At 44.3% G+C, this 129997-nt stretch overlaps 1 protein-coding gene across 1 annotated transcript; it reads right to left on the minus strand.

Annotated features, from left to right (window-relative positions):
• Positions 1–20319: 20319 nt before the first annotated feature.
• Positions 20320–102509, minus strand: KCNJ6 (potassium inwardly rectifying channel subfamily J member 6). Its single transcript, XM_027586904.2, has 2 exons — positions 101585–102509; positions 20320–29053 (listed from the first exon to the last, which is right to left on the minus strand). Exons 1-2 carry the CDS (start codon positions 102480–102482, stop codon positions 28728–28730), a joined length of 1224 nt encoding a protein of 407 aa, XP_027442705.1. The 5' UTR covers positions 102483–102509; the 3' UTR covers positions 20320–28727.
• Positions 102510–129997: the final 27488 nt, after the last annotated feature.

Here is a 129997-nt window from a genome sequence, read left to right on the forward strand (position 1 = left end):
TAGGTTTAGGGCTGTGTTCTTATGATGGTTGATTTTATGTGTCAACCTGACTGGGCTAAGGGATGTCCAGACAGCTAGAGAAACAATTTCTGGGCGTATCTCCAGAAGAAATTAGCATTTGAATCAGCAGACTGAGTAAAGAAGATTGCCCTCACCAATGCAGGTGGGCATCATCTAATTCAAAGAGGTCCTGAACAGAACAAAAAGAGAAAAGTTGATCTGTTCTCTTCCTGAGTTAGGACATCCATCTTCTCCTGGCCTTATGCCATTGACTTCCCTGATTCTCCAGCTTGCAGATAGCAGATCGTGGGACTTGGCCTCCATAATCATGTGAGCCAATTTCTATAATAAGTTTATCTGTCTATATTGGTTCTGATTCTCTTGAGAACCCTTACTAATACAGTTTTCCTCTTAACTTGTAAAGAGACAAAGGACCCAGGCAAATCTTCACCTTTCTGGGATCCTCCAGGATGATTCTTAATGCAGTCCAGAGCTCTATGATTTAGAACTTATGATAGCAATTTGGTAGGAGCAGATATCTCAGACCTACAACATGCTTTGTAGGTTCATTTCTAGCATCATTCTGAGCAGGTAAGATGCTCTTGGAGGAAAATGCTCCTTATTTTCCAACTGGCAGAGCCCAATCACAACTGGTGGAGAAGCAGCTACAGGATGGTGCTGGGCATGAAATGAGCACTGAGTCCTCTGACTGATTCATCAGCCATCCACAGTTTGGATATCAGTCACAAATCCTAGGCCCCCTAATCTTCTGACAGAGGTTTCCAAGACCTCCACCTTCAGGTTTGATAATCATTTGGAATGACTCACAGAACTCAGGAAGGCACTTTATTTACTATTACCAGTTTGTTGTAGAGGATTTAACTCAGGAACAGCCAAATAGGAGAGATGTAGGGGGGCAGGAAGACACAGAGCCTGGATCTTTCAGCCTCACTCCCTGACCTCTTGGGAGGGAAGAGGGGCTGGAGGTTGAATCAGTCATCAATGGCCAGTGATTTAATCAACCATGCCTACATAATGGAATTTTGATGAAATCCCCTAAACAATGGGATTTAGGATTTAGGGAGCATCCACATTGCTGAGCACATAGAGGTTTTGGAAGGGTGACACACCTGGAAAAGGCAGGGAAGCCCTTGGTCTGAGCAGGGGAGCAGAAGTGGGCCCTTTAGCTCGTGGGATCTGATGCTAATGCCAGGTAGATGCTGTCGGATTGAGCTGAATTGTTGGACACTCAGTTGGTATTGGATGATCAAAGAAGTGGTATTAGAAAAGACACCAGGTATTTGGCATCAGGAGGAAAAAAACCCCTCAGGATTGTATATCATGTATGTGTGATGCCAGTCACAGAGTGAGCAATTTACAAATTCATTCATTTATTCCACAAATATTTATTGCACAACAGCTTCACACCAGACACTGGGCGGTGCATAAAATATAATAAGTCCCTGCCCATATGGGCTTAGATTCTAATAAGGTGGAAAGAAAAAACAAGCATGTATCAAGTCAGGCAGTATATTAGTTTTCTAGGACTGTCTTAACCAAATGCTACGGACTAGGTGGCTTAAACCAATAGAAACTTTTGTCTCGCAGTTCTAGAGGCCAAAAGTCTGAGATCAGGGTATCAACAGGGATGATGCTTTCTGAGGGCTGTGAGGGAGAACCGTTCCAGGCCTCTTCCCTTGGCTTGTCGGTGGCGGGCTTCTCTCCGTGTCTTCACATTGTCTCTCCTCTCTGTGTCTATCTCTGTCCAATTTTCCTGTTTTATAAGGACACCAGTCATATTGGATTAGGGCCACCCTTAATGAGCTCTTTTTAACTTGATCACCTCTGTAAAGATCCTACGTCCAAAGATGGTCACTCCCTGAGCTGAGTGGGGATTAGGACTCCGACATAGTTTTTTTCTGGAGTGGGGGAGACCCAGTTCAGCTCATAATACTGGGGAAGAATATGGAGAGCCAAGAGCGGGTAGGCTTTTGTATATATAGAGAGAGTGGTCAGGGGGTGTTGAAAAATGTTATCTGAGCCGAGACCTGAAAGATAGGAGGGAGCAAATCCTGAGGTTTTCAGGAGGAAGAGCGGCCAAGGCGGGTGGGAGACCTGAGACCCTTGTAGTGGTGTGAGGGGCAGTGAGGAGGCCAGTGAGGTCATGGAGGTGTCAGCTTCCATACGAAGGACGGTATTAATTTCTTGGGGTTGCTGTAATAAAGGACACAAACTGGGTGGCTCAAAACAACATAAATTTATTCTCCTGCAGTTTTGGAGACGAGAGGCCTGAAATCAAGGTGTTGGCAGGGCTACGCTCCCTCTCCATCAGCAGTCCGCCACTCCCCTTGGCTTATAGACACATCGGTCCAGTCCCTGCCTCCACCATCTCACGGCCACCTTCCCTCTGTGGATCTTTGTCATCACATGGAGCTCCTCCCTATGTGTGTCTGTGAATCTCTTCTTCTTATAAGGACACCAGTCATATTGGATTAGGAGCCCACCCTACTCCAGTGTACTCTCATCCTAGCTTACATCCTAATTGCATCTGCAAAGATCCTATTTCCGTATCAGGTCACATTCACCGGTACCAGGGGTCAGCACTTCAACATAACTTTTTTTTGGAGGGGACACTATACAAGGCACACAAGGAGCTTGCCTTTACTCTGTGAGGTGGGGCCACTAGACAGTAAGCATTCCTGTGTGTCTCATTCCCTGCTCAGTACCCTTCGATGCACAGAGGCAGCTGCCTAGGATGGTGCATTTAATCTTTCTAGAGGTGCATCCCTTGCCTGCTTTCAGAAAACCTTGGATGCAGCTTACAAAGTTAAGTGCACAGGCAACAGGGCAATTACAAACATCTAATCAAAGGACTGAGAAATAATTATTTCCTGACCCTAAGAATGCACCTAAGACTGAATTGACAGTCTCCTTAACTCTGAACTTCCTGGCAGTGAAGACTAAAGGGGGAAACTTACTCAGTTCCATAAATCAATTATTTAAAAGTAAAACATGAAAGCCACAGATTAGTATGATGACCATGGTCTTTAGCTGCAGTTTGGCCAAGTCGTGGAAACTCCCCCAGTGTCTCTTATGTGGACAGGCTGTCAGCCTTACAGGGCGGTGGGTGCCCTGGGGACACACTGAAGGGTGCAGCGTGGTTCTCTTTGAAAGCCGAAGCATCACATTGCATCTCAATCCAAGGAAGTCTTTCTTTGTACAGAGCTGAAACAACACTGCCTCCCAAGGATTTATGTGAACACGCGGTTTGCACTTAGAAGTTCGAGAGGGAGGGCTGGCTAATGGAATCTGTCGATGGAGTCTCAAATGTCAGATGCTCAACGAGGTTTTGGCCTGCCCTGAACTGACCTCAGATCACTGTGAGACTCACCACACCTGTCACATCGCTCCCCTGTTTCTCTGGTCTCTGTCACCCTGACTCCTGCCTCTGCTTTCCTGCCCCATGCCATCAGCGCCACGTCCCGGTGAGACTATCTTCAGCTTTATTAGCCTCAGCCTCTTCTGCTCTCAGAGGAACCTTCTCAACACACAGCATGAGCATGGCAGCACCTTCTCTAACGATGGTCACAGCCCCGGCCCCTCCGCCTGGCCTCAGAGGGCAGGTGGACTTCAGAGCCAGACAGCCCTGCATCCTAATCCTGCTCTGTATTCACCCTCTGGGCCTCCGTTTCCCCCAGTGAAAATTAGCCAAGTTGACTGATGGGGTGGTCACGTGGGAATCCTGCAGACTGGCTCGACCCTGTCATGCCCAGTAAGGATGCCGAGTGTCCTTTAAGGGCTCTCACTGCTCCCCTTCATCCTGAAACCACGATTCAGTGCTCAGGGGCAGTCTTTGATCTTTGGCTTTCAGGTTCTTCAGGGATGTACCACAATGGACTGTCCCCTGCCCTCGTAACACTGCCAGGTTCAGGGGCTTTGGGCAATCTGGACTGAGCTCAGTGATGAAATGCTGAGCTTTCTGATTTCTCAGATGCCTGCCATCTCATGCTCTGTCCATGCAGGGCTGGGGGGCTCATCTGTCTGAGAAGAGAGCTCTCTTAGAAAGCAGAAGGGTGCTTCTTTTTTTTTTTTTTTTAAAGATTTTATTTATTTGACAGAGAGAGAGAGAGAGCGAGAGAGGAAATACAAGCAGGGGGAGTGGGAGAAGGAGAAGCAGGCTTCCCGCTGAGCAGGGAGCCCGATGCGGGGCTCGATCCCAGGACCCTGAGATCATGACCTAAGCCAAAGGCAGACGCTTAACAACTGAGCCACCCAGGCGCCCAGAAGGGTGCTTCTTATTTCTGTAGGATTCTCAGTCCTTTTTAACGTGATATGCATAATCTTCTTATTTTAGGGGCTGAATTAGCAACCATGAGAGCAACTTTGGGGAAGAAATGATAACTTTCAATCATGCCCAGAATATTTGTCTCGGGGAGGTAATAAGCAGAAAAGGGTTGCTAATGAAATAATTTGAAGTTGTTGCTTGAAGTTTTCCCAGTCTTAATAATGCTGACATTCTTAATTTGGTCTGACAGATGAGACTGACAGGCATTTTGACAGCCAGGCCCACCGGAAACAATTATTTTACAGATAAATTATTGCCATTTAGTTATTCAAAGCTTCCAGAACTTTCTGTCAGCGAATGGGCACTGGGTGCATGGAAATCTTAGTTTCAGACATTGGAGGGGTCTGAACATACACGGGGAGGGCTCCCGGGTTGCTTTGTGTGGACGCTGGGTCAGAACATAGACTAGACTCTTGGCTCCTCCACTTGCTACCTTCGAGGCCTGGGACTGGTTCCCGAAACCCCTGAGCTCAGTTATCTCATCTCAGAAATGGGGACAAGTAAGCCTAGCTCATCAGGTGTTGTGCAGGATCCCGAGTTAATGTTTGTGAAGCACATAGCTCAGTGCCCGGCAGTGGGAGGCATGGAGGCGGCTGTTTTTACTCTACACACCAAGCACTCACAAGTGAAACTTTCTATGTTCACCACAGTCATGTGGCCAGTCTGTTTTTCTTTATCCAAATTACTTTCTCTGAAGGAAAGAGGAGGAAAGAACTTAAGACTCCAGACTTAGAGGCAGTTGCTTGTTCCAAGCAGGGCCTCCAGGAGGCTGATGATATTAAAGTCTGGGAAGGCTAGAAGGTCAGGGTGTGGGATTCGATCTCTCCTTTTGCATGTTCCAGAAGGGGCTAGTTAGCTTCCCAGACTTTTCAGGGTCAGGAAAAAAAGGATCTGCCTTTGAATTTGAGTTGGGCAGCCTTCCTCCTCCGTGCTGTGAGTGCAGAGGCCAGCCCTGCCTGCGGGGGCAGTGCCAGGGTGGAGAGGCGGCAATGAAGATAGAAGGATGGGTTATGGCAGGCAGGCCCTGGGATGAGGCAGTAGCCATGGGTCACTTTTCTGTCCCTTCTCTGGGGTTCTCTGCTTAGGTTATCTTGGGTGGAAATTCAGGATGGCAAGTTGGATTTTTCCAGTGCAGTAATTTGGAAGGTAATTGATGATACTATTTCTTGACTATAATTGTTGAACACAAGTATGGTGCTGGCACTCAGCTAAGCTTTTGCTCTTAGTATCTCATCCATCCTGGCAACACAACTTGATATAGGTTCTGCTGAGGTGCTGCGGCTCAGGGAGTTTGAGTGACTTGCCCAGAGATATACCAAATGTGGCAGATGTGAACCTATTTCCTCCCTGAGCCCAGAGCAGGTGTATGTAACTGCTGTGCTGTGTCCGTCCTCCAGGACTTTCCCCCTAGGTCAGCCTTCCCAGGTGACCTCAGGAAACTCAGAGCAGACACTGACAGTTGGGCCTCCTTCCTAGGCCATGAGCCACCTGAACTTTGTGTTCAAAGAGCTGGCGGGGTCGATGTGCATGGGTGCCATAGAACACTGTCATCCTGGCTGTGAGTTCAAGGTGCACACGAGCATGCTGGTGGACTGATGGCAGGACGTCCAGGTCCTGCTTCTGACTGTCACTGCTGGAAAGGTGACTTTTGGCCACCTGCATCTCCTTCTGGCCTTCAGCTATGAAATGAGGGATGGGATTGTGTCCTCCTGGTATATACCCTTAGAATTCTAGATCTCTGTGTGCTATAGGGTTTTAGAAAGAAATGAAGCCATATATAACTAGATGAAGTCAAGGATGTGTTAGTGTCCTCTGCCAAGCAATAGGCAGCATGGTACGTTTTCTGTACTGCTCTGGGCTGTCTTTCCCCCTGGTGAGCCCTGGCCCTGTCCCTGGGTAAGCCCTGATCCTGTTCCCCAGTAAGCCCTGGACTTGCCCCAGGGTAGCCCGGGTCTTGTTCCTGATGCACGTTGCTCTTGCCCTAGATGTTCCCTGGTCCTGCCCCCAGGAGGTGAGCTTTGCTCTTGCCCCCAGGGGAGCCCTTGCCCTACTCCAGGGGATCCATAGTACTTACCTGGTTGAACCCTGGGCCTACCCTCTGCACAGCCCCTGGGGAACATCTAGAAGGCTGTCGTGTGCCACCTAATGAGGGTGAGTTGGTCCAGCAATCCCACAGAAACTGCTCTGCTTCCGGTGCCCACGGGCACAAAATCTAGATGCCTTTACCTCCCTCTTGATGGAGGCATTCCCCTTGCCCTCCTTTCTCCTAGGAATGAAGAACTCAGGAAGGACCCCAGGTCCCCTTCTCCCTTACAGTGCCCCCCTGAAATCTTGGATAAGAAGGGGGCCCTTGCTTCCTGCAGAAAGCCCCTCCTAAGCCTGTGCATGGGCTTCATGCTAACAGGCTGTGGCCCCCAGAGTATAGGGTGTAGCCAGAAGGGAAGGCATAAAAAATCCCAATACTGTTTTTTTTTTTTCTTTTTAAAAAATGCACTGGTAAAGTGTATCTAAACATGAAGGCACGCAGGAACAACAAATAACACTCCACGGGCTCGTTTCTCTTTTTTCATAACGTGCTTTCAAGCATGGCTGACCTTTCTAGTCTTTTCATTCTCTCACTCTGAATGATGGCAGTGTGGAAAGTTTAGTGCCTTTTTTTTTTTTTTTTTTTTTACCGGAGTGGAGACCGCCATGGTGCTATAGAAGTGGTTGACATTTAGATTGTGATCCAGGTGATGCACTACACCCCCTTTGGTGGGTCATGCCACATTCCTGAAGCCCTCGTGCCCTCTGATTCCTTCCCTGGGCTTGACCCCAGCATAGGCTCTAGGTGGCAAGTTGCTTCATCCCTCAGAGCTTTCATCCTCACCTACAGTGGATGCTACCAGCTCCCACCTTGCCTGCCATTGAGGCTGAAGAGATACCATGAGCTCTTTCATTCACTCTATTCCCCATGAACCATGAGGGACAGTGGCTGTCAGAGAAAGCTACAAAGGTGGACCATTATTGTCCGGATGCCCTCCTGCCAGTTCAGGATGCTACAGCCATGTCTGGGTGGAATCCAGACACAGATCAAGTCACTCCTGTTCAGGTGGGAGAAGTATGGATCTGGTGTCTCCCGAGATCAGGGAAACCATGCTAGGCCCTGGACCCAGCAGTGCAGCCAACCCCATCTTTGCTGCCTTTGTGTGTGTAGTTCTGTTTCTGAATTTCCCTTTTTGTTGATTTGACATTGGGGGTTTAGGCTTCGTATTCAGTTTCCAGGGTTGCCCTAACAAACCATCACAGATGGGGAGGCTTAAAATAACAGAAATGTACTCTCTCACAGCTCTGGAGGGCAGAAGTCCGACATCAAGATGTCCACAGGCCCATGCTTCCTCTGAAGGTTCTAGGGGAGAATGCTTCCTGCCTCTTCCAGCTTCTGGTGCCTCCATGAGTTCCTTGGCTTGTGGTCGCATCTCTCTGGTCTCTGTCTCTACCTTCACTTGGCTTTCTTTTTGGTGTGTGTCTTTTCCTTTTCTTATAAGAACACCAGTCTTTGGATTTACAGCCCACCCTATATTCTCATCTTGATCCTTAACTAATTACATCTGCAAAGACCCTATTTCCAAATAAGATCATATTCTGAGGTTCCGGGTGGACATAAATTTCTTGGGAATACTATCCAACCTGCTATAGGGGCTAATGTTGGGGTCAGCCTGGGGTAGCAAGATATTCAAGTCTCAGTGGTCTGGAAGCTCCTTCCTCCAGCTCTGAGACAGGCCCACTGACGCTGACTGGACAGGAGAGTGTCCCTCTACTTCCCTACTTCAGCACCAAAGGAGCCCAACTTCTTTCTTACTCCCGTTTGACATCTCCCTGACTCTTCTTGCAGACATATCTTTGGAGAGCTTCCTTTTTTCTGTCGTTTCAAGTAGCCTACAATGAAACCAAAGCCACGGTCTGAATACTGTGGTTCCTGAGAAGATAAAAATGAAAAAAAAAAAAAAAAAACACGGTAAAAGCCAATATTTTTAATTCAAAAATATCATTGAGACAATCACAATATATAAACTGAGAAATTGGTGGGGGACTTATACCAGGGTCTCTCTGTTCTGTCCCCTCTCAGCCCTGTTATCCGTCTCTGCACCTGTCTTGGGCTTTGTGGGGATCTCATGCTGCCTACTTTGTGCATACATAATAGGCTTCCAGGTCTTGGCAGTCCTTAGGGACCAGGCTCTGGTAAGTAATTATGGCCCAGGCTACCTTCCTTTTAGGAGCTTGTATGCCCTTATGGGCTCATGGCAACCCATCAATGCTTGGAGGCAGAAATTTTCACTTAGAGGCATATCTCCCCATGCACAGATATATTAGTTGCAGGTGACTAAGTGTCCCATTTGGCCTGGACCATGGTGGGTGAAAGGACAGCTGAAGGTATTGGTTCTCCAATTTCTGGCAATATGGTTCGTCAGGGGGAGGGGGCAAGGGGTGGTGGGGTAAGTTCCACCTAATTTGTTTCTCCTGGATCTTTGGCCCTGGCAGCCTCCCTTTTGCATTTCAAAGTGTGACCAAGACCCCAGAGACTGTTTGTTTGGATTGCATTTGACACCAATTACCTTGGTCAAGCTGCATCCTAGGGCCATCTGAACAGCTGTCCGACTGCATTTCTTATCTCGGGCTTCTCCCATCCAAGGCTTGTTAAGGCCCATTAGCTGGTTGTTCATCTCTTACGAGCATATCATTTTATAGGGCAAACTTCTTGTGGCTTCCACGCAGGTAGAAACTCAGGAATGACAGGAATAGCGGTCTTGACTGTTGTCATCAGGGAGCCACTACACTGCTCTAACTGGAATGTTATTAAGATGATGAGGTTCTGTTTTTCTCATTGTTGTTTTTTGTGGGAGAAGATGTATGTGAACCACAGGGGAGGAAGTGGAGGAGGCCTGGTGAGTGCTGCCCAGGAAGGTGTAGAAGGGGCCAGGGATGATGTCCAACTCAGGCAGAGAGAGTTAAACCTTTCACTTCACCGTTCCAAGCCCAACACCAGAGTGGAGGGGATTGCTGTGCCCTTCAATGTGGCAGATGGGGTTTTTCTGAGATGACCGCAGTGGTGCATGAACTTGCCCTTCTGCCATGGTGGAGTGGGGTCTCGGCTTCCTCAAGTCTAGGGTAGGCATGGGGACTGTGGCCAACACAGTGTGGTGACAAATTGCTCAGTTCCTGGTGCTGCTCTTCACTGAGCAGCTAGAACTTCTCACCTCTTGGAAGCACTGTCCTGTGAGAGGTGAGCCACCTGGAGATGTCCATACTGTGAAAAGCCCATGTCCTAGGCCATGAGCTGCCACTTGGAGACAGAACAAGCTAAGGAAACTGAGGCATCCAGCTGATGGCCCAAGGACCTGAGACACACCATTTTGGCATATCTTCCCCAAATTCCTGACTCACAAAATCATGAGCAAAATAAATGATTGTGTAAAACCTCTAAGTTTGGAGTGGCTTCACATGGAGCAACGCGTTAACTTGGACATTTAGTCAAGACAAGACTGGTCACACAGCTGGGTTGGGGAGGAGGCTGTAAGAAAAGATGCCCAATGAAATGGTAAATAAAAATTTCACCTGCTCTCCAGGTAAAAGTGAAGAGAGGGGTCTGGTATACCATCCCTGTGCCTCGATCTTGCTTGTCCTGATGAGGCCCTGATCTTGCTGCCTTTGGGCGTGAGCAGGGCACTTGGAACAGTGAGTATACATGATCCATACCCCCATGGTCTCAACATTTGTTTTGCCACTTAGCAAATGCCTACTAAGCATGCATCTACCAGGCACACGGAGACAAGAGGAGCCAAAGAGACACAAGCTGGGCTCTCAGGGTCTTACAGTGCAGTGGACAGTCCCAAGAAATCCCTGCGTGTCCTCCAGAGAGGAAGGCCATTCAGAGTGGAGTCACTGCCCAGACATGGGGTAGCCGTGGAGTAGGGGTGGGCATACTGGGAGTTTGGTGAGAGAGAGAGAGCTTGGAGAGAGACCCAACCAGGCCTTGTGCAGCGACCCTGCTGAGGAAGTCACTGACACCCCATCAGCTAGTTTCCTCTAACGTTAGCCAGTGTTGAGCCCCTGCAGGCCTTCACTCCTTGGCTAATGTTCTGCTGCCCCCTCCTGGCTGGATCCTAGTGACCCTGTCACACGGGTAATGATGGTTGGTGCTGGTTTCTTTCTTTCAACCTGAATGGATGAATATGCTGGATCATCTCAGAATGTTTGATATGTAACTGACAGTATAACTTCCAATTCAGTATTATAATTGAGTGATTATAATTGTAGCTTGCAATTATAGCAAGAAAATAGCAAATTGCCAAAATCTAATTTTGGACTAAATATTATAATCTCTGTGCCCCTGTTTTCTCAGTTAGAAAACGGGACTATTATTACCAATTATGCAGGGCTGTAAGGATTAAAGGTAATGTATACGGAATACCCTGAACCTATATGTTAATATGCTAATGAGTGGTTGTTGTTATTACTGTGGGTGTGCCCGTGATACAACCAGAGTCCAGAAAGAGGAACAGTCATCTGCTTGCCTTGAGTCTGTAAAAGTGGAAAAACAGTGTTTTTTTTTTTTTTTAAGACTAGCCTGGTGGGAAAAAAGCTGGAAATGAAATTTAAAATGTATTGATTGTGGCCTTCAGCAAGGCTTCTCTGTCTCAGTTTACCCACTCTGGTAGGGATAAGCATGGTTTGAAGAGCTGGTCTTCTCATTTTTTTGCCTTTGGGATTCCTTGATACTGGAATGCAGGGAAGAAGGGCCTGGTCTGCTAAAAGCATCCTTTGGGGATGGAAGTTAGCTCTGAAGTATTCTTTCTAGGGATGAATTCAGGATTTTGAGAACATGAAGCATGAAGTTGTGATTTAGGAAAATTATAACCCTAACAATTGTTGAGAAGACCCAAGATAATATATTTCTTTATAAGAGAAGAAAGATCATATTGTTTGAGCAAAACTTGTGAAAGGATGTATGCATTGTGCTGGCTAAAGAAAGCCTAAAGTGACATTCAGGAAAGCATTAGCTGTGAGAGAAGCTGGATGTTCAGAATCCCCCCTCTACTGTGCTCTTCTGAGTCCTCTTGGATACAATGTCCATCCCTTCTGATGGGCCCTGCCCAAGTGATGAGTGTGGAAGCACTTGCCTTTCTGTGGGGTATATACTGATCTTAGGCGGCTGAATTGTAGCCTACTGGTTTTAAATGGGTCACAGTAATGAATAATGATAAGAGAAGAGGACTTCTTTACCAAATGTAAATTAATGAATTTCATAGAAATCACTCATAAGGCTGTGCTGAGATGTGAGCAGTATAACATGTTTTGTCAAGATGTCAGATGATGTGATTTGGTAGAAGAAACCACTTGACCATAGATGGAAGGAAGTACCAGATTTTTCCAGCTAGGGAAGAGAGAGATTTTCAAACTATAATGCAACTGTTAACCAATAATAGGTGTTTCAGTGGCTGCTGTGGTCACTCGAATGACGAACTATGAATGTCTTACTCTTTCTCTTCCTCCATTTACCCTCCCATCTGCTCATCCATCTGTCTGTCCATTCATCCACCCACCCATCCATCCATCCACCTGCCCACCCATCTTCTTATCCGTTCACCCATCCACCCACTCATCTACTACTCACATGCTCATCCATCCACTCACCTGCTCATCCATCCATCCATCCATCCATCCGTCCATCCATCCATCCATCCATCCAACAAATAAGCACTGAGAACCAACTAAGTGCTAAGCCTTGTGGAAAGTGTCAGGGACAAAGATGAGTGAAATAATTTTTGGCTGTGAGGAGTTTGTTGTCTACTGAGTAAGACAGACAGGAAGAGTTAAAACAGTGCAGAGTTAGTTTATGAGTTCTGAAGACCTGGCTTCAGAAGCCAGCTGGAATCAAAAGGAGTTAGGGAAAGAAGTCTGACTCCCCTGGTGGCTCTGGATTCACATTCCATGAAGAAGGAACAATGTTTTCAGAGTCTAGGTGGCCTGGGAAGGTGCGTCCTGTCAGAGGAACACAGACATTTAATAAGGAGTGTAATGAGGTGGGATATTGAACCTGAGAGGGTCCTGGGGCCCAGAACCTACCATTCCTTATAGGTCCAGCCAAGAAGTTTGGACATAATGCAGCACAGTGGTGATTATTAACCTGTGCTCCAAGGACAGGGGCCCTGGGGCACTTGGGCTTGAGGTGCAGGCTTCTGAACCTTTATTCCTGCTGTATCAGGGCAAATTTGCTTTTGTCTGATTTAAATATTGAGCTTCTGCTTGAGAGTTCCTTCAGAGGAAAGTTTTTGCAGCTTAGTTTGAAACCCACTGGAGTGGATGATGGGGCTCCAGGTATGGCTTTAGTCAGGGAGTTGCTTTAGACAATGCCTCTGGGATAATGTGGAGGGTGGTTCCAGAGGAGTCAGCAAGAAGCAGAGATGGGGGCTCTTCCTTTGGTGCCTGAAGGAATGGATGCATCTCCATGGGTTTCTGCTGGGCATAATGAGTGCTAAGTGGGACAGATGCATAAAGGGCTAGAGGGATGCAGATAATGGATTAGTAACTCTATCAGACACAACAGTGATACCGGGCAGGGATCCCTTTAGGAAAAGTGGGATGAAGTAGTGATGGTGTCCTGTCTTGTCTCAACATCTGGCAGCCTCTGAGAAAGGATGTAACCTGGGTATATTTTTAGGTTACTTTTTTTGTTCATGTTATAGTGTTCAGTGGTCAGCATGACTCAGAGGCTTCCTTTATGCCTCCCTGGGGAGGGCTGGCTGGCCATGCTACCAGGTTTCTCCTGGGTGAGGAGCCGGAGCTGAGGTGCTGGGGTCAGGCAAAGCCAACACCATGCAAAATGGATGACTGAGAACATGAAAACTCTTTTAGGAATGTTTATTTAGTTTAACGTTGGACTTGATCATGTATTGTTAAACCCCTCTGACCAAGACATTTTGGCTGTGGCAAGTGTCAGGATGAGCTGCCCTGAAAGTTCATAGGTCCCTTTCATTATTTAAAGTTCCACGAGGTGCAAATGGCAAATGGGTATGGGTATAAGATGGGTCTTGCTTGGGTGGGCAGGTGTGGGAAGGAGCAGAGCTGACTCATTGCTGGGATCTGGCCATAGGCAGAGCCTGGGGAGAGGTGGAGGTGGGGAGGAAGAGAGAGAGGGAAAAGAAGAGAGAGGGGAGGAGAGAGTGAGAGGAGATCATTTCAAACCTGTGATGCTCGACAACTTCAACATCCTGACTGGTGCTGTGGCAGGATACGTTGCTTCGAAAACAATTTATATTCCCACCTATAGAAAAGGCTGACTCTTTGGACACACACACACACACACAGAAGAAGAAACCAAGGCCATATCAAATTTTTTTTTTATTGTTCCAGTCAAAAAAAAAGAGGAACACCTCAATATGTAAACAGTTTCCCTAACACAGCGAGTTCTTAAAGATATATTTTTTATTCTAAAAAATTTGGCATTGTAGTGATATCTCAATACATAATTTGTGCTTTCGCATGTAGCATGCTTTCGTCTCATTGTCCGTGCACAGATGTACTTGGAGTTGAGTAAAGGGAGTTACAAAAAGACCAAAAGGTGGGTCAGGAGCCAAACCAGTACTTGAGCCCTTCCTGGCTTTCCTTTCCAAAAAGCATGGTGGGAAGGTTGACAACACTGACTTCGGAAGCAAATCTTAGTGACTCATCACAAGGAAAAGTCAGAAGCCTTGGTAGAATTTTTTGAAAGATGCATTTCCTTATTTTCTTTCTGTTCATCTTTAAAGGATCATCTAAAGGTTTTGCCTGAATAAAACTTTATCTTGTGCCTGTGTTGTTTAATATCTATAATTCTCTCCTATAATAACCCTTGTTTTATGATTTTGCTGGACATGTAGTTTACTACTAATTGCTGTTGAAATTCCACCAGTGATTTATTCTGTTTTTCACAGATTCACTGAATCATTTCAAAGTGCTTGACAGTTTTGTTAAGGACGTTTTGCCTTTTTTCCAGTGAACGTTATTATTTAGGGACAACTCAATCCTGGAGATTTACGAACTTCTTAAGTGCTATGGTGGGCTTATTAATAAATGCTGCCTTACTATTCCTACCTTAGTCTGTCTTCCTTAGCCCGAAACCCCAAGTCTTCTACAATTTAGCACCAGTTTTCAAAATGAATATTTTATCAAATCCTACAGTAAGCCATCCCATACCATCTAGGCTGGCCTAGGCACCACCTCCCAGTCTTGCTTTGTGCATGTCGATCTTTGGACTCTCTCCCATGCTGGTTCCTCACACTGAAAGGAATATTCCCTCCTGGGTCTGTATCTTCCAAATCCCACCCAATTTCCAGGAATGTCAGGACAAATGTCCCTCTCTTCCCCGTGAAACCATTTCTGATTACTTACACAGAAGCTGATCTGCTTTCTTTAAATTTCAGAACAGTTGTTGTACCTTCCCTATTAGGTTGTCTTATTTTTAAAACTAGAGTAAGTTAATATTTCTCTTTATGCCTCAGTTTATTTATAAAGTGGGAGTCAACATTTGGTCACAGGGCTTTTGCGTAGTCCAATTCACTCAGCACAGTGTGGTCACATGGTAAGAGCTGGTTGCCATGAAGTTGTAGGCTTGTTGAAGGCAGAGGAGTATGTCATTATTTCTTGGTCTTTACAGCAACCTGCTTAGGACATTGCCCACTATACTACAAGTGTTCATGGGTCAATACTCAGTCAAGTAATTGTCAACTTAGAACAATAAAATATGGGACATCCACTAGCTTTCAGAATATTTTGAGTGGAGGTCTGTCCTTGTCTAATTTTAGTTGGCAGCTTAGATCCCTGAGAATGGAGATACGAGTATGTGCCTCCTCCCAGCATTAGTGAATTTCATGCACCTTGAAAACCAAATATTTTATTACTTTGTACAATGTGAGCATCTTATCAAAAACTCAAGTTCTTAAAACTCTGGGAACAATGTTGAAGGTCAAATATGTCTGTGCCTTATTTCTTTTTAGAAGAATTTTATTCTCTAGGAGTGGATACTGGAACTGGAACACCAACATGCAGCCTAATGATCCCCAGCTTGATGACTTGCTTCTTAGAATGGCTAGGCTTTGTTTTGTTTAAATAATTACTAACAGTTCTGTGTGATGGTAAGAATGAGAACTTCCAGGTCAATAGAAACATGAATGTCTAAAAGACATGCAGCCCTAAAACCAGATTAAGGCTTATCCTCAGTTTCATAGATTCGGGATTAAAAAGATTACTGAAGTTTAGGTACTGCTTTGGACTTTTGAACTAGTGAACTTTCCAGAATAATTTTCTTTCTGTCTCAGGAAATGGCTCACAGAATGACTCATATTTTATTGGGCCTTCTTAAATATTTCAGGCCTTAGTATCATACTACTTTGTTAGGAAAGGCAAATACAATGAATTATCTTTCAATTAATAGTGGAAAAGTGTGATATGCCTGACATGAAACAGTTGAATTAAAATGTTATGGTTTAAGCTCTTTGCCTCCCTAATTATGTTCTACTTGATTTAGTATTAATTTTTTTTTTGTCCTGGGGTCCTAGATACATACTTCAGGGAAGGTAAAGATGAATTCAGGTTAAAAGCAACTTGCCAATAACCTGCTGGAGCTGATTGAACTATTCATGGACGAGCCAGCAAGATGTAGTCATGCACTTATTTTCTATCAAAGATGCAAACGTGTTTGGGGGCTTTAATCTACTGTAGAGGAGACTATAATGCTTGTCTAGTAACACTTCATTTTTCTAGAAGGCACCTAACTCATAACTTGTCTATTTGCTATTGGGTTTAGTGGTGGTAGAGGAGAGGGATGTGTTTGGTGAAGAGATCCTGGAGACAAGTATATGGATGGTGGTAAAATTTCATTGCTGCCACATAGGAATTAGTGAAACTATTAAAAACAACTAAGACTTAAAGCTAAACCATCTGGGGCTATCTAGTTTAGGGGTGGTATAGACTGGAACTGCTATTAGAATCATAGAAGCAGAGACTGAGGGATTTAAATGCTTCTTGAAAATGACAAGGAAACTAACACCAGGTATTTTCTGAAGCTCACATGGAATGTTCACCAAGATAAACCACATTCTGGGCCATAAAACACACCTTAACAAACTTGAAATAATAGAAATCATATAATGTCTTCTCTAGTCCACAATGGAATTAAACTAGAAATCCAACAAAAAAATAGATGGAAAAATCTCAAAATATTCAGAGATTCAACAACACACTTCTAAATAACAGGTCAAAGAAGAAATCTTAAGATAATTAAAAAATTTTTTTGAACAAAATGAAAATAAAAATACAATTTATCAAAATTTGTGGGATGCAGTGAAAGCAGTACTTAGAGGGATTGGGAAGGAAGAAATAAAATTATCTTTGTTTGCAGATGACAAGAATGTCCATGTAAAAAATCTGAAAGAATAACAAAAAACATCATAGCAAGGTTGCAGGATACAAAGTTAATATATAAAAAGTCAGTCACTTTCCTATATATCATCAATGAACAAATGGAATCAGAAATTACAAACACAATACCATTTACATTAGCATTCCCCCAAATAAAATACTTCGGTATAAATCTAACAAAATATGTATAAGATTTATATGAGGAAAATTACAAAACTCTGATGAAATATAACAAATGAACTAAATAAATGGAGAGATATTCCATATTCATGGATAGGAAGACTCAATATTGTCAAGACTCCATATTGTCAAGTTCTTCCCAAATTGATCTACAGATTCAATGCATTTCCAATCAAAATCCCAGAAAGTTAATTTGTGGCTATCAACAAACTGTTGTTAAAGTTTATATGAAGAGGCAAAAGACCCAGAGTAGCCAACACAATATTGAAGAAGAAGAACAAAATCAGAGGACTAGCATTATCCAACCTCAAGCCTTACTATAAAGCTAGAGTGATCAAGACAGTGTGATATTGGTGAAAGAATAAACAAGTAGATCAATGGAACAGAACAGAAGGCCCAGAAATAGAATCCTATAAGTGTAGTCAACTGATCTTTGGCAAAGGTGCAAAGGCAATACAGAGAAGCAAATATAGTCTTTTCAACAGATGGTTCTAGAAAAACTATATACATTCACCTCCCCCCCCCCCCCCCGCAAATCTGCACACAGACCTTAAACGCTTCACAAAAATTAACTCAAAATGATTTGGATGTAAAAATGCAAAACTATAAAACTCCTAGAAGATAATATATGAGAAAACCTAGATGATCTTGGGTATGGCAATGAATTTAAAAATACAACACCAAAGGCATGATCAACTCATGAAGGGAAGAATTAATAAGCTGGTGTTCATTAAAATTAAACATTTTTGCTCTACAAAAGATACTGTCAACAGAATGAGAAGACAAACTACAGATTGGGAGAAAATATTTGCAAAAGAAGGATCTGATAAAGGACTGTTATTCAAAATATTCAAAGAACTCTTAAACTCAACAATAAGAAAACAAACAGCCTGATTAAAAATGGGCAAAGACCCAAACAAGCACCTCACCTAAGAAGATGTACAGGTGGTTAATAAGTGTATGAAAGATGCTCCATATCATGTCACCAGGGAAATGCAAATGAAAATGAGATACCAGTGCACACCTATTAGAACGGCCAAAATCCAGAACACCAATAACACCAAATGCTGGCAAGGATGTGAGGCAACAGGAAACACTCATTCATTGTTGGTGGGAATGCAAAATGGTATAGCCACTTTGGAAGACAGTTTGGCAGTTTCTTGCAACACTAAACATAGTTTTATCGTATGATCCAACAATTATGCTCCTTGGTGTTTACCCAAATGAACGGAAAACTTTATGTCTAACAAAACCTGCACACAAATGTTTATAGCAGCTTTAGTCATCATTGCCAAAATTTAGAAGCAACCAACAGTATGTAAATGAATATATAAACCATGGTACATCCAGACAATAAAATATTATTCAGCCCTAAAAAATGAGCTATCAAGCTATGAAAAGGCATGGAGTACTCTTCAATGCATGCTACTAAGTGAAAGAAGCTAATCTAAAAGACTATATGCTGTATGATTCCAAGTTTGTGACATTGTGGAAAAGGCAAAACTCTAAAGACGGTAAAAAGATCAGTAGTTGTCAAGGGTTGGGGGGAGGGAGAGATAAATAGGCAGAGCACAGAGAATTTTTAGGTCAGTGAAACTATTTTGCATGATACTATATTAGTGGATATGTGTCATTATACATTATATATTTGTCAAAACTTATAGAATGTACAATACCAAGAGTGAAACCTAATGTAAACTATAGACTTTGGGTGATAATGATGAGTCAATGTCGGTTCACCAGTTGTAACAAGTGTACAACTCTGGTGCAGAATATTGATAATTGGGGGTGTTGTGAATGTGTGGGGTCAGGGAGATGTATGAGAACTTTCTGTACTTTTCACTCAATTGTGCTATGAACCTAAAACTTTGCTAAAAAAAAATAAAGGTTATTAGTTAAAAAAAAGACGAGAAAACTATTTTTGAGAAGTCCAATTATTTATCCAAGACCATATAACTCATCTGGGGATGGAACAGGATCAGAATCCTGTTCTCCTCAGACTGAATCTGAGTTTCCTACAAAATAATGAAAAAAAAAAAGGTTGCTTTATGACCCCATTGCCTGTGAGTCCAGGGAAGCCTATGTTACATTTTAGAAAGAATACAACCGTGATGGTTGAGGGAGGGAATTATTGTTATTCTTAAGACTGGTTTTCTGGAAATTCACTTACATGGACTAGCCCATAACTGACTGGGGAGGTAAGTGTGTGTGTGTGTGTGTGTGTGTGTGTGTGTGACTGCATGTATACTTGTGTGTATGTATATGTGTGTGTATATGGGGAGAGAGGGTTGTTGCATTTGTTAAAATATTAGTTACAAAGGACTGGAAACACTACTACCATATCATGCAACATTCAGAGGAGCCTACCTTCTTTTGGAAAAGGAAAAAAAAATATGGAAGGTACAAGTAGAGGGGAACCATGGAATAACAAACCACATGTTTTGTTGATTTCTGTTGTAACAGAACTGGAAAATAAGATGGAAGAAAAGTCTTCCAGTGTGGTTGTTCGGGTCACGGAAAGTTCTCATTTATTCACTAATGCCCCCTATGGACATGGCCAGCTGACTGGACAAGCTGTAGACCAGGTAAGCTGATCTGGCGTGATTTGCATACTGTTGGCATGACTCAGAGATTTGAACACTACCATCCTCTCTCCAAAAGCAAGCCATCATCTTGAGCAAAATTTCCACATCCAAAATTTCCCTGAGGTTAGCATTTAGGGGGATTGATGCAGAGTTGTTCCTGATTAGCAGAGTTTACTCCTAGCTGGGTTCATAAGTCCAGACCGAATTTAACTCTGAAAGTTTCAGTGTTAAATTCTACTTAATCTTTCATGCCAATTTAAAGGAGTCTGTTCTCAGGTTCAAAGCCAGATGGAAACGACAAGTTCATGGAGAAATAGTATTCTAGAGACTTTGCATCCTGGGGGCAAAAATGAACATTTGAAACCAGGTTTTCTAAAAAGAACTTCTTTTTTTTTTTTCTAAAAGAATTTCTAAGTAAAAATTTTAAATTGCTTTTCTTTATACTTGGGCTTATTATTGAAACAGTGTTTAGGCAGAGCTTATTTAATGATTAATAAAATGGCAGCACTTCAGATTTCTGTTATACCAGATAATGTGAATTTAGTTTTGGAATCTCTCTCTCTCCTTTAAAGGCAAATGTGATTTGGGTGTGGGTGTGTATGTGGGATGGGAATGATGGCTTAAAGAACAGCTTTTTTAGGAGCAGTTTGGCCACCACATGCATACTATCCTAGGAAGAAGGGATAGTAATATCCTACACCTGGGCACTGAATGAGTACCTGTTTGCCTGGGCATTGCCCCATATCTCCTAGGATTCCCTGAAGGCTGTCTGCAGGTGGACCAGCCTCTGGGAACTCCAGCTCTTGGGGTCTTTGCCAGTTCTTCTCAGAGACTCCATGGAAAGGTCTATGCTGATAGGCTGCAGGTTGCCATGGTAGCAGCCATGCAGGCCTAGGTAACCAGGCACCACATGGGTGCTTGGTTTTTCCCCAAGGCACAGTCTGTACAGACAGTGGGGGAGGAAAGGCCACTTTACCAACATAGGCATATATTTAGGTCATCATTTCAGAATCCTGTACACATGTGGGAGTTCACCGTTGTTCCTGTATAACTCTCATTTTAGAAGCTGATCCACTGGGCTGAATAAGGATATTCAGGATCATCTTTGGCAAGCTGGATAGCCTAATTGCATGTTGAAAGGGACAAGAAGATTCCCCTGGAAAAGTCCAGCTGTCCCTTTGGCACAAGACCTCACTTTACACTGCTCAGTAATGGGCTGATGTCATCATGCCCAGCCATTACTCAGGAGCTCTCAAGGTGTATATGGGGGCAGAAATGAAAAATTCTACTTTTTTGGTCTCAGGTGGTCAGACTGTGAACATATTATGTGCTCAATTAAAATTGGTGGTGGACAATTAGGTGGTAAGAGATGGAACTAGCCTCAAAATGGGTTCTTGGCGGACACTCAAGAATGGAATGGAAACTCAGAGGAAGGTGCCTGGAAAGATGACTTTTGGTGGTGAGCCAAGGGAGGGATTCAGAAAGAGGAGCTGGGTAGAATGCTTGGATGATGACCTGTGGTAACGTGATAGCCCTGTGGGCACCTGGGGACAACATAAGTTGTGTCTCCAAGTGTGGCAATCCAGGGGAGTTCCTTGCAAATAAAGAGGAGACTCTTGACAATGATGTCCTTGTTTGTTGGTTCCTGTTAGAGGAAAGAGAGGGTATGTGAAATTTCTTGGCCAGGGCAACATATGAATTGGTCCAGGGGTAGGTTTGAACAAATCAGACCCACTTACTTAAAAAAAGGAACAGGGTCAGACCATCTAGGTTGATGGTTGGGATTGCCTGATGAACCAGTTGAGTTTGTGCTCACAGCATCATGATATTAAAAAGTGAGAATTTCCAGAGGTTGAAGAACTAGATATGTAAAGGGAAAAAAAATCATCCAGGTAATTACCATGGGAAAATGAGAACTTTCTTTGGACTTCCTTACACTTACTCCATTTACACAGTAGTATTGTTTGGTTTTGACTTATGTATAGGAGGGGCACCCCTCTGCACAGGGGATTCAGAAAGTCTTACTTCAGTTCTCCTAGGGAGAGTTGTCACCCCTGATCCAGGTATGTGTTCTGTAGGGTCAAGAATGCTAGCCAAGATAAGCTCAAAAGACACAGAGTCCCTTTTGTCTTCTGGGGGAGGGTGTCATTGTCTATATGAGCAGGAACCAGACCTGGAGGGAGAGGCTCATCCAGAAAGCCTGCCGCAGGTTGGCATGGCCAAACTGAACCAAGGGAAGTTTGCTCACATCCACTCCCATTTGCAATAATGCTGAGAGATGATGCCAGAATGGCACCAACTGGATCTAAGAACAGTGTTCCATCTCCTTCTCTAAGAGTAGTGGCCATGGAGCCAGAGGTTCTGATCATGCACAGCGGATGGAAGCTCACCTCTCTGTGCTCTAGTCAGTCCAGTTCTGTAGCTGTGTTTAGTGCTGATGACCCAACATTGACATACTCCATAAGGCATTCAGCCTGGGCTGGGTTTTAGTAGCCAAAGAGATCTGAGCTTGGGCTCCTAGGACTTCTTGCTCCTTTGGATGGATATTTTATGATTTCTATCAGAATTTTAGAAATAATGATGCATTACATGTTTATTTCACTAGTGCCTGTTAGTAGTGGATATTTACATTGCCTGAGAATAACAGCCCTTCATATTCTTATAAAGATTGGCTGGTTTATATCACAGTATTTATGATCAGTGTTAATACAATGGGTGCAGTCTTAATCTTGAAATGGTCAATTACCCTTTGATTGTAGAAACATTTCATTCTCTGAAATCAAGATCTATTGCCTATGTGGTCACAATTCTCTGGCTGACCACAGAGCACAGTAGGATTCATGACTAGGGGGTAGTATCTAAAATTAACTTTACAAAAGCCATTTTCATTGGTGATAAATCTCCATCACTTAATCATGCTGACCATCTCAATGAGCTATTTTTGCACGTCTCAAAGTATTTTGCCCTCGTTTCCTTCTTAGGACTTTCCTATTTGAATTAGGTGGATGCATCAAGCTTTCTTTTACCAAGGCAATGAGGCCAAGTAAAAGTTTGACTCCTTTTACATTTAAGTTTTATGGTATAGAACTTTGAGATTTCTTTTTTTCTCACTTAGCTATTATGCTGTTCCATGCAGTTGCAGGGTCATGAGCTTTTTGCATCATCTATATTGCAGATATTATAACTATTTAGATTTAGACACAGGATCAAATTTATCTCAGTTTCCATCATTTATCTTTCAGCAGTGCATCACAATGATTTGTGACAAAAATTTTTCTCCCACCTAATTTCCAGGAAAGCACTCAAGAGAACCTGATATGTATATTTTTCCAATAGAACTAAAGAGATAAAGAATCTCACTTGTCTGACTTATGTCTGGCGTTGGAAATGCTTTCTTAGAACACAAGTGAGTTCAGCTTAGTGATAGTAAAGAATGTCTCAAAACTCCGTTGTCTGGATTTCTTGGATTCAATATTTCTGTAATTACCAATCTTTATCTCATGCTTAAGATTCAGAAAGTGACAAACAATCTGGCAACACTTTACTACTCTGTTTCTCCCTGAGCTCTTTTCAAAGAACCTCTTGGTTTTCCAAGAGAAGTATCTGGTTCTTAATTCTCATGTTAAACTTTTGGCCAAGTTGCTGGAGAGAGCCAGAACTGGACAGAGCCAGAACTGGACAGAGCCAGAACTGGACAGCTGGATATGAGCAATCGGTTCATCTTTATCATGTTGATCAGTTGCAGGCTAGAGAGAACTAGCAGGAAGACCCAAGTACAGCTCCATAGTCCAAGCGGGCATAAGAGAGAAGACAAGTTAGGGAGGGCAAGCCGGATTGATATGTGGCAACCACTGCAAGTCCAGTTCACGCTGTTGGTCAGAGACATGTGTCCCAACTATCTACATATTTAAACACCTATAGGTTCCAGCGATGCAATGTTTCAGTCACTGAACTGGAGATTCACATTTCTTTTTTGTTCATTAAGAAGTTGTTTTACCTTATCACTTTCTGAGTTGGCTGCTCAGTCTTGGCTGGTTATTTATTTAGCGCTTCGGGGGAATGGTTACGTAAAGGAAGGACTCTTCCTTTGACACCTGACTATATGACTGTGTTATTTTTTCTTGGAAACAGATCTATGAGTGACTGCAATGCATTTATATTGGAAAAGAATGTCATCATTCTAAGTTGTCCAGGAATCTCTTGGTAGCACAGTATAACATTTAGTAATTAGTAGTACTTAATACATGAACAGTACTTAATAGTACAGTATAGGGGTCGGCAAACTTTTCCTGTAAAGGGTCAGATAGTAATATTTCAGTCTTCTGGCCATATGGTCTCTGTCTTAAATACTCAACTCTGTTAGTGTAGTGTGAAAGCGGTCATAGGCAATACACAAATGAATGGGTGTGGCTGTATTCCAATAAAATTTTATTTATGGACACTGGAATTGGAATTTCATACAATTCTCACATGTCAGAAAATATCCTTTTGTCTTTTTCCCCCAACTTCTTAAAAATGTAAAAGTCATTCTTTGCTCACAAGTGGTGCAAAAACAGGCAGTGGGCCGGAGTCTGTGAGTAGATTCGGTTTGCCGACACTTTCTGTAGTAAATAGAGACCATGGCTTAAGACTTGGCCCCTGGATTTGAGACTGGGATCTATTATTACTAGACTTGTAACCTTGGGGAAGTTACTCAGTTTGCCCAAACCCTAGTTTTCTTTTTATATTATAACACTCAAGCTCTCATGGTGGATTGGAATTAAAAGACATAATTTATGCAAGTGCTCTGAATGTTCCCAAATACAGCACAATGTAGACAACTTAGGAATATTGTTTTGTTAATGTATTGTGTATTGATATTGTGCTTTGTCAAAATCTCTTTGTAGCCTTACAGAGCTTTTGACTTCTAGATGACACTGTATGAGAAATTCTCCGAGACATCAAGGGCAGAAATATTAGGAAGAGTTGTGTTTTACTCCATTTTAAATGAAAGGATTACATTTTCTTAAACAGGTTGACCATAAAGTCTAGAAACAGGATTATATGATTTTACTATATTGTAATACAATATCAATGAATCATCTATTATGTATATACTGACTATATTTTTCAACGTTATAGCCATCCATTGAAAGGAAATCATAGAGGATACTGTTTCCCACTTATGTAGGGTGTTTAATTTCCAACTACCCTTTTGACTTTTCTGAGTCACATAGAGTATTACCCAAGTCAAGGAAAGAAAGACTGAAAACTAGTCAGACTATTGGCAAACTATCTTGGAAATGACTATGAATATTTTGATTCTTTTTATCTTGAATTACTCAGCTAATGAAATGATTTCACATTCTTTGGGTGAATTCAAGTAGTTTTCTAATGGCATTTTTATAATTTCTCTCTCCACCAGCTCCTGCCTTTCTGAACAGTTTCTGAACATCCCAAAGATATTGGCTTAAATCTAAATTAAAAAGCAAAGGGGAAAAAGTAAGAAACCTGAAATGTAAGAAAATGTAGGGAGGGAAAGCATAAGGATGTTGCTCTGGAGACTTCAAAATTTAGGCTTTTGAATGAAGTCATAAATAATTTTTTAATCCAAGTACAATGAGAAATGGACATTTCAGAGCCCTAATTTGGTTAAACCTGCAAGAGAAAATTGTGCTTAAGAACTGTGTTGACATTTTTAGAGACAATAGCTGGATTTTTGTTAGGGAACATAGATATTGAACTAAGTCAATGGACCTGGCTCTGGGGAACTAGAGATAGCACAAAATAGAGAGACAGACAGAGGAAGGGAGTGGGGGAAGAGGGAGTTCCTTCTCATAGACATGGAGTGGCTATCTGTTGGATCAATAGGCTGGAATGCCATGTTATGAGGGAATGGATAAGCAATGACCTGGCATTACAGTGATTAGAAATACATTAATTTAAAAGAGTATCATTTGCCCAGGGGACAGCCAAAAACATAAACAGTTTTATTAGTTACATAAAGTTGACTTATAAACAAATAGGTTTCCAGTTGGAAAGCATATTGGGGTGAGTGGAAGTGAGAATCTAAGGGTCTCAGCGGCCTTTGGGGAGGTCTTGCTTCCAGCTGAGTCTGCCCTTTTCTCCAGATTGGGGTCAACTGTGGCAAACTGTAACCCGTTGGTTCAAAATTCTTATCTGGCTATCAGATCCCACCATGCTTTTATGGAAAGTGACTCAAACACACCAAACTAACAGACCAAAATATCAAGTTGAGGGTGATCCTCATTAGTTATGGGTATTGTTGCATTAAAATAGGCTTATTTATTTTCATAGCACTTGATTTCCTAACAAAGTGACTGTGTGAATGGGGACTAGATATGATGGAATAGAATGAGTAGAAATTGTGGGCTCATCTTTGTTGTACAGTCTTAATGAAAAACATCATTCAATTCTTGCTGCTTAGAAAATTCAGTCTTAATGAGCTTCTTTCAATTCCAAATTTTAACAGTTGACACAAAATACACTGTTAAACTGTGTTATCAATAACTGTAGAAAAATAGACATGTTTGATAGGGACATTCTAGTAAAAGGTTCTTCTGGAGCATCCTTGTTTAAAGATTCAGAGGCTCACATTACAAAAACGAGATTTGGTTCATGTTCTGTCTCCAACTACATTGACACCAAAGACAATGAGAAATAGGGAGAGACCTCACCCCCGGGTGCCCTGGCACAGATAGAGACCTAACATGTGTGCATGACCAAAGGGTTGTCAAGGCTCTTTGTTCAGTTGTGCTAGAGGGCCCTGAACTGCTCTTCCAACCAGACAACAGGATGTGTGTTGTCCTTTGAGCCTTAGTATGGATTAAAAAAGGCCCACTGAGTCATCAAGAGCTAAATTAGCAGACTTTTTGTAGCCCATGCTTCATCTTTCTTTGTGCTACCATGCCTTGCCCTGCAACCCTGGGGATGCTGCAGGGTTAGCGCCCCCAAGTCAAGGGCGCCTTTCATAAGGCTACAGCGAGGTAAGGCCACAGTACCTCCCCACAGCCTGGCAGGAAGTGTATGGGGCTCTCTCCTTCTCCTCGACTACAACCTCCTCCTTGGATTGTGTGGAATGAATAAATGATTCAACAGATATTCAATGCAAAACGTGAGATGTTGGCAAACAGGAAAGGGCTATGGCCAACAGTTTTGTTTCCAGTTAAGTCCAAGTGCCAAGAAGCAGGTATCCTGATGCTAGGTCTCAGAGGTGGGAGAAGAGAGACCCCCGTGTTAAACTGAGAAGCCACATTCCTTATCTCTGGGACATGCTTTTTAGTAGACAAGGTCCTCAAACTACAGCGAAGGCCTGTGCAATCTGGTCAGGGAAGTTAAGGGCAACAGGGAGTGAGTGATAGCTAGTTTGAGTTCTTTGACCTCCATGGCACAAAGCCTCAAACTGAGCACAGCCATAGGAGCTGAAAAGGACCTTGAGTTCGGTCAATGAATATTTATGATGGGCGACTGTTGTAGGGAACAAATAGTTTAAAATTGTGAAATTAATGTGAAAGATCTGTTACAGTGCAAAATTTCCACCTGCCCTTGAGATTTTGTCTGACATTCTCTTCCATTTATCTTTTTATTTGAATTTTTTTCATCTTGAATTTAGAGTTTTAGTACAAAATGCCTTCCTTCTCTTTCTCTTAATCTCTCTCCATTTATCTTTGCAGATTAAAATGAATTAAGGCTGCAGTTTTTTGCTCGTTTTCTTCTGATTGGGAGACACTTTGGATTTGATTTCCCACCTGTGGCACTCTCTAGAAAGATTTCGTAGTCACCTAGATTGTTGATCTAATCTCTGACTATTGAACTCTCATCATTTCATAATAATAAAAGAATACGAATAATAATAAATACAAATGCGAGAAATGCTGATGGATAAGCTGGTGGGGACAGGAAGAGAGTCAGATGGAGTCAAAGTGTGTTAGGTGAATGATGACAATATATGTCTCCTACTATGTGCCTTCATGAATGTCATGGCTTTAGACTGAAACCGTCTTCTGCTAAATTACCATGTCTCATTTTTTAAGTCTGTAGTTTCTTACGATTACAGAGTGGAACAGCTGGAGAATCCATGGTTTTGTAGAAGAAGAGTTTCCCAAACTCTTGTACTACAAAGGGTGACAGCTCATGTGAAAAGCATAAACACATCATTGGTGACATGCCAGATAGTGTCCTTCCCCTGGAATATTCCCCCAAGCTAGTCAGTGAGGCTTCTGTTACTAAAAAAAGAGACCTCAGTTTTGTAAACATTTCATAGTATATCAGCATATTGGTGGTGGGTTTTGCCATGTACTAGACCTCCTAACTTCCCCCAGACCTATGGCTTCTTAGATTCAATGAAAAGATCAGCAAGGTAACAGTGGGGTACCCAAACACTACCAGTTTGGGATATGGAACAAAGGCCATGCACTAAGGGCCAGTGGTCAATGGGACCAAAGAAATTAAGAAAGCAAAGACATCAGAACAGAAATACCTACTGTACATTGGGAATCTTTTTTTTTTTTTTTTGCATCTTATTTCTAAAGTTATATATCTAAACCTACACTAATTATACATCTATGTACATTATTTAGAAGTTCTGTTCTATAGTACTTTTGTACATGCTGGGTTTTATTACTAACTGCAAAAAGAAAGTAATTACATAAGGCATATATATGTACAGTGTTTTGTCTTTACCTGACCTGGGTCCTAGAACTGCAATGCCTGTATGGGGCAAGCACCTCACCCTGTAGATGAAATTTATTTGAATCTATAAAATTGAGGGTTATATGCTATGTCTCACTGCATGAATAAATAGGCACCAGAGACCTAACTTGTCATATCCCAGGTAAAATCTTTGACACACTCTTTGAGTGATCTGGTATTGTACAAGACATGCAGGTAAGCAGCTTAAATCCCTAGGAGTTGGATGTGTGGTATTTAGGAAAGAGAGCAAGCTTGGGCCACAAATGAGGGCACGTTGCACCTTAACCAAATCCGTGTCTACCTTGTCAATCTGAGTAACTGAGAGAGGGCAGGTAGATATTTTACACCTTGAAGATTTGTTTTCTGGTAATGTCAAAATTAAATATAAATAAATAAACAACCAAGTAAGAGAGACAAAAAAGAAAGAGAATGAAAGACAAGAAAAGGTTGTGTGAGGGGAGAGGAGAAGGAGCTACCCAGCTAGGAGACTAAACTTTGGATTCATTCTCTAGGTTTGCCACATCACCATTCCTTTCTGTTTGTTCCTCGAGGTTCTTTTCTTCTTCTTCGGTCTCCAGTTCTGCATGTTGGTTGAGTTTGCTGGACACAGACCAACTCAGGGGCAGCTCTGCCCTACTGGCTAGCTCAGCCAGCTCTTTGGCACTGAGAGATGGGGTGCTGGTCTCATAGGTCTCGTGGAAACTGTTGTAGTCGACCTCATAAAACCCGTCTTCCAGCGTCAGGACAGGTGTGAACCGGTAACCCCACAGGATCTCACTCGTGATGTAGGAGCTCCGAGCCTGGCATGTCATCCCTGCAGAGAAGGGAATGGATGGAGGCTTTATTATGTGTAAGTGCAGGCTTTCCGTCAGTGAGGGGACTCAGTGAGCTAGGTGTGGCTGCTGGGTATAGCTGGTCAGACTGTGCCCAGCACAGGGTGTTATTCATGTTGTAGACATACACTAACACACACAGGAGCATGTGGTGGAGCTTCCCGGACTTTTGGGAGGCCTTCCAGGGGGCAACATGAGAGTTCTAGCTCATATTAAGCCACACTTGCCTGCAAGGCCATGCACACACACAGGAAAGCGTGTGGTGTGCACACTCATGTGGTTGTGCCTTATCCACTTTTTGCTCTGGGAGAAACTGGAGGCCATGACTCTGGTCTCCCATTGCTTTTAGAGGCTTTGCCTGAGTCCTACTCAGACTTGATCATTCTGGCCACAGACTTAGGATGAAATTTGGTTTATGGAACTATGCCTAGGATGGCTTTAAGCTGAATGCCATGGATTACTGTTACTGTCCCACCACTATGCCATGCAGGCCACGACTGTGGCCCCCAAGTGAGGTTGGAAAGGATGCCCACCTGACTTTGCACTTTCCCCAGGCTCAGTGGGGATAGTTATTTAGATGGTGCAATAATATAATACTTTAATGGCTTTCCCCCTTCTTCTTAAAAATAAGAAGTCTTTTTCTAATTTGCACAGAAATGCCATATGAGCTACTGGAGCCCAGGAGTCAGGAGCAGCTTTATTTTAATGTGAAATGACAGAATGAGGGAAACTCCACCCATGTCCTTAGAGAAGAAAACTAGGTAACTGGCTTGGCATAAAATCTGGGGAATGCATTGGTGCGCTGCTCAAAAGGCTCTCCTATGAAACTTCTCAGGATTTGGAAGCATCCGTTGAGTAGTTCCTGCAGGGATGACTTCCCCATTAGCTAGGCCGGTCCAGGGCCTAGGGCCCACAATGCTTTCAAGGACCCATGAAAATTCTTCTAAAATCAAAAGAAAAAAAGATAAACTTTTAGGTAGAAAAAATGTTAATATAGTCATCTTTATACTAATTAGATTGTAAAATGTAATATAATTAAACCATTTTTGGGGTCCACAAAGGTAAAAGTACCTAAGACTCACAAAAGTCATACTGTGGCCCCTGTTCATTCATTCAAGAACACAGCCAGGCAGTCAGGATGTCATTCACTGGGAAAGCCAATAAGGTGTATCAGGCAACTGCTTTGTGCGGACTGCAGGTAGAGTGGGGAGAAGAAGACATATGTGGGCGTTTACACAGAGGAATTCAGAGATATGGAATGTTCTCAGAGCATTGCACTTGCTCCTTGTGACTAGAAGAAGAAACTGGGGTGCCAGGGATGTAAGTGATTTACCCCATGCAGCTGTCAGGGCCAGAATCAGCACTGCCCTCACTCCAGTCCTGGGTTCTTCTTCTTCATCCCCAAACTAAGTATTACAGGACTTCTGGGTATTGAAAAGAAAAGAGCACTGCCTTGCTTTTATTTCTCAACCAGTGTTTCTCTTCTGAACTGCCGACTCTTTATCTGTGTTTGGGAGTGATGGGGGGTAGCAGGGACATGTGGGCTCAGAAAGGAATACATAGGAAGTCAAGGGGGAAAGGTGATAAAATAACTTTAACAACTTTTTTTTTTATAAAGGAAGTACATGTTTATTGTGAAGTGATTAGAAAACAGAGATGGGCAAATAAAAAATCCACCTAGACCTTCAGTTTTGGCGATATAAATAATCAAATATAACCAGAAATAAAAAAATAAAATTATTAAAATTAAAATCTAAATGGATATTTAACATCACATTAGAATTGGCTGAAGAGAGAATCAGAAACTTGGGATACTGGCATCAAGAAACAACACTGGATACAACCAAGAGGATGTCCAAGAGACAATACTGTTGTTTAAGCCCCTGTTGTGATACTTTGTTATGGCAGTCCTAGCAAACAAATACACTTACTGAATTCTACAGAGATAGCAAAATATCTTTCCATAGCACCATTTTAGTGGGACTGTTTAATTTTTGTAATAAAAAGATGAATAAGCAAGATTTAAAGAAATGCTCATGGATGATTTTCCATGTTTTTATTTCATCTTGTGGTGTCCTAATTCATTTAAAAAGAGATAAAAAATAATATTAATGTATTTTTCCAACAGTACACTATTAAAAACACCTCCTAGTATAAGTTGATAATTTTCATTTTTTTCAGAAAGATTCCTGTCTTACCTATTGACGTGGGTTCCAGTCCATTCTTTAAAGATGTGATTTTCATTGAACTTGAAAAAGTAACAAAATAAAGCCAGCTGAGTTAACATCATAAGAAAAGCAGAGCTGCCAAGATTATATCCGTGTGTATGTATGTTGTGCTTGTTTTCCATATCAGGAAGATCATCACAGAGTCCCCCTGCAGTAGTTTTTTAGTGAGTAAATTTTTCTCTGGAAAAAGAGATGCTTCTTTTGGTGAAGAGCAAAACATGAGAAATCTGATGTCCGGTTCTGATCGCCCTCCACTCTCTAGGCATACTGGCTGTCTTACCATTTGCATTTGTATTTTTATGCCCGTGTTCATCTACTTGCCTTATCTTGAACAGCCTTCCTCCAGTGGGATCCTGCTCATCTTTGAAGAGCCAACTAATTTATCATCTCCTTTCTGGAGCACTCTGTGACTGACCAGTCCCAGCTGGAACCGTTGAGCCCCGGGTCCCCTAACACTCTCAGGGACACCTTATCCCATCATTTGATTTTTTTGAGAGAGGCAGAGGGAGAAGCAGGCTCCCAAGGAGCGGGGAGCCTGATGCGGGACCCGATCCCAGGACTCTGGGATCATGACCTGAGCTGAAGGCAGACGCTTAACCATCTGAGCCACCCAGGTGCCCTCCCATCATTTGAAATTACCTCTAAGTGTCTGTTTCCCTTGTTGAGTTGTGATCACACTGGGGCTCATTGGTCTTGTTTATTTCCATGTTCCTAGCATTTACTACAGGGCTTCAACATTGTAGCTTCCCAGTAAATATTCGTTTTCAAGTGAAAAAAACTCAGCTTAGGGAAACTATAGAGAAGCAGCTTAATTAAAATTGTTGATTGGAAATGTCTGAGATGTATTATTAAATAGAAAGATGGCTTGTGAGTCCTTAAAAAGGAAAGTGGGAGGTTTCTGCTTCCAGCATTATGCCAGTCTGTCTATGAGGGACCCTCGGCTAAAATACAAACTAGGTGCTGGAGAATTACAAAGTCCATAATTTTAATCGAAAGTAATTTCAATTAAAAAAGTAAGGGATAGGACTTCGGGTTCTGGTGAAGATGGAGTAAATACAGCTTTTCTCTCCTGCTGATTACAAACGACTAACTCCTGTAGACATAACCTTCCACTGGAAGACTCTGGAAGGTCTAACACTGGCAAGAAGATGGGGAGGGGTACCAAACATGAAGATTGACTTCTTAGGGGGTACATTTCTTGTTTTTCCATTTTCCTTTTTCATCACCTGGCTTTAACCTGAGAGTGGCCCCAGCACAGAACTGGGAAGCAGGTGCTGACAACAAAATCTTGGGAAGAAACCCCATTCTTCTGACCAGAGCGGTGGGACAAGGTGCCCTTCTGAGCCGGAGGATGAAAATGGGGAATCCCCGTCAGGTACCCCAGCCCCCAGTGCCGCCTCATTGGGAACTGCTTCACATGCAGCGTGGTACAGGCCCCCAAATCCTGGAGAAAATCTTTCTGGCCAGAGGACTGGGAAAGGGGATTGTGGACAAAGAGTTTGTGGTAGTGTTTTTCTCGTTTCTCACTACTTTACTCTGAGAGTGACCTGAGTGTGTGCAACCACGCAGAGCACAAGTGGCTAGCATTCAGAGGGAAATCCTGTCTTTCTAGACAGGAGATGGAGAGTGGGGGTTTGTGAGCTGAAAAAAGGTAGGGAATCCTACAGAGGACAGAACTGGGGAAGAGAATTCTGTGCATGAATTCTGTGCATGAGTTGATACAAGTCTTGAGCTTTGCATGCACAGGGCAGAAAACAAGAAGAAAAGATGAATTTTAGAAATTACCACGTGTTTCATAATATATGATCACATTTTAAACAACTTCCGTCAAAGAAGAAACCCTACTGAAATTCAGTAATACTTGGTACTGAATGATACTGAAATTCTAAATGTCATAATTATGGGATACATGGAAAGTGAGAAAAATGTATAGGTCTAAATTCTTATATTAGAAAAGGAGGAAGTCTGAAAATGAATGTGCAGAATCTCCAATTTAAAGTAGAAAAAGAACAACAGGGTATAGGGACGTTGAATCACTGTGTTGCACACCTGAAGCTAATGTAACATTGTGTGTCAGCTCTACTCAAAGAAAAAATTAAAAACAACAACAGGATGAACCCATGGGAAATAGGCAATAAAGATCAGTGCATAAATTAATAAAATATAAAACAAATGAAGAATAGAGAGGATCAATAAAAGGCAAACATTGGTTTTTTGAAAAGTCTAAGAAATAGACACACCTCTAGTGAGATTGGTCCAAATTACATCCCTGGGGAATCTGTCCTCACAGTCTCAAAAGAAATGAGAAGATGCTGAGTGGTGCAGATGTCACTGCAAGATGGCATGAGGCAAGGTGAGCCTAGGGGAGGAAGAGGTCTTCTGGAGTGTTCTAGGTCTAGGCATGCCTTTGACTTTATGCTTTGGAAGGCAAAGCTTGATTTTCATAGCAGTGTTGTCTGGTCTAAGTTATTTTCCCAAAGCCCAACACTGTGTGTGCATCTTTTTTTTTTTTCTTTTAGATTTTATTTATTTGACAGAGAGAGCACAAGCAGAAGGAGAGAGAGGGAGAAGCAGGCTCCCCGCTGAGCAAGGAGCCCAATGTGGGACTCGATCCCAGGACCCTGGGATCATGACCCGGGTCGAAGGCAGCCACTTAACTGACTGAGCCACCTAGGCGTCCCCTATGTGTGCATCTTTAAAAATTATTTCATTTCATAGTTTCTCCACTGAGAGCTTCTCTGTTTGGATCTCTGGTTAATCTTCTAAGAGTTTAACCTGCAGGGAACTGATTAGAAATTGTCCATCTTTTTGGTGGCCATTTCATTCCTTGAGTAAGACTGAAAGAGTAAGGAGTGGAGGGGAGGGAGCGCATGTTATTGGTGGTGGATGCAAAGCCCAGTCCATTTAGAAGCCAGGAAACCAAACGGGCACAGCTAAGGAATCTGTCATAGTGACTGAGCAAACATAGGGTCAGGCCCAGCATGATGAGGATTTAACAGGCAAAGCCCTATTTTTAGATCCCCAGCAGCAAATTATGCGAAATATTTTGAGCAGAATACCAATATGATGAAAACCATCCTCAAGGGAGAGCCCCCTGCATAAAGCCAGAGGTATTCACTCTGTGTAAACAGATAATGCATCAAAACTGCTTGGAGAACATGATTCCAGTAAAATAAGATGGATATAAGCCACCATCACCATCTTTGAATACTGTAAAATTAATCAATCTAGACTGTAATACTCAGAAACAAAAAATTGACTGTACTTGGCCTTTTTATTTCAGATACTGGCTAAATGATGGGATGTTTCTCTTTACTCCTTGCTATTCTCAGTAAGAACTGCACTGAATTAGCACAGTAATAAAGAGTTCTGCACTTATGTTTATAAGTGTTTGTGTGGGAGAAGAATATTGGTGATTTACCAAGCCCACTGTCAGAAAGAAACAGTATAGTGTAATTTCTGCCATAGTATAATAATAATTTTAATTCAGTAGGTTCAGCCAACTGCCGATTATTTAAATAACAGTGAGCCCTGCATTACACTCAAGTTAAAAGTCCCTTCAATAAACAGTTGTACTTCTTCTGTTACCCAAATATTGGAGGGCCAGTGAGGTTCACCTCCAGCTATGCAAAAATAAATTGAAATGTGCATTTTCTTAATGTTTAAAAGAAGACATCTGAGTTTCTTCTAGAAGGAAGGAGAGTGATGGTAGCAGATTCTCTCATATCTGAATAAATAATCTTTTAAAAGAACTTGCCAGGTGCTGTTGCACTTTTGATACTATCAACCACAAGCTTCGGAGGTAAAATTAAAAATTTCTTTGCACTTCTTTTTCATCTTAGAACATTCCCACTGAGGTAGTATAATCAAAGTACTGTGCTCAAAATTACTTGAATTCATTCTTTTTTTCTGTGTGGCTATGTCATCTATTTTATGTCTAGTTAGTTTCCTTTGTTTCTATATTTATTTCCTTTTAGGATTAGCTTTTGTCATCCTTTTAAAAAAATTGTAAATCATTCAAATGAGGTGTGTCTGGTTGGTGGCCTGGAGCTGGCCCCAGAATGAGTGTGTGTGGGTGTATGTATGCGTGTATATGAGTGTGCTGTGCTCCTGTTAGTGTGTGAGCCTGTATGCACATGCATTTTTGTGCTTGTGTGAGCTGCCCTCTGTGTGTGTGTGTGTGTGTGTATGTGTGCAAGTGTGTGTGATCTAGAGTGTGTATGCAGGAGTGTGTGTGGACAGCTTGGGGGCACTGGCAGGACCAGTGGGGAGAGGCACCCAGCAGCTTCTGATCCAGGAGACTGGTGAGCCCTTGGAGCCCAGGAGTGAGGCCATGTGACACCCCAAAGCCCTTGTGGGGAGAGCAAGGAGGCAGGATGAACATGGGCCACACCCCCTCACCAGTGCCAGAACAATGTGTAACCCACCCCCATTCAGATGGCTCTTAGGGTGGGGGAGGGGAACTTTTTGAGTGACAGTTTAGATCTGAATTAACCACATTTAAAACTGGAAGTGACTGAGTTACCTTTAATTGGAAATGTATGTTTTTTTTTTCCTACCAGGAAACAGAAAGGGAGCCTAAGAGCAGAGTTAATTTCAGTCACAGAGAAACAAAGTCAGTTCTGTTTCTCAGATAAGTAGAACTTATCTGAGTGCCATGTCTATAAATTATAATCTCTCCTTGGACATAGTTTTAAAAAGTTCGTTTAAAATTCTAAGAACTTATCCTTCCCAAATAAAACAGAAAATGACATTTATAATGAAAATGCCTTCATCTTGGAATAAAAAAGCAGAGTCTGTGACCCTGAGAGTGCCATCCAGAGGGTTTATAAAGCTCACGTGATTCTGTTACTCTTTGCATAGTTGAACATAAACATTTTATTTCAACCGACTTTAAGATTCTAGTGAAAAACCCAGATCTTTAAGTCTTGAGTTTGATAATTAGGACAATACAGAGACGGGGGTGGGATTCAGTGTTAGTAAGAGACTTAGGATCTCTCTCTTTGATGAGTAAAGGGCACCCATCCATTTTGATGGACCTGTGGGCTCTTGCCCTAGCATGTTAAGTCACTAGTGTTAATGGGCAGAAGACATGAACAGACATTTTTCCAAAAAAGACATCCAAATGGCCAACAGACACATGAAAAAGTGTTCAACATCGCTCGGCATCAGGGAAATCCAAATCAAAACCTCAATGAGATACCACCTCACATCCGTCAGAATGGCTAAAATTAACAAGTCAGGAAACGACAGATGTTGGCGGGGATGTGGAGAAAGGGGAACCCTCCTACACTGTTGGTGGGAATGCAAGCTGGTGCAACCACTCTGGAAAACAGTATGGAGGTTCCTCAAACAGTTGAAAATAGAGCTACCATACGATCCAGCAATTGCACTACTGGGTATTTACCCCAAAGATACAAATATAGGGATCTGAAGGGGTACGTGCACCCCAATGTTTGTAGCAGCAATGTCCACACTAGCCAAACTGTGGAAAGAGCCAAGATGTCCATCGACAGATGAATGGATAAAGAAGGTGTGGTATATATACACAATGGAATATTATGCAGCCATCAAAAGGAATGAGATGTTGCCATTTGCAACGACGTGGTTGGAACTGGAGGGTGTTATGCTGAGTGAAATAAGTCAATCAGAGAAAGACATGTATCCTGTGACCTCACTGATATGAGGAATTCTTAATCTCAGGAAACAAACTGAGTGTTGCTGGAGTGGTGGGGGGTGGGAGGGATGGGGTGGCTGGGTGATAGACATTGGGGAGGGTATGTGCTATGGTGAGCGCTGTGAATTGTGCAAGACTGTTGAATCACAGATCTGTACTCCTGCAACAAATAATGCAACATATGTTAAGAAAAAAGAAAAAGAAGAAGATAGCAGGAGGGGAAGAATGAAGGGGAGTAAGTCGTAGGGGGAGACGAACCATGAGAGATGATGGACTCTGAAAAACAAACTGAGGGTTCTAGAGGGGAGGGGGTGGGGGGATGGGTTAGCCTGGTGATGGGTATTAAAGAGGGCACATTCTGCATGGAGCACTGGGTGTTATGCACAAACAATGAATCATGGAACACTACATCAAAAACTAATGATGTAATGTATGGTGATTAACATAACAATAAAAAAATGAAAAAAAAAGTAAGTTTGTGTTTTTGAGAAGACTAAAACTTACACAAACCACTGACTACATTCTTTGTGGGGCCATCAGGAGTTAAACATAGCTGAGGCAAACCCTGGATGATGATCTCATCCGAATTACTAGCCCTTCACAGGACCCAAACCTCAGATGGACCACTACTGCCACAGGGAACTGATTGGCTGTTAGGTCTTCTAAGAATGAAGTGGTCTTGGAGCTCCTACTACGTGCAGGCTCATTGGGTTGGCTCTGCAGCTGACCCTGCTGGCCATCTCCTCCTTCTATGTCCTCTCGGCCTCTCCGTCCTTTCTCTGGGGCTCCGAGGTCCTCGTCTGTACTCTCTCCCTGGTTGATCTCATTCATTCCTGTGATTTCATGAGCTGCTGGCTTTCTAACCTCCAACCCAAACCTCATGCCTGATCTCCAAACCCATACACTCACCTGCTTACTGGGTAGCTTCCCGTAGGGGTCTCATTCAATGCCCCTAACTGAACACGTGCAATGTGTATCATCTTTTCCTCCAAACCTGCCCCTCGCCCTAGGTTCCTGATTCCAGTCCATGGTACCACTGACATCCAATCACTTCATGTGTACGGTTGATTCTACCTCGGAAATATATCTTGGATCTCAGCTTCTTTCTCTCCCCATTGCCACTGCTACCTCCTCGGCCCATACCACCCTCATCTCTAGCAGCAGTTCCTGACTTCCCTTTTTTCTCTCCTCTCTTTTCTTCTCCTGACACTAGAGTGACCTTGGAACAAAGCAGATACGATTATATCTGTGTCTGGCTCAAAGCCTCTCAGTGACTTCCTATTGCTCCTAAGATAAGGTCCAAAGTTCTTATGCAGTCTCTCTGGGTCTCTGCTCCTCTGCTTGACTTGTACACTTTCCTCAGGGGCCGTACCACCACCTCCAGCAGGCCATTCCTGATGTCTGCACTGAGTTAGGTCTCTCTGTTACACTTGCCTATCACACCCCACCTGTTCCCCGTGAGACTTCTTGCTGATAGAACATAAATACCGTGACAAGCAGGGACTGTGCCTGGCTTGTGTTTCTGGAGCTGGGTGCAATGTGGGGCATCGTAAGTTCTCAATAAAGATTTGGGGAACTAAAGAAATAAGAGGGAATTACAAAGTATAACCAATAATTCTTACACTGATAACTTACAATGGCATGGATCCAGTTGAAGAGAGAATGCCCTCGACTATGAAAAATATAACAGATGGTCAAGGCTGCACATGATCAAGGCTAAGACCAGCAGCCTAGGGAGAGCCCCAGCTTAAAGACCATGGGGCTGGCCACCTGGGAAGGCTCCTGGACAAAGATGCCCTTAGCTGTGCCCCAAAGAAGAGGCAGGAGGGCCTTTCAGGTTAGCGGGACCCCCCTATGTGTCTTGAATCCTCCATGTGTCACTTGCACACAAGTTCTGGACTAAAGTGATCCCAGGTAGAACTAGACAGTTCCAGAAAAACTAAATTTGGCATCCTCTGGATACTCCTGGCTTCAGGCCACTTAGGTGTCTAGACCACTCCTAGCCACAGAGTTGCATCTGCCAGCTGTCTGGGTGTCTGTGAGGGCAGGAGACCATCGGCTGACCAGGCATTTGATTTGGCAGAGGTACAAAGCCATCAACACCTATTAAACAACCTTTAGTTCCCAAACGGAGATTTGTCTCTGCCTCTAAGACACATGTGTACAACACCACCCTTTTTAGTAACTGGATGGTTTGTGGGTGGGAAGGGAACAGAACATGGAAAAATCCCTCCTCCTGACTTCCTTCATGCCTGTGGATCTGAATTTCAGAAGCAGGCAGAGACTGGAGAACGGTAGCTGAAAATTAAGGAGAGCTTAGACCTGGCCTGACATAGTTCACTTTTATTGCTTTTTCATAGTAGTCTATGTTTTTACTATGTTCATTAACTTTGCAACTCCAGAGCCATGTTTGATCCATCTGTGGACTCATACACTTTCCACTTTCTCAAAGGACCCATTTGTACCTTGCTTTGTTTGTAGCCTGTCAGAAGGAAGTGCCTTGGGAGAGGCAAATACCCTGTAATCTCACCTAATTGTGGACTGAAAACAAGAAAAAGCACCCAAGTCATGGAAAAAGAGATTGGATCTGTGGTTACCGGAGGGGTGGGGTAGGGATGGGGGAGCTGGGAGAAGGTGGTCCCAAGGGACAAACTTGCAGTTAGAAGATCAAAGAGTACCGGGGATGTAATGCTAACATGATGACCACAGTTACCACCCTCATTGGGAGCGGCTGAAAGTTAAGACAGTGGATCCTAAGGGTTCTCGTAACAAGGGAAAACCCTTTCCCCCCACCCTTTTCCCTTTCTTCTTTTTTGTAGGGTATCTATGTGAGATGACGAACGTTAACTAAACTTTGGTAAACATGCCACAATTTATGTATGACAATCTTAAACTCACACAGTCCTGCATGTCAGTTATATCTCAGTGAAACTGGAAAAATAAGGAGATGCCCCAAGCATGTTTGAAGCTCTTCCTAAAGTTGACAGCGTGCCTGCAAAACAACCCCCAAACTCCCTATCCTCCCTCCTGTCCTCCAGTTTCCAGAAAGATTCCGAGGTGTCCTTCCCGTAGGGAAGGAGAACCGATGGATAAGAGAAGGAGCAGGTGTGAGAGCTCACCACTGCAAGAAAACAGGTATTTTTCTTTAGAAAAACAGACTTTAAGGGATTTTTAACCAAAGCAATGGACTTTCATTTGTTTTAAATTTTTTTTGAAAGTAATCTCTATGCCTGATGTGGGGCTCGACCTCATGACGCCGAGATCAAGAGTCACTTGCTCCACTGACAGGTGGAGATCTTTACAGACTGATTCACAAATCCAGTGCCAGGAAGGTAATATAACAGAGGCAATGTATTTATGAAGGCAAAGACATCTTCTTATGGGCTGTTTAATAAATGTGGTCTTAAGTTGGAATTTGGGGCGAATTTTGGAAAAGTGTAGTTTGCATCCTGCGTGTTTGTAAAGCTTTGGACGTTGGTGACATTGGATTGACTGAACCACATGCCATACGTGAGCTTTCATCCGATAGATTCTGGGGCATTGCTACCTAGGCTACCCTGGGATGCAATTGCAAAGCATCGTCCCTTCTCTAACAGTGGCTGTTAGGCTCGAAAACATTATGTGGGAGGCACTTAGGAGCCTTTTCTAGAGCTTCCTCATAAATCCAATCCTGTTTTACTACCAGAAATGTCTCGAGATGTCCATAAGTCTCACAATGGCTATAGCCTTTCTTGCGATCTGTTGGAATGTCTTTGTTCTTCAACTAACCACGAACAGTTAATGAAACTGTGGCAAATTCTTCTTACGACTCTAGTGATGAACCTACCTCCTTTCTTCAAATTTGGAATCTTTCCTGACCTGTCAAAAATTTGGTTTGGTTTGTAGAGGGTGAGGCAAGCCTTCTGAATGAGCACAGCCTTGTAAACATATGCGTAATACCGTTAGAAATGAGAGCCTGCTTTCGTCCAAGTCTGGTTCTGAAGTATTGATTTAAAGTAAATATACCACCTAATCTCTATGTTCCTCATTCCAATCCATTTATGGGTGAAAAATGTAGCCCGGGAAGACTGATGTTTCCAATATGGATTTTTGATGTTTGAGGGGACTCAAACATCCCTGAAGAACAAATGAAAACTTGGTGTGCCAAAATAAACCCTCACCTTGATTCATCCTTCGGCTCACAGATCACCACCAAGTGTCCACATTCTGGCTCGATGGCTAGTTTCCGGGCGTGACAGGAATATCCCAACAATTTGTACTCACACCTCCAGCTTGGTGTTCTCCTTGGCTGATATCATATTCTTGCAGCTTCATCATTTACTTGGCCCTGCCTTTTAAGGCAAGGAGGCAGTGAAGAAAGACAGTGTTCCTCCTTGGGCTAATCTCTGCCATCTCATTTTACTGTTCCTCCCGGAGGCAGGCTGATAGGTTCCAACAGGCATGCCGGGGAAGTTCAGCAGCGTTCCTGAGAGCAGGAACAGTAGGTACCAGGATTCTGGGTCATGGCATGTTTGCAATCCATTTAGACTAGTCCTAACAGTGGGGCTTGCACAGGAGAGGCCTAGGTTGTGTGCATGGATCAGATGAAGGGGAGGGACAGAACCCCACATCTGTCCCAGTGTGAGGAAGACAAGCCATCTCTTAGATGGAATAATTCATGAGTATCTAGCACTGTGCAGAGTACTCAATATGTTCCCAGCCTGTGATACCATTTATTAAGCACAGATTACTATAGTTATCCTTATTGTGTCCTAAAAGTGCTGATGGGATTCTTACTTTTCAGCTCATTTCTCCGGATGCTGTGAGTCTTTTGGTCTTTCTTAAAGTGTCCTATTAAATGTCAAGACCTGGCTGAGGTGTGTGTGTGTGTGTGTGTGTGTGTGTGTGTGTGTGTGTGTGTGTGTGTGAGGGGTGGGGTGGGACAGGGGAGCAATACTTCATGGCTCTTTCAGAAAGAACTTGGCTCTGAGTTAATAACAATATCTTTAATCTTCTGTGTTCCTGTTTTTTTATTTTTTTATTTTTATTTTTAAAAAGATTTTATTTATTTTTTGACAGAGAGAGACACAGTGAGAGAGGGAACACAAGCAGGGGGAGTGGGAGAGGGAGAAGCAGGTTTCCCGCGGAGCAAGGAGCCCGATGCGGGGCTCGATCCCAGGACCCTGGGATCATGACCTGAGCCGAAGGCAGATGCTTAACAACTGAGCCGCCCAGGCGCCCCTGTGTTCCTATGTTTTGACATCTGGGGACTTGCTGGCCCTGGAGGGACTGCCCATCCCAACGTTGGCCAATCCCTGCAGATAGATGGTAAATAGCTTGCCTGTGAGAGTTATTTTCAAACACAAATGAACCAATCCAGAGCTCACACCACAACCACCTCTGGGCTCTGACACCCTGGGTGAGGTGATTAGGGCTCTCACCTGCCCTAATCACCCTGGGGAAGATAGCTAGGGACAGCTCCTGGGTCCAGAGCCCACTGAAATAGTTCAAATTATCCTGTTTTGCTCCTTCCTTCTCGCAGAAACCACAATAAAAGCTTTTGCCACAGTTCCCCGCAGCCCCCACATGCTGACCAACCCTGGTGCTTCCCCGTGTGGGTCCCGTGTCCTGTGCTGTGGCCCCGTCCTCTTGACATCTGTGAGTAACAAACTAGCTTTGCAATGACATTTGTCTCCTGACCTGTTGGCCTTACCAAATCTCTGAGCTACTGATGCGCTATGTTTTAAAACAACACCAGGTAGAAAGAGAGAGCCGCGTCCGTGGCTTTGTTTACATCGATACAGTGGGAGGAAGTAGCTACACCGCAAGCCTGCCTGTGTTTCCTGAACCTCAAACTGAGACCCGCAGTCTGGGCCAGCACCCTGTGTCGATGTCAGGCGTGTTGTCTGTGACAGTTCTGAGGCTGCCGGGAGGCCCTTCCGGCTGGGAATAGCCAGGGATGAGCTGGGCGGTGGCTGCGACAGCCCTGGGGGGACGTCAGGTTGACGCGGAGCCCATAGCAGTGGCATCTTCGAATATATTCTCTGCCTTTCTCACACCTTTTCACAAGCATTGAAATGCCTCAGGAGAGAGCTAGGATTTGGGGGTGAAGGCCAGGAAGGGGCTCACGGGGAAGGGGCTTTGCCCATGAGGGTGGGCTAGAATTGCTGAGGCCTGGCAGCTCTGTCTGCAGAACCTTGTCCTGAAAGTAGCAGGTCTTCCTTGTTCAACCTCCACGAGCTTCTGCCTGCTTGGTGAGCTCTTGGAACGCTCCTCAGAGGAATTATGGGGGAGGCCACCTGCCTTCAAGGCCAGCCTTTCTCCTGGGAAGTTCTGGTGGCACACATCGTGGCCATCAACACTTGAGTTGCTAACCCTGCAGACCTGGACCATGGTCTCTGCGGGATGTCATCTTGCTAATATTTAGATTGGGACACAAAAATGAGAATCCTTTATTTTCCTTTCTGGATAACTTCACTTCAGTCTTTCAGCATTTTCTCCTAACCAAACTGTCAATAGGTGCTCATTTCAAATGACTTCTCTGATTTCATTGTGCTGCTTCCCAGGCAATGGACTCCATGGGGATTTTCTCAGCCCAATATAATGATGAAAATCAACCTTCTTCCCTATTGTCTGGTATTTCCCAGCATTGGTCATTTCCAGAGTCACATCATACTGGATTCATTCCTTTGGGTTCTTAGTGTTTCTTGTTTTCTTTTTTTGTAAAGAACTGGTCACCTATGAAAGGAAGTTCATACATCACTGTGTTTCTCCTTTTCCTTCCCTCGACTTATATTTCAGTTTTTGCAGGCTAACCATGACCCGTTGTGGAAGGAATCAGAAAAGTTTGATGCAAGGAATCTTAGCATAGAGTTTTCTAGGACGAAGATGTGATGCCTTTTCCTCTCTGGCAGCCACCTCCAGTTTCCACTCATTGTTTGTATTGTTCCACAGATTTAGAATTCATTGCAATTACATACTTCTCAATAGACATTATTAATGGGAAATGGAAGGAGATGTATAGAGGATTTTTTTTTTTTTTGCAAGTCACAAAAGCCCTCCACAACAATCCCATGATGAAATCAATTGGAGATTAGGATTTTTGTAGTGGGAGGTGGTGGGGATGACAGTAGCCTGTTGTCAGAGGCTGATTGCCTTTGGTTGACCAGCTGCCTCTCGCTGATGTTTTTGAAGGGGCTGTTTCCAAATGAACCAGTCTGGGTCCCAATTTCGCCACATTAATATCCTGTATGTTTATTCTATGTCACTAAATAAGAAGGTGACAGCGTGGCATGAGCTTGATTCAGGGAATGTTTTCTCTGTGTGTTAGGGACCTGCCACTACTAAGAACTTCATGAATAAAAAAACCACTGGAGGAGTTTTAAGGAGAGAGAAAGACCCTGATCTGTGTTGGGAAAAGGGCTGCAATGTCACAGTGTGCTGGGGTACAGTGAGGGTGGACATGGGGAGAGCAGCCAGGCGCCTTGCTGGTGGTCTGGGCAAGAGTCAGTGGATTGTAAAGGTCACAAGAGGGAGAGAGTGGATGGATTCAAGAGATAGTTAGGAGCTGAAATGGGCTGAGCTTTGTGCAGGATTGGAGATGGTGGTGGGGCAGAAGCAGGTATCTGGATGTCTCCTAGGTTTCTGGATTGAGCAACTGCCTATCATGTGGACTCCAGGGAGAGGACTGGAATTGGGGGTGTTTGTGAGTTTGGTTTGGATATGTGGACTGTGGTGCCTTTGACACCCAAGCTCTGAGGGGAGCTTTCAAATGGGCTGCTGGATAGAACACTCTGGAACTCCAAGGACACGGCCGAGTTAGATGTAAATTTGGGAGTCACTGGCATATGGCAACTGAATTGGGTGGGATGAGAATTGAAGACAGGATAGAGTGAGGGGGCCAGAGGTCTTAGCCTGAGCTGTGAGAAACTCTGACATTTCATGCTGGTTAGGGGACTATGACCTTGGATGAAATCCCGAGAAAAATTGGGGAAGAAAAGCCAGGAGAATTAGATGTCAGAGATGCCCAGGGAACAGAGGAGTGAAAGGAGAGAAGGAAAGTGTGGTCAACATCAAAAACTGATTGGAGGGATAAAGTAAATGAAGACCCGAACCAGCTAACTGCGTTCATTGGTGGGCTGATGTCCCTGGGGAGCTGGGTAAGAGATGCACCAGGGGAGCAGTGGGGTTAGATACCACGGGAGTGGGCTGAGGTGTGAACGGGCACGAGGAAGAGGGAGGGAGGAGATATAGACAATTCTCATGAAGAATCTGCTCATAGGAGGGAGGAGAGAGAGAGAGCAATGGGAGCTGTGGAAGCAGGAAGGTTTTGTTTTGCTTTTGTTTTATTTTAACAAGAAAGACTCTAACACATTTACATCCATTGCAAAGGATTTCTTGGCAAGGGAGAGGCTGAATATTCAGGAGAAAGAGGGTATCATCTCTAGTGTTTTAGGGTAAATATCTGTCCTGATTTGTGCAGGTCAGAGGGGTGTCCTGGCACATAGGACTCTCAGTGTGAAACCAGAATGGCTTTGGGTAAACTGGGATGGTTGGTCCCCTGAGTTTATGGAGAAAGACAAAGGGGATGAGATCCAAAGCATGGGATCAGGAACCGATGTCCACAGGAGGAGGGGCAGCTTCTCTAAGGCAGTGGGAGCAAAAGAAAGGATGAATTGAGATGGAGGAACGTTTGTAGGCTTGTTTGGGGGAATTGGGAGCTGCCCATCTGACATATTCTATTTCTTTTATGAAGTAAGAGATACGTCCCTCTGCTGAGGGAGGATGAGTGCAGAAAGTTTGAAATGGCCTTTGCAGAGCCTGTGAGAGCAATTTGACTGGAGAAATCCAGTCGTGTTGCTGGATGGTGTTGAAGTGCCATGTGAGGTTGGGCACCTTGACTTTATAATGATACCCATTCACCCATTTTGCATGTGAGATCGTCCAGCTGAGATGTGTAAATCAGGGAAGATTGGTGGTTGGCTTCCTCTAGGGCTGACAGTTTTCCAGGTGGAAACCTAACCACAACAGTAACGAAAGATTAGGAAGGAAAGATTTAACTTACCGCCAAGAGTTTTATTGAAATGGCGGACCACATAACTTAGGCGGGGTAAAGATAGAAGTGACGAGAGGAATTGAGGATGGATTGGGAGTGAAATCAGCGGGTTGGGGTTACTGGTAAGGTGGAAGGCAAGGCTCTGAGGTGACAGGTAGGGGCTGCGGTTGAGCTGGATGTGTGCATCGTCACCATCAGTGCCAGGGGTCACGGGGTGCAAGGGTGGAAAGGGTGTGGGCATGGCTGTAAACCTGTGCATTTTTAACGGGATGTGAGGACAGAGGAAGGGAGGGGCGAACATACTCCAAGGGGAAAAGACAGTGGATGACTGAAGCAGAGGCAAGCTTTATAAATGCGCTTTAGAAATAAAGCAAATGCAGTTAGATGGTTTTCCATTCTAGGATGGATGGTGTTATGGGTTGAATTGTGTCCACCTAAAATTCACATGTTGGAGTCCTAACCCCCAGAACCTCAGAATGGGACCTCATTTGGAAATAGGGTCATTGTGGAGGTAATTAGGTTAAAATGTGGTCATCAGGGTGAGCCCTAATCCCATAGGACTGGTGTCCTTACAAAAAGGGGAAGTGTGGGCACAGAGATAGGCATGCACAAAGGAAGAATGCCATGGGAAGATGCAGGCAGAGGTTGGGGTGATGCATGTACAAACCAAGGAGCGCCAAAGATTGCCAGCAACCACCACAAATTAGGAGAGGGGCTGGGAACAGACTCTCCCTCATAGCCTTGGAAGGAACCTACCTGCTCACACTTTGGTCTCAGACTTTTGGTCTCCAGAATCTGAGAAAAAATCTGTTTCCATTGTTTAAGAACCCCAGTCTGTGGGACTTTGTTATGGCACGAAACAAGTACATATGGGATTATGGGACTTGGGTCAGTATTTGATGCATTCTCCTTTTCCATGTCCCTCCTGTATTCCAGCTCCAGCTTTGGTGTAATTCTAGTTTAGTATTCCTTTAATTATCTTGTCTTTCTTATTCTCCTATATAATATTTTTCATGTTAACCCGGGCTACACTAAGTCAGAATAGACGACCTGCTTTATATACTGAAAGATTTTCCACAGAAAGTCAGAGGCAGGCTCTTAGTTATAACAACTTGCAGGAAAAACTAGGTCAGATGAATCTGTACTATAAATGACAGTCCTCAGAGTGTGAAGTAATGCCACCCAGCACAAACCCCATGATGATGAAGTGGCTCAGGCGTGGAGACCCCGAAGGGATCTGGACCCAGGTGCTCCAGATGATCTGGTAGCAATTCTGGCAAAGGTGTCCTCGGGCAACTTTTGCCACCTCTCAGAACCTGATGCTCCACCTCGTGGGATTTCTATGAGCATCAGAGATTGTGGATGTCAAGCATCAAGCATGGTGCTTGGTGTGTTAGCTCTTCTTCCATTTTTTTTTCATTCATTGGTTCACGGTGCCAGCGTGCACACGTCTCTCAGTTCTGCAATGTTCTAGGCACCACGGAGGGGCTGGGGGCATGAAACGTGAGCATGAGTCCAGCATCCCCTCTCTGTGCGCTCAGCAGAGCGAAGCCGCTGGAAGGTCTTCTCTGTGACTCTGGCTGTCTTCTGCCTTCCCGATTTAACATTTCTCTGCTGGATTAACAAATGGGAGAAAAAGTGTTGGGGTCTCCTGATAACTCCTCCTGGCATGCTTTCTGTCGGTGACAATCACAGATTCCCTGTCTCACAGCTCCTGGATGCAACAGGTGCAGGAGCATGGGCTTGACCGCTGTCAGAGCCCTGACTGTGTCCTTGGGCAGGTCGTGTGGCCGCTCATGGTCAGGACCAGCACATACCTCCCTCCCACTTACACTGGTCTCCTCTCATTTTGTCAACCACCCTGGGAAGCAGTAGGCTTTCCACTCCTGCTCCAATGTGAGCAAACTTATCAGATGAAGTGTCTTGCTTGAGGGTCAGGGCAGATTCGTGGAGGAGGCTGGAGGTGGTGGGTGTGCGTGGTTTGCCTCCCCAACACCTTCTTCCTCATCCTCTCTGCCAAGCCACGTGGACATCCCCAGGCCAGATGGGACCCAAGTTGGTCACAGGGATTCTCAGAACTTCTGGGAGCTACAGGAAAGGAGCGCAGCCCTTCTCCATCGAACTTGAACCTGAGAGGGTGTGAGGCAGAGGCAGCACAGAGACAATGGGGCCAAGAGACAGAAGGAGGCAAGATCCCACAACAACATTTGAACTCATGGGTTGAGCCATATCTTAGCTAGCTCTCCTGGCCATTGAACACATTTCCTTTGTGCTGCAGAGCATGCATGCATGCATGTGTGTGTGTGTATGTGTGTGTGTGCACGTGCTACTAGCAACGAAGGGGGTAACTGATCCCCAGGGCTGGGATGTGAACCTTGGAGCTCTTAGACTAACACCCTCCACGGTGGTAGCCAGATCACTTTCTGAAGTAATTACACTTCCAAAAATTCTATCTTTCAAAGACGGCATCTCTGAATGTGACCCACAAATCAAAGCTGCTATTATTTATAAAGAAGCTGAATGAACTCACTGGCTGTTCTTTACAAGAATTTCAACAGACTCTTTGTTCCAAGGAAGAAGTAATTCTAGATTTTATGTGGATCTCCATGCAGGCTGTGTGAATGTGTGAGTGTGAGTGTGTGTGTGTGTGTGTGTGTGTGTGTGTGTGTGTGCATGAGAGAAGGCGGGACACAGGAAGAGTGATATGAGTCCTTTGTGAAGTTACAAGTGTTTCTCAAATATGAAATGAGCTTCAACTACCGTTCAGTTGATTCTTGGCCTCTGAAGGTGTTCCATGCGGGGCCTTCCCCTGGTTCTTAGTGATGGGCCATGTGTTCCCATCGGCAATGGCTCCGGTGTGATTTCTTCCTCAGAGATCAGGACCTAGAGCCGGGTGCTGGGGCGCAAGACAATGGGGCCGGCTGGTAGGCACGGTGCTGGGAGCGGGGGCCTGGAGGCACAATCTGTCTCCTTCCTCTGTTACTCTCACCACCTTCTCCCACCCTGGCTTCCATTGCTGCTGACACCCCCACACGGACTCAGGTGTGGGCCTGTCCCATGCATGCAGCCCCAAAAGATTGCACAGGATCCTAGGTCACACCATGGCCTCTGTCACTCGGTTTCTCTCAGCATTCCCATGGCATGTGGGGAGCTCTTGCTGGCCCCTGTGGACTTAGGGATTTTGCTGGTGAAGGCTGTCAACTTGGCAGAGTTGGTGGGGGCAGGGCAGGCATGGCCGCTCACATGACATCAGTGGCAGTGGGAAACGGACCTCCACTAGGCCAGTTGGGAGATGGGAACAGGAGAGGACAGGTGTGTCCTGGCGGTTCCACCCGTGTTCTGCTCTGATCCCACAAACCTTAGGGGTGGGTCTGGGGTAGCACTCCCACAGGTGGGTGGGTGGTCCTGAGAAGGGGGGGACCTGTACCACTGTGCCCAGGAGAGAGCCCTACTTCCCCGTTAGCAGTGGGAAAGCCAGTCCAAGCTCGATGGGGCACAACAGGGTCTTCCTTCCCTCCTTCTCTTCTCCCTTCCTTGAAGGCACCCAGGCACTAGGCTGGGGGTTGTTTGGGGTGACCACAGAAAAACCAGAGGGGCTCCCCTCACTTTCTGGACTTGTTGAAAGTCACACTCCTCTAGTTTTGCCATATTGTTCCTGGCGAAAAGACAGTTGAATGAAGTGGTGATTTCTCATAACGGACCCATGTAGGCCACCACCTGGTTTGGAAAGGTCCCTGCAACAGGAAGTGTAGCTCTGAGGAGGTGGCACGCTTTAGATCTGTGTTTGATGATGGTGTCTTTCCCATGATTGCTTTGCAAGCTGGTGAGGTGGTGAGTGGGGATGGGAGCTCAGATCTGTTGGCCACCCAAGTTCATTGCCCCATGCTGGACTACACTCGGATTTGGAGATTCACTTTGTAACTTGGGTGTTTTCTGTTACAACGAGGCTCCTGTTCCTATAAACATTTATGGATTGTTTGATTACACATAAAACAGGATTGCTTTGCACGTGGTCGGGGCAGGGGCATAGCTGTCTGCAGTAAGGGCCCAATTAACTGATTTCATGGCAACCATGGCATGGCTGAGACATTCATTTTAGAGATTAAGTGGAAAATAAAAGCGAGCTCAGTGCATTGCAAGCATATGGCAGGAATGCACAGCGAATTAAATGGAGAGACGGAAGCATTTGGTCCCCGAAGACAAGCATGACATTGCAATTTAGTTTGGATGAGAAAACTGAGATCTCTTGGATTTGCCTTCACATGTGTGAGTGTCTGTCAATTTCTGCTGTTGTGCAGCCATTTTAAATTGGTCCTAAAATATCTGCAGTGCAGAACATTTCAGAAGAGCTTTTCATTTGCTAAAATGTTGCAGCAAGCAGGCAGAAGGGATGTTTGTGTGCAACTTTCTGATGGTTTAAAAAGCCCTGGAGAAGTGGATGATAGTGATAGGTTTTTTTTTTTTTTTTTTTGGCTTGTCTGCAAAATGGATGAAAAGAGAAAAAGTACCCAAACACTGTGCCTATTCCCAAGGGCACACCAGGCAACACAAACACCAGGAGCAGGACTTACGGGAGGAAAAGGGATGCTGAGGCCAAAGATTCTCTGTGGCTTGGAATCCTGGCTCGTTCGGGGTGGATGGGACCTCACAGACCATTCCGACTCCTCTTGCTACAGATGGGGAAACAGAGGCAGCAACCACTGGCTGCAGGCTGTCCAGCAAGCTAGTGGCAGAGCTTGGGGCTTGCCTGGACCCTCCAGTTCCCAGGCTGGTTCTCTCTCCTTTCTGTCCCACCCCAAAACATTAAGAATCTGTCTAGAAATGTTGGCTCCCACACTTAAAACACAAAATTCCTTGTTCTCACTCCCCAAATGAGGAATGTGCTTTCAGCGTTTACATTAGCTGGAAACTGAGTTGGGAATGCTCCGAACTCATTTCTCAAACAAGATGTAGTTTAATAAAATTTCCTGGCCTTAAATGCTTCGCTGCTTTGTAAGGGTTAGAGTTGGTTAGAACTCACTTCACGGAAGTTCTCAGAGCCCCTGGTGGAGCTCAGAGGAAGAGTTACAGGCAGCCCCTGTTTTTTTTTTTTTCCCAGGCCCTCCTAGAAACTGCAGCACAATAGGATCGCACTGTTCCACGAGAAAAATGTGTAACTGTGAGGTTGCATTCCTGACTGTGAACTCAGTACCAAATGTCACAGATGTGAACCAAAACGTTGTGACCAAGAGAGGGGAGAGAACCCTCCAAGAGTGAGTCTCGGCTCTCAGGACACCCTCACTGGCAACAAAGCCCTCGTTCTAAGTGGGGTTGGGGACAGCAACCACCCCCTCACACACGGGGCAGATCTTTGGTGACCTCAGATGTGTAAGATGCTATATGTACTCCTTGGGGTATACAGGTAGGTCTGAGTTGTGTCCAAGAACATGAGTGTGGAAAACAGGGAGCATGAGAAAGAGAAAGAAACAGGAATAAAAGAGGCGAATTGCCAAGAAAGGACTGGATGTGAAATCCACCTGGAGGGGGGTGGGGGCACTTGCTCTGACCACTGCCTCAGGACTGACCGGGGGTGAGGGGTGGGCATTAAGCTGACCCTCAACTTCCTCACTGTGGTGTGGCTCAAATGAACCGGCACTTTCCAGCCTCAACCCAAAGTGGGGCACAGTTATCCTCAACACATGGGGGGTTGTGATGCCTCCTCAAGCTTGTGGCTTTGGGACCCAATCTTGTAGGCTTTTGGCTTCTCTCGGCCCTCCCCATTGGGCAGTGATTGAAAACCTTTTGTAAAACTACAGAAGCATTTTCATTTCTGGCAATATGGCCGTGTAGAGAACCTGAAAAGTTGTCACCTTCCAAAATACTTAAAACCCTCGGTACATGATAAAAATGTAGGTGGCAGTGAAAAATGAAGCTGGAGAGAAAAGGAAATCCTTAGAAGCCAGAAGAGGAAATGCGAACAGAGGTCCAGGTTGCTACAGGAGCATGGTGGTGAGGTGGTCCCAGGGCAGGCGTTGACCCCACGCCTCAGGCGACTGCTCTGTGTCCACCTGGGTGTGTGACTCTCCCCAGGGGGCTCAGCACAGCATCACCTGCAGAGCCTCACCATCCAGGTAGCCTTTCCCAAGCGTGTCTGTCTGGGCGCCCACCTGCAGTCTCTGTCATCCTTTTCTTTTGTGACTGGTCCCATTGCAGTTGACCCAGAACAACTACATTCCATCAGCATTGATGCTCCAGAGTGCAAGAACCTCCTGAGGCCCCAGACCATATGAAATATCAGTGCAGTGGACACCCTTTTACATGCTGCAGGTGGGCTTCCAGGCAATCCCTGTCTTCCCTGCACTGCCTTGAGTGGGAAGCCAGGTTCCGGCCCAGGCTGCAATGTTCTGAAGTCGTATGTGTTGTAGCCTGGGTTGGAACCTGGCTTCCCAATCCATCTGATGCTGATTTTCCTTTAGCCACCTTGCTTCTTCCATCCCCTACTGTGGTCACAGAACGTATTTTTCCCAGGACAAAACAAAGACTCCTGGACAGCGATGCCTCACGTCACCCACACAGCAGACACATACAAGGCTCAACACCTGCATTAGAAATATTTGGGACTGGGAGAAGACATGCTGGCTTCGCTGGCTTCAGAGCCACCCCTCTGCACGTTCAGCAGCCTCAGAGGTAGAAAGAGCTTGTTAGCTTGTTAGCAAGCAGCTTATGGCCCCAGGTACTGGCACCAGGAGTCAAGCACCTTGCCTTTATTAACCCCACTAATCCTGGTGAGTCCCGTCTTTCATGGGTGTCTCAGTCTGTGCATCATTTGCCTGTTTTTGAGAACAAGAAGATAAAAATCACCACGTTTAGCAGATTATCATAATGTCTTTGAGAGTTTGAATTTATCAGAGATAAGAGAGTGTTTTAGAGTTTCTTCAACATCTATTCACACTTATGGGGCAGCATTTTTATTATCTTTTGCCAAAATTTAGTTGAACACCCTATTCAGCATTTCCTTACTCAACTTTTCCTTGGCAAAGGTGTAGTGAAATGGATAATATTTGTATTTTTCTAAAAGCCTTTGAAAATATCAGGCTAAAAGAGATGCCTCCAGTTATAAGAGCAACTGATGTAATTAATAGCTATTTGATATGCCTTGATAAAGCCCCTCTTTTGTATATAATTTCTTGACACTACACACGTGATTGGCTATAACATAACAAATCTCTTAGTAAGTCAGATGGTTTCTAATGATTTGCTTTCAACAAAATGGAAACAGGACCTAACTCATTTATCAGCTTATAGGTCATTTAAAAGAATTTTTGATGATTAATCAATATCCAATTTTTAAAACAAATGACTTCAAAGAAGGTAAAAGAACTGGGTGACTTACTATATTGATACTCATTCTAGTCCCTTTTATATATTTATAGGAATGATGTTTATCAGCACTTGTAGCCAAACTAATAAAAAATTGGAACGGAGATGGTGCTGATCCCCTTCTCAGGCTACTGAAGTAATACTAATCTACAGCCACATGTCAAAAATAAAAACTTCACCCATGTCCTTAAGAGATGTGTATCTATTAAAATTTTGCTATTTGTACTTAATAGTTACTTGCCTAAAATTAATATATCTATATTTTGATCATTTGTGTTCTACTTATGTTGTGATGAAAACTATCTAGAAGGAAACAATTTGATTCTTGCAGACTTATGGTCAGAGGATTTTTAAAAAATTTAAATTTATATACATATTCTTATTGAAAAGAAGTCTGATTTTATGATCAAAAGATTTTGAATCATGTAAACATGTAAGACATTAGGGTAAAATCTTGTGGGGCAGGCACAATGAAGATAGAAGTTCAAGGATAAAGGGACACTAACATTTCAGATGTGTAAAGAAAAGCTTGTCTTGGGGCACCTGGGTGGCTCAGTTGGTTAAGCGCCCAACTCTTGATTTTGGCTCAGGTCATGATTTCAGGGTTTTGAGATTGAGCCCACACTGGGCTTTGCGCTCAACATGGAATCTGCTTGTCCCTCTCCCTCTGCTCTTCCCCTGCTCGTGCACTCTCTCTCTAAAATAAATAAATAAAATCTTAAAAAAAAGAGAAAAGCTTGTCTTTTTTTTTTTAAGAGAGGGAGAGAGAGAGTGCAAGTGGGGCAGGGAAGGGGCAGAGGGACAGGGAGAGAGAAAAACCCAAGCAAGCTCCAGGCCCAGGGCAGAGCCCAACATGGGGCTTGTGTTGGGTTTTTTAAATGGATGATGATGGGTAGTGGATTGCTAGATATTTATATTTCATGGGACATACTTAAATGAATTATATAATCACTTTATAGTTAATGCCAATATTTACAATATGCCAAAAAATCTTTTGCAATCACTTAAACTTATGATAAAAATTTTAGATGTCACTTTGAAACTATGTGAGAAATAAATAGTTTGCCGAATTTGTTAAGGACTGTATGAACAAAAATGTTGACAAATCCCCATTACACCACTGACCTCAAGCACTCAATTCTCTAGTAAAAAGACAAAGATGGTCCTACTGAATTTTTGGGAAATCCAATTGCATCCTGTTTATAAGAGGCATTCCTCGAACAGAAGAACATTGAAAGGTTGAAGAAAAATTATAGGAAGAGATCAGGCAAATAGTAACCAAAGAACACTTGTGTTGCTATATTAATATGGGACAAATGGATTAAGGCAAAAGGTATTACAAGAGTTGAAAGGGTCACTTCATAATGAGAGAAGGTTCTATTCATCGGAAGATCCGAAAGTGCTACATTTATGTCCATCTAATAACATAATTTTTATTTTACTATGATTTTTAAAGAGCGCGTGAGAGCAGGAACACAAGCAGGGGGAGTGGGAGAGGGAGAAGCAGGTCTCCTGCCGAGCAGGGAGCCCGATGCGGGGCTCGATCCCAGGACGCTGGGATCACGACCCGAGCCAAAGGCAGATGCTCAACGACCGAGCCACCCAGGCGCCCGATTTTTAAATTTTTAAAAAAGATTTTATTTATTTGAGGGAGAGAGAGAGAGAAAACACGAGTGGGGGGGAGGGTCAGAGGGAGAGGGAGAAGCAGGCCTCCTGCTGAGCAGGGAGCCTGATGTGGGACTGGATCCCAGGACCCTGAGATCATGACCTGAGCTGAAGGCAGTGGCTTAACAAACTGAGCCACCCAGGTGCCCTGGGATTGCATTCTTTTTAAGCACATTCAGAATATTCATTAAGAGGACTGTGAACAAAGTCAGCAAACAAGACTTGATAAATCTTAAAGAAACTGTCATTCAGTTCCCTTTCTCTAACCATAATGAAATTAAATTAGGGGTCAACAGCAAGGCTAATAAAATGCCATGCTTTTGGAAATAAAGTTCTATCTAAATAATTTATCAGTTAATAACCCAAGATCATAGAAATGAGATAACTCTTGGAATTAAATAATAATTAAAAACAATTACATATCAAAACATGTAGGATGAAACTAAAAGGGAATCTTAGAAAAGTCAATCCTAAATCATACTAGAAAAGAAAAAGAAGACAGAAAATGAATGAGCGAAGCAACCACTTCAAGATATTAAGGAGGAAAAGTAACAGAAATAATCCCAAGAAACAGAGGTAGAGAGACAATCAAGATGACAGTGGGAAGTAATGAAATAGAAAATGAAAATGTAACAAAAAGGATCAAAGTGGATTCTTTGGAACTAATGAAAATGGCCAACCCCTCAGGAGATAATACAGTCAAGAAGAGAGATGATTTAAATACACAGCATTAGGAATTAAAAGTGTACACAACTAAAGATGTATTAGAGATATAAAAATGTAACAAGAAATATTATGAATTTATGTCAGCAAATTAAAAATTTAGATGAGGCACACACATTTTTAAAAAATATATAGGCACCTAAAGCTGACTCACCTAGAAATAGGAAAACCTGAATAGTCCTATAACTACTAGAGACATTAAATTGGTCGTTGCAAGACTTCGTAAAAAGGAAAACCGTGGATGGGAAAACCCAAATGGTTTTACCATAGGTTCTCTCAAACATTTAGGGGTAGATAACCCCTACAGGGGTTGGAAAAAGAGGAAATACTCCTTCTAAGGCTTGGTTTGGTCATCTGTTCAATGGGATAACAGTAAGTCCAACCCCATGGGTTTGATCCCTGTGAGGATTCAAGAAGATCACACGTGGAAGTCACTTGGGGGAATATGCCTTAAATAAATGGTGACCATGATTATGATTATGGATCATGCAACAGTAAAAGAGAAGGAGTGTCGGTATGGGGAGGTTGTTCCCGAGAGCCTCGCTGACGAGGCAGCCCATGGCGGGGGAAGTCTGTCATCACCACCGGGACTCATTTCTCCAGGGAAACGGTGAGCATTACTCACTCTAGTTGTATGGTAAAGCTTTAGCAATTGGTAGGGTGCACACAGACCTCACAGGAATCAGAGACGGTTCTGGACTGTAAAGGGAAATAGCGAGATCAGGTGGGAAGGTAATTTTTAATTATTCCACCTAATTTCTGCACAGGGTCGGAGGGAGGGAGCCTGCTAACTTGGCGGATGAGCCTCCCTCCTCATAAGAGAGCTAGGATTCAGACAGCTACGTCTAGGTGAGGGTACCCCTCCTGCCTCTTCCTGTGGTTCAAGGAGCGGAGGAAGGAGCCCGAGACAGGAAATCATTCATCTGTCCAACAAGTATCACAGACAATTTTGTACTTTGAAGTTAGTGCTTTTTAGCAATTTAAAGTCTATCTAAGAAACAAAATATCCTAACGGAGAGTTGGACAGCAGTTGAGGGTGATGTGTGAGCTCGTGCTGGAGGCTTGGTGGTTTATTCAGGGAATGGAAGTGTCAGACGTGGTTAGGGCAGCCTTCCTGGAGGGCACAGGAGTCCAGAGAATGGATTGCATGTGGGTGGAAGGAGGAGATGGAAGTGGGCGCACGTGAGCGTGCTGTGATGCCCGGGGACGCTGCTAGTTGTTTTTCACGGGGGATCTTATTTCATACCCCACAGCCACCCTGAGAACCAGAGAGCCAGATAATACTCCCCTTTTGTAGTCAAGAAGATGGTCACGCGCAGATTAAGTGATTTTCTGCAAACTACACAACTGAGAGTGGAGGGATTCAAACCCAGGGTGGGGGCTCAGATGAGAGGGGAAAAGGGGAGGACAAAGGATAGATTTAGGAATGGGCAAGGCCAGCTTCTGTTGATCCAAGAGCCCCCAGTCCTGGCTTCCTGTTGGTACTGCTAAGTCCCTGCCTCGGATTCTTTGGGCCGACTCTGCAAGGGCTCCGGGTCTGGTGCCCGGGTCTAGCTTTCCTCAGCACGGCTCATGCACCTTCTCACCGGCCACATGACCTCCTAGCCTTTCTGTAAGCTCCCCATTGCTGCAAGACCTTTGCACCGACATCCCCTCCGCCTGAAGCACTCGCCCCCCAACTGTCTCCGTGGCTCACATCCTCTCCCATCCAGGCCTGGTCTCGCACTACCTTCTCAGACAGACCTTACCTACTCCTCTGCGCCCCAGGTGTGCCACCTGCTTGGGCCTGACTTCCCTTTCCTATGTGCACATCGGACTCTGACATACTCACTTCTGGCTTAGTCTCTCCCCTGCTCACATGCATGTAAACATGAATGTTTACTCACTGCTGTGTGCCCATAACCTAGAACGCAGCATAGTATGTGCTCAATTAATGAGGAATGAATGAACGCCTAAAATCTGGGCGACCTGCTCAATTAGGGTGGCCAAGGAGCTGCTCTTCCCAGACAGCCCTGTCCCATCCCCTAGCCTCCCAGGTGGACCCTGCTCGGAGCTCCCCTGGTGTCCTGAGCTTAACTCAGCAGACACCCTTCTCCCCACTTTCTAAGTGTCTCGCTCAGACTGAGCCTGTGAGCCATGGACTGTATTTTGTTTACTGTTTTCTTGCCCTGTCTGGGAATAGTAGGTGCTCAGTAAACGTTTGAACTTATGGTCAGTGCAAACCCCCTCAAATCTTTTCTTCAGTTTTCTGGGATTTCAGGGATGATGGCTATACCTCAGAGATATAAATGCCACGCTGATCAAACCTCAGAAGAGAGGAATAGAATCGGGGTATGTTTTTCAGCGAGGGACTGCGCTGGTTTTACAAACTGCCCCAGGTGCCCCGAGTCTGAGGACGGCTCGGCCGGGCTGTGTGGCCGCTGCACCACGAGGTGGCGCTCGCGCCCGCGTGTCTTGCAGGGCCGGTCGCGCGGCCCAGGTCGCCCTGGTCCCTGCTGGGCGCGCTGGGGAAAGAGCGCCTACCTCGAACGCTGGTAGGAAGGGTGCGCTCGCCGGGACTCTGTGGGCTGCCCTTCCGGCCCCCGGGCCCCAGCATCTCTGGGAAGAGCTGCACTTTGTCCTTTCCTTGGACCCCGGATTACGGAGGGGGAGGGCTTTAGCCTCAGAGGTGCGCCTTAGTCCCTGGCGCCTGCGCTCTGCCTCCACTCGCGCAGAACTTTCCACCCCCGAGGAGGGGGTGTGTGATAAGAGTGCACATGTTGACTAGGCCGACCTCTAGATTCTGACCCTGGAGGCAGTCACTAGGGGCCTTCACTTGCCCTAGAAACAGTATCAAACCGGCAAGTAGACTCCTACATGGCTTCGTGTGCTGGGGAAGAGTTTGGAGGTTCGTCCCTGAGTGGTCCTCGCTGTGTTACTCCTTTCCCAAATTCCCGTTGCCGGCATCACCTTTAGGGCGAGAGCCCTCACAGTCCCCAGGTCCCTCCTCAGGAGGCAGAGCACTGACTGCTGGTGCATTTGTCAGATTTCTTGACTGTAGCTTGGCCCTCCACCGCCCGCGTGAGGTCCCTGGGACCAGCAGCATCAGCATGCCCTGGGAGCTGGTTGGAATTGCAGAACCCAGACCTACAGGATCCAAGCCTGCATTTTAACACCAACCCCAGGAGATTCCTGGGTGCCCCAGAGCTTCACAGGTGCTGGCAGAGGCAGATGGGAGCGCCTGCAGTCTGAGGGCGGCCAGCAAGGTGGGCGAGGTCCCTGGACTGGGGACTGACCACTGGGCCAGCCATTGAGCAGGAGCCCTGGGGGATCTTACTTTAAGAGATGGTCCTGCCGTGGGTCAGGCATGTGTCCCCTGACCTCAGGGCACCCATGATCAGGTAGGCAGGTGGGCTCTAACCTCCCAAAGATGGGCCCTGCCCTTTGTTCACCATTGAGCCCCACTACCAGCTGATACAGGCAGCTGGTAAATTGTGGAATGAAGCAAGAATGCAGGCAGGCAATCCCAGTGCCCGTGGAAGGGCCACAGAGGGGGGCACTGAGGGCATGGGCAGGTTGCTGCAGGGGCTGTGCCCAGGGGCCGTCCCATCCGAGAGGTGACAAGTAAACGAACAAAACAGTGGGAAAGCGGAGGGGTCACGTTCCTGCCAGTGCAGTGGTTCTCAGTGGAGACCCTTTGCCTACCTGGGGACATGGCCCGTGTCTGCAATTGTCACGACTGGGGGAGGGGTGCTCCTGGCATCTGGAGGGTAGAGGCCTGGGATGTGGCCGCACAACACTCTACAGGATGGTCCCATAACAAAGAAGCCCTGAATGTCAGCCGTGCCAAGGTTGAGTGGTGTGAGAAAGCACAGGGGCTCTCCCTGCATTGCTGGAAATTTCTAGTCTTGTGGTGGCTCTTCACGACCTCCACTATCCCCAGGTATGGGGCCTGAGACCTTATGAGGAGTGAGTACAGCTGGTCTCAGCTGACTGTAGGGCAGGGCTCCTGGCTGGGCTGAGGCTGCTCTTGGGAGATCTACGTGACCAGGGGCAAACCTCCATCAATGCCCACTGCCCATCATTTATCTATTTGCCCACTGCCCTGCTGGCTTCAGACTACTGCTTCTGACTGCAGGACCTTCCTGTGGCTTCACACCAGCTTCAGGGTAACAGCCTGGGGTTGGGAAGGGACAGGACTCCTCCAAGCACAGCTCCAGAGGCAGTGGTTTTTCCATGGCAACAGCTCAGTGCTGGGTGTGCAGCTCCCCCAACCCCAGACCCTGATCTGGCTGCACTCTGGGCGTGTGGGGCCCCGCAGCTCCCCAGAGAGCAAGTTGGCCCAGAGAGTTTGTTTTCAATCCTTTGATTCTTGACCTACAGAAACTGTGAGACAACATGCGATTGTTGGTTCAGCCACTCATTTTTTTGGGTGAGTTGTTGTGTCCCAGTAGGCAACTATGACAGAAGCTATGTGCCCTTGGGCGAGTTGATTAAATCTCCCGTCCCTCCGTTTCCTCACCTGTAGAATTAGGGGTGACAATCACGGTGTCCCCATCGTAGAGGGCCAGTTAAGAATTTTGTGAGTTAGTACACATAAAGTTCTTAGTGCCTGGCATTCAGTAAGTGCTCAATTAATGGCAATAAATGGCCATTACTTTTAACTCGTATTACTGGTAATTGTATGAATTTGGGCAAAGGTAGGAAAAAGGGGAAGAAATAGAGCTCTTGCTGAATGAATGGAAGAGGGAAATCAACACTCATCTTCACCAGTTTGCAAGCTCTGCCAATCCAGACTCAGCACAAGGGTTAGGATGTCTGCTGGCCAATGAGGGGGTGAAGGAAAGGAGCCCATCTTCCTTGTGGGAGGACCTCCTGTGCGCTGGGGACCGCGCCAAGCCCAGCACCCTGCTGTCTCAGTCACTCGTAGCTGCCTTTTGCAGTGATTCAGCATTATCACACTCACTTGCCTCTATCCTTGGTTGAAAGAACCCTATATATTGACCTTAAAAAGCTTTACCAAACACCCTCATTACTCATTTTTGAGGCAACAAAGAGCATCTGTGAGCGTGGGTGCCCAGGGATGCCCCAGAATCAGCAGAAGGGCCAGTTACTGTCAGGATGATTTTTATTAAAATCCTTATTTGATTATAACTAGATATTTGTGTATAAATAAATGGCATACAGTGAATCATGCTTTTTTTCTCTGATACAAAAGCAAAATGTGTAAATCCTGTTCTCTCTCAACTGGTTTCCCCGACTGGCCAGAAGTATGTATAAATAACAGCCCATTTTTGGTTGTTGCTTACTCGTTTTTTTCCCCCCTTTTGGAGTAAAAAGGTTAGGAAGATTCCCACTCAGTGCAGAAATTCCTGAGGAAGCAAGCCATCTCAAGACAGATTGTGGAGTGACATATTTCGCTAAGTATGATGTGTATGAAGGTAACAGAATTTTTCAACACGAACTAAGACTCTGGTCTGATTGGCCAGGGCCCAGGTGAGCAACTGACTCTGAATTTTTCCTCCCTCCCTCCCTCCCTCCCTCCCTCCCTTCCTTCCTTCCTTCCTTTTTTAAAAACTATTTTATTTATCTATTTGACAGAGAGAGATTGAGAGAGAGCACATCATGGGGAGCGGCAGGCAGAGGGAGAAGCAGACTCTCCACTGAGCAGGGAGCCTGATGTGGGGCTCGATCCCAGGACCCTGCGATCATGACCTGAACCTAAGGCAGACGTTCAATGGACTGAGCCACCCAGGCGCCCCCTGACTGTGAATTTCTAAGGGCACCTGCAAGAAATGCAAACAGCATGCATGGCCACACTGGTTTCCAAAATATTTAGGTGCTATCAAGGGCACATGATGGGGCTGTTTCTCCAGCTTGTGCTTCCCATGACCCTCAGTGTGGTTTACCCACTCCTACCCCATACCAGAAATTCTGAGACTGTACCAGTCTCCAAGGTTACACACTGCCTGAGCTGACCGGCCAACTCTGGGGTGAGTGAGGTCACCACCGAAAGCTGAGGTATCCATACCATGGTGATTAAAGTGTTTTGACTTGACTGGGCCACAGGGTACCCAGATATTTGGTCAAAAACATTATTGTGTGTGTGTCTGTGAGGGTGTTTCTGGTTATCCAGAACTGGTAGACTGAGTAAAGCAGAGTGCCTCTCCAGTGTGGGTGGGCCTAATCTAATCCACTGGAGGCCTGAACAGAACGAAAAGGTTCAGGAAGGAGAATTTGCTCCTTCTGCCTGACTCTCTTTAAGCTGGGATATCAGGGTTCTGCTGCCTTCTGATTTAGACTTGGACAGGAACTTACACCATTGGTTCTCCTGTGTGTCCAGCTAGCCAACAGCAACTCTATAGCCATATGATCCAATCCCCTATAATAAACCTCTTTATATCTACTATCTAGCTATCATATATTATCTATTATCTATCATCTATCTATCTATCATCTATCCATCCACCCATCCATCCTCAATCTCTCTCTATCCTATTGGCTCTGTTCTCTGGAGAACCCAGACTAATACACATACTACACAGAACACTGTAGCCACCACCTCTATGACCCATCCACGGAACTTCTTCGATGCACACCTCTGAGAACTCACTGCTCACTGGGGGGTCCATTCCCCAGAGCAGTAACACCCACTGCTTCCTGTCGATCTTATTTCTGCAGAGGTTCCAATCCAGTACATGGGCTGAGGATCATGCTCGTTGTGGAGGGAGCTATGAGCCCTAGAGCTGACTGCATAATTTCTAACTGATCTTAAGGAATTGTTCTGTTAGCTATCGAGGAGTAAAAATAACAATGCCAAGGACCAAATTTCCTCTTCTTTCTCTAACTTTCCAGGGCTTGAGAGTTCTTATGCTTTACTTTTCCTCACATTTTTCATTTGATGCCAACAACTTGAAACTCTCAATTAGGGGAGCAAATCCCCAAGGTGTAGGCAACAATAATGTGATATAATGTAGGATGATCTAGAAGTAGCCAGATGGTAATGTGATAAGCAGCCAAGCTTCTCTGATTGGGCCCTTCTCTTCATCTTCTGTGGGTGGTTCCTCTGTTGGTTTCTGCCCGAGAGGAGACTGACAGGTGCCTATTGATGAATTTAGCAGAGGATCCTGCATTGTCCGGGGCTAAATATAAACCTGTAATTTGATTAGGAGGTTCTGAAGGAAGTGAAAACATGAGTAATGTTTTCTCATCTTGCTGTTCATGAAACTTCCTCTCTGTGAATGTGTATGTGCTGGTGAATTCCTCTAGTGAAGTCACCTGGCTAGAACAACAACAAAAAACAACAGAGGGGAAAGAAGGAGTGACCCAAAGCAAGTTTTCTGGAAGGTCAAGGCTCTGGGCAGCCATCGTGGTGCACTGAGACCACCCACCACAGAACTCCTGTGACATTTGAGGTCAAGGTGCGTGATGCTGGTCCTGGCTGAGTGCTGACAGCGAGGAGCACTTGCTGCTTTGTTCTTCATGAAGGGGAAAGAGGTCTGGCGTGCTGGCATGTTGGTGGACTGGCTTTGGCCTGCCGCTTTATCATCCTGTAGGTTCCTTCATTTCACAGATATTGGTGGTCTCTGAGGAGGCAGCAGAGGGGCAGGGTTACTGGAGCGATGGTGTGTTAGCTTCCCGGGGCTGTCGCAACAAATTACCACTAACCGGGGGGCTTAAAACCGCAGAAATTGATTCTCTCCCAGGTCTGGAGGCCAGAAGTCTGAAATCCAGGTGTCGGCAGGGCTGTGCCCCTCTGAGCACTATAGTGGGGGGTCCTTCCTGCCTCTTCCAGCTTCTGGTGGCTCCAGATGCTCCTTGGCTTGTGGCTGTGTCCCTCCAGTCTCACCTCTGTCTGCACGTGTCCTTTTCCTCTGTGTGTGTGTCTTCTCCTCATCTATTTCTTGTAAGGACACTTGTCACAGGATTTAGGGGCCACTGGAGTAATCCAGAATACTCTCCTCTGCAAATCCTTAACTCGATTACATTTATGAAGTTCCTTTTCCCAAGAAGGTCACGTTCCAAGGTCCTGGGGTTTAGGACATGAACATATCCTTTTGGAGGCCATCCATTAACCCACTACAGAGGGGCTGGTGCCCAAGCAGTGACCTGAGTGGTTCTCTGTTGACCCAAGGACATCTGGAGTGCTCCACCTGTCCCTGCAACCTGCGGAGAATGTGCTCCAAATCCCGCACTTGCCCTAGGCTCTGGGGTGGTGGCGAACAAAAGCAAGGCTCCTTCGGGAAGCTGCAGGCTCTTGGGAGAGGTACTCAAGCCAAACCGAAGCTCCAGCGTTAAGACCTGCCTTTGTTTTCCCAAGCAGATCCAGCTTGCTCCCACCCACTGCGCTCAGTTTCTGGCGTCCAGTGAGGGATACATTCCTGGAAAAGTATGTCCTCTGAATCATATTGCCATCCTGATTCACATTATAATTTCTTCAGCTGTGCATTCCCGGAGGGAGGAAATCGGCTACAAGATATTACCAAAAATTCACACAGAAGCACAAAGTAAGCCCCAAAAGAAAAATCATCTTTGCAGGAAAAGATGGAGCCAGTGTTGCAAATGTGGACTCCCCCTGTGACAAGAAATGGCCGTGGAAGCCAGTGTGATGTGGCAGCTGAGAAGCCCTCATTCCCGGAGGGATTTTCAAGGCTTTTGCTTTTTCAGAACAGCATTTAAAGAGAGCAGCTTTGAATGCATCCTTCTTCAGGCTTCCCTGAAGCGACCGTCCGCCCTCCCTGCACACTCCTTCAGACCATTGGCTTCTCTACCATTTTATGAGCAAGTGCAGACAGTGCTTCTGGCTGAGGGACCTCAGATGCACTGTATCTTTGAGGGTCAGAATAGCCTGATCTCCTGGCTCAGCATGTTTGTTGGTTTGCAGGAAGACGAAAAGAAAGCTCAGAGCCAACCCCAGCAAGTGAGGGGGCAGAGTCCTGGTGTGACAGCTGGGAGGGGCCACGGCGGGTGGGTGGTCTGGCCCTGGGCCCAGGGCTCTTTCCTGATGGATCACGGGGGAGAGAACTACTCCTTGGGTAGGTGGGGCAGGGGCTGCCCTGTGCAGGGTTGGTGGAGTGGGGCCGGGTGTGCATTTTTTCCCTGGTGGTCTACAGTGCACACTGACCCTGTCTGGGAGGCTGGACCTACAGAGAGGAGAGGCGTTGAACATCGTACCTTCCCTGACAGCCAATGACCTGGTCTCCAGTCATAGATAAGAAATCACAAAACTTTCCCTGTAATTGTTGTATTCTTTTGCTGGGGCTGCCATTACAGAGTACTGCAGGCTGAATGGCTTAGACAGCAGAGCTGTATTGTCTCACAGCTCTGGAGGCTGGAAGTCCAAGATCCAGGTGTGGGCAGGGTTGGTTCCTTCTGAGGCTGTGAGGGAGAATCTGCTCTAGGCCCCTCTCCTGGCTCCTCATGGTTTGCTGGCATCTTTGATGTTCTTCTGCAATCCCCCAGTCTGTGCCTTCTTCTGTACATGGCCTTCTCCCTGAGCATGTGCCCATGTCCCCTTTGAAAAGGACACCAGCCATACTGGAGTAGGGCCCACCCTGCTCCATTATGACCTCACCTTCATTAATGACATCTGCAATGACCTTCTTTCCAAATAAGGCCACATTCTTAGGTATTGCGGGTTAGGACTTCACCATTTGAATTTTGGGGCACACAATTCAACAATAACAGTTGTGAAAAGTGGTGCTGGTAGAGGCAGCCGACAGGAGCTTAGACTGATATTTGAAAGTCGCCATACCCTAAAGGTCAAGAATATTTATTGGCTTTTGTTTTCTTTTGCTGAAGAGGGGTCAGGCAAAATCACAAAGTGCAAAGTTGATGGGCATTCAAGTCAGTGGAGAAAAGTGGATCATTCTACCGCGGACGGCATTAGAGCTCATCAGCTGGTCATACAGAGCACAGTGAGCTGGCTCCCTGGCTGAGTCCAGCTGGCTCAAAGATCTCAGTCCAAAAGTTAAACTCTTAAAAAGGCTACAAGAAAACAGAGTTGTTTTACATTCATAATATAGGAGTGGGGAGGGCCTATTGTTATAAACAAGCTATTTATTCCTAAAACACAAATATCTCAATGACATAAACCTGAGATCTCATGAAAGAAAATACTGATGTTCACTGCATAAAATAAAAACATTCTGCAGGCAAAAGATACAAAACATAAAACTACAATGAACAAAGAAAGCCATGAAACAAAAGACTCCGAAAAGTATCTGTAAGACATATAACTGACAAAGGTCTGATTTCCTTTATACAGAACAGGCCTTTCCAAATCAATAAGAAAACCCTAAAAGTCCACTAAAAAAATGGGCAAAGGGCCTAAAAAGAAACACCAACAAATATATTCAAAGATACTCAACTGTACTCTAAGAAATGTAAATGACACCTCGTTTTCACTTACCCTACTGGCAAAGATCAGCGCGTTGTTTGTATCCAGTGTGGATGCAGGTGTGTCACATAGGTTTGCTCCCCTCTGGAGTTGGGATTATAAATCAACACAACCCTATGTAGGGCAATTTGGCACTATCTTTTATTTTTGTAATAAAAAAATTTTTTTTAGAGAGATGGGGTCGGGGGGCGGGGGACAGAGGGAGAGAGAGCATCCCAAGCAGGTTCCATGCCCAGCACAGAGCCCAATGCAGGGCTTGATCTCATGATCCTGAGATCATGACCTGAGCTGAAACCAAGAGTCAGATGCTTAACTGACTGAGCCACCTTGGCACCCATGGCACTATTTGTTAAAGCAAAATATGCATATCTTCTGTTACCTTGTCCATTTTATTGCTACAAATCTATCCTATGGAAATCAAGGAAGCTCCTTACAGTGTTACTTGTAATAGAAAAAAACGTGGGAAGCTATCTAAAAGTTCATCAATAAAGCCCTACTTCTGTAAGTAGCTGTATATACATAACCTGGAATATTATTTTACAGTTTAGAAGAATATGTTAATCAAGATTTACAGTATATACTTCATTTTTTAGCATTTTATTTTATTATGTTACTCACCATACATTACATCATTAGTTTTTGATGTAGTGTTCCATGGTTCATTGTTTGAGTATAACAGCAGTGCTCCATGCAGTACGTGCCCTCTTTAATACCCATCACCAGGCTAACCCATCCCCCCACCCCCCTCCCCTCTAGAACCCTCAGTTTGTTTCTCAGAGTCCATCGTCTCTCATGGTTCATCTCCCCGCCCGATTTTCCTCCTTCATTTTTCCCTTCCTGCCGTCTTTTTTTTTTTTTTTTAACATATAACGTATTATTTGTTTCAGAGGTACAGGTCTGCGATTAGTATATACTACATTTTAGAAAAGCACAATGAACCAAGGGCAAAATGGGCTCCCATTTGTGTGACAAAATATAAATATGTATTAATGTGTATGTACATGTGCTTGAATAGGTATCGACTATTTCTGGAAGGCATACATGTGACTGTGAGTGGTGGAAGGTCTGCAGAATAGGGGATGGGAGTGGGATGCATTTTTATTATGCGTTCTTTTATGCTATTTGAATTTCTTACCATTTGCAAGCATGACTTTTAATGCAAGAACATCAAAATTACAACCAAAAATGAATAAGAAATCGATTCTTCTCTGGCAATAAAGAGGCTTTGCTCTGGGCTACCGTTCCATGCTCCCCCTTAATACACAGTTGAGGACAGTGAGAAGCAAAATTTAATTGCTTTAGACTGAAGCAAATAAAGAGAGATTCATCACAGGGGTAAATTGGAGATGCAGGCGGAAGATTAAGGTGGCTGCTGTCTGGGAAGGAAAAAGCTACCATGCTTTAGAAAATAATGTGCTGAATCTGGCATTCCTAGCTCTTAACAGCCATGCATCCCCTGTCTTGCGTTAGAGGCCATCAGGACACAAATGGAGACATGGGCCTATGCATTCGCTCATGGGCCTCAAGCTCCTGTGCGGGCAGGTGCCAGGACACAGACTGATAGGGAGGTGGGAGACCAAGTGTGAAAATAGGTCCAGGGCAGGGTGGGGCGGCCTGTGGACAAGCCCATAGCGCACTCCCTTCCTAAAGGCATGCAAAGTCAACTCCCAAGAAATACTCCACCAAATAAGCTCCGGGGAGAGTGAGGCCCAGAGTGACTTCTGTGTGGTGCTGGCTGGCACCCATGCTGACAGCAGGAGCCCCCTCCTCTGGTTCCTGCTGACCACTCACTGCTTACCCTGCCCCGCCCCCAGGGGGGGAGGACTTTAGGAGCCGGGAAGCGTGGTGGGGCAGAGCTGTCCCTGCACGCAAGGCTTCCAGAGGGCAGGAATATCTAGGGAGGCTCCTTAAGGCTGAGGGCATCATTCATTCACACCACTTAAAACAAAGTCCCCGGGCCCTTAGAGGTGCTTCGCTTGCTGGCTTGGGTCCAACAGCATGACAGTGTGCCCTCGCTCCGGACAGCCTGGGCTCGGGAAACTGGATGCTGGAAACAAGGAAGGCTACTGGTTGGGCCCCAGTGGATATCTCAGCAACGTAGGATCGTATGCCACACAATGATTTCCCCAGATGACTGAGGTTTTTCCCTTTAAGTTGCAATATAATTAATAACCACTTCTCAGTTGAGGCCAGAAATCTTTGTATGCTGTGGCAAATACTGCTTCAAAGCACACTTCACCTAGTATAATCTTAGTTCTTCATGCCTCTGGGCCATCTTGCTGAAACCTCAAATATCATTCTGTCCTGCAGTGCAGACCTAACCCCAGGAGACTGTAAGGCTTGTTACCCTCTCTCCTGAGTGCTTCCAGACAGCTACATGTTTAGGCTTTTTTTTCTTTGATGTAGAGCTCTGGGCTTTTTTTCCCCACTCTCTGCCAGTCTCAACCTTCACTGCTTTACATGAGCCGGTTTTTAGTAAACCCATGGCCTCCCTTTATTTGCTGCTTCCAGGCTACTGTGTTCTGGGACTCCAGTCAACTGAACTTTGTTAGGATTTCTTATTAGACAAAAGAAAGAAATAGGCTTTGCTTATCTTCACATCGGTCTCAGACACTTGTGCTCAGTGTATGGTGTTCAATGAATGGACATTGTGATATCTCCTGTGGTTGCATTTCTGTCCTTGCTTTTGGGTTCTTCGTTGTGTTCTGCAATCCAGATGGATCGAGTTTGCAGAGAAGTGCTTGATTGAAAAGTTTCTTTATTCTATTTATTTTTTTCAATGATTCTGGAGGATTACATTTTTTTATTGTTGTTCACTGAGTCATACCATCCAAGATGGAAGATGTCCCTCTTGTCTGACCTGTTTCAGGTATAAAAGACCTGAATGAGAAGAAGAGGCCTCTCCAGTCTTCAGTTTAGCTGGTTTTTCTGGAAAGGCTTGGCAGACAGGTATTTTTTTTCCCCTTATAAAGGTAATTTCAGACCAAAAGTGTTCCAACATATCTGAATTATATGTGATGGGATTCCTAGTTCATCTTGTTAAATTCAACCTAAGAAAAAATCACCTGCTAATAAGGAGGGTGAGTGCTTTTTCTAATTTGACACTTTTAGATCTTTAAGCCATTTGCCATTTTACAGGTGAGTAGAACCTCTGAGCCCTAGAGATATACCAGTATTTTAAAAGCACCCTTCCCCCCCCAATTGTCTACTATATTTCAGATTTTATACTAGATTTCTTTGCATCATCTCATTTAAAAATCATCCAAACCAATCCAGGCAGGTATTATCACCCTTGACCAGATAGGGGAACTGGGTTCCAGGTAGACCAGATGTTTTGGTCAAGGACATGGCTCATGAGGAGCCGGATCAAGTCATGAGCACATCTTCTGATCACAAGCCCAGGGCTTTCCCTGTGAACCTCACATTCATTTGTCAGCCTAATGGAGCCTAACAATAATATGGGTATGGAAAACATGACTCACTGCTGGCGACAAAGGCGCTCCTGATCCCACGTCAGTCAGGCTCCTCTGAACCCTCTTCCCCATGAGGCCTTGACCTTTGGACTTCTGTGTTTGTCTTTGCATTGTCCAGTTTTAGCGAAAGTCCTGCAAGGTCAGGTTAGCCAGAATCCCCCACTCTGATATCTGGTCACCCTCAATATCAGATCAGGTTTCTCATCCTTCTCATCCATCCCCCAGTGAGGTCTGATCACTTGGTCTGCCTTCAGCAAGGATCCTGTGAGGTCAGTTTTGCCAGAATGGCCCCCACCTCCTCCTGGTATTTTCCCATCCACTGACTCACCCTTAGCTAGAATCCCTGCTTATCCATTTTGTATTTGGCCTTAAATCCAGTTCTGTGCTGAGGTCTCTTTCCCCTATTGCAATAGTTGCTGATTAAAATCTGCTTTTACCCCTTTGACTACTGTCAGGCTCTGGTTTTTCTTTAACATGGGCTAAGCCTGTTCTGGGACATGGAATTCTAACGGCAGAGAGGTGGGGAAGAGGAATGTGGGTGTCATTCAGAGTATTCATTAATGAGACCTGTCTTGCAAATATTGGCCGGAAACCAGACTTGGTTGCTTAGTAAGTATTTCTTTTTGTCCTACTGTTTCAGAAAAGGTATTTAATAGACACAGTGACGTTGTGGATGGCAGTTTTGGCAAAGAGAGCATGATAGAGGTCAAATGGAGACGTCTTTGAGGATATACTGAACCAGTACAATTCAACTGCTGTGAAGATATCATTAAATCTATGTATTATCAGTCTACACAAATGTGCATGTATGTATATTTGTGTACATATATGTGTAATATGTGTGTAATATGGACAGATACCCAGGTCCAATGCCCGAATGTACATTTGAAGTGCAGGATGGGGCGAGAAGTCTCTTTCAGAACTTTCAGGGTCTACAGCTTTTATTTTTAAATTTATTTTATCTATTTATTATTATTAAATAATAATATTTTTTTGGCCCACAGCTTTCCCAGTGGACAGGGCCCTAATAACAACGAAAATTTTGCTTTCCTGCCCGCCATCGTCCTTAGGTAAAATCTGGATGGATTTTATGCTCTGGGGTCACCTCAAAATCACAAATATTAAAAGGTCTGACAGGTTGCAGAGGAGAAGGGTGACAAGGAACATTGGTGGGTAGGCATGTTTTCCTTTTCTGCTCACTTCCCCCTTCAAAGGGGTTCTACCTTGTTCTCTTCTCAGGCATTCTCTCATCCTGCTCCTCCCAAGAAAGGGAATTTCCAGCTTAGGTTGAATTTTTGAGGGTGTTATCTATCTAACCACAGTCCCTAGTTCTTAGTACATTGTAGGCCATCAGTACATCTCTCTCCTCTCTCTCAAGAATTAACAATGGTTGTGCCTGAGTGGCTCAGTTTGTTCAGCGTCCTACTCTTGGTTCAACTCAGGTCATGATCTCAGGGTCATGGGATCGAGCCCCACGTGGGGCTCCATGATCAGTGGGGAGTCTGCTTGAGATTCTCCCTCCCCCGCCCCTCCCCCACTCGTGCTCTCTCTCTCTCTCTCTCTCTCTCTCTCTCAAATAAATAAATCTTAAAAAAAAAGAATTAACAATGTATTAGTAAGAAGAAGAAAACAGTTACCACCAAATGTCAGCACAGATGACATGTCATCTTGGGCTATTTGTATGTTGAACCTCACGTCTGATTGTGAAAGGCAAGGCTTAGTCTCTTACTTCTCTCATGCCAGGCATCAGGAGTCAGGTGGGAGGCACTGACTGGGTTGAGACTCCCTTCCTCACACCATTTAATTCACATCGGGGAAGCAGTAGATCCTCCCCATCAACAAGGCTGGCTGGGGTCTCCACTGAGTCGAAAGTTGGGTTTCAGATGGCCAAGCCATCTGATGATATTCATCATCAATGGCCCATGCTGCTGTATCCTTAGAGAACTTAATTTTGGATAAACAATTTGAAAATATGGAAGACATCCACGGCAATCAACTAGAGACTATAAAACCTCCTTATAAAACCTTTTCTTTCTTTTTTTAAAAAAGATTTATTTATTTATTTATTTATTTGAGAGAGAGAAAGAGAGAGTACATGAGAGGGGGGAGGGTCAGAGGGAGAAGCAGACTCCCCACTGAGCCGGGAGCCTGATGCGGGACTCGATCCAAGGACTCCAGGATCATGACCTGAGCCCAAGGCAGTCGCTTACCCAACTGAACCACCCAGGCACCCCAAAACCTTTTCCTTCTTAATACAGTATTATGTAATTAAAATTGAGTTTAGTTACATATGATATAATCACTTTAAAATATTCATATATATGAAAAATTACCAACTGTAATTTTTAGGACATTGCTATGAATTGTTCTATGTCCAGAGATTTATCATTTCCATTTATTATTATTATTTGTTACATTCAAGGCTCTCCACTCTACAGCATGCCCCTGACACTAACCATTTCCCCCTTGAATCTTGTCTAATTTGCAAAAGTTTATGGGCTGTCTACCACAAGACTTTTAATAAAATATCAGTCTGCACTGAAATCAGTGGATGCTCTGTGGGGTGAGTTTTTGGCTTCAGCAACTGTCTACAGGGGAGCTACACATTTTTGCACTTGTAACTGGTGTTGGTAGGAGAAAAGTCCTTGGCTGTGGGAATCATATGGGAACCTCAAGATTTTTGAACTTGCCCAAGGGCCTATGAATATCTTTGTGAATTCTGGGGACAGTACCACAGTTACCATGAATGGCAACTGGCCCTGTTGACAGTCTATGGCTGCCACTGGGGCACAAACATGAATTTTTAAAAATCCACAGTGCTTTCCTTTCCCAAACAGAAAATGGATCATATGCATGTATGGATCAAAGAAACACATTTTATGCGTGAAGCTCCAGGTTATTTCCAATCTCATGCCAAGCACTCTTAAGCCATACCTTTGAGGAGGAAGAATGGAGCTAGCACTGTGTGGTGGCTGTCAGTACAGGTTTCCTAGTCCAGTAAGCAACCACAGGGTCAGCTGGCCAAGTATGGGGATGGAGTGGTCTGAAATCACATTATCTAATCTTAAGTTTCTGACTCTTTGACATCAGTATGGGTGAAGAGTTGGGTTGCCAAACTGGGTTCTGACTCCTTGCTTTGCACAGCCCACATGGCGCCTGGCAGCTCTTGTCGGAAGCTGGAAGGAGCTGACATCCACTGGATGGGGCCACCAGCCACACCTGACTTTTTGAGTTCTGCTTGATGTCCTGTTCCATGCCTGATTCACACTTTTGCCTCTGGCTGCAACAGCCTCCAGGAACAGCTTCAGCTCACTGTGCTTTGCTGTTTTTGGCATGAGTTGATATCCGATAATGTCAGTGGGGTGTAGTGAGACGTGGCTGGAAGCCTCTCGGCAGGGGTGGAGTCTGTAGCTACAGCACACCTGTGCTTACCCAGAAAGCACGGCCATCAGAACACCATGGACCCCACAGGACTCATTAAGTTAAAGAGTGGTGACAACCTAATGTGTTTGTTCATTCAATGCGCTTTTGCTGGGATCCACCACTGTGGATCACATAGCTCTTTTGAGATGTTTTACCATATAATTAAAAAAAAAAGTCTCCAACCTCAGCTGACTGCCTGTTTATTTCAAGCCATTTTGGATGTAGTTGAATTATGACACACTTCGATAGTAACTTGGTGTTTGTGGCAATAGAATTTGATATACATCCACTTCTAGAGATTAAAAATCATTGAGTGGCACCCACATTTCCATTGAACTGTTATGTTTCAACTTCCTCTCCCTTTGAAAAATAAATGCCATGCACTTTTTTCTCCCCTTGAAGAGTAATTTCCAAGGAGCTGCACATGGAGCTTGAATTGTGTTTAAAGATTGTTGGTTTAAAGTAGACAGAAGAACAAGTATAATCCCTTCAGCGGTACCAGCCCCAGTTCCTACACTTACTGATTGTAACAGTAACCTCCCTACCCACGAGTCTCATTTAGTAGAAAAGTCTGGAAATTGATGGGAATGTGGGGGCCAGTAGGAGCCATATCTCGACCGGGCATACTACCTTCTCCTGATTCTGGTAGGACTTTGGGACCTAATGGTCAAGCCCTTCCTTCTCTCTGAAATGAGGAGTTTATATCCTGGCTTTGGAGCGAATCAGAAAGATGGGAGAACACTTATAATTCACTTTCAAAGAGATATAGAATATTGAAAAGTGGACATTCTCTAAGACACAGATCTCCCATTGAGACCCACAGTCACCCAGTGACCTGCCAAGAAACCAACCAGTTAGCCCAAATTCTAAAGTCATTTTCCTCAAATAAATGGTTATTTAGTTAACGTTAGAATTAAAGAGCTGGATTAGATAAATTTTGCTCTTGATATAGATACCAAAAGGGGATAGCTTGTTATATAAGCCTTTATTTGTGTTGTAAATAAGCACAGTGAAACCAATTCTGTAAGCAACCTTGTAAAGAAGGTCTCAGTAATGACTAGCTACACTCTGTTTGTGTTCCATCCTGTTTTCCAGCTTTTATTAAAAAGCTTAATGGATAGAGAGAAACATTCCTGTGATAATTTCTATTTTGACAGCAGGAAATTAATAACATTCATCCAATTTAGAAATCTATCAGATCAATTATTTAAATGTCATACTTTTCCCTTCTGAAATAGATGGTACTCAGTGCTATGTTGTACGTGTTTTCTTGCTTCTTAAAAGGGAATTGGTGTTGTAAGAAGTACTCAAAGAATGATTAGTTCAGTGATACATAAGCAGGGGTATACAGATGTGCTGTTGTTTCTTGATTAATGTCACCTTTTGGAGTCTGGTGCCTGAACTTCATCTTTGACAAGAGGGTGACCCCAGGTTCTGTCTGAGCTGAAGAATGAAGTAGTAACATATAGGTTTGTGCTATGATGGGTGAGTCCACAAGAGAGAGTCTGGGCCAGGGCTTCGAAATGGCAGCTGTAGTCCAAAAGGCCAAATCTGGTGGGCAAGAGGCAAATCTGAGGAGATGCCAGGCAAAGTGGGCTGCGTGGTTCTGGGCCAGGACAGGAGATGGGAAGGGCTACCATATGCGTGGGTGGGAGCTTTGTATGGGGCCCCTGAGGGCAACTGCCCTAAGAACGTGGGGCTCCTCAGACAATAGTAGGTAGGAAAGACTGGGGGAGGGTGGGTGACACAGCAGAGTTAATAATGCAAAATGAATTGATATGTGATTTTGGAATAAACACAGAAACACCCTTGGATAAGCTGGAGCAACAGAGCTTCCCAGACCTGCAGATAAACAATGCTAGGAGCTGTGCTGGGCACTGGGTAGACAGCATCCTTCCTGCTTAAAAGGCATTGAAGGTCAACGTAGAGAAGTTACTGGGGAAAAGTCCAAGCTGGAGGACAGATATGGTGTGTAGCCATGTGTCCTCAGGATTTTCCTGAAGTCACTTTCTGTGAAGAAGACAACTGTACCCATGGATGCCCTGCTCTGTGTCTGTGCCAGTGGTTCTCACCAAGACAGTGATGCAGCACCTTTACATAGGCCTTGACCTTCCCATCCTGGAGGGCTCTTTTAGCAACGACAAGTTCAGATGTTCCAGTAAAGAGAGAAGGGTGTGGGCAGCTTTGAGGGAGGGATGATGGAACACTTCAGGATTTTTCCATACCGCTTGATTATGGAATAATGAGCCAAGTTTCAGTGCATTTTGCTTTATGTAATTTTAAGAGAAACACAATTAATCAGATCATAGGTATGGCCTTTGTTCCATTTCAGCCTGCAGAATGGCAGGTTCTACATTCTACGTGTCAGTCGAGTGTGGGGAATTTCTGTGAAGCTGTAGACTCTGGGCAAGGATGAAAACACTGTGTTTATTTATTATTACTCTGACTTGGTCCACAAAGGATATAAGCAGCTTACAGAGTGTTATGGACTTAATTGTGTCCCACCTCCAAATTCATATGAGGAAGCCCTAAGTCCCCGTGTGACTGTACTTGCAGATGGAGCCTATTTGGAGCTATAAAGGTTAAATGAGGTCACAAAGGTGGGGTTTTATTCCAGTAGGACTGATGTCCTTTTAAGAAGAGGGAGAGAGCTCTCTCTTTGAGTACAGAGAAGAAGGGCCAAGTGAGGACATGGGGAGAAGGTGGCCATCTGCAAATCAGGAAGAGACCTCCCACTAGAAACCGAATCTGCCGCCACCTCAATCTGGGGCTTCCCGCCTCCAGAACTGTGAGAAGATAAATGTCTTTCTTTTAAGCCATGCAGCTTGTGGTATGTTTTATGGCAGGCCTAGACACCTAATACGCATAGCATGTAAACAGCAACCATCATGATGGGAGTGATTGCCACAGAGAGAAACCCACCTAGGAAGGGGCTGTGAGAAACACCAGGGTTGATGCTTTATGAAATGCACGGATGCCCCACACATTTGGTTCTAGACATTACTGCAACCACAAGGGAGACCTGGCTAGTTACAGGGTTTACAGCATCCATCACATACAAGGAAAGCAATTGCCAAGCAAAAGTCCAACTCTTCTTAGTACCATGACATGAGGAAATTTCCCCCGAGAGTTTGCAACAAGGTGGTGGGGCTCTGAACTATAGTCAGCACCACCTTCTAGTAGGCACAGGGTCAGTTTTGGGAGACTGCTCTTGTATCATGCATCATGCTATCTCTGGTAGGTGCTGGATTTTAAGACTTTTTGGAAGAATGCAAGGACTGTGTGGTTACATGCAGGCCTCTCCAACTGTTTTAGTCCAGATCAACTTTCTGATAAATATTGGAGGTGATGAGCTTGGGCTTCTTCCTGACAAGTTCCTGGGGTGAAGTGTTTTTGAGCTACTGGTTTAGTTCAGATAGAAACACTTAGCAGCCAGTGGAGCTGGGGTAGAACTGACCTTCTCTTTTATAATTGAAGGAGCCTAATATGGTTATCTGCTCTGCACTCCTAGTGCTCAGGTCTTGGCTTCTAAAGGGAAGGTCTTTAGAAGGGAATGAAGAATTTTTGGAGAAATGTCTGGTTCCATAGCGGGGACTGGGAAACTACAAGGGGAACCTACAACATCTTTTTGTGCCATAAAGGAAGATAGAGCACAAAAAATGATGAATAAATGTTCAAAGGACAAGAAGCCTGCCTGAAGGGGATTCTACTGGCCAAATCTAGGATTATTAGAGCATTGTGAATAAATAATAACAGCAGATTGTAATCCATTGAATAAAGTAAGACTCTGTGAGTCCATACTGGTATAGATAGATAGATAGAAACTCTTCCTCATAGTTGAAAGCCAACACCCAAATGTAGAAAAAATCATGGAGCTAGAAAATCACCATTTGGTGACCATCTTAGTAATACCTAATTGATTTAGTTAAGCATCATCAATGAGTGCTAAAATGAAAGTTTGAGGAGGAACAGGATATTTACATGGTCTCAAAGTACCCATCCACAAAATACTCTTTACAAAGTGAAAAATAATAACTTTACAGAGGAAAAACTGGTAGGCACCCCCTTAACTAGTGATTGAAGTTAACATCACCCAGTTGGGAAATATTGACCTCATGTGCCTCCTGATATGATGTCCTGAGAAGGACACAGCATCATGTCTCTTTTTTTCTTGTCAAAAAATGCATAAACTGAACCCAATCATGAGGAAACATGAAAAAAATCTCAACCGAGGGACGTTTTATAAAGTAACTTGCCTCAACTCTTCAAAAAAGTTAATATGATGAAAGTTAAACAGAGATAGAAGAGCTCCACTAGATTATAGAGATTAAGAGACTTGACAACATAGTATGATCTAGGATTTTAATAAGAGAAATTATTTGGCAAAATCTGAATCAAGTCTGCAGTTTAGATAATAACATTGTGTTAATACCAATTTTCTGATTTTGATGATTACACTGTGGTTTTCCAACACTGTCTTCATCTTTACAAATATACACTGAAGAATTTAGGGGTAAAGTGGAGTCATGTCTACAGTTTACTTTCAAATGATTAAAAAGAATCTCCAATACATATACATGTATACACACATCTATCTATGTTGGTATGTGCATCTAGATCTAGAGAGGATGGTTAAGAAAATGTGGTAAAATGTGAAAGACTGTTTCTGCTGCCCTGACAGGTGATATAGCATGGCTAATAGGATTGAGGACCCAGAATGGGTCAGCTATCCTGAGTGTCTATAAATGAACTTATAACCAATTCTGGTCCTGACACTTGTCAAACTGTTGTCAAAGAACCCTTAGCATGGTTTGGATCCATAGGGGCAGGCCAGGAGGTACCTTGACAGGTCCCTGAGCTGTTGCTAGCAGGCCCTGAGGTCTTCATGTGCTCACTATAGGGCCGAGGGACAAAGGAGAGAAAAGACCAGAAGATTAGGGTCTATCCACAACATAGCTCACTGTCTACTGGGAAGAAGGCAACGGCACTCAAGAAAGTAAGAAGTAGTACAGGACCTGAGTAGAGGAGAGAACATGGGGCCAGCTGCATCATGTGAGGGCCTCACGGAGGAGGTGATGCCTCTTGGACCTTACAGGGTGTAGAGAATTCAGACTGGTGGGGAGAAAGAGCCACAGAAGGCAGTGTGGAAAGACAGAGAACAAAGATGAACTAGGAGGAAACCTGAGGCTTCCTGTGTGTTTTCCGGTGAAAATCCATTCTAGGGAACACAATTTTATTAGGAAAGTTCCTAAGTGCTATTGTGATTCAAATGATTAGTACAGTTTTTCTGATCCAAAATCCTGTGGTTAGATAGAAATACAGCCAAAGTACATCAGTGGGGCTTTGTGAGGTCTTCCCATCTACCATATTTGGTTGGACCAGTGACACTAGAAAGACTGAGCAATGTCACTTGGGGGGCTATGTTGACAGCAAGTTCTTCTGTATGATTGGAGGCATTTTGGATGAATATGTTAAGGGCACCTTTCTGAATAGACTGTGGCCCATGGTTGCCTGATATAGTGCAGGGTTGTTTTGTGTGGATGTGTAATTCATAGTAAAGGTTGTGTGTCTTTGTTGATGGCTAATTACTGTAAGTTCCACTCAGCCTCCTAAAAAAACGGGGGTGAGGGCAGAGTGGAGTTTGGACCAAAAACATCTCTTTCAGGGTGCAATGGACTTTAGAATCTTCATCCTCCAAATGGACTGATGTTAAGAATACATGTTACTATGAGAAGAGTCAGAAAACTTGAAATAGTGGGAGTACTTTTCACCCAAGAGCAAAACAGAGCAAGCAAACAAGGAAACGGAGAGTCAGTGCAAACCCTCGTTAAACAAAACTGCTCATGTCTTTTTATTTTTTTCTTTAAAACATGATGTTAATAATAGTACTGTTTACTGATGAATCTCTCCTTTTGAACAGAAGATAATTTTAGCTCTCTCTCTACGGTCAGGAAACCTCTGCTCCTTATTGTGTTCTCATTCTGGGGGATGCAGATGTGAATGATTTCATCTTTCCATGGATTATGGCGGCTTCTCCTTTTCCAGGGAGGTGTCATGCTTGCCACAGTGAGGATGTGGAGTATGTCTGAAGTGCAGTTCTGACTGGGATTACCAGAGCAGAGCTCATGTACACTGTCCCACCTTTCCATTTAAAATGTTCCCTTTATGTACAGTATTCCATTTTGTATCATATTGTGATTTGTGTGTGTCTGTCTCAATGTCTAGAACGGGGGAGAGCTAAGAGTCGTTTTGACCTTTCCAAATGGTTGGCAAAACCCCAAAGAAGAATATTTTATGACATGTGAAAATTATGTGTCCATAAATAAAGTTTTATTGAGACACAGCCACAATCCTTTTTACCCTTATTGCCTATGGCTGCTTTCACGCAATGGCAGCAGAGTTGAGTCATTGTGACAGAGATGTCACAAAGACTAAAATATTTACTACTGGGCCCTTTAAAGAAAACATTTTTCCAAATCCTGCTCTAAAATGTGAGTTCCCTAAAGACAAGACTGTGTTTTCCTAACTTTGCACAATTCTGGGCACATGGAAGTTTCTGGAAATTTCTTGCCTGCAGAATGAATACACATCAGCTTAAGACACCTTGCCCACTCATCCTTCCTAACTGTAGCGAGGAAGTGTTGTCTAGTGAGACCCTTCTTGATAGAAACTTAGGAAAAGGGTCACTCTTTCCCACACTTTGCTTTTCTGAGAGCCTTGCTTATTCCCTTGGCAGAGGGGAGGAGGCTTGAGAGTGGAACCAGAGAATATCAGAGGGAAATCTCTGTGTGTGGAATGAGGTGGGATGAAAGTCATGAGAGACACTTGCTCGAGAAGTCCACGCTCCCGGCCCCAGAGAGTCTCCAGTGGACCAGACCCGCTTTCGGAAGGGACTTAGGGTTATTTCTATTCGGCAGAGCTCTTGTACAATAGAGAGCAAATTCTAGGACAAGTTTACCTTTTGGATCTCTGCTTTAAGTTATTTGTTTTCTGTATCAGATGGAGTTTATAAGATGCATGCTGAATGTTGGGTGGGGACAGAATCCTATAGAATAAACAGACTTTTTAAATAAAATGTGTCTTTAATTTTTAAATTAAGCGATATAACAGCCTCATAGGGAAGGGAGATGTAGCCCTTGGCTCTTGGTAGAGTTGAGATAACATGGTGCCAGGTGAAGATGAAATGCTTCAGAGAATCTGAGACACATTTGGGAAGGCTAGACCTTGCTTTTTAAAAAATCATTTATGCATTCATCCCTTTTTTTGAGCACCTGTCATGTGCCAAATTGTGCTAGTTGCTGAGAATAGAAGAAAAAGCACAATCTTCATTCTCAAAAATGTGGAGTCTGTTGGGGGCACCCAGCCATGTAGCCAATCACCCACAATACAATAGACATGATGGAAATGTGTGGAAATGTAGAGGAAGCAGTCATGAAGTTTTCATGGTTGGTGGTGGGGGGCAGCATTTGCAGGGAAATTTGGTGGATGAGTAAGAGTTATCAGAAAGATAAAAATGGAGGAATATATCCTAGATGGATATAATGTCATAGCACATGTGCAGTCCAGAGGCAAAATAACCCACAATGTGTTCAGGAATTTCAGCTGCATAGGCAGGTGGTGGGGAAAGAGACAGGGCACCTGGACAGGTGCATGACTGAGACATACAAAAGATTGGTTTTTATTCTTCAACTACTCAGAAACTGCTGAGAATGTTTGAACTGGGGAGTTAGGGGATGGTATTTGGAGGTCACAAAGTGTCTTCTGACAATTGTAAGGAGAGGAGTGTAGAAACAAGAGTCTACATTTAGGGAAGACGGTACGGAAACAGGTAATATTCCAAGGGATGGGAGTGGTGCTGTAAATCAATGCAGTGGCCAAGATGATGAAGAAGAGAGAACATTTGGATACTCCAGACAGGTATGAGAAGGAATGGACAAGGGCTGCCACGGCTGCCACATATGGTTGTGCAGGTTGTACACTGCACAACTCATCACATCTAAGTACAAATTTGTTTGTTACAGAAATTTCCCAGCAGATGGCAGTAGAGTGTCTTGAGGAGGGATGCCTTTTCCTCTTTTGCACAAAGGAGCCCTATGGGCTAGCAGCAGTCAGAGGTCAGGGAAATGGTTGGGAGAGCGAAAGCTGCAGTGCGCAATGGAGGGGGTAGTGTAAAATGACAGCCAGTTTTCTGACCTGGGAAACTGGGAAACTAGTGGTTTTATTCATCAAAGTGTGGACTACAGAAGAGGGAACAGATATGAATTTAGGACAAGTTATGTATAAGAGACCTGAGAGCCACCCAGATGGAGGTGTCCAGGACATAGTTAGCTGCTTGGGTCTGTAGCTCAGGAGACAGGTGTGGGGCTGTACCTGTGGGAAACACTGCCCACTGATATGAGGTGAGGCCAAGAGTCAGGGATAGGTTACTTTGGGAGGATGTGCAGAAAGAAGTGATCAGAGCTTAGGACAGAGCCCTAGGGAGCCATTGAAATTTTCTTTTTTTCCCCCCAAAGATTTATTTATTTGAGAGAGAGAATCGCAAGCAGGCTCCACAACCGGCTCAGAGCCTGACACAGGGCTTGATCTCATGACCCTGAGATCATGACCTGTGCTGAAACAAAGAGTCAGACACTTAACTGCCTGAGCCACCCAGGCACCCTGAGCCACTGAAATTGTCTATAGCAGATAATGGAAGGGAGCCCTGAAGAAGACTGAGAATGGGTGGTTGGAGCTGGTTCCCAGAGTGATTCTCGATATCAGGAGGCAGAGGCTTTAAGCTGACCATGGCCAGGTGGATTTTTTTTTTTTTTTTTTTTTTGCAATTTTAAGTGATTCCAGACTTTTGCTAGTGCTTAAGGGACCAATCTGGTTTGTGACCATATAGGATATTTTATTCATTCCTCCACTCATTTATTCTGGCACCTACATATTTACCCAATGCCTACTATGGTCCAGGAATTATCCCAGGTACCGGGAGTACAGCAAAGAACAGCATGAGGCACTGCTCTCCTGGAACTTACATTCTGATTGATAATAAACACATAACCGGATAATGTCAGCTGGTGACACGTTCCACACAATGTATGCACAGTGATTGAAGCTGGTTTCTATCAGGTGGTTGGAGAAGACCTACTGGTGGGGGGGGCGGAGCAAGATGGCGGAGGAGTAGGAGACCTAGATTTTGTCTGGTCTCAGGAATTCAGCTGAATAGGGATCAAACCATTCTGAACACCTACGAACTCAACAGGAGATCGAACAGGAGAGTAGCAACAACTCTCTGAACAGAGAAGCGGCCACTTACTGGAAGGTAGGACGTGCGGAGAAGTGAATCCAAGGCGATATTCGGGAGGATAGACGGCGGGGGAGGGGCCTCCGCCGGCCGCTTCTGGCAAGTGCTAGAGCCGCGGAGCACAAAATCGGACCTTTTATAAGTTGGCTCGGCGGAGGGACGTCGCTGCAGTGGCTAAGCGGGGGGTGGAATCCTCCCGGGACAGTGTGGTCTCAGGACCCTTGGGGTCACAGAGAGACAGGGGGTGCCTGAGTGCGGCAGAGCTCCCAGGGATCGGAGCAGGGAAGCCGGCTGCAGAGACGGAGCCGAGGCGCGGGCTCTCAGCTCGGGGTGGCCATAAACTGTGATCTGCGGCCCAGTCGGGGCACGGCTCCCCCAGCAAGGACCCAACAAGCAGCAGATCCGGGGAGACTCCCCTTCCTTCCCGGGGAGGAGCGGTGCGGGAACGCACTGCAGGGATCTGCTGGGTTTGGAGACTCCGAGCGGGGTCGGGTGCCAGAGATAGCAACGCTTGATCACAGGCCGGGTGAGCACGGAGTGCGGCCGGAGACCGGGGACACGGAAGTGACTGCTTTTCTCTGGGGGCGCACTGAGGAGTGGGGCCCCGAGTTCTCGGCTCCTCCGGGCGGAGACTGGGAGGCCGCCATTTTCGCCCTGGTCCTCCAAAGCTGTACCGAGAGCTGGCAGGGAACAAAAGCTCCTGAGAGCAAACTGGAGCAGCTTCCTTAGCCCGGACCGACAAGGGCGGGGCAATTCCGCCTCCGGCAAAGACATTTGGAAACCACAGCAACAGGCCCCTCCCCCAGAAGATTAACACAAACAGCCAGCAAGCCAAGACCAAGTTGATCAATCAAGGAGAATAGGAGAACTCCAGCGCTAGGGGAATACTGCACATAGATTCATGGCTTTTTTTTTTTTTTTTTTTTTTTTTACCATGATTCATTATTTCATCAAAGTTAATTTTTGTTGACTTTTTTTTATTTTTCTTTTTCCCTTTTTCAACCAACATCTTATAAATCCCTTTTTTTAAAAAAAAAAACATTTTTTATTTTTTTTTCATTTTTAGAGTCATATTTTATCCCTTCATAGTAGTTATCCTTGTTTTTGGCATATATATATAAGTTGTTCTCTCTTTAAAATTTTGAGGTACAGTTTCTTCTAACAGATCAAAATATACCCTAAACCACTAGTGTATGGCTTTGTTCTAGTCTCCTGCCTGATCACATTCTCTCCCTTTTTCCTTTTTTTTTTTTTCCTTAAATCTCCTTTCTTTTTTCAAACAACTTATCTTACCAAGTCCTTTTATAAAATCTTTTATAATTTTCATCTTTACAGTCATCTTCCATCCCTTCATTGTATCAACCCTTATTTTGTACATATATGTCTTTCTTCCTTTAAAATTTTAGGAGGCACTTTTTTCTAACAGACCAAAATACGCCCAAAATCTAGTGTGTGGCACTGATCTATGCACTAGCCTGATCATATTTGATCATATTCTGCCTTTTTTGAATTGTTTTGTTTTTGTTTTTATCTTTTTATCTTTTTTTTTTTTTCTTTTTCTCTTTCTTTTTTCTTTCTTTCCCTTTCTTTTCCCCTGGTTTCAGGTCTTTTCTGATTTGTATACAGTATATTTGCTGGGGACGTTGTAAACCTGTTAGCCTTTTGTTCTCTCATTCATCTATTCTCCTCTGGACAAAATGACAAGACGAAAGAAATCACCTCAGCAAAAAGAACAAGAGGTAGTACCGTCAGCCAGGGACCTACTCAATACGGACATTAGTATGATGTCGGACCTAGAGTTCAGAATCATGACTTTAAAGATACTAGCTGGGCTTGAAAAAAGCGTGGAAGTTATTAGAGAAACCCTTTCTGGAGAAATAAAAGAACTAAAATCTAACCAAATCGAAATCAAAAAGGCTATTGATGAGGTGCAATCAAAAATGGGGGCACTAAATGCTAGGATAAATGAGGCAGAAGAGAGAATCAGCGATATAGAAGACCAAATGATAGAAAATAAAGAGGCTGAGAAAAAGAGAGAGAAACAACTACAGGATCACGAGGGCAGAATTCGAGAGATAAGTGATATGATAAGACGAAACAACATTAGAATAATTGGGATCCCAGAAGAAGAAGAGAGAGAGAGAGGGGCAGAAGGTATATTGGAGCAAATTATAGCAGAGAACTTCCCTAATGTGAGGAAGGAAACAGGCATTAAAATCCAGGAGGCACAGAGAACCCCTCTCAAAATCAATAAAAATAGGTCAACACCCCGACATCTAATAGTAAAACTTACGAGTCTCAGAGACAAAGAGAAAATCCTGAAAGCAGCTCGGGAGAAGAGATATGTAACCTACAATGGTAGAAACATTAGATTGGCAACAGACCTATCCACAGAGACCTGGCAGGCCAGAAAGGACTGGCAAGATATCTTCAGAGCACTAAACGAGAAAAATGTGCAGCCAAGAATACTATATCCAGCTAGGCTATCATTGAAAATAGAAGGAGAGATCAAAAGCTTCCAGAACAAACAAAAACTAAAGGAATTTGCAAACACGAAACCAGCCCTCCAAGAAATATTGAGAGGGATCCTCTAAGCAAAGAGAGAACCTAAAAGCAGCAAAGAGCAGAAACGAACACAGACAACAGACAGTTAACAGTCACCTTACAGGTAATACAATGGCACTAAATTCATACCTTTCAATAGTTACCCTGAATGTAAATGGGCTAAATGCCCCAATCAAAAGACACAGGCTATCAGATTGGATTAAAAAACAAGACCCATCCATATGCTGTCTGCAAGAGACTCATTTTACACCCAAAGACACCCCCAGATTGAAAGTGAGGGGGTGGAAAACCATTTACCATGCTAATGGACACCAAAAGAAAGCTGGGGTGGCAATCCTTATATCAGACAAACTAGATTTTAAAACAAAGACTGTAATAAGAGATGAGGAAGGACACTATATCCTACTTAAAGGGTCTATCCAACAAGAAGATCTAACAATTGTAAATATCTATGCCCCGAACATGGGAGCAGCCAATTATATAAGGCAATTAATAACAAAAGCAAAGAAACACATTGACAACAATACAATAATAGTGGGGGACTTTAACACCCCCCTGACTGAAATGGACAGATCATCTAAGCAAAAGATCAACAAGGAAATAAAGACTTTAAATGACACACTGGACCAAATGGACTTCACAGACATATTCAGAACATTCCATCCCAAAGCAACGGAATACACATTCTTCTCTAGTGCCCATGGAACATTCTCCAGAATTGATCACATCCTAGGTCACAAATCAGGTCTCAATCGGTACCAAAAGATTGGGATCATTCCCTGCATATTTTCAGACCACAATGCTTTGAAACTAGAACTCAACCACAAGAGGAAAGTCGGAAAGAACTCAAATACATGGAGGCTAAAGAGCATCCTACTAAAGAATGAATGGGTCAACCAAGAAATTAAAGAAGAATTAAAAAAATTCATGGAAACCAATGAAAATGAAAACACAACTGTTCAAAATCTTTGGGATACAGCAAAGGCAGTCCTGAGAGGAAAGTATATAGGAATACAAGCCTTTCTCAAGAAACAAGAAAGGTCTCAAATACACAACCTAACCCTACACCTAAAGGAGCTGGAGAAAGAACAGCAAAGAAAGCCTAAACCCAGCAGGAGAAGAGAAATCATAAAGATCAGAGCAGAAATCAATGAACTAGAAACCAAAAGAACAGTAGAACAGATCAACGAAACTAGGAGCTGGTTCTTTGAAAGAATTAACAAGATTGATAAACCCCTGGCCAGACTGATCAAAAAGAAAAGAGAAATGACCCAAATCAACAAAATCATGAATGAAAGAGGAGAGATCACAAGCAACACCAAAGAAATACAAACAATTATAAGAACATATTATGAGCAACTCTATGCCAGCAAATTAGATAACCTGGAAGAAATGGGTGCATTCCTAGAGATGTATCAACTACCAAAATTGAACCAGGAAGAAATAGAAAACCTGAACAGACCTATAACCACTAAGGAAATTGAAACAGTCATCAAAAATCTCCCAAGAAACAAAAGCCCAGGGCCAGATGGCTTCCCAGGGGAATTCTATCAGACATTTCAAGAAGAATTAATACCTATTCTCCTGAAACTGTTCCAAAAAATAGAAATGGAAGGGAAACTTCCAAACTCATTTTATGAGGCCACCATTACCTTGATCCCAAAACCAGACAAAGACCCCATCAAAAAAGAGAATTACAGACCAATATCCTTGATGAACATGGATGCAAAAATTCTCACCAAAATACTAGCCAATAGGATCCAACAGTACATTAAAAGGATTATTCACCACGACCAAGTGGGATTTATCCCTGGGCTGCAAGGCTGGTTCAACATCCGCAAATCAATCAACGTGATACAATACATTAACAAAAGAAAGAACAAGAATCATATGATCCTCTCAATAGATGCAGAAAAAGCATTTGACAAAGTACAACATCCTTTCTTGATCAAAACTCTTCAGAGTATAGGGATAGAGGGTACATACCTCAATATCATAAAAGCCATCTACGAAAAACCTACAGCGAATATCATTCTCAATGGGGAAAGGCTGAGAGCTTTTCCCCTAAGGTCAGGAACGCGGCAGGGATGTCCACTCTCACCACTGCTATTCAACATAGTATTAGAAGTCCTAGCCACAGCAATCAGACAACAAAAAGAAATCAAAGGCATCCAAATCGGCAAAGAGGAAGTCAAACTCTCACTCTTTGCAGATGATATGATACTGTATGTGGAAAACCCAAAAGACTCCACCCCAAAACTGCTAGAACTCATACAGGAATTCAGTAAAGTAGCAGGATATAAAATCAATGCACAGAAATCAGTGGCATTCCTATACACCAACAACAAGACAGAAGAGAGACAAATCAAGGAGTCTATCCCATTTACAATTGCACCCAAAACCATTAGATACCTAGGAATAAATCTAACCAAAGAGGCAAAGGATCTGTACTCAGAAAACTATAAAATACTCAGGAAAGAAATTGAAGAAGACACAAAGAAATGGAAAAACGTTCCATGCTCATGGATTGGGAGAATCAACATTGTGAAGATGTCAATGCTACCTAGAGCAATCTACACATTCAATGCAATCCCCATCAAAATACCATCCACTTTTTTCAAAAAAATGGAACAAATAATCCTAAAATTTGTATGGAACCAGAAGAGACCCCGAATAGCCAGAGGAATACTGAAAAAGAAAAGCAAAGCTGGCGGCATCACAATTCCGGACTTCCAGCTCTATTACAAAGCTGTCATCATCAAGACAGTATGGTACTGGCACAAAAACAGACACATAGATCAATGGAACAGAATTGAGAGCCCAGAAATGGACCCTCAACTCTATGGTCAACTTATTTTTGACAAAGCAGGAAAGAATGTCCAATGGCAAAAAGACAGTCTCTTCAACAAATGGTGTTGGGAAAATTGGACAGCCACATGCAGAAGAATAAAACTGGACCATTTCCTTACACCACACACAAAAATAGACTCCAAATGGTTGAAAGACCTAAACGTGAGACAGGAGTCCATCCAAATCCTAAAGGAGAACACAGGTAGCAACCTTTTCGACCTTAGCCGCAGCAACTTCTTCCTAGAAACATCGCCAAAGGCACGGGAAACCAGGGCAAAAATGAACTATTGGGATTTCATCAAGATAAAAAGCTTCTGCACAGCAAAAGAAACAGTCCACAAAACCAAAAGACAACCAACAGAATGGGAGAAAATATTTGCAAATGACATATCAGATAAAGGGCTAGTATCCAAAATCTATAAAGAACTTATCAAACTCAACACCCAAAGAACAAATAATCCAATCAAGAAATGGGCAGAAGACATGAACAGACATTTCTCCAAAGAAGACATCCAAATGGCCAACAGGCACATGAAAAAGTGCTCAACATCGCTTGGCATCAGGGAAATCCAAATCAAAACCTCAATGAGATACCACCTCACACCCGTCAGAATGGCTAAAATTAACAAGTCAGGGAACGACAGATGTTGGCGGGGATGTGGAGAAAGGGGAACCCTCCTACACTGTTGGTGGGAATGCAAGCTGGTGCAACCCCTCTGGAAAACAGTATGGAGGTTCATCAAACAGTTGAAATTAGAGCTACCGTTCGATCCAGCAATTGCACTACTGGGTATTTACCACAAAGATACAAATGTAGGGACCCGAAGGGGTACGTGTACCCTAATGTTTATAGCAGCAATGTCCACCATAGCCAAACTGTGGAAAGAGCCAAGATGCCCATCGACAGATGAATGGATAAAGAAGGTGTGGTATATATACACAATGGAATATTATGCAGCCATCAAAAGGAATGAGATCTTGCCATTTGCAACGACGTGGATGGAACTGGAGGGTGTTATGCTGAGTGAAATAAGTCAATCAGAGAAAGACATGTATCACATGACCTCACTGATATGAGGAATTCTTAATCTCAGGAAAGAAACTGAGTGTTACTGGAGTGGTTGTGGCTGGGAGGGATGGGGTGGCTGGGTGATAGACACTGGGGAGGGTATGTGCTACGGTGAGCGCTGTGAATTGTGCAAGACTGTTGAATCACAGATCTGTACTTCTGAAACAAATAATGCAACATATTTTAAGAAAAAAGAAAAAGAAGATAACAGGAGAGGAAGAAAAGGGGAGTATGTCAGAGGGGGAGACGAACCATGAGAGATGATGGACTCTGAAAAACAAACTGAGGGTTCTAGAGGGGAGGGGGGTAGGGGGATGGGTTAGCCTGGTGATGGGCATTAAGGAGGGCACGTTCTGCATGGAGCACTGGGTGTTATGAACAAACAATGAATCATGGAACACTGCACCAAAAACTAATGATGTAATATATGGTGATTAACATAACAATAAAAAATTAAAAAAAAAAAAAAAAAAGACCTACTGGTGGAAGATTCCTTGTGCTCAGAGTGGAGAACCCATGCGGCTACAGCATGGTGAGTCAGGTGGGAAAGTGGTTGGAGGTAAAAGCAGAGAAGCAGGCTGGAGATGGGCTAGATGGACCTTGTAGGCTATGGCAAGGAATCTGGATTTTTCCAAGTGCCGTGGGAATATTTTGGAGCACTGTAAGCATGGGAATGACTTGCTCTGGTTAACATTTAGTAAAAGCACTCTAGATACTATGTGCAAAATGAGCTTTTGTAGGATGGTCAGAGTAAAGCAGGGAGACTCCGTTGAATGTCGTTCCCTCCACATATGACAATTTAATCTGGGGTGGTAGCCATAGACGTAGACATATTTTTGGAAGTCATATCTATAAGGGAATGAGATGAATCAAGTTTGCTGCTGCAGTTTTTGGTGTAAGTCACTGAATGACTGATGATGACATTTATGAACATGGATAAGATTGAGAGGGGAAGAAATTGTAGTGGATTCTAGCATCTCTAGTTTCTGCTTTGGCCACATTAGTTGTGAAGGCTTGTTAGGCATCTAAATAGGGATGCCATGTATGCAGCTGGATTTCTGAGTGCAGAACTCAGGGGAGAGGTTCAGGCCAGAGATAGAAATTTGATGTCACATGCAAAAAAAGATGGTCATTGAAGTCAAGGGCCTGGCTGAAATGGCTCAGAGGGAAAGTGGACAATAGGACTCCAGATAGAATATGCTCTGAAGCAAGAAGAAATAGGTTGCAGCAGAGGATGGAAAGGAGCTTTCACTGAAGAAGGAGGGCAAGCAGAAGTGATAAACACCAGGGGAGAAAGGTTGGAGAAAATCAAACAACGTACAACAGCCAACTTGTCAAAATATTAGTGTTACCTATAGCTGAGAGGCAGTGGCCATTAGGTGGAAAGGCCAAGTAGAACAGGAACAGAGGGGTGGCCTTTGGAACTAACAGGCTGGATATTGCCAGGGAGTTTCAGTGGTGTGCTAGGAACAGAAGCCCATTTAGGATGAAAAGTTAAAAGATGGTCGTGGGGATGACAGACGATCCCTTCTAGAAGTAATGTGAGAAAGAGAGTCAGGGAATGGGACAGTACTGGAGAGGACCATGGTGCCAACAGACGTATAGTTTTGTTTTTGTTTGTTTTTGAAGATGGCAGAGATCAGGGAATGTTTTTATATTGATGGGAATAGACTGTTAAGAAAAAAATTGTTGATGGAAGAAAGAGAAAGATGGTACAGTCCAAAAATCTCTGAGTAGACTGAAGGGGTGGGATCCAGAGTTGGCCCTGGGTTGAGCAGGGCTCTCCAAGAATAGGAGGGAAGACAGACAGGGGTGAATGGCCCAGGCAGGGTGGTAGATATGGCTGTGTGAGGGAGGATCAGCGATCCATCCCGATTGCTTCCATTTTCTCAACTAAGTTTGAGGCCAGGTTGTTATTTAGGAGAAGTGTCGTTAGATCAAAGAGAGAGGAGAAAGTAGATTTTGGTAGATGGGAACATGAACAGACTAACCATTTAAATTTAAATGCATACTCCTTGGATCCATCTGTGAATTTTGTCTCATCCTAAGAAGAGACCCTAGGGTAGGACATGTGAGATACAGTGAAAACAACTGCACAAGTTTACCTAATATCTTTTCTGTCTCCTGTCCACCAGACTATTGCCTCCCCAGATAACGGATGCTCATTAGTCATGAGATGCCCCCTTCTACCAGGTTTAGCACATATCAGACTGAACTCAAGGAAAGAAATGCCACAGTGTCATTCTACCCTTCGATGTGGCAATACAGGACACCTTGCTTTGCTGACATGGGAATTTATGGTGCCCTCAGCTAGCCTCTTCAGTGTCAGAAAGGCCATTTCCAGCTACAGGGGAGCTTTTGCTAATTCATCCACCAAACACAGGGTGCAGCTCTGTGCCAGATCCCCACAGCAGTGGAGGCTGCAAAGTTGTACTGGAAACAACCCTGCCCTTCCTTGCTCTTGGCCTGGTTTGTCCATGGCCAATCAAGTTGCCTGCCTCCAAATACAGTCATCTGCTGTTGGCTTAACAAATGTGGCCTCTTTCTTCCCCTAGCTATGGGGGCTGACAGGGAGTCTTCAGGTAAGACTGAACATGCTGAGGTCCCTCTGGGTGAACACAAAGGAATCATGCTGGAAAGACTCAGGGAGGTGTTTGGAAATCTTTCTTGCCCCTTATTGGACCTTGTGGATTCTTAAAAACATCTGCAAGAGTTATGGACCAGCATCATTTTTGTTCCCCCAAAGTTTAACAACTTGAACACAAAGGAATCATGCTGGAAAGACTCAGGGAGGTGTTTGGAAATCTTTCTTGCCCCTTATTGGACCTTGTGGATTCTTAAAAACATCTGCAAGAGTTATGGACCAGCATCATTTTTGTTCCCCCAAAGTTTAACAACTTTTCCAACTTTGGAGAAACAGACAGTATAGAAAACCAAGTATCTAAAGCAAATAAAGGACTAATACTTTACTGCTACTTTAGCTCTCTGTGTTGTATTAAACATACTTAATTTGGGGCCACTGTGAACAGGGCATTAATTCACTTTATTTTTTTAATTATGTTCAGTTAGCCACTGTATAGTACATAATTAGTTTTTGATGTAGTGTTCAATGATTCATTAGTTAAGCATAACACCCAACGCTCATCACAACACGTGCCCTCCTCAGTACACTTTAGACTCAACATTTAGCTTTGTCTCCTCAGTGCTCCCATTTTGGGTATTCCTCTAATGCCATCACTCATCAGCCCCTCCTCAACCACTGGCTTTCACAGATTTCTATTAATAGTCACCCTATATAAAATATGCTTGAGAAAATGTAAAAGGAAATGTATTTACTCAGCAAAAGTTTAATTAAAATCTTCTAAGGATGACCTCAGTGACTAGAGAAAAATTATCATCATCATCATCAAACCCCAAAAAGACTCTTGTTGGACAGTTTGCAATGAAATGGAAGCCCCAGCAAAGTTTAATTAGGCTAGTCAAAGCCTAAATCTTTTTATTATTGTGCTTTCTGGCAGGGAGTTCAGAATCAAAATTGATTCTTCCCTTTCAATATTAAACTTTATTTTTTCCTTCCCTAAGGGTTTGTGAGCTGACTGCTTGATTACACTTTGGGTTATACTTGGCATGGCATCAGGTTGTTTTGGATGGGGTTGGCCCAGAGCATCAACTGGCATGGTCACCTGATAACAATGAACTGGGCGGAATCTGGAGTATGAGCCAGTAGGTGCCCTTTCAGGAGACACAGTGCCACATGTTACACAAGAGCAGATTGCCCCTGCCTTTTATGGTCAGGTGAGGTGAGCGTGATGGGCAAACCAAAGCCACTAATCAGAAGAGAATGTATCATTGAGCCATAATTGTCAGTGTACTAATGAACTTGAATCAATAACCACCCCTTTAAATGTGACTGTGTGTATCATGCCTCCTCTGGAGAGGCATGGGGCAGATAGAATGGGGAGGTGGGCAGCTCTGAGAGTGAATCCTAGCTTTATCGCTTCACCGGCTGGGTGATCTTGGGAAAGTTTCTCTCTAACTCCCCACTCGAGAGCCAACTCCTCATTTGTTAAATGAGGATGATACCTACCTTTTAGAAGTTTTTTGAAGATTGAAAATAATCTTTGTGCAAAGCACCTACTAAAGTAATTGGTATCTGATAGGCACTACAAGAATGATGGATGAGAATAGCATGATTCGCAGAATTACAGATTCACTCTCTAAATTTATTGAGCACTTACTATGCACTAGTATAGCACCCATGATGAATGACTTCCATGTCTTATCTCATGGAATATTGTTGTAGATGTATCATTCTCACTTTTCAGAATGGAAAAAGAGGTTTGGTGAAATTAAGGAATATGATGTACCCAATGTCATTGATAGTCAGGAGTAGAGCCAGAATTTGAAGTCAGCTGGGCTGATCTGAAAGCCTTGGCCTGTGAAGGGAGAACTTAAAGGGGGGGAGGGGAAGTTCTGCAAAGTAACTAGTTACATATTTAATTCATGGCTAATCCAGAGCTGTTAGCAACGTACAACAGCCAACTTGTCAAAATATTAGTGTGATATTTTATATCAGACAAGATAGGCTAGATTTCGCCATGGTAATAAACAACCCAAATTTCAGTGGCTTAACCCAATATTAACCAATAACATGAGGTTATTTCTCAGTCATGCTACATGATCCAAGTGACTTGACAGGGGAAGGGGTCTACTCTTCGAAGCCAGTCAACAGTCCAGGATGACAGAAGCGCCACTGTGACATGTACTTTGAGTACCATAGAAAATGAAGGGAACATTACACATTGGCTTGTGAATTTTCCACCAGAGTGATATGCATGGCTTAGGTGTATACTTCTGGAAGAATGTGCATCCTGTGGCCATGTTCAACAGGAGCAGGGAAATGTGATCCAAACATGTGTCTGGAAGGATGAAAGCTGGACATATTTGGTACACAACACTAATGACTACTGTCGATTTTAGACCTTAACTCAAAAAGGTTTTAATTCAGTCTCCTGGTTTTCAAAACCACTTGGTTATCTGTGGTAAATTGTATTATTCTGTTCTCAATTGTTTATTCCACGTCCTATGAGGCAACTATATTTCCCCATTCCATGGATATCAATCACTGCCATATGATTTGCTTTGACTAATAAATGATGAGCAGTATTGAGGCATCCTGCCATTTCTCTTTTTTCTCCCTGCCATGAGAACGGCATATCCTACATAGGGCTGCTTGCTCCTTCAATTTGCATCCTGGAGTAAACACGATGTGGACAGAGCTGTAGCTCACATGTAATGTGAATGAGAAATAAGCTTTTGTGTTTTAAACACTTAGGGTTGTTTGTTACTGAAGCATAACTTATGGAAAGTGGACTGCTACAATATCTTCATCACTCTTCTTAGTCAATAAAGAACAATGGAGTTGGCTACACAGAAATTACTATTTACATTTTACCCTTGAACAACACAGGTTTGGACTATGTGGGTCCACTTATATGTGGATTTTTTTACAGTATAGTACTGTAAATGTATTTTCTCTTCCTTATGATTTCCTTAACATTTTCTTTTTTCTAGCTTACTTTATCATAAGAATACAGTATATTACATATAACATATAAAAATATGTGTTCATCAACTATGTTATTGGTAAGGCTTCTGTTCAAAAGTAGGCTATCAGTAGTTATGTTTTGGAGAGTCAAAATTATACATGGATTTTCAACTGCATGGGGAGTCAGTGCCTCAAATCCCCGCATCATTTAAGGGTGAACCGACCGTTTTGTTGAAGTAGATCCATAGTTTAAAGCGGAAGTATCTCTAAGGAATTATTATGTAAGTCAATATAATTTAGTTGAGTTGAGTTAACAGCACAAAATACATTCTCCAAATCGGGACATCACCCAATACCTTAGAGTTCTTATGAGAAACCTCCTAGGAGGAGAACTGGGAACATAGAAATACTGTTTTCAGATGCAGACTATTGGCCTTGTCCTCACTGAGCCCTTGCCTTAGAAGACCCGAGAATAATCTATATTCATGTCCACTTTGGGCAGAAATTATAATGATGAAATGTTACTATCTATAGGAATGCAAAGGCTCTTCTGAGTCCAGTGATCCTCATTAATTCACATCCCATTGATTTGTAATTCATGGTAAGTAACTGGGGCAGAGTCCAGGTTGGCATTTACTCTCGGTTGTGAGTATGCATTTCTTGAACTGGCTATCACAAGTTAATATTTGCCATTTTGACTATTCAGAGGGCCTTCAGAGGGTCATTTGTTATCCTGTCAAGGCATCAGCTGCATGGTCCCTGAAAACAATGAAGCCAAACTCTCCATGTTTGGCCCTTTGGACTGCCAGGCTTCCCATCCTCTCAAAGTTTTGCTCTCTGTGGCCTTTCACCTGTGCATTCTATGGGGGAAGAAATGATCTGCTCTCATAGAATCAGGAAGTCAAAAGGTCACCTGTGAGGTAGGTACCACTATTACTTCAATTTTAGTGTGGAAGAAATCTTGAGGCATTGAGAGATTAAGGAAGCCAGTGAATGGAGCAACTGTGGTTTGAACCCAGGATGGCTGGCACTATAAACAACACCAAGAAGCACTTAAGCTTACCTATAGCTGAGAGAGATTACTTTTAAAAAAGAGGCATACTAAACAATTAATATAACAAAGAGAATTTGCAAGTGGGTGTGTGAAAGAGAGAAGAGGAAGGGCATGCTTAACTGGAGAAGCAGCACCTCTGGCTGTTTGTTCAGCTCAGTGTGTAGTGTGTGTGTATGTTGTGTGAATAATTTACATGGCTTTTCCCAGTGATTCTCTCCTGGTCATTAGAAATTGTCCAGTGGAACTGTTTCACTGGCACCATGCTGTCTCTGGTCATATTATAGGATGCCCTAGGAAATAATAAAACTCCATTTATTTAAGGATATGCTAATTAGAGGCTTCACACTATTTGACACTCATGTCTTAATCTGAATAGTGCTATTTCCTCCCAACATGAGTATTGACTTTAGAGTTTGGGCCAGAGGTAACTTTTAGATGCTAATTCCATTTTTTTCTTGGGTTTGAATCTAAATTGTATATATTGTGTGTCCATCATTAATTTCTATGGGACATCTATTTCAGTAGCTCCTCATGGCCTATTTAGAAAAGGCAGACCAATGGATTGTCTGGTATAGGTGTTTTAATAATGAAAAATTTTTTGTCAGTTTTGTCAATTTTTTGTATTTTGTCAATCACAATCACAATAATATATGGTGACTTTGATGTACTACCTTCTAAATTTTGGGACCCTACATGCCTCCTAAATTATGGAAAATATTTAATGGAGTTATAATATTTAACAGAGTTATAGTATTCTTCCTTTTAGAGGGCTTGTGGAAAGCTTAAAACTCTGTGTGTGTTCTACAGCATCCAACCTCAGATTGTTAGGACATTTGGAGAATCAGTACACAGTGTCCTCAAACTACTGAGGACCACAGAAAGTTTACCCTACTTGGGGAGCAATTATCATCAGTTTTTATCCAGCCAATGACACTACTGGATATTGAGGTAGACATTTTGGAAAGAAGCCCTGAATAAATCACTTGAACCTAATGCTCAAGGAAGAAAGGATAGTTGGACTTCTTGATGATGATGAATGGTAGATTTCTACATAGGAAAAATAAATTCATGTGTCCTTGAAGTTTTTTTTTTATTCCTATTTATATAGATTTACCAGGAGGGTTTCACCCAAGTTCAGATCACATCAATTAATTTTTTTCCTGGGCTAGGTAGTTGGGGTTATAACTCTTAAGACAAAGATGGTAAATCCTGAGATAATGACTTGTCAATGGAGAGATTAGCTGTAACTTATCAAAAGGAGAAAATAAGATTTGAAAAATGTAATGGGTATGAAGTATCATTACTAGAAATAGCTTAAGAGTACTGTAATGCTAACACTCAACCATCTTATCTGCAAAATGCCACCTTTTCAAAATCTGTGATCTCATATGCTCCTCTATTATAGTGAAATGGCATTTTGATCACAGGAAAGAACAATGGTACTTGGAAATCAGATCTGAAGAACCTCATACTCTTCCAGGGGTATTTGTGTAGACATTGCTTACTTGGTTTGGATTGCAGAACCGTTTTGTGGCACATTTCATTTTAATATATGGCTGTTAAAAATTCATGTGAATGCATAAAGAGTTTTTAAAAATGAACCGGTAACATTGGAGACCAACAGAGACACCTTAAAGAAAAATAGGAACTAATAGTAGAGGAAAAGGGAAAACAGCTTGTTTGCACACTAAACAGACATTTTCTTTGGGTGCACTTCTCTATTGAATTTTCATGAACCAACAGCTTTCCCCATGCAAAGAGCACTGGACTTGGAGGCTGTAAACGTCAGCGATCTTGGGTTTCAAGTTCCTACTTTCCCAGCAGCCATTTGACTTTAGCCAAGTACTAGTCTAGTCTTGCTAGCAACTCATCTTGCTTGGGTCTCCATTTTCTCATCTGTAAAGAGCTGGGTGAAGATTCCTTGCAACTCAGAACTCCTGTGATCTGTGGTGTGATTTTTTTGTGACAAAACCCTCTTCACATGCACGTTTCTCTAGAGACAGAGCTGAATTTTCCTGCGGTGAAGGACGGAAACTCCTTCCGATTCGCCCTCCCCCACTTCCCATTTCCGACTTCCGGTTTGCTGGCGCCTACCTCCGGTTTGCCTTCCTGGGCTTCTGATGCACACTCCTCTCCTCGGTAACCGACAGACGCAGGCTGCTGGGCTGTCAGCCCTGTTTCCTCATCTGTAGTGTTAGTATATCTGCATTGACTTGGCTTCTTCCCATCCTCCAATTTCCCCAGTTTTCTGTGCAGTATTTAAATTTTCCGGAAGTTCTCTTGAGAAAAAGTTGAAGAAAAAAAAACAAACAAACCCAGAGATGGAGGTGGAGCTCAGAGATTAAGAGGCTTGAACGAGATCCCAGTCACAGCGTGTTAGCCTCCTCTGGATCCCGATTCAAACAAGCAGATTTGAAAGCAATTGATTATGCTTTAGAAGCCTTGTCTTTTAGAAACACACACGGAAAGATGTGTAGATCAAATGATCCGATGCCAGGGGCAGTTAGTGAGTGGTAGTATAGATGGAACAAGTTTGATTGTGAATTGAGAATTCTAGAAATTGAATGATGGGTACATGGGAGTTAATTATACTATTTGGTCTACTCTGGTATAAGTTTTATGATTTCCATAATAAAAAGTGTAAAAAAAAAAAAAAGCTTAATGGGGATTCATCCTAACTAACGAGGCACATTTGCTGAGGTGTTGGAAAGGGCTGCTTGTCATAGTTGCATAATCGTTGGGGGTAAATATGGAAGTTCATCAATCAGAAAGGCTATAGTGAGGAGCTGGCTGGCAACAGGCCCAGCTCTGTGTAGCTGTCATCTAGCCTCCAGGCCAATTTGCCCTCTATAAATAACAGTCTATATGAATGCTTTACTATTTTAAAGCACATTTGCCACAGCTGCTGAGCATGTTTGTTTACGTAGCTGTGAACCCTTCTGTAAACATCACTATCTCAAAATTGCCCATGTGTCAGGAACATAAAGGGCCCCCTTTAAAAATATATTTGCAGGATGAGACGCGGCCAGTTCCCAGATGTCTGGGTGGCTGGTGTCAGAATTTTCCAGGGTTTGATTCGTTTTCAAAAATAGAATCACATGACTGGAAGGTTCTTGAGAGGTCACCGCGTACATCCCTCTGACTCTGGGCTGGACCAGACTAAAGCCATCCACCAAGGATGTGGCTCTATCTTTTGTAGGTCTTTTGTGGGTCTTTTGTGAGTCTGTCTTTTATGAGGCTAGAGGACTGGGGCCAGAATGTGTAGGGCATTAAAGTTGGGCAAGACTCATGTCCTGCCTTCAAGGAGCTTACTTTCATTTGCTAAAAACGTGCCTGACTCTAAGTGATGTGACAAAGCGGGCTTGCTGCTGTACAGCTATCCTGAGAATATAATGTGTCAACGGAACACCAACTGACCTATGTTAGGCCAGGTTGCTCAGCAGACTGAAGGACCCCGGTGGATACTCAGGTCACTGCAGGATAGCTCAGATTTCCAGAAAGCACCATATTGGGATCACTGTGTAACCACAACATGCATGACAGGAAGAGAGCATTGTGGTGAGTTTGCGGTGTGGGGCTCATCTTTGGAAGAGGACTGCTAATTGGGATCAGTGATAGTGGTTTAAGGTTAACTAAGACATTTTGGAAAGGAATAAATAAAACGGAAATGGTTTTGTGTCAACTTGCTGTTTTCAAGGCTTCTGATTTCCCATCTAGCCCTACAATGAATAATTAGATTCTTATGAATTTGTTTTCCTTGGTGTGCATTCGGTCCACATTTATTTTTTTCCTGTGGCTTTGACTCCCTGGAGCATTCCCTCCATCATCCCTCAAGGGCCTGTTTAGTATCCATAAATCCCATTTGTGCTTTTCATTCACAAAGAAAAAGCATCCCGCTGAAGTTGAAGAGATCAGATGTTATGGAAGTACTGAACTGTATGAATCTCATCAGGAAAAGATCAAGACATATCCAGCTTCCAGACAAACCCAGAACTTTCTAGAACACTCTTCCCTCCACTTAACAGAAATTAGAAAACTATTTTTTTTAAGAAAATTAACAGTAGTTGACTTTCCCAGGAACAGTGTATTTTGATTCTTTTTTGCTGGCAACTACCAACTTTTCTCTAAGAAAGCAGTAAGAAAGACTGCTGAATGCTCAGAGGCAAGTATCACTGTTAATGACCAAGAAAACAATGTTCTTCCCTTTAGAAAGCCTCACTCATAACAAGCTGTCATCAGAAAGACAGGGTATGCCTCAGGGAGAATTCCAACTCAGGGACATTACAAAGATAATTTGCTTATTCTGGATTCATTTGTTTTTTGAGATTGGGCTTTGGTTTGAGGGAACGCAAAGCTCAGCTCCTGCAATTTGAAGCACAGATTAACACCAATAACCAGAGGGTACATCTCCAGTGGCTTTTACTTCTTGAACTCAGAAATACAATGATAACAAGGCTTGTCCACCACCCCCCCCCCCCCCCCCCCCGCCTCATGTCCTACTGGGAGAATTTATAGTGAGTAATCCTTTTTTTTTTTAATTTAAATTCAATTAGCCAACATATAGTACATCATTAATAGCGAGAAATCTTAATATTAAAACCGCATCTTGAATGGTCAGTTGATGCTGCCGATGGCTGTACCACAGTGGCCACCAGTAGGGGGATCCAGAGTCCCTGTGCTCAGCCGAGGTGGGAGAAGTTTCTGGTCTGCGAGGAAATGACAGAGCTCCCCGTTTGGATGGTATCCTCCCCTCTCTCCTCCCCTTCCTTCTCCTCTCTCTTCTTCCTCCTCCCCACACACAATCATTGCCTCAGGGGTACATGGGAAAGTCAGGCTTAAGGCACAGATAGCCCCGTTCACATGACCAGCTCTTAATATTCCACATGAATTATTTTGTTATTCTTTAAGCTGTTTCAAATTAGGTCCATGTTCCTTTTGTTTTATGGAAAGAAGCACATGCCAATCACTGAGCTCCATACAAAGACTTTTTTTTACTCACATTTTCATTGTTTGCTGCATTTAAAAAAACCTAGCCCAAAAGTTTCCACCATTCTAAGAGAAGTTAGTTAGAGGTTATGACTTTGCCTGTTGGGTACCGGGAAATGGAAACAGGGGACCAACGACTTTCAAGGGTTGACCAAGATCAGGTTATGGGTTGAAGAAGAATCCGGGGCTGGGCTGTTGGCCGTGCATTTTCAGATTATATAGATGAACCCTGAGCCTCAGGTTGCAGACTTCAAAGTACAGAAGGGCAGCTTGCTTATCTAAAGAGGATTTTAAGTCTAATATTGATAACTCCAAAGAACAGGAAAGAAAATAATGAATTTGGGTTCCAGTTTATACTTTCCTTGTGAGGCACTGTTCTTAGCTTAAGTCAGAATGAAGGGATCTATTTTGTGGAATGTTACCGATGAATATGGGCAGAAACTGCTTTGCTATTGGGATGTATAACATGCATAAAGTTCAGATACGAGTGAAGACATCAATAAAAACAGACCATTTCTCTATTTTGAGGACAGATCATTTTCCCGAGAACACACCAATGATCAGCCATTAACAGAGGAAGGGATTGTGATGAATGGTTCTTCAATTTTTTCCTTTCCTGCTTGAATTATTTACTGGGTCTACAATGTTATGTCAGCTGGGGGTTCAGCAGGTAGAGTATGTGGAAAGACACCTTGCCTGCACTTGATATAAAAGAAGAGTCAGTGCTACAGGTCTTGCAAATGGCTTCCAAAGAAGGGGTGAAATTGCATTTTTATTAAAGCAATTTGTCAGGCTTCCTTCGAAAGGCTTAACTTTTTCTCCTGGCTTGCCAGTAAATAACCTCAAGTATTTAAATTAACCAATGTTTTAGAGCCACTTAAAAAGTGCTTTGGAGACAGATAAGATTTTAATTTAAGGAAATATTTGGAAATTTAAAATATAGTAAGTGGTGCTTTCGAAAAATTGTTTATTGGTTTATTTTCCAAAAGCTTTTAAAAAGTTAAATAGTTAGGCTTCTTGGAGGGTACACCAAGGTTATAGGACACATAAGCATATTATTTCATGAAACAAGGGGGTGGAGTCAATAGTGAATGAAACTCAATTTTCATATTTTATCATAAATAAGTATGTCAGGTCCAGCTTAAAATGAGTATTGATCCCACAGATAACCCAGGATGGATTACACCTTACCTGTAGCTTCCACCATTCCTTCTAGGATGACCACAATTTCCAGTTCCTCTTTGGGCAGCTGGGCTTTGGAGATCTCCCAGAAAGGACTCTGTTGGTTAATTTCGTGGCTGATGATGAGTGGTGATACCAGAAACAGGCGGTCATCCCCGGTGTAATACCCTACATTGATATCTGTTTGGTTCAAGGGGATGAACTCACCCTCTGAGGTCTGTTTGGACTTGATCAACTTGGCTCGGATGGAAGCCTCAACGATGTGGGAATTCCTGAGATCCCCTACTCGGAACATCAGGCACAGTTTCCCATCCCTCATGGAGATCACCGCATGGGTGGAAAAAACCAGGGTCTCTGCCCTCTTCTTGGGTTGTGATATTTTTACAAACATGCATCCCACCATGAATGCATTGACAATGGACCCCAGCACAGATTGGATTAAGAGGAGAATAATTCCCTCTGGGCACTTGTCCGTGATGACCCGGTAGCCATAACCGATGGTGGTTTCTGTCTCTATTGAGAATAAAAAAGCAGAGACGAACCCATTAAGGTTGGTGACACAGGGAGTCCATGAAGGGTCCTCTATGTGGTCCATATCTCCTCGGATGTATGCGATTAGCCACCAGATCATCCCAAAAAAGAGCCATGTCACTGTGTAAACCATGACAAAAATCAATAGGTTGAATCTCCACTTGAGATCTACTAAGGTGGTGAAGATATCTGTCAGGTAGCGGTAGGTCTCCCGCACATTGCCATGATGGACGTTGCATTTTCCATCCTTCCGCACGTACCTCTGGATTTTCCTTTTGGTCCGGTCTCGGCTTATGTGTCTTGGCAGGTCGTCCCTGGCCTGCTTAGGCAACTTTGGCTGGTGAATGGCCACAGGGCTCTCAACATCTTGATCCATGGAGTCGCCTTCCAGGACGTTAGCTGGTGGTTTGGAGGAAAGAAAAGAAAAATGGAATGAAATGCTGGTTCTTTTGGGATCATGGAAACCACACTGCGTATGGTGTATGGTAGTGAAACCAAATAGCATTTGTGTAGCTTTTAACAGAACAGATGAAGCCATTTTTATTTGGCATCTCTAGACAGGCCTTTAGTTGACTTGGACCCTTGTGCCTTATAATCTAGCTCGTGTGAATACTTCCCCACCCTTCCCACCAGGACAGAGTTTACTGCTGTGAAACTGTCTCCCTCCAGCAAGTTCTAAGAGTCAGCCCCTACATGGGATGTCTTCCCATTCTATCTGTGATGCCATCACATGGAGAGGCAGCACACCCTGGATAAAGAAATGTTTCAATTCAGACAGTCTTGGTTCTGCCACTTAGCAATTGTGGGCTCTTGGACATGCTATCTGTTATGGGCTGAATTGTGCTCCCCCCTGCCCCAATCTGTGTTGAAGACTTAACCCCCGATGTGATTGTATTTGGAGATAGGGCCCTTAAGGAAATAACTAACATTAAGCGTGAAGCCCTGATAGAACAGGTGTCCTTATAAGAAGAGGGAGAGACACCTGGGTGTGCACCAGGGAAGGCCGTGCCAAGACACAGTTAGAAGGTGGCCATCTGCAAACCAGGAAGAGAGGTCTTCCAATCCAAGCAAGGTGGCCAGAAAGGAATCCTGCCAGCTTCTTAATCTTAAACCTCCAGCCCCACCCCCCACTTTGGCATTCTGTTACGGCAGCTTGAGTAGACTAATAAACTATCTGAATTCACTGAGCCTGAGTTTCCACATTTACAAAATGGTGATCATGATATCCAATTTATAGGGTTTTTATAAAGTTGAATGAAACCATGTATGTGCTATGTGCTTGCATGGAACAGACATATAATAAATATTCCTTTGTCTTAAATTGTGCGTGTGCTGGTATTCTCCTTATACAGGGCAAGAATTTTGAGTGAGCTCTTTAAATTGTGTCTCGAATTTCAGAGCCGGAAAATAAAAATTCTGGTTTTTGTTGGTAAGTATGCACGCATTATACTCTAATGGTTGATTTAATGCCAAGGTTAAAAAAAAAGGTGTGGGGGAAATGTTCTCTCTCTTTCTATGTGTTACACGTTTTATTTGGTTTCTGCCTCAACATGGAACATCTGCAGTTTTGGCTCGTGGTTATTTCCTTTCTGACGGCCTTCATGACTCATGCATTGGTACAGTTGTTAGCTAACAGTGCATTAGGAAAACTCTTCTAGAATCTGAGTGCAAAGGGAAATTTGGAAATGATACTGCTAGTAAACACATTAGCCACTGTATGAAAGTACTTGTTCAGTCAATAATTTTAAAGCTTCCTAAAAGTTTTATAAGCCGTTTCTTTCCCTAGGCTTTCGTTCTGAGTCTTTGGCTGTACCATGCATTTTCTCTGTGGTAACTACGTGTACTCCTGGGTTAAAGGAGAAACACAGTCTGTGGAGAAAACATTTACCCGAATAAAAAGATAGTTGCAAAGAGGACCTGAGTGGTACCAACTTCACTTACAGATTAACCTTGTTCATGGTTGGTTAGTTTCCTTAAAAATCAATCCCATAGATCTATTGTTGTATTTCAGCACAAGGAAGAGACAACACTTGTTCTGCAGAACCTGCTGTTGGGTTTGACAACCTTGACTTTGAGATCACTGCCCTCAATAGCCTTCATTTGTAAAAGAGAAACTCTGCTTGTTCTTTTTCTTCTTCCAACAAAGAGACCAGGACAGGAGTCAAAGGGAAGCAGCTGAGGTCAGGATGGGAAGGAGGTGGGTGGGGCATCTGGATGGAAGCAGAAGCCAGCACCCCTACAAGGCGGGGATGGATGTGTGTGGCTCGGAGTGGCCGTGCCTGAGCTCATGCTACTAATTTTGCCCTGGTTGGGAGTCTATAAATCTGACTTCATGTGGGATGAACTCGGGGCTCAAACCCACCACAGTGGGGAGACTTTGTTTGCAAGACACAAGGGCCCAGGTGGACCTGGTGAATGGTTTTGCCTTGACTCGGGTGGTAAGCTCTCCTGCTGTACAGAGTCACCTGAGCCCTGTGTCCCCAAGTCCTTCAGTCTTTCCAACCCAAAGAAGAGGGATTGTCAGATTAGCCGACTTTTAACAGCCTTCAGTGATATTTCATACTTTAAAATGTCAAAGAGGAAACATACAACCCTCCTCCTGCCCCCCTCTCCCCACCCCCAATTTGAAGCTGTTTTCCTGCTTTTTCTGGCTGGGCCATAACTTTCAAATCCAGGCATTTATCCTGACCTGGAGCGTCCTGTCTGAACAGTTAATGAGTGAGTAGAGACAAGTGCTCCGGGTAGTCCTGGGAACCTGCCGATTGATCCTCCAAATTCTTTTTTGTTGTTGTTGTTTTTTTCCCTCTTTTTCTAGCTCAGGACTGGGCCACATTTCCAAGTTTCCTTTGCATTGAGGGGTGGCCAGGGCAGAGTCCTGGCCTGTCTGGAGCTGGTGTGTCTTGCTGGGCCAAGGCCTTAAATAGAGGATGTGCCCCCTTCTACACCCCTGCCCCTTCTATGGAAGATGGTGGAGTCAGAAGGTGGTGGAGAGGCCTGGGTCCCGAGTCAGTGGCAAAGAGCTGCCATCTGACTAGAAACAAGAAAGAAAAAGATCATGTTTTAGTCATTATGTATTTTGTGTCTATTATCAAACACAGCCTTATCTCTCATTTTTCGGGCAGCCATACTGAAACGGAGAAGGAAGTGTCATCGGAGGGACCAGCATGGGAAAGAGCAGGGAGAGAAGATGGACTGTTTGAGGATGGTGTCTACAATGAACTAGCATGTGGTTAATCGAATGCTTGGGGTTTGGTGTTGGGGAAAATGTAAATGCATATGTTACTTAAGTGCCTTTTTAAAACAGGTAAAAATGAAACCAAACAAAGAAAGCCAAACCTCCTGGGGAGTGAGGTGGGTAGGTGGCCTTTAAAGGTATCCCCGTAGAAGAGGCAGTGGCTGCCGGCAAGGTGCATCCATGGGAAGATGGGGAGGGGTGTCAGAATATGTCACCCCCAATCATGCCACTTTGGCATATTGATTATTTTGAAGTAAAGGTACTTACAAAAGAGCTAGTGCAAGAAGGCCCCCAAGCCCCTCTTGTTCTCCGGAAAGCAGGAGATAAATCTCCCACGTGAAAGGTGCCCTTCCTGTACCAAGAGGATGGAAGACACTCTTGAGACCATCAGAGACAGGGAATTTGGGGCTGAGAAGGCTATGCGGATAAACCTTGTTAAACCAACCCACATCTTCCCCGTCACTTCTTCACTTTTTCTTACCCATGGCCCAAACTCCCTTGTCTTGCCAATTCTTCACACATTGTCTCTTTGAATGGTGTGACAGCTTCCTGCTCTGGTCACCTGTTCTGCCTGTACTCTTCAGTTAGGCTCCCATGTACAGGTGTGTGCTTTTCTCCTATGATTCCATGTTGGTTTAATTCTTAGGTCCAGCCAGAGATGGAAAGAGGAGAAAGGAGAAGGTTGCCTCTGGGCAGTGGGAGGTAAGGCTGGGCCTCTTGCTTAACAGGGGCCCAGGGTAGGGGCAGGCACAAGATCGAGAGAAACCACAAAGCCAGTGACATGTGAAAGGACGTGGGGAGTAGAAGACACTGGAGGAGGAGTCCCAAGGGGCAGGAAGGGTGAGGCCCAATGAGGACGCAGGTGTGGAGTGCGCAGAAGGAGGCCCGAGCCTCCAGGCTGCAGTCTGGAGCAATCGCGGGGAGCCTTGCATGAGGGAGAGGGGGGCCTCCCAGGTCTGAGCAGTGAGCGAGGCTCAGCACCCCTCAGCAGGAATGCAAATGCATGTAAGGGAAATATAGAAGGGGACTTTAACGATGGTTCTTAACGTTCCTTTCGTGCCTGGAATCCCCGGTGTGGATTTGAGAGCGGATCTGAATTGCATTTGCAAGAGCATTCTAAGCTGCTGAGCAGCTGCACTCGGGAAAGTGGACATGTCTCCCTGGGATCCTGCGCAGCCTTTGACACTACCGACTTCTCGCCCCCTCGGCGACTCAGAAACTGGCCGCTGGCGCCCCGCCCCGCCCCGCCCCCTTCCCAGGTCACGCATGCGCAGCGGTCACATGGTCAGACCCACCCTCCACACGTGCTGCTCCTTGTGCTTGGTCGTGCGGGTGGCTTGACCAGAGGGAATGCGGAGGAACTCCCTGCTGCCTTTGGAGTGCTGGACAAGGGGCCAGGGGACGGTAGGAGCAACGCCGAGCATCCCTATGATTTCCTTCATGAGTTGCTTTACGGGATTTTGGCTTAAAGTAAATGTGGGTCTTAAAGTAAATGTGACAAAGCCAGCTGTTTCTCATCCCTCTCTTTCTTTTTTTCCTCTCTCTTTTAGAAAGGTGATCAGTTGACATGAAACAAGCTAAGGTGTAAAACAGCCTAGTGTTGAAATTTAACGTAAAAGAAATAATAGCAAGTGACAGAGGCACAAGCTGGGAGGGGTCTGATCCTTGAGTCACTGGGATCCTGTTGTCGAGTTTTAGGTGCAGCGCTCCTCCGGGGAAGGTTGCTGGGGTGCTCTGGCCAGTATAAATGTTCTCCTGATGGGAATTTGTTACATTTCAAATTATATATGAATTCTCTGGGTGATGCTTCCACTGACTAGGGGAAACGTTCGAAAAGCACTTTAAGAATTTTTAATGCCTTTCAGAAAACCAGTAGGAGAGCAGGAGAGATCTCAAACGCATGTGCAAAAATCAAAAGTTGGAAGGACAAGCACACAGATGTTAACAGGGTAACTCTGAGCGGGTGGCTTATGGGTGCTTTAAAATTTTCTTTTAAATATTCTGGTTTTTCCAAATTTTCTAGAATGAGTTTATATCACTTCTATAATCAAAAAGAAAAGGAATTTTCAAACAAAACATTGAGACCCTTCTAGTTGTGTGATTTAAGGAATTTGAGAAAATTGTAACTAAACCCCCACTGTTGGGGTTTGAAATGAAAACATTATGTTAGGTGAAATAAGTCAGATATGAAAGAACAAATACTGTATGATTCCACTTATATGAGGTACCTAGGAGAGACAAATGCATGGAGAGAGAAAGTAGAATAGAGGTTACCAGGGGTTGGGGGGAGAGAATGGGGAGTCATTTGTTTGTGATGATAAAATTCTGGAAATGGTTAGTGGTCCCAGTTGCACAACATTGTGAGTGTACTTAAAAGCTATTGAATTGTACACTTAAAAGTGTTTAAAATGGCAAATTTTATGTTACATATATTTTACCGAAACTTAAAAAAATTACCTACTCAAATAGTTCATGGTTATTGAGAGCCCCTAGATGGTCTATCAGATCTGGCTCACTTTTATTTTACTTTACTTTCTTTTTTTCTCCCTTGAATCAAAAGAATGTGGTAAATTTGCCTCAGCGCTCTTGATTAGAGGAGGCAATTTAAAATGCAGGGCATCGTGCCATGTGAGGTCTACTACTGAGCTCTAAAAAGACCTCACTGGGAAGGAATTTCTCTGGTCAGAAGTAAGCAACAAATTAAAAGATGATGTGAAAACAGAGACAAGGGAAAGGGGTACTGGGAAGGTATCAGCAAGCTCAAACCTAAATCTACCTTGGGTGGAGAGGAGGATGGGTTTGCTCAAGGAACTGGCGAGTGTGTGGTCGCTTCCTGACAGACAAAAGCTGGGATGGTGCGGCACTTGAAAAGCAGGAACAGCACGTGTGAAAGGCTTGAAGGGATGAAGCAGCCTTCTTTGGGGATGACAGAGATCCTGGAATAAAGCATGTGTGGGGGAAATGGAGGGAGCTAGGAGAGCAGTGGATGAGAGCCAGGCTGGACCCCGAAGTCTTCTGTACCAGGCTGTGGAGACGGGTCTTAAAATGGGGAGTGATATGATTGATATTTTACGTATTTTAGAAAGACCCGTCTGGAGGGTGGTCGTGTGGAGTACAGATGAGAAAGAAGCGTTGGCGAACTTTCTGTGAAGGGCCCGTAGGAAATAGTTTAGCCTTTGTAGGCAACATAAGTGTCGGTTGCATATTCTTCTTTGTTTTTTAAAGAACTTCTTATAACCCTTAAAAAATGTAACACTAATCCTAACTCATGAGCAGTACAAAAAGAGGCCACAGGCTGGGTTTGCTGAATTCCGGATACAGGGTGCCAGCAAGGTGGAGAAACAGCAAGGTGCTGGATTAAGGGAGCAGTCGTGAGGATGAAGAGGTGGCAGTGGATTTAGGGTCGAATTAGAAGCAGAATTAACATCATTTGGAGATGAGCAGCAGTTGGAGGGGTGTGGGCCGGAGATCATCTGGGGAACGCAGGACGGTCCTGGAGGCATGAAGTTAGAGTGTGATGCCGGTTTGGGCTGGTTCGGTTGAGAGGTGGGTGGGAAATTGAGTGTGTGGGGCTGAAGCTTGAAAAAGCTTAAAAAAATTTAAAAACTTTTGCCTGGTCTTTGATTTTGCTGCGTTCAGTTATTTGCGTTGTTAGATGTTGATTTAAGTCAGTGGGTCTGCTGAAGTATGGTTTTCTAGAAATTCACCCTGGAAAAGGAGCCAGAATGAAGCTCCTTCCCCACAGAAAGCCTTCGAAGGATGTCTCCAATACCCCCTTCCCATCTTTTCGTCCTCCGCCCACCCTGGGCTCCAGGTTTGGAAGTTTATCGGTGCGCACAAGGGGTAGCTGCAATTGTGGGTATGGATAGAAGCTCCTGGGGGGGCTGTGCAAAGTGAGAAGAGAATGTAGAAGAGAGGATCCTGGAAACTAGTTACATGAGGAAGTCAGAAGTAGAGGAGCAGCCGGAGGAGCGGCAGAGGAAGGGATAAGAGGTGTGAGGGGCAGGAGGAGAGAGCAGGGCAGGAAGCCAAGTGGGACTCCAGCCCCGGGCTCAGAAAAAGGGGGCATCATTCGGCACGCACTGTGGGGACAGCCGTAAGCCCACTTGGGTGAAAAGTGGGGAGTCCCTTCCTTATTTCTTATATCAGAATAAATTCCAAGTGGATTAAGGATTTAAATGCCAAGAAAAAAAAAGAAACCCTACAGAAGGCGTAGAAGATGTATTTTTGTAATTGTAAGAGTTGAGAAAGCCTTTCTAACCATGATAGGAATCCAGAAACTATTTTCAAAGACTGGTATTTTTGTCAGTACAAAAATTTTAAATGTTTGTTAAAAAAGTAAGAAGACAAACCAGGAAAAATATTTGCAACACATAACATATTTATTCCCAATGTACAAAAGCAATAAATACCTCCACAGGGGGGGGAGAAAAAAGATCATAGGAAATGAATAAGGAGTTTATAAGAGAAGAAATGCACAGAGCTAAAAAGCATATGGAAAGACTGTTCAACCAAGTAAAAGCGATGCAAATATAATAACGTTTTTTTACCCTAAAGTTGGCGCAATTAGAAATGAATGGCAAATATAGAATGTGGAGTGTGTGTGTTGGGAGAGGCAGGGGAACTGTGAACGTGCATGTTATGGGCAGTGTAACCGACAGGGTCTTCCTGGAGGGCAGCTAGCAGGAGGCCTCACAATTTAGGAGTGATTAGATGCTTTGGATCAGCAATTCGGGGTCTAGACTTTTATTCTAAGGAAACAGTAATGCAAATATCCATCAATTGTATGCAGGGGATATATTGCAGCCTCTCTTATAATAGTGAAAAATTAGAAACAATCTAAATGTCTGCCCATAAGCACTGTTGAAACATACTGTTGCAGATATAATCAATGGAATACTAAGTGGCCATTAAAAATGATTTTCCAATATTTTGTGGGTCTTCAACTCTTTGCGCCAAGATCACCTTCTTACTGAGGACTAAATTTACCCCCCTTTTAAAATTGCAGTCATTGCCCCCCAGAATTCACCTCAGTCTTCCTTGTGCCACTGTTTGCTTTTCCTTGTAGCACTTTTCACTTTCGGTGTCAAAGGGATTGGTTATTATGGGACCTTTTTATTGTCTGTTGGTTCTGGGTCAGAATGTAAGCTCCTTGAGGGCAGAAACTTTTGCAACATCGTTTCCTTAGACTAAATGTCTAGACCCTGTGTGTTTTATTCACTGATGGATCTCAGGCTCTGGGAAAAGTGCCTGTCAGGTGGTAAACCCAAGCACCTATTTACTGAATGAACAGGTATGTGTTTACTGACTTGGCGGGTTGTCCATGCCACAGTGTTAGGTGAAAAAGCAGAATAAGAAAAGTATAGTCTACTTTCCATACATTGCCATTTTGCAGTAATGTGTGTGCACTTGTGAGTGTGCTTGCAGATGTGTGTAGAAAAATGTAATCCAAAATGTTAATCTGATCAATCTCTGAGTTGTACGTTTGTGGGTGTTTTTGCTTTCTTTCAATTTTTCTATATTTAAATTTCCCCTGAATATGCTCCTAGCATCTAAAATATCCGTAGGAAACATAAAGCTCTTTCAGTTTTGGATAACGAAAACAAATGTTGCACAGAGCTGCTGAGCAATGCCCATAGGGCTTGACAATTGGAATTTACCAGTGTAGTGGGTTGAATAGTGTCCCGTGCCCCCCAAAATTCATGTCTATCCGGAACCTCAGAATGTGATCTTATTTGCAAGTAAGGTCTTTGCGATGTAACTAAAGTAAAGATCAAGATAAGAGCATAGTGGATTAGGGTGGGTCCCAAATCCAATTAGAGCATCTGCATAAGAGATGGGAAAGGACAGACAGAGACCCGGAGAAGGCCATGTGCTGTCAGAGGCAGGGATTAAGGTGATGTTGCCACAAATCAGGGAATATTTGGAGCCACCAGAAGCTCAGAGAGGCAAGGAGGGATTCTCCTGAAGAGCATTCAAAGGGAACGTGGCCCTGTTGACACCTTAATTTTGGACTCTGACCACTAGGACTGTGGGAGAATAAATTTCTGTTGTTTTAAGCCACTCATGTTAATCGCAGGAAACTAATACAATTGGTGATTTTGGTGGGGGTGGTGTCATCTGAGTGATATTGTTTTAAGGTCAGACTGCAGTGGGTTTGGGAGTGATTGTTCAGGGAGGGGGTGAAAAAAAGAAGTATACACAATGTGTTTAAAGTTGGAGAGCTGGAGGGAGCTGACAGAGTGGGGACTCTGTGTGTGTGTGTGCGTGTGCGTGTGCGTGTGCGTGTGCGTGTGTGTGTGTGTGTGTGTGTGTGTGTGTTGGGTGTCTCTGCTAAGAAGAAGCCAAAGGGAGAGGTTGCCCTTATAAGAAAGGGGGCAGTGGTGGAGTGAGGTGTTTGATGGAATGGAGATCAATCCAAGGTGCTGTAGGTGAAGGGCTGGGTAAATACAGAAAAAGGGACAAAACTTCCTCCCGGAGAGGTAGGGATGATAAGGGTGGGCGGAGGAGAAAAAGATGGGAAGGGGGTATTGGAGACATCCTTCGTAGGCTGTCTGTGGTGAAGGAGCTTCAGTCTGGCTCCTTTTCCAGTGTGAATTTCAAGAAAACCATACTTCAGCAGACCCACTGAATTAAATCAACATCTAACAATGCAAATAACTGAACTCAGCAAAATCAAAGACCAGGCAAAAGTTTCCCCGTGCTTACTGGTCAGGAAAAGCCTATGTAAAGAGATATTTGTACACAACAGCCAAAAGGTGGGAGCAACTCAAGTGTCCCCACCAAGATGAATGGATAGGCAAAATTCGGTACATACGTACAATGGGATATTATTCGGCCTTAAAAAGGGAGGACATTCTGACACCTGCTACAACATGGATGAATCTTGAGGACCTTATGCTGAGTGTAATAAGCCAGACACAAAAGGACAGACGCTGTCCGATTGCACTTGCGTGAGGTCCTTAGAGTAGTCGGATCCTTAGGGACTGGGGCCTGGGGGCGGTGGACGGGTGTTAGTGTTGCACAAGTATGAGCCTTCAGTTTAGGAAGACGTACAACAATGTGAATGCACTCAATGCGATAGAAGTATCCACTTAAAAATGGTTAAAATGGTAAATTGTTTTATATATTTTGCCACAATAAAAAAGTAAACTGTGTTAAAAAAAAAGAAAAGCACATGTATTTGCTAAATGAGAAGAAAAGATTAGCTTTTCTAAAATGCTGCAGCCTGAGGACGGGGTGGGATTTTCCTGCCTTATTCAGTCCTCCATGTTTCAATTGCTGCTCCCATTTTAGGACTGAGACACATTTGACAGATGACTCAGAACTGTGGTTCTAAGTGGTGCCTGAAGTTCAGAATCAGTTTCCCTTGGCCCCTTGTCCCATTGCTCACCTTCTTGCATAATAAGTCCTTATCTGAAGCTTGTGCCTCATTGGGGACTGGTGAGGCTGGGCATTTATGTCTGATGTGTCATGAGAAGATGAGGTGGGTTTTATTTGCCCAGTACTTTGAGCTATTGTGACTTTCGGAGGCAACTGTAGTCAGAAATCCAGAGAGACTGGAGAGTTTAGTGTCATTGTGTGGAAGAACAGCTCCTACATCCCACTGGGAGCATGTGACAGCTACCAAAGGGCAAAGGCTCTTGTTAAAATTCTAGCTTGGGGGCTCCACAACGTGAACCTAAATTTAGAATGTCTAGGACCCGCTGCAAGGTCAGAGGACTAATGTTGCCTGCTCTGTGCGTGGAAATGGCTTTGTAAAATGTGCAATTTCAGTGCTCCGTGGAGAGGAGTGACAGGTCACTCTGGGCTGGATGAAGGAGATCGACATCCAAAAACCTGATTTGTCTTCTCAAAGGATTTCAAGAATCAGAATGTTAGGCAGTTAGAACCACTGGGAACCTCTTAGGGCCACCTCATACTGTTGTGTGGGTTGTCCACTGCACAAGGGTACCCACGGAAGGGGAGCAGAGAGGCTGTAAATCCAGTCTGTGCCTTGTCTGCCAACCCACGTGCTCCTTTTCAGGCCCGAGTCTGCTCAGAGGAAAGGGTGCTTTTGTCATTTGCTCTAAAGCATGTACAGGCGAGCAGTGGTCCTGGAACCCTGGACATCATTTATTTCATCCTTTCCCTGTTTTGATATACATGAAAAAATTGAGGCCCCAGGAAGCCCGCTGACACCAAGAGGCAGAACCAGAGTGAGCGCTGAGATCTTGGATTCCAGTCTGGGCTCTGCTGTATCCTGTGTATCTTCCCTGTTCTCTGAAGTGGTGGTTACTTCAGGCTTTCCCTTCCCTTGGGGACCTTGACTTGCTGGTTTCCTTCTGGAGCATGAATCCTTTATGCCTCCTGATTACTCCAGTGTGGGGCTTGGAGTTAGCCAGACCTGGGGAATCCCAGCCACAGATTCTTTATTTGCAGAACAGGTGCAATGCCACCCTGCTGGGTTGATGGGGGAATTAGATGACATAATGCCTGTGGGGCAGTGCAGCCTGGTGACAGGCAATGGGCTTTGGCCCAGGCAGGCCTGGAGTGGAACCTGCTCTCCCACTGCCAGTCTGTGTGCATTTGTTCAGGCCACTTTTGTCTTTGAGTTTTGGTTTCTTCAGTTAGAAAATGAGAATTGTAAGACCTATCTTGTAGGGTTACTGTGAGAAAAAAATAAATCAAGCAAACCTAGCACCTGGTACATAGCTGACACTGAACAAATGGTAGCAATTACGATAGAGTCTGGGTCGAGGAAGGTACATAACTTGCAGTTATAGTAATCACTAGTTTTATAAGCTCTACATTGTCCTGGAAACTGTGGGAAATTCAGAAGCAATCCGAGACACAGACGGGTAGACCCATCTGGTTGTTAAGAGCCTGCCTGGTAACATAAGACCTGTACACTGTCCCATATAATGCGCAGTTGCATTCTACACTGTGGATAAGAGACTATGAATGTTCCAGCATGCCAGAGACAGAGGTCAGCAGGGGCTGAACTAATGGACAAGGCACCATGAAGGAGGTGAGAAATGACTGTGACCCTCCAGTATGAAAAGAAGAAAGCCAACCCTTGATGAACATCTACTGTGTGCCAAGTACTGGGCTGGGTGCAGCCACACAGGGATGGTTGACCCATCTTACAGTGAGGCAATAGAGTTCTGTTGGGTTGAGCCACTTGCTGAAGCTTACACATTGAAACTATGGTGGGGATTGGATTCTTGGTCAAGTAGGCCTGATTCTGAAGCTTGTATTGTTTCTCTTCCGCTGTTGCAGGTAGATGAAATGAAGGGTGTGTGCATGCACACGTGTATGGTGTGCGTGCATGTGTGTGTGCATGGGTGTGCTCATGCACATGTGTGTGTGGTTTGTGTGTGCACAATGCAAAGGAAAGGGTGACAGTGAGAAGGATCCCCCTCACTCATGTGCCATTGCAGTGCATGGCCCTGCTGGGTTACAGGAAGGCAAGTAGAGGAGTGGTGGATTTGTGGGGTTGTTCCTGGAGTAAGGGCCAACTCCAGAGAGGGGCAGGTGGAGCTGGAGAAGGGACAGGGTACCGAAAAGCCTTTCTAGGACCTATTGTGTCGCTAACTGTCTGGTAGGTTGGAATATTCTGGTGTCTTTTGGGACTGACAGGGCAGAATGAACATGTATTGACTCCCTACTCTGTGCCTGCACTGAGCTCTCTGGCTCCACATGTTATTTCTCTGTCTTCCCATCCTGCATACAGCTGTGTGGTATCACTAATTTGAGAGAGGCTGAACCCCTTGGCCAAGGTTACAGTCAGAATTGTGTTTGGTCTGGAGTGTTTGGCTCCAAGTTGAGGGTTCTTTCCATTCACCAAACAGCACAGAAATATGAAACACCCCAGCCCCGTGGTACTGAGTGGATGGGTGAGCTGTCCCGGAGGACGAGAGTGCAGGGGGGCCACCAAGGAATCAAGACCACGGGCACCCAAGGGGCGTTCACAGATGGCAGTTGGAGGAGCAGAGGGTGGAGGAGGTTTGGGGGAGCAGCAAGTAGTGGAGGTAAGGAGAGGGGGTCCAGATCGGGGAGGCCATGGCAGTGCATTTGGCAGAGGAGAGGCCCTTGGGTCTGGCAGTGAGGAGACCACGGGCAGCTCTGAATAGGTGGTCAGAATGAAAGTCAGGCTACTGGGGAGGTGGTGATGATGGGTTGAAGCTGCAAGAGGCGTTCTGTCTGTAGGTGAAGGAGGGAGATGGTGGAGAGGCTGGGAACAATGAGTGTGAAGCCTGGTTTTCCAAATGACGGGGGGAAGGAGCCATGGGAAATTGAGGAAGGGATGCAAACAGGATCTCCTGGGGGTTGGGAAGGAATGGAAGGCAAGGCCAAGCATTGCCTTCAGAGGGAAGACCAGCCCCTTCCTGTTGGCTGAAGACACCACGCCAGGCCCAGAGGGGTCGGCGAGGCTGTGCCCAGCTCAGAATGGTGACACCCGTTTCAGTCCTTTCTTCTTCCTGCCGATGGACTTGGTCATTCCTTCTGGCGAGCCCACAGAATAATCTGATTTTCTAGTCTTGAGGAGGCATGAAGAGGGACAGGAAGAGGTGAGACAATGGTTTCTTACTTCCCCAGGAGAGCCGAACCATGAGACCCCTCCCTCAGATTCTAAAATTGTGGAAAGTCTAATCTTCTACAGAAGATCTGGTTAGCTCTGGAGTGAGGAGAGGGGATGCTCTTTCAGAAGAACTGGCCCCTTGTCTGGTGTGTGTGATGTGTCCTGGTAAATTCTCTGGGGCCAGACCAGTGAGGGTTTGCTTTGAGCGCACCACCATGGGCTTTTGCAGTGGAGGGAAGAACACTGATCCAAGCCCTCACATTAGCCAGAGTTCCAATTTTAGACAAATGTCTCAGTCCACTTCCCACAAACCTGTTTCTGTTAAGAATTCTAGTGAGTGGAAAGTTGAATTTCATTTCCTTTGCTTGTCCCTCTCCTGGGGGCGACAGTCACTGGGTTTCAGAAAAAGGGTCCTGGGTAATTCACCGAGAGCGGTCACCACATAACTGACGGTTTGACATGAAGGGTGCTCATGTTGAAACACCTGTTGGGAGACTCCACCTGCTACCAGCAAAAAGGAGGGGGCCCGGAGAACAGGCACTGAGGGTGTTTACCCGCCCTAACAAGGTATGTTTAATTTTACAAGAAAACTGTTATTTCGTTGAATCATTTCCCCCCTTGACTTCACATTTAGTGCACAAGCTATAGGCATCGTGTTGTTTAACTTTGCACTTGAAATTTACGTGTTTTGAACGGATTAATGCCGACTTCTTTCCCTATGAAGGCTTGTCCTCTGAATGTATTTCAGTGATTACACAAATTCCTGCATCAATAAAAGAGAATTACTTTTACTGAGATGTGGTTTGAATTCCTAGTGAAACTCGATCAGAATGCAAAAGGCCTACATTTTGCACTTCATTAAATTTGTACTGTTCTGGAGAAAACCGCAGTTGGTATTTCAAAGTCTTTTTGAAGAGAGGTGGGCTCTCTTCGGTCATTGTTTTAGCCCTAAGAAATGGGCACTTCCTTAGCCGGGGTTCCGTGGGGGGAATGCACTGGATTTGGCGTCCCAGGATCCAAGTTGTCACATAACCATTTGGTCCCTTATTTGAGCCACTGACCTAACTTCCCTGCCATCTTGATGTCCTTAGACGGTTGGTAGCTAACTTACCCTCCCACCTTCCACCCTAAAAAATATTCACTATCCGCAATTTTTTTCTAGGATGAAGTAAGAAATTCCTTTTAAAAAGGAAGCTTGATGTGTTTTGTTCAACCAAGTAAATTGCACTTGACTTACTCTGGAAAGCAAATGAAATATGATTTTAGCCATAAGTTCTCAAAGGCTTCAGCAAAGTTTCAGCTGAGGTGAGAGCCCTGTGTTACCATCAACTTACACATATAATCGATTAGGTTCCATGAGGCTTGTAGCTCCCTCAAGTTTCAGGGAAGAAAACGCCTCTCCCCTCCTGCCTCAGGCACGCAGGTGTGGCCCTTCTGTTACCTACAGCTTCATTTCCTGGATAACTCGGTTTTCTGTAAGCGTGTGCCAGCCCTTTGGGTTGTCTTCAAAATGGGACTTGACTAGCTGTCTGAGAGGGCGCTCAGCTTCACCAGCTTCCCTTTCAGCTGTCTCTTGTGTTTCAAGTGTTTTTTTCTCATTTCTTTGAATCCCTGTGTGTTGTGCACCTAAGGCTCTGAGATGCCGATAAGCAGAGGTCTGAATCCTTAGGCTGGATATGACTTTCTGGTTCTCTGTGTTGCCAGGTTCCAAGGATATAATTTTTCTTCTGAAAACTGTTTCTGTAGATGGGGATACTTCATGAACAGCATGTGGTGGGTTTGCTCACATTAGGGCTGAGAGTGGGGGCATGGTTTCAAAGCGTTCCCACTGGGGAGGCATTGTGTGGGATGTGGCTGCCTGCACGTGTTTCTCCCTTTCAGTCTGTGCAGACAGGAAGGGGCTGAGGCCTCCAAAGGCCCTGCAAAGGGGAGCCAAATCCAAGGGCTACATGGGGGAGAGAGCCCCCCGAAACTCCCTCCAAGTTCAGGAGATTCAATAAATTAGGCTAAGTCCACTGGTGTGCTATTAAGGTGGCTGTACGGGGGGAAAAGAAAGAGCCCTGATGTGACTGTTTGCCAGTATCTGTGGTATAAAAACTCTCACCATGGCTGATTTCAAACTATTGACTATTGACCAGCTCTCAAAATTCCTTAATATTGAACCATCAGCTCTCAGGAGCTGGAATGAGCTTACTTTAGCACCCTAATGGGTCAAATCCTACAACCCAGAAGCGAGGGTGAAGGGATCCTGTTTTGCTTGGGCGGTGGTGGGGAGAGAAGGGGAAGGGGAAGGGAAAGGATAGCATGATGGGTTTGGGAAATGTTGCCTCCTCTGCTTCCCTTTTGGAGAGTTCTAGAACAAGTTAGCATAGTTACCGGTTCTGAGACATCCTATTATATATATAAATTTATCATTATAGGTAATAATACAATCACATATAATTGCTTAAATTTGTTCCTCCCAGAATTCTTCCAGCTCATTGATGCTCAGGATGACCATGACAACCAGGTTCCTAGAACATGTGTTTGAAATATATCTGGTTTGCAGGTTCCTGGAATACACATGGAATTGGAGAGTCGGGCCCACACTTGGCCATCCTCACAACCTGCTCAGGGCCGGTGCCTTGCTCTCCCCTTGCCTCCGACACAGCCCCGTGTTGCTGCCGACATGACTCTCAGCATCCCTACTGTTCTCTGAGCACATTCACGCACCTGGGCCTTCCCCTGCCTCCTTCGTAAAGAGACGTGACTCAGTCACCCTGCGAGGAGCAAAGATGAGAGTGACATATTACCCAAACAGAGGAAGATTCTCTGACACAAATGGGAGGTTAGCTCAGACTCTGTTGCTAGACTCGGAGGGGAGGATGAAAGTAAAGTTTCTAAAATAGAATCACAGAACCAGAAATGGGGACAGCCCAAGGCTGGGAACTACCTACAGACTCTTGGTGGTGCTTTTCCACTTTCGTCCAACCCATCTTTCTTATCTAAACACACGAGTGTGGTGACCCCTCTCAAGATGTCAGGGAGCCCCCGAACCTCTGCACCCAGGTTTGATTTGGCAGCTGGGGAGGTGGTGCCCATATCCTGGTGTAGTATCCAGATCAGGCTCCGTGCAAGTCCCTGACCCTCCCTAGAAAGTACAGTGTGAGGTTGCACGGAGGAGGGGGTAGTGAAAGCCTTCGGTGACTGACAGTCGTGAAGTGACTTGTTTGGTGGAGGCAGAAGACAAAGGGACATGGCTCTGAACAAGGCCCAACGCAGCCTCAGTGGTGGAGGCTGACGGCAAAGACCTCATCTCTAGAGCAGCGGCTGCTGCTACTGTTGGAACTGGATGGAATTCCTAGGGGAAAAACATGGTACAATCAAGTTACCTTCCCTGAAAAATGCTTGCTGTCTCCACTGTGATGTTATTGCCCATCACAGCCTTCCACGGGCCATGTATGGCTGGGCTTTCCAGGGGAGGTGGAATGGCGTCACGGAGCTCAGCGGTGGGATGCGCCATCCGGGACGCACTTGGGGGTCAGGACTCCATAAAAGAAGGGGCCTTCTCTCCTCTTGGCTCTCGCTGGCTTCCCAGGCAGCAAGGCCATGGGCAAATTTCATGTAGAGTCAATGTGAGGAAGTGGAATGCAGTTCAGAGCTCGCTTCAAATCAGATGAGCTGAACTATGCATCCCTGACGCCCAAGTGCAGGCTTAGCACCCTGTCTCGGCCATTTTGTTCTTCTCACTTCAGATGGGTGCCCACCACGTGTCAAGCACTGTACTAGACCCTGGGGACAATAGAATGAATAAAACATGAATCTCTGCCAGGGGAGCTCCAAGTTCTTTTGTGGTTGGAAACTGGTCTGACATCAGGGTAGGAGGTGGGGGAGGGGAGATATTTTTTGGAATTAAACAGGATGTTCTTTTAAAAGTTGTTCTGACATGGGGTGACAACTTAATGGGCATGGGATCCTTTTGGGGTGATAAGAATGTTTGAGAACAGGGGTTGTCCAACGTTGTCAATGTACTAAATGTTACTAAAATGTACTACAAAATGATTCATTTTAAAGTTATGTGAATTTCACCTAAAAAAGAATTTGCTTTGTAGGGGAAAAGTCCAGAAGTCTGATCTCTCGAGAAGGTTATGGCCCCTCCACCTGCCTCAGCCTTAGAACCACACGGGCAGCTGGGAGATAGAGCATGTTGGGATATCTGCCCAGGGTCACCGCCCCCATGGGGAGATGGAGAGAGATGAGGGCGCCGGGTGGGTAGACCCTTTCCCCCCATCACCGGCCTGGAGAGGCCTCTCCCTGGACACGCATCACCGTTCATCTTTATGGGTTGGAGCCCAGAGCCAGGCTAGAATACTTGGCAGGTCAGATGTTCTAATCACCAGTGGCTGTGATGAATGCCTCTGAGCTTCAACTGACTTTAGCATTTCATGGTCACTGGACTGGAGGTACCACCCTTAATGATATTCTTATGCAAATTGGGCACAAGTTGCCACATTGGACTGTTATAGTTGACGGGGGTGACACCAGGCTTTTCTTCTGAGGTCAGTTTTCCAACAAATTACTTGGGTGCATCACATTTTCCCTTTTGTGATATTGGACTTTTCCTTCTATTGCTCAACACTCTCTTCCTAGGTTGGCATTGGATCAGGGATGGAATTAAAGAGTTCCTTAGGAAGAAGCACTGCTTCTTTCCTTGAGGCCCCCGCTCTATGTCAGAGCCTGATTCTGAGAGAAGGCCTAGGCCTCTTTCCTTCTGCCTCTGGGTAGGTTTGCTCAATGAGGAAGTTGCATTCAGGGTTAGAATGGCCAGAAGGCAGCTGGATTTGTGCCTATCATTCATTCACTCCTTGAGGCAGTACCTCGCTTTAACCTGCAGTACTTTGTGGATTTTCATCAGGCATTGGAAATATTTGCATTGTCCTTCTCCCAGCACAGGTGGCAGGTTTCTCTTGAAAATAAAGTGTGTTTGTAAAGTGAAGCAGAAGGAAAGTCAAGAGGGCACTTTCTCTGCAGTTCTTTGCCAGTTGGTTAGTTTGCTTCTGGTGTCATTTTGCTAAAAGGAGGAAAGTTTCCCTAGCGATAACCTTGCCTGACCACAACTGATCTTGAATTGAGTCTCCTGTCCTGGAAGGGAAAGAGGTCTGGAAAGGTCTGTTGATTCTCTCCTATCCTTTCAAAGCCTCATGAGGGTGAGTCTGAGTGGGCTCTGGGACAAGGCTCTGGAATGGGACTGTTTCTGTACAGAAAGGGGCAAATTACAGCACTATGAACCTCTGTAGCACTATGGTGGTCCTGTCCGGGTATCAAGGCCATTCTGGTCCTGGGGTCTTTAAGTCTCTGTTTTGAGCCAATGGTGGGAATAAGCTTGGCTAAGGTTGGAAGGATCTGTGGCTGAGATGTGCTTCTCTTGGAAGACACCTCCAGTAGAAAGGCAGAAAACTCTCACCTCAGCCTGTGGAACTTCAGAAGTTCCCCATTAGCTCTCCGGGAGGCCTGGCTGGAAAGATGGGTTCCAGGACTTTCTAGTGCTGTTGTATTTGTTCAGTGTTTACATGGTACTGTTTTTTTTTTTTAACAGTGAGACTGTGAGCTTTCTGATTCTCTGCTCACACAGACAACTGGTGTGGGCTATGGTGACAGGCAGCCCTGGGGGGTAACTATGATGCCCCATTTGGCATTCTGCATCTCCTGGAGCTGACTTATTAATAGCCCATAGATTACAAATGGCCTCATGCTCCCTGACCCTGTGGTCTGTGGGCTGCGATGCTGTTTGGGTTTCATGCACTTGGGATCTAGTCCTTTTAAAATTACATTTTTTTCCTGCTTCTGCGCTCCTCCCCTGAGGCCCATTGGCACTGCTGTGTGCTTTGCTCGGCCTGCACTCAATCATTCTTGCCTTTCGGTTCTCTCACAAAGGTTTATTTGATTTCTTTAAAGTCACTTGATTGAATTCTCAACACAAGTACATACACTGAAGTACTTACATCTGCTCTTTTTAAAAAGAAAAAAAATAGAAATCTGTGCTCTTCTCTGGACATTGCCTTGCCTGTGAAACTCAACATTTGCAAATGGTGTGTCCTTGAAAAGTCATGTTTTTTTTTTTTTTTAAAGATTTTATTTATTTATTTGAGAGAGAGAATGAGAGATAGCACGAGAGGGAAGAGGGTCAGAGGGAGAAGCAGACTCCCCACTGAGCGGGGAGCCCGATGCGGGACTCGATCCCAGGACTCCAGGATCATGACCTGAGCCGAAGGCAGTTGCTTAACCAACTGAGCCACCCAGGCGCCCAAAAAGTCATGTTTTATCCAGTTTTGCAAACTTGACTTATAAATTCACAGATATTGGTATTCCTAACCTTAAGTCTAATACAGTTGATCCCCAAACAACACAGGTTTGAACCAAGTGTGTCCACTTAACACATGGGTTTTTTTTTTAATAATACAGGACTGTAAATGTATTTTCTTAATAACATTTTTTTTCTCTAGCTGACTGTATTGTCTGAACATAGTATATACTACATATAACATAACAAAATATGTTAATTGATTTCTATGTTTATATTATTGGTAAGGCTTCCAGTCAACATTAGGCTATTAGTAGTTACATTTTTGGGAGTCAAAAGTTATATGTGGATTTTTGACTGTGGAGGGGCCAGTGCCCCTAACTCCTGCATTGCTCAAGGGTCTACTCTATTCCTATTTGTATCTTTTTCCCTGAGCACCAAGAAATAGTCTTCAAATAAAGTGTCAGGTGGACAAGGAAAAATTTTGTGTGTGCATTTTAAGTGGACCCACCATTGACTTGGATAATGCTGATAATTTTGAAAACACAGGGAGGCGTGTGGATTACATGCCTGCTAACCCTCCTGCAGGCCCAGTACCCTCTGATAACTTCTTGATTCACCAAAACAAAGAGATCCTCTTTAGCCTGGATGGGCCGAAGGGCTCGTTTTATATGGAAAGCATGAGTAACTATTGCTGGAGAGAATCCTGTGTTGGTCACCAGAGAAGGAAGCTTCTTGGTCTTTTGTGACCTCACAGATTTGTGCTGGCTAACGTGGCAGCCACCAGCCATGGGTAGCTACTGAGCACTTGAAATGAGCAAGTGTGTAAGTGAATGGTGTAAATGTGAACTCAATGGGATTTTGAAGTTAGAATGTGAAACGTAGTAATGGAAAACATCTCGTCAATGGTTTTCATATTGATTACATATTAGAATGACAATATTCTGTATATATTTGGTTAGATCAAATATATCATTATGTTAATTTCACCTGCTTTTAAAATTTGTATGCTAGAGAATTTAAGAGAATACATGTGGCTGGCATGATACTTTCACTGGTAAGGCTGTTAGAGAAGATGCAGTGCTCAGCAATGCCCATTCCTTCTGGTATGTTGGAAATGGAATTAATGCCAAGGAGCAGCCGATTTTCTGTCCCAAGTCAGAAAAAAAAGGATTGCCTATGGAAGGAGCTAACTTGAAGATTCTGTACTTGGGAAAAAAATTAACAAGGGTTTGGAACTGAGCACAACTAATTGAAAAAGGTTTGGGAGATTGCTGACCTACGAGTGTAAACAGTTTTCCATCTTAGTTTGAAAGCTGTGGCCATTTAACCAGCTTGTTCAGAGTGTGCTGGCTTTCAGCGCACCAGCCACAACCTAATTTGTGCCTGGCCGGAGAAACTAGATACAGATCACAGTTTATGTGGGTGCTGTGCATAGCCAGGTGGGGACGGCAGCTCATGGGAAAACAAACACTTGCAAATAGGAAAAGTGAGGTGAAAGAAGGTACTAAGCCTTTTGATTTGGCAAATATTCCTTTGTCTATTTATTTTTAATTTCCTGTCATTTAAGAAGATTTTTTAAAAAAGGTTTTTTTAAGGGGCGCCTGGGTGGCTCAGTCGTTAAGCGTCTGCCTTCGGCTCAGGTCATGATCACGGGGTCCTGGGATCGAGCCCCGCATCGGGCTCCCTGCTCCGCGGGGAGCCTGCTTCTCCCTCTCCCGCTCCCCCTGCTTGTGTTCTTCTCTTGCTTTGTCTCTCTCTGTCAAATAAATAAATAAAATCTTTAAAAAAGTGTTTTTTTAAAGTTTTTTTTTTGTTTCCCTTCTTCCTCTTCTTCCTCCCCCTCCTCCTTCTCTTGCTGCTCCTGCTTCTTCTCATTAAGTAACAGTAATCACCAGGCATTGGCATGCAGTGCTGAAGTAATGAGTTGTGGTCCCAGCTTCGGAGCATCGGTGACATCACCTGTGTTGATAGTCACACAGTCTGACACCCTGCTCTTTCCCACAAGTCAATTATTCCAGACTGGCTTGTAAAGTATTCTTGCTAGGATTACTTTATTACTTTATTTATTTATTATTATTTTTTAAAGTGTGTTCAAGAAAATGCAAACAGTGTGATTGCACTTTCCCTGATTGCCCTGCCCCAGGAGTCCCCAAAGATCATGAACTTCAAGAGTTATTTGTGTTTGGTTTGATTCTATACCTTTGGTTTAGATCTTTGCCTAACCTACTGGTAGACTTCACTGCTAAAAAGTATGACTGAAAATCTGATGGACATTCTTGTTTGTGCCTCTAGATCTCTGATTGGTTCTTCTTCTTAGTGACTTTCCCTGACCACCTCTCCTGCCTTCCCACTTCAGTGTAGGAGCCCCAGAGTTTGTCCTCAGTCTGCTTCTCTTCTCGTTCCTCACTCTTTCTCGGGGAGAGGTCACCTGTTATGAAATTCTCCTTGTATTTAGATGACTCTCACATCTAGCTCTGCAACTCAAATCTTTCTTTTTAATTTCTATACTGCCATGTTGACTTGCTTGCAAGATATCTCCACCTGGATTTCCCATAGGATCCTCAAACTGAACATTGTCGAGATGGAGCACATCATCCCCATGCTGTCTGGGCTAACAATTCTCCATCTGCCCCCAGAGAGCTTCCCTTCACCCCTTTGATGCTCTATATCCCAGGAGAATGGCTCTTATAGGTGCACCAGGTTTCTCATATCCTCTGGCTTCCCAGTGGACTTGGCTCATGGGAGGCACTGACAGGAGATCAAGGGGCAGGTGGAAAATGGAATCTTCCCCCAGGTCCCAGGCTGAGCTGAAATGGATGGAGTTCCTCTCCCTACCACCATACTCTCATTCACTAGTTCTGTCTAGTTTCCTCTCTTTGCACCTTTAGGCTCAGGGTGATGATGGTTCCAGCTGTTCCCAGCTCTGGGGTGCCTTTCCATCCCTGGCTGGTTTCCCCTAGTCTATCCCATACCTCCAGAGTCTTCTAACCCTCCTCTGTCCCCACACCACCATGTGAGCTTCCTGTCTCCTGAAGACCCTGACATGTACCTCTCCCATGTGCTCCCTCCCTTTACATGACCCCAGAGATGGCACCAGCATGTGGCTCAGAACCCCAAGCCAGAAGCTAGAGGCATCCTTGCCTTCTCTCTTTCACCCCACTGCCAGTAGATCCTAAGTCCCACAACTTTTTTCTAATAGATTTTCCTCATAGTCCCTCTTTGCTATCCCCACTGTAACAGAACTGTTCAGGTTGAGGGATTTAGTGAAGCCCAGTCAATGAGAAAGCAAGGACTAGAATGTATTTAGAGTTTGCTACAGCAAGGTATTCAGCCATGGCGCTTGAATTTTGGCAGAGACTCAAAGGCAAGCAGGGGAGTGGGAAAGCTTCATGGTGGAGAAAAGGAAGGGCTATAGGTCTGGAGTTGCTCTAGGCAGCTAGCTAGCAGTGGGACATCCTATGTGATCAATTAGGGTGCACATTTGGCTTTCTCTAGTTGGTCCTAAGGTAGAAGAAGAAACAAATATTAGGGAAGCTGTCACTTATTAACCAAGTCCTGGCCATTTGGGGCCAGTTGTTATGGAACTCATTGTTAAGCTTCCTAGATTGTTACTAGAGATGCTGTCTGACTTGCAGCAGGCTGGCTTCCTGGGTTGCTTATTATATATGAGGGGCTGGTTTCCTGGGCATGTTGCTGCAGGCTGTGGGTCAGAGCTCTGTTTTTATTTATGTGGTCTGGCCATCACCCATTTGTATAGTCAGTCTCTCAGGGTCATTGCCAGTTTTTACTAAATAACAGCAACAAAGCTTTTTTTGTTCTTGATTATAAAGATGATAACATGTCCTCGTGGAGGACAGCCACTGTTAACATTTTAGGGAACATCTCTCTGGTTATCTGTGTGCATTGACACATTCATGTGCAAGCCATCGTTCCATTCAGGTATTTTATGACCCCCTCACTAGTTTCTGTCTGGATTAGTGCAGTCGCATCCAAGTCTGGGCTGTGGGCTCCAGGCTTTCCTACTTCCATGTGCTTTTCCAGAGAGGTCTCTCCCATTCAGACCTGACCATGTGCCTGCCCGGCCATAGACTGTTCAGTGGTCCCATTGATAACGTTCGCAGGCCTCCTCTGGGGCTTCCGTCTCACCAAGCATGTCCTCTTGGGAAAGGGCAAGGGGCAACGAAAGTGGCAGGACCCCCATTCCAATGCCGTTCTCAAAAGACTCCCCTTCATTTATAGTAAGGGAGATTAAATGGTTCCTGAAGTAAGGACAGTAAGAAATAGCATGGGCGTCACAGGATTGGCAACTTCTCTCCTAGGCAGTGTTTCTCAGAAAAAGCCCTAAGACACTCAAGACTAGAGACCAGGCTTACAGGGGCACATGTTGGAGGGGTGGCAGCAGGAGAGGGTGTTGGGATTCCACTGGGTAGCGGGCATCACAAATGAGGATTCAAACAAAGCATGGAATTTTGAGAAAGCCATTTCCCTCCTTTTGCCCAGCAGGTGATCTGTAAAGTCTGCTAAATTGCCCAGGTGTCCAAGCTCCTGTCTGAGGTCAAAGCCCATATCCTCCACGACACTCACTTTGCTCTGAGTGACTCCCCGCTGATTAAACTGTGGGGAGGAGAGGGCATGAGATCTCTTGTGACCCTAAACTCAGAGTCTAAAACTGGCCCTGGAACATAATAGGAGCTCAAAAAATGTTTCTTGAATAAATGAATGAATGATGTCATTTCCTTCAAGACCAAACTTTTGGAGTGGTAGTCTACAACTTTTTCATGCTTCCTAAATTGTCCTTTATTCTCTTTGATGGCTCCATAGCTTTTGTTTTTTTAATGTTCTAACACTGTGTCCAAATAGAACCCAAGCAACAGTTTTAAGCTTTCCAGTGATAGGATTTTGTTGGCTATTGGAATTGGTAGCAAAGCCCTACATTCTTCTATATTTTTTAATGACTTTTGGAGCCTTTCCCGGATAAAGTTAAAGCCTCCACTGTTGCATGTCTTGGTGTGAAATCAATAGAACATTTGAACATATGCACAGAGCCCTGTGTGAGCCCTGGTGGAAGGTTCCAGGGATATAGGATGTGGTTCCAGACCCAAACAAGCATAATGGGAGGAAGAGGAACACTACAGGAGTTCAGACACAAGAAGGCAATTGCAGGAAAGACAACTGAGAGACTGGCTGACCTTTCTCCTTCCTTTAAAGGGGCAGGTATTTATCCCCTCTGGAGAGGACCCGAAGGGATTTGTGTCTTGCCTTAGAGAAGTCCTTTAAAGGTTTTTTGATTTCCAAAGCCTTGGCTGTGGGAGGCAAAGAGCTGGGTTGTTCTAAAGGGGTGAAATGTTGGGGTTTAATCAGGAAAAGCTGGCAGAGGCCTTGCTAGGGGCAGAGAGCCCATGACCTGGAGAAGGGGGCTGGGTTTGCAAGTGTGGGCACCCGTGTCTGAACGTTACAAAGGGAAGTGGCAGGATCTCTGCGGAAGTGTGTGGCAGGCAGAATAATGGCCCCCTAAAGATGTTTATATCATAATCTCTGGAACCCGTGACTATGGTAGCTTCCATGACAAGGGGGAGTTAAGGTTGCAGATGGAATTAAGGTTGCCAAGCAGATGACCTTAAGATAGGGCAATTATCCTGGATTATCCTGGTGGGCCCAATGGCATCACAAGGGTCCTTGGCGGCAGAAGAGGGACAACCAGAAATTGTAGCACAGGAGAGATTCAGCCCCATGTTGCTGGTCATGTGGGCAGCCTCTAGAAGACAGAGAAGCCATGGAAATGGATTCTTCCCTAGAACCTACTGAAGGGACACAGTCCTGCTGAAAACTTGATTTTAGCCCAATGAGACCTGCATCAAACTTCCAGTCCGTAGCGTAAGATAGTAAATTTGTGTTGTTTAAGCCATCAGGTTTAAGGTCTTTTGCTAGAGTGGCATGAGGAGACTAACGCAGGGGGACACGGGAACGCTTGGGGACTAAGCCACAGTGCTGAGACTGTGGGAGCCACAGTGCACGTCTTGGTGGATTTGCCGGACGTGGAGGAGTGAACCTCACGCTCACACAGTCTCACACCTGCAAATGGACTGTGTAGACCAGAAGTCCCTCCACACATTTTGTGAACCGTGTGAGCCTCTTGGGCCCTTTGTACAACCCCACAGAGAGGAGGTCGTGTCTGTCAGTAACGGCTGATACAGGACGGCTCCCCAGCCCTGGACAGCAGACATTCAGCTCCAGTTCAGTGCCATGGAGGGACATCTAGGATTGTGGTGTGTCTTGCACCTGAGATCTGTGAGCAGATCCACAGCTGCTGTGCTAATTGAGCTTTTTCTTTTTTCTTTTTTTTAAAGGATTAATTTTATTTTATTTATTTATTTTTTAACTTAATTTTATTTTATTATGTTATGTTAATCACCATACATTACATCATTAGTTTTTGATGTAGTGTTCCACGCTTCATTGTTTGCATATAACACCCAGTGCTCCATGCAGTACGTGCCCTCCTTAATACCCATCACCAGGCTAACCCATCCCCCCACCTCCCTCCCCTCTGAAATCTTCTAATGGTTCCCCGGAGTCCATAGTCTCTCCTGGTTCATCTCTCCCTCCATCCCCCTCCCCCTTCATGTTTCCCTTCCTTCTCCTAACGTCCTCCATGTTATTCCTTATGTTCCACAAATAAGTGAAACCATATGGTAATTGACTTTCTCTGCTTGACTTATTTCACTTAGCATGATCTCCTAACTGAGGTTTTTCTAAAAGAGTATGTGAATTATTTCAGAATTGTACTTGTCAGAGCAAGCCTTTAAAGGAGATGGATTTTCAGTTGTGTTTTGGACAGGGAGGCGTGGTGGGCAAGGAGGTAGGGACCAAGCTCAATGGCTTTAGGGGACGGGAGGAGACAAAACTTTCAGAGACTGACATCAGGAGTCCAACCCAGAAATTGCAGAAGTGTTTTGAGTATTTTTCTCAGAGCTTGGCTTTATGTTGATGAAAATACAGCAACACTGTATCCTGGTAATAGATAACGGCAGTGTTCATAATCACAAGGGTCAGGTCTCAGCAGAAGGTTTCAGAGGTGCTTTCTTTCAGTGTTAGACTGGGGCTTCTGTTCTGGCCACTGGCTCTCAATTCCCAACACGCTATGCTGAGGTTGACAGCTGTTCCAGGAACTTGCAGTTTAATTTAATTTTTGCCCACTTTCCTTAAATTTGTACTCAGCTTTGTAGTACAAAGGACAAACTCAGTGGGTCTGAGTGCCCCCACTGGGGTTTTATTGATCTAAACTTGGAAGCCACGGAGCTGCAATGACAAGGGGAAGGTCCAGGGATAAAACTGTGGGAGAGACGTAAGCATTACATATTTCAGGGTGATCTTTGCATTGTGCTGTTTTGCTAGGTAAGGAGCAATCAATCAATCCTGAGTAGGCAATGGATATTTAACCCTCAAATCCATCTTTCTCTCTCTCTCCCACACACACAGTTTTTGATAGGAGGCATTAATTTTAGAAATGTATAGATTAATCTCTACAATTTCTAGTTTTTCGAGTTGGGGCATGGGCAGTTTAGGTGACAGGTAGGTGTCAGGCTGGGTTGTATGGTGGCAGGTAGATAGCAAGTTGCAGGGATATTTGCCCAGGGAAGAGAGGCAGGAACAGGCATTGGGCTTTCTTTGGAAGAAGCTGGGTTTGTGCGTGTAGCCAGTAGCAGAGCCAGGAGCAACTTTGCTTGGGAAACAGCTGGGTAGAGATGTGTATGTGGGTAAGGCTGGGCAAATAGCAACATAACTAGAAGAAACATCCTCTAGCAGTGG

Source organism: Zalophus californianus, chromosome 1 (genome assembly GCF_009762305.2).
Source record: "Zalophus californianus isolate mZalCal1 chromosome 1, mZalCal1.pri.v2, whole genome shotgun sequence".
Lineage (NCBI taxonomy): Eukaryota > Metazoa > Chordata > Mammalia > Carnivora > Otariidae > Zalophus > Zalophus californianus.

What these genes read in the sequence shown, in the direction of transcription:
- KCNJ6 (XM_027586904.2), bottom strand. Translation starts at nt 102,482, where the DNA reads ATGGATCAAGATGTTGAGAGCCCTGTGGCCATTCACCAGCCAAAGTTG. An exon ending in AGGAATGGTGGAAGCTACAG is followed by an intron (nt 29,054 to 101,584) that starts GTAAGGTGTAAT and finishes CCTTCTCTGCAG; the next exon opens with GGATGACATGCCAGGCTCGG.